We start from the raw sequence: 144,179 nt of genomic DNA, 5'->3' as shown, positions 1-144,179 counted from the left end.
AAATAAAAGCTGTCCCTGTGAATAATTTACAGACGATGAAGAGGAAATTGATGTTGTCACAGTGGAGAGCAAGCACAACCAGGCCCGACTGGCGAGTGTCCGCAAGCCAGTGACCCTCAGGGTGCGTGCGGACCCCTGCCCCAAACGCTTCCACGCCTCGGTTCACCGGCAGCAGCACAACTACGCTGCCCGCTGCCCCGACTCGGAGCCTGATGAGGACGACGATGAAGATGAGGAGGAGGGCGACGAGGAGGAGCTCGACAGCAAACGCACGTGCCCGGAAACCAGCCGCCCGACCTCGCCCTCGGGAAGCTCCTTGAACTCTGATGCAGAGGACACAGACCGCAGAAAGAACCACAATTACTTGGAGAGGAAAAGGAGGAACGACTTGAGGTCCAGGTTCTTGGCCCTCCGAGATCAGATCCCAGGTCTGGAATCCGCCAAAACCCCGAAGGTTGCCATCCTGATCCACGCCGCAGAATACCTCAAGGAGCTGCACGCCAAGGAAAAGCGACAGCTGCAGGAGCGCAAACGCCTCAAAGCCCGGCAGCAGCATCTCCTGCGCCGATTAGCTGCACTGAAGCGTTCATGAACCGCCAAATAAGAACTTTTGTCACTTTTGGAAAGCCACAATTTTTATATGAAATTCCTCGTGTTAATAGCCTTCCGTTCTGTTTGGAATATGTTCATTTTGTAGAGGAATTGTTGCCCTGAGCCTGTTATTGACCGTTGGCTTGTCATATCTCAGTGTGTGGGGTTTCTTTCCTGTTTTGCACAGTTATGCAGTGAGGATAATGCAAAAGATGTCTGTCGTTTGACAGACAATATTTTCTTGTATTCTGTGTGTGATGGCAGCTGGGGGACTCTAGTGTGTGTTAACTGGCGTGACACATCCTTCAGAGGCATGTGTGGAATCGAGCTGAGATGACTTCATTCCATGGTTGCACATTCGTAATGGAGTGGAGTGCCGTGTATGGTGCGAGTGTGTGAGCTGGTTTGTTTGGTTTGTTCATATTTCTCTGTAAATAATGGCATATTGCTCCCCGTTGGAGGAGTATAACAAAATCATCAGGTGTTGCTGAGCTTTACTTTTCTGTTTGATTGCCCACCAGGCATTGAGGAGCCTCTATTTTGTTTAAGAAAATGTGGAGTAAAAAAAAACAAACAAAAAAAGTTGGATAAGTAGCACTGCTGTACTTTATACTCACACGTCACTTTGTGAACGCAACGCATCTGATGATTTTGGTTGATTCTAAAGCATGCTCATTCAAACAGCAACATTAAATTTTGATACCTTATTTGCATCCAAATGTGAAAGTGTTTCTTTTTTCACACGGGTAGACCCATTTTTGGTTGTTTGTTTGTTCTCAAAAGCAAAGTTACATTTGAACCGAAGAAACAGCAACCTCTTCTGTCGGCTGTTGGACAGGTCCAAGAGTAATGGAGCCAACTGTTTGATAACCTGCCATCTGAGTTACTACAGTGTATTGCCTTAAAGCACAGTGTTTATCGGCAAGCTGCTGGCCAACACTCGGTTACACAGCTTGTCCTTCAGACTTGCCCTTGACAAGCATATGCACAATACTGCTGAGCATCTTCTTCTCTGCAGTGGCTACTGCTTGGGTGTGCTCTGATCAAGGTTACACTCGCACACACATAAATTCACTTTTGGCATCTATAGAATAGTCCCAGGGGAGTGTCAATATGGACCTCTACTCCCATCCAACAAGATGCTATTTAAAGGCATAAAGTTGTTGAATGGCACTACAGGTCCATGCTTCCTTTTTTTTTTTTTTTTAAAGATCTGTAAGTACAACCTACAGCTTGTACATGAGTACATGAGTACAATGAAAAAAAAAATCGGCCCAATTTGAATGTAAAAAAAACACCAAACCTGAGGAAATACAGCCAATCAGAGACATAAGGTGCGACCAACAAGATGTCAATCGTTACTTGTGCTCACGTGGGCACCACCAGAAAATTAAAAAATAAAACTGCCCTTGTTTTCAGACAGACACTTCAGACAGAAGCAGAGTGAAGAAACAGTGAAAGAAGAAATTGGACAGATCCTGAGAAAAACATAAGAGTTGCATTTCAGAGTGCAGTGAACTCAAGTAGCTAAGAGGATTCAGAAGTAATATGGAATTAGCAACATTCCTGCTCAACAGGTAAATTTATCACCTCTTTCTGATTTTTATTTGATTGTAGGTTCCAAATAAGTAAAATTTAAGTTTAAACCAATAACAATTAGTGTTATAGTAACACTCTACAAAAATAAGTCATGCTACAAACATAGCAGCCATGGTTAACGTTAGCTTGTTTGCATTACACATTACGTACACGTAGAGCTAATCCCCCTCCATTGCTGTGGTTACAATCCAGACCATCCCCACAATAAGTGAAATCCGCGAAATAGAAATACCCTATTTAAATGCTCTTTGGGCATGTTTTTATAGCATTTACATCACTTGTTTTTTTAAAGGTCTTGAAACACACTTTCACAACCATACATACACATTTATTTAAACTCAGAGAGCAAGAGCAATGGTTGACACAAAAATATTGTAGCACCGATGTAACAGTGTACCGATCCATCTGTGTCTACAGTAAACAAATAATTTTTTTCCCTCTTTATCTTATCATCTCACAATATACATCAATAATCATGCCCAAAGATTTAATCAACCTATAGCCCTCACTGTTTGTAGACCTAGAAAGCAGGATTACAGAGGATGACATTCAATAATTTTCAACAAAAACAACATTAAAAACAAAGTTATTAACTTTCCAAAAAAATAAACATCCGTAAAATAGCATGACTGCGAACCTGAAACCCATGATGGAGGGAGCTTTACTGTACTTCAGCTTTACTGGACTGCATATCTCAAACACATACGTGAGGGACATTTCTTTGGTCAGAGACTTGCAGGGAGAGATCATTAAAGTGAGGCTAAATTCAAATCTTGCTAGCCACTTTAACAGTGCAAATTCTAAGCGGAAGTCAAGTCAAAAAATGTCTTTGGTTTGAATGTATTAAAACGGGTGTTTTTTGCTACTTAATTCATAGTCCACAAACACAATATTGATCAGAATACTGTGTTTAGACTAGAGGAGCCACATATTGTAAAGAACATTTTTGACATGACTCCCACTTTAACGTTTTTCAGGCATACATTTCAAAATAGTGGTTTTTTTTCCAACTATAAGGTAAGTACAATTCAGAAAACACAAAACATTTCACTGGACAAGCGGTCCTCAGTTTTGGAGTCCCGCCCCTAGTTCCCAGCAACGTAGCCCAAAATTGTGCGTAAATCAGAACACTTGATGCTCTCTCACTAATCTACACTAAGACAGAAATAAAGTCCTAATCACAGTAAATACCTGCATGAAAACCACTTGTTAAACACACAAAACAGGTACGACGCTAACTTAGCCTGACTTCTTGCGCCACGTGACGTACCTATTGTTACATCACTGTGCAAGCTAGTTAATTGCATGCAATTTAGAATAACCTCAAAACATCACAAGTCGGTTACCGTCGTCAACCAAGGACGCCCTGTACTGTGCTCTGTGACCCATGAAATTTGTGGGGTTGCGTGCTCGTATGCCCCTGTGTAAAATGATGTTTATTTGAAGGATTATCTGCTGTGTTTGAGTGGAGATACTTTCATGAAATTTCACACTTTCATAGATATTCATGTCTTGCATCTTACTCAATTTTCAGGGTGAAATCCTATCTGTCCGTCTGCCCCCATGGTTTCTTCGCCCCACTTCTCACAAATCATGAGAAAGCATCTATCCATCCATTTGCCACAGCGCTTGTCGTCATTAGGGTCGCGGGCAAGCTGGAGCCTATCCCAGCTCGCTTTGGGCAACAAGCGCAATACATCAAATGATGCCTTAAAGTGATGCAGCATTCCAGGAGTTTGGTTGTAATTCTTTTAAATGCTATTCCGTTTTCTACATTGTCGTGGTTCTGCTCCTAACACAGGAAGACTGTACTGTACATTTACTACAGTTAGTTCCTGTATGATTCCTTGTATGCTCGATAATCGTGTTGATGACCCCGTAGACGGGTTCCAGCAAGCCTGGTTAACTCTCGCTGTGGAATTCTCAGTCAGTTGCGCATTAAGCACAGTTTTGTTCAGGTACAGCCTGACGGACGAGCCCGGCACACCCTGCACTCCAACCGTCTCACACTTGTCTTTTGTCAAGGCCTTTTTGGTGGATGGTGTTTCACTTGCTTCCTGCGCACTTCCACCCCTCGGGACACATTTTCAGCAGGAACAAACTGAGTACAAAAATTCAACAACACACACCGAAATGATACATTTTGACTGTATTCTCACATTTGAAAAATCCCCACTATTTTCTTTCATAGTTTGAAAGAAATTTTAACATATTCTCGTGATTAATTCATTAGGGTTTTGTAGTAGACTGAAAAAATACAGCAACCCCTTTCCAGCGATGCCGTTACGTTCCCCATAATACCTGCAATAAGTGAAATTTAAATACTCAGTAGACATGTCTTTTTCTTTTTTTTACAGCATTTACGGCGCTTGTATTTTTCTTAAAGGTCTTTAAAAACAAAATAATACAAAAACATGTAAAAACATACATACACATATAAATGATATGCTAAATTGAGCGCAGGGCTGCAAGTAATGATTATTTAAATAAGTCTTTAATCTGCCTATTTTGCCAACTAATCGATCAATCGGATAAAAAAAAACATGTTTTAATTTCCAATCGGCTATTCAAAAACAGGACTATTTCACATTGACAGTGCAGAAAATGCACCAACATAAATGAATTATGATTCAGTTAATGGTTTGGTCCATAACATATCAGAAAATATGAAAAATGTGCATCAATGTTTTCTAAAATAAAAACAGATGTTTCCAAATGTTTTATTTTAATTGAACACAAAGATAATAAATCTGCTTTCATGGACGACTACAAAAATCAGAGAATATATATTATTGTTGGCTGAAGTTCCAAGGATTTGGACAATTCTAAGTTAAACAAGGTCTCCAAACGATTAATTGATTCTCATAGATAATCTTTGATTAATTTAATAATCCATTAGTAGTTAATTCATTGATTAATCATTGTACTTCTGACAGCAAGAGATGAATAAAACAAAAAAAGCAGTGTAACATGTACCAATCCCTCTATATTTAAAGTAAATAAATCCTGTTTTTTTTTTTTCCTAAACTAACCATTTTATCATTTCACAATATAGGCTACTGTACATGAATAATCATGCCCAAAGATGTACATTCCAACCTACAGCCGTTGCTTTCTTTGGGTTGTAAAAGCAGGATTACAGTGGATGACATTCAGTAAGCATCAACAAAAACTAGGCACTGTTGGTAACTTCCTGCTCGCTATAAAATTTACACCATCTCACAATAATACATTTTGTTTGCTGCCATCTAGTGTTCAAGAGTGGAATTACACCACAAACAGACGAGCATTAGACCAAAATAGTTAACTGTACAAAAAAATCTGTGAAATAGTGGGACTACAAAACTGGATCCTGGGATGGAAGGGGAATTACTGTACGTGATTTTCTTTAACTTCTAAAATACTACAATTTGGCATTGCAGTAAAATATCACACAGAGCCATCGTTTTTGTGTGACGCTTACTGTGTATTGAAAGTGACCAGCCACAATAAGAGAAGAAGAATACTGTACATTATACACACCAGTGAACAAAATTGTTGTGTGGCTGCATTTTTAGTATTTTCTTTTTTGGGGGGCACGGGGTCAATTTTTGTTTTCATTTGCAAACTACATTTTAAAGAAGAATATTTTATCTATCTAATCTAGTTCATTGAGCACCATTAGTAACTTCAAAACATCATATCGTACAAAAAATAAGTTTCTCCTGTGCAAGGCATTACCTGAACAAAATCCTTCAAATTTTAAAGTGGTTCTTGACAAAATGCAGACATCTGACATATGCGTCTGTCATATTAAAAATGTGAGCCATCACTTAATTTTGTCACCAGTGGCTGGATGGTTTAAAACTTGACTACACTAAGTGAAAGGAAAATATAGACTGATGAAGAGTCATGGTGGCTCCCTAGCAAACTTAGCAAACAAACTGCAAAATATTGTCAGTCTAGTCAGCACTTATAGACATAAATTGCCCTGCGTGTTCACTAACGACCAACACACACTTGACACACTCTTGTGTGTCATAATCAAACTTTCCAGAACGAGTACCAGTGATTCTTTTTGCCCTGAAAGACGCTCTGCTCTGCCGGTTCAACTCTACAAACTTGCCAGACCAGAAATTCGGCTCCCGAGTTTGAGTGTCGCCCACACAGAACTTCAGAAGTGCTCATGTGAGCACTTTCACACACACACGCGCACGCACTCACACACATGCACACATGCTCATGCGCACATGCACACACAGGCACGCACACGTCTAGAATGTATGCGCCTCTTTTATTTTAGTCTTCCCCATCTGGGAGCCACAAGGAATGATTTAATGAATGCAAAGCTTTTGACTTTGAAATGTCTATATTCTCGCTTCCCTTCGATGTGACATATTTGTCTGAATACACAACTACAAGTGTGTGTGTTCAGGGTGGGAACTGTGGAGAATGGATGATTTGGCTGTGTGGAGAGGGGCCCTTTTTTTTTTGCTTTGTACTTCCTCTTTCCACGCACTCTCAATCTTGTCTTTTTGACAATGTGCTTTTTTTGAGGGTGACACTTAGATGTGGCGCAATCACATACAAAGTGGTAGCCCGGTAGAAGAGTGACAATATGGGCTAATTTGACCTTTGACCCCAGCTATTTTAGACACTCGTGGCTTTATGCATTCAAAATCATTAGGGTTGTATCTCTGATATAGTGTTTGGCTCCCTGGATGTTTGTGATTCGACAGAAAGTCCTTAAAGCGGGAGTCAACCCAAACATATTTTTTTCAAGAATATGTTTCCAGCAGGCCCACTAGTTGAAACACGGCATTCTGATTAATTTTGCGTTTGTGGAATATAAGTTAAGCAGCAAAACGGCTGGCCTGTTTTCCGAATCTGAGCTGTGATCGGTCGTTGTGAGCAGTTGTGATGTCATTTTCAGTTGACAGAAAACAAAATGTCTGCCCCCAGAGATGGCTAAAAACGAGTGGATTAACACTTATTCCAAAAAGACAATATTTATCAGAATGCCCTGTTTCAACTAGTGGGCTTGCATAGAACATATTCTGGGGGAAAAAAATGATTGCGTTGACTTTTTCTTTAAAGTGTCATCTGGACTTGACAGAGTACTCATCACTTCCTGAGACTACAATGAGGGTATTTGGACTCAATCCCAACTAAATGCAAAAGTATGTGCACATTTGTGTGTTTTAATTGTATAGATTTAATCCTTACCAGGCATCGCGTCGGGTACCTGTTGGTTTTAATTTCTTGGTAGGATCGGGCGTGGGCGGAACAAAGCCATGCAGATTGCTGGCAGATCATGACCGGCAATAAAAATGAAGAATTACCAACACTCTTGTAACAGGCTGCGTTGATGTTTGCTTCGGAAACCGAGGGTCACGGTTAGATCACTGCTGCCAACGAAAATAGCATCTAGATGTTTGAGATGTACTCGTCTGCTTTCTGACTAAGGTTGAGGTGTCCTTGAGCAAGGCACTGACTGCCACCCAACCTTGACTCACTCATACGCTCCCACGCCGCTTGTTCCTATTAGAATCACGGGTAGGACGGAGTCTATCCCAGCTGACTTTGTGCAACAAGTGGGGCATTCCTTGAACTGTGACACAGGCCTCTATTTTTTCAGACAGCACATGTGCGCTCAGGAGCAAAAAGTGGCGCATCTTGATTTGCATGCAGGTGCAAGCCCCCTTCAGCATTTTTGGGAGTTTGGTTAATCTCTGCACCATGCTGGGCGTTCCGGCATACCGAGGGCGTTTCCTCTAACATGTGCCCGGCACACCAGACAATTTGGTGACAGAAGTTATAAACTAGACTTTAGACCAGCTAAAAGCAGGTCTAAGTTGTGGCGCAGCTGGTGTAATGCTATTTGGGTGGATTTGATCAAAGTGCCGGCAGACAGATTCTGAGCACCGCACATGTGTGTGCTGGATGTCGTTGTACAGTTTCCAAATCACCCCCACTTATGGGTGGTGGGCGGTGTCATTGTCACCAGTGATTTAAGTGGCAAAAATCAGTCTCAGTTCTCCACCTATTTGACTGCTGCCAGGTAAATTATGTGGTGAGTAACAGCAGATCTATTATAGATAATCAGTGCATACAAAATATAAATCAATACATAATTTTCTGTTTGAGTTTGACATGACCGACTGCATTTGAATGCACCTCATGTCCCGCGCGCATCGCGAGACGGCAATGTTTACAATCCCGTTAGCGGTTAGCCGCAGACTTGTGCCATATTATGAAATAAATGACGGCATCATTTATTTACAGTTTCTTAGCATCCTAAATCAGCGATTGAATATGATTTGGGGATGGCGTTGTATTGATGTTGGAAGTGTTGGAATGTTTTGCAGGTCTCGAGGGCATAAGGCCAATTAGCAATTTACAAAACAACTACTTATTCAGTCCGTGTTCATTTTATCTTTCAAGAAGGTATCCAATGTAAATAAAGACTCACACGATTGAATTGTATCGTCTGTTTGTCTTTTCCATGTCTTAAGTTCAGGAATCATACAATGATCAGATCTGGGCGGCTTTTCCATCCTCGCGGATGCTCTCGCCCGAGACGGGCGAGGGCAGAAAGGGGGCGCGGTCAAACATGCAGCCCTCACATTTATACTGTCTTCAAAATCTAAACATAATGTGGGCTGGTCTCCTCCCTGGCTGGCCCTGTCTGGCTGCAAGGCTGTAAGGCTGATCCTCTCCAGCTGGTCTCATGGTCAGATCAGGGCTCTAAACACTTTTAACTGATCATGCGATTTCCATAAATGTGTAATTGCCATATTGTTTTTTGGTTAACCTCTTGGCTAATACGAAGCCAATCATATAGATTTAGATCCTTCAGTAGCAACTATGTAAGGGCACTAAAACTGTGATAAGTTAAGCCAAAATGTTGAGAAGGTTAGTCATGCTAGCTTTCAGACCACCACGTGGGCAAAATTAAAAATAAAAGCTTCCTAAGGCTATGATTTTGGCGTTCATGATTATTTTGTAAGTTTTTATTTTGACGTTAGCTTTTTTGTTGGTGGCATGTTATGTCATGAGTATGTTTTCAGCTTCCTTGACATATCTTAATGATGTTTCCCCTTTTCAGGCGTTCTGTGGGCATGAAGCTTGTGCATGTGTGCTGATAACATCAACTTCACCTTTTCAGGCTTTTGAATTGAGCAATGACATAAATTGCATCTTTGTTCTTGGAACGAGGGAGGATGAAGTTTTGCAACATCCGTTGGCTTGTGCTGAATCTCTTGCCTCTGTAGTTTAAAAACACGCAGACACACACAAACACACACAAACCTTTTGGGCAATTTCTGCCATTGTTTACAGTTGTCTTCTACCTGGCCCAGCTTGCATTGTGTGTATAGGCGGTGTGAATAACGACCATAAAAATCACACCGCAGTTGTTTGGTTTGGGATTCTTCCTTATCACTGACCTGCATTTTGCAAATGTAGGACACACAATGAAGGCGGAAGATGAATAGGTTTATCTCGCGGTAACATCAAACTCACTGTGTGTAAATGGCAGGATTGTATTAACCGCTCATTGAGACGCTACGCAAAGAGATTTGTGGCTATGGCATGCTTGGCTGGAGGAAGAAGCCTTCTTGTCCTGAAACTTGCTCAACACTTAAACTCACACGCCCTTCCTTAAGTCTATTTTCAAGGGGCTGACGGTCAAGGAAGCTGCGGCAAACACAAGCGGGAAAAGATGCTCACGGCCATGTGGGGCAAAGGCGCACACACACGCGCACCCCCCCCCCCCCCACACACACACACACAGGTTAAAGGAAACTTTCTCCTGCCATACTGTACTCTCTCTCTGACTACTGACCCACATTCCAGCAGGATTGTGTCACTGGAACTGAGCCGGCAGCCACTACTCACGGGCATGCGAGTCATAATCTTTATCCCCCGTCTTTACTGTCCCTCCCTGTCAGGCTCTGCCACACTCCCCTTGGTTTCATCGACTTTATCAACATGCTATCTGACAGTCACAGTTTGTTGTTCGCCGGGTATGTGTGTACTGTATGTGTTTGCTGATCTGGGTCATGCTTCTTTGCTCAGTTCCTCCATGCGTGCGTGTCCCTTGCCCTCCCCGTCCGAAGGTCAGCGTTACATAACAGTGATGATTCAGTTGTAACAGCCTGCATGTGTTCCTCTTTCACGGGGCTGGAGTTTGGCTTGCGATGGTATTCACTTCAGCAAAGTCACGCTGCTGCCCTCAAGACCAAATAAACACACACACTCAGCCTCACAAGTTCCTGCTTTAGCACCTGTCGGGCTTTGTTTGACTTCCCGGTGTTTCCCACTCTCCACGAGGATATTATCTCACTCAGTGCCTTACATGACTTGAAAGATAATCAAATAAAACAGTGGGGTTAGTCTTGACTATATGGGCGAAACATTTGATTCAACCCTAAGAATTTTTTTGATAGTTTGAAATTGATTGTTGATTCCCGTATTTTCCGGACTATAAATCGCATTTTTTCATAGTTGTGCCGGGGGGTGCGACTTATACTCTAGAGCGACTTATGTGTGAAATTATTAACACATTATTGTCTGTATATCATTATTATTGCAGGTCCATCATCCCATGGGTGGGTTTTTGCGTCGTGCCCGCTGAAAATTCGCTATATACTAGGGCTGGGCGTTATGACTGAAAAGTATATCACGATATAAGAGTTTCATATTGGTCGATATCGATATGTATTGAAATTTTTTTTCTTTTTTTTTCAACTATTGAAAATAATGACCCCAAAAAAAATACATTTTGGTTATTTTATTTTAACATAATACTTAACCTTTAATAAAAGGTCAATGTAACTATGAAAGAGTGAAATAAACTGGTCGATATAAAGATTAAATAAACTCCATTTTAAAGATAATGTGCTTAGAAGGGCTGAGAAATGTTTGAAAAACTGTCACAATCTAAGTATTTCATATCAGTCAATATTGATAATTATTGATTTTGTTTTAAACATTTTCTTTAAATAACAGTTAACTGTTTTTTGTACATCACTATGTAGTGTAATGTGCAGTTTGTCCTCCATCAGTGCATTGTAAATGATTATTTGCATTAGGTCTAGGTCTACCCCCAAAAAGTTGTTGCCACATATATTAGCCTTCATTCAATGTTCATCCAATGTAAGTGAATGAATACTCTCTTGCAGTGCATACATCATCGTTGACCAACCGTCTTAGGACTACTTTATCTTTTTAGCGGACTCATTATTGCCGTAGTCCATTCATATTTTACTTGCTTGATTTTACCTTGAGTGCGATGTCGGTGTCGGATAAGGTTAACTACTGTTAGCATGTCAAAGACAAGAACTCATCTATTTGTACACTATGGCTCCATCCACGGGTTTTTAATAGGGTTATCATGCATAATATCATTTAATTGCTTCTTCTTCTTGTTTGGAGGCGGAAGCGCGCTGCCTACATCACGCACCATGCTGCGATCGGGTTTGTTTTTCTTTTTTTCTATTGAACGTTTTATCGAAGGTATTTTCTATTGGTATCGTTCACGTGTCAATCGCGATACATATCGATATTGAATTATCGGCCTAGCCCTACTTTATACAGAACACTTCAAAGCATTCCTGGGCATGTTGTATATGGTTAGAAAACTGAGTTTGAGTAGATTCGAATGATACCAAACATTATAATATACAATCATATCTGCAGGCTCGGCGAGCATTTAAGTCAAACAATCGCTAACACACAAAAAATAAGGAACTCACCATTTCAGCCTCATAAATGTCCGACACAATTTCATAATCCATCATCAATGATCATCTTACATCGACAACGATCCAGTAAAAGTATTCCAGTAATACAGTTAGTCCACAACAAACCTGAGATGCACGTCCTTCGATGGCTTTAGCAAAACGAGATTTTAAAACATAGGCAGGACCTTATGTTTGATTGATTGCTTACTTGATCCAATAAACAAATGCTTCCCGTGTCAGGAGGACATGCATAAATAGTACCACCCCTGCATATGACGATTATTCAATTGTGTTTGCAGACACAACCATGCTTGCTAAGATGGTGATTGACGCATTCAACGGCAAATAAAATTCTTAAAAAACAAAACAAAACATGGAAACTCTTTTGAAAAAAAGCTAATGGGTCCTTTCTTTACATTAATTTATGTCGGGCATATTGTTGGACAGCTAAAGAGGGAGAGACGTTTCGAGAGACGTTTCGAGTCTGTTAGCAGTTAGCAGCAGATGCACGCCTCTTCGTCGTCATGTACGTGCCGGGATTGAGCTAGTTGTTGAGCTCTCTGGATTGGAGTGCTTTTAAAGCCACGTTGTTCCTTATCACCGTGTCCAGTCACGCTCTTTGATTTGAGTGACTGTGTGGATGAGGCGCTCCGGTGAATCCCCCCAAATTCACATACAGTCCTAACTCCGCAACATTACCATAACTTTCTTGTAATTCTACATGTATGTGCAATTGTATTATTTTGATTTATATGGACACATTTATTAGCGTTACGCGACAGAGACAACTTGGCTTCCGGGGAGTGGAGGGCGGGGGCGTTGTGTAATATAACGTAAGCATACCGTTCAGCCTGTTGTTGTCTCTACTGTATTTTTATTTTAAATTGTTCATCATTTCAATTTTAAATGACGTCTGTTCTTGTTGGATTTTATCAAATAAATTTCCTCCAAAAATGCAACTTATACTCCAGTGCGACTTATATATGTTTTTTTCTACTTTATTATGCATTTTATGGCCGGTGCGACTTGCACTCCAGAGTGACTTATAGTCCAGAAAATACGGTACTCAGATTCTTCGAGCAACTGAGGCAATATGAACAGTATTACTATTATTATTAAATCTATGGCAAGCCATTTGTGCATTTATGCCACATAGTTGATATTCATTTTAAGATCAATGTTTTAGCACACTCTTTGGGTTCTGTTTTCCTGACCGGCATAAATCCTGCGCGACGCGTCGCATGTAGTGTAACTCTGCGCAAAGGCAAGTTAGACCCAATGTTGGTAATTTCAACGAGGAACTCGCTGCCCCTGGGCTGGCGGTCCACCGAGCCGTGCTGGCCAACTGCTGGGCTTCCTGCCGGGCTTCCTGCCGGGATGGCTGTCGAGGGAGTCTAAAAAAGTGTTAGTGTCTCTAAATGTTGGAAAACACTGACCAAACCGCAACAAAATTCATATGCACATCCCTTTATGTCCAATCATCCTGTGAAAACAAATAAACAATTGGCCCAAAAGTGGTTCAGATAATGGATGGATGGATGGATGGAGATAATATGCGTTTCCCTCATAGGAGCTCACAATGAATGTGTTTATGCTGTTTTGAAGCCTTACAACACAAACATTTGACAAACAAGAGCGTTATTGTTTAAGTGCTTAAAGAGTTGACAATGGCAGACATGCACTTGCGTGTTAAGAGCGGCCAGATTTGAGCATCTTCCACAATTCTGATCAAAGTCAGAAAAAGCTAGATGAATGGATGTTTCTTGACCTTGTGGTATTTGTATCCAGCAAATGAAGTGCTTTTTACTCCCCCAAGGTTCTCAAAATGATGAAAATTTTGATTATGCAGGTTTTTATTCAATCTCATTTTAACTTTTATTTTATCTACTGTCTTGAATGTGTACTACAATTTTTGGGGGGGCGGGTGAATCTTTCAGGTCTACTTGATATAAAAATGTACCCATATTTTTTCTAGTGAAATCATTCCAAATCAAATTTAACATACAGTAAACACATTTGGTGGTGGACTAACAAGGAGACTAACGGTAATAAAAATATGTTATCCTGGAGACATTTTACAATGCGATGTTACTTTTGGGTGGATTTTCATACCTGGGTTAAATAAAGGTTTGAGTGTTAATTGGGGCCATATAGCCATGCAATGTCAGTGCATCAGACCTATCAATTTGCCTGTCTAATCTTGAGATAATCCTAATCCTGTTAGTGTAAACACTGCTGCCATCTGTGCGTGTAAACACCATGGTGGTCATTACAATGAACCCATCAAAAGGTCTTCAAGATGTCACACTGCGTGAGTGTTCAGTGGCTCGCATTAAACTTTAAAATTTATACTTCCTCCTACTCCTTTTTTGAACATGTGTAAACAGGTAAAATATTACCTATGTTGTACTGATTGTTTGTAATTCTGTTTTTCTTTTTATTTATTTCTTGGGTGGTTTTAATTTTTGCTGCTTTTTCACAAGTTATATCATACTGTACTTTTATTTTTGTAAATAGATTTTATTTTCTATTTTGTAAATAGATTGTAAAAAAAGAAAAACGTCTCTTTACTTTGCTTATGACACAAAGAAGGTGGACAGGTTATGCAAGTGAGCCAGTTACAATAAGGACAAACATTTATAACACAATGACATAGTCATAAATAATTACAGTAGTACTTTGATTTACAAGTTTGATTCGTTCCATGACCGAGCTTGTTACTCAATTTACTCGTTTATCAAATCAAGTTTCCCTGTTGAAATGAATTGAAATGAAATTGAAATTGAAATAATCTGTTGCAGCCCCCGAAAACCACCACACTAAAGGTCCTGATACATGGTAAAATATGTTCATTTTATTGTTTGTGCCATTTAATAACCAACTGTAAGTGCACCAGTGACATACTTTACTTTTTTTTTCACTTGGTTAGTGTGCCGGCATATTTGAAGCTTGCTCAAATTTTGGCTCGCGACAAAAGCAAAAAAAACGGCCAGGCGGCCACATGTCAAAAAAGGACTGCATTGTATTTTTTGTTTCATTCCTGTTTCTGTCAGCCCGACAGATCAAGGCAGATGGGCCGCTCAACACCTAGGGCTCTGTTTTCGTAGACAGAGCATCTGCAGCGTGGCACAAATGCCAGCAGATCCTGATTTTTGTATCAGCGCAAGGCTCACTGATCATTTGCCAATTTGGCAGATCAGTCTTTACCAAACTGGGTGGGCCGGTGTTGCAGAAGGAGTGTCTTGGAGGTGTATGTCATTCATACATATGTGAACGTTGTGCATCAAACATACCTCTCATATTATAGTATTACATTTTTTAGGGAATGAAAGGAGCCATTTTGATCGGACGTGACTGAAGTCAATTGTGACCATTCCCACAGCAGCACCACCTTCCCTCTCCAAGATCGCTGTCCGTCGCTCGTCTGGGAAATTACCAACATTGGGTTTAACCCGCCTCTTGATACCAGTCATGAAATTAGAGCCCCTACTCTTGGTTCCATTCAATGCTTTTTCCTGTTGGAGGGGAGTTCTTCCCCACCGTATCTGTCACAAAACGCTTACACATGTAGGGATCTGTCGGATGTCTTTAATGTATAAGGATTGTGGCCCTCGAAGTAACTTCTGTTCTCAAATGCTGTTGCATAACAATGTTATATAACATATACCGGTATTTGAATTCATACTGCTGGCAGAATGTACAAAATGCACTTATGTTCTCAACTTTATCCTACGATCATCTTAGCTGTTTGCCATCGCATTGCCTTTGAATGTGTCTGCGGCTGGAATAATTTGCAGCTCATTAACTAATTAAATTACAATGTGATTTCACACATGCCGTGTAAAGAGGCTCGTGATCGTGATTCGGAGGAGATGACGACAAACGTCTCAGACGTGATTATAAAGACTGCCAAAGAATTTGAAATAACTGCAGCAACACTTCCTCGGGCGCAATCCGGGCCGGACTTTAATTACCAAATTACATTAACTGACAGTAACTGCAGGAACAACCATCCAACAACCATTTATTTGGCTTGTAAATGTTGATGGACTGAAAGTTGTTGAGCAGAAAGTTGGATGTCATGCTCGACACAAAACGTGAGGTCAAGGTATAGGCAGGTGAGGCAGTGCTGCCCCCTGCTTTCCCATCCCTTGCATGTGAAGAGTAAATAAAAGAACAATAACTTATGATTACATTAAATTATGTTCCCTGCGATTGGCTGGCAACCAGTTCAGGGTGTACCCCGCCTATTGCCCGCCGGAGACGGCTGGGATAAGCTCCAGCACGCCCACGACCCTTGTGAGGACAAGCGGGTTGGAAATTGGATGGATGAATAAATTAGGTTCCATTTCTATTCAATGGTCCATACATTCCATTGATTTTCTTTTTCAATCCGACAATAAAAATTCCATGCCTCCAGTGACCACACACACATTGCGGCTCAGGCAGTTAACACGAGCACTCGCTGCCCTTCTATTGCCAATAAATGGGTTTTATCGCACATGGACTGCACATGCTATATATACATACACTGTGTATGTGAATGTGTGTGACATATTTAGTCACACTTGCGGCCAGAAAAGCGACTCAGTCCACGCTGGAGTCAAGAACGTATATTGCAGCTGCCAGTATGTGACAGTGCTTCGTTCATTGGCGCGATGCGTAGAAGAAGCCCAGAGACATACCGTACGTAACCCCCAGAGCAAGGCTCGGCTAGTTGAGGACGTGTAGACTTAGCCGCCATGTTGAACTGGGAGTCCACTGCGATCTCTTCTATTTACTTGTGCTGAGGTAACTGTGTTTGGCTCCAGTGAACTCATCATAACTCATCCAATTCTGTTACCAATTTTGACACGGATTGATTTGTTAGACACATCAGACATGCAGTCATGACACCAGACAGATAGTTAATTTTATAATCGGGGCTTTCATAATACAAAGGGAAGACCAGATGCTTTTTATCCATTCATCCATCATCTATACCGCTTATCTTCACAAGGGTCGCGGGCGTGCTGGAGCCTATCCCAGGTGTCTTCGGGCAGTAGGCGGGGGACACCCTGAATTGGTTGCCAGCCAATCGCAGGGCACACAGAGACAAACATCCGCACTCACAATCACACCTAGGGGCAATTTAGAGTGTCCATTCAACTTACCACGCATGTTTTTGGAATGTGGGAGGAAACCGGAGTACCCGGAGAAATCCCACACAGGCACGGGGAGAACGTGGGGCCGGGATCGAACCCACGACCTCTGAACTGTGAGGTGGACGTGCTAACCACTCGATCACCGTGACGCCCTGCTTTTTATTTATTTATTAAAAAAAAAGAGGGACCAGCAAAACAAAAACAAACAAAAAAACATATGGACAATAAACAACCCAACATTTTGGGTTCATATTTTTATATCCAACTCCAGAGTGTCTCAACAGTCATACAACACACCGCATGTCACTGTGTGAAACAAAAGAGAGAAATTAGATTCTATAGAAACAATAGAATCAGATTGTTGTTGTATTTTAAAAATGTTCATTTATTCGACCTAATATGGCAGCATGGTGAACTAGTGGTTAGCACGTCTGCCTCACAGTTCTGAGGTTCACGATTCAAATCTTGCCCATGGGCTTCTTATGTGTGGGTGTAACATGGTTTCCCCGCTGCTTGTGTTGCTTTTTCTTGGTATTGTGGCCTTGTCAGACATTCTAGCCTCCATAGGTCTGAATGTGAGTGAGAATAGTCATTTATTTGGGCCCTGCGATTGGTTGTTGATAAGTCCTCGGTGTACAGCGCTTTTTCTCCAGCTCACCCGTGACCCCAATAAGGACACACCGTACAGAAAATAGGTGAATACATTTTTGATTCTATATATTGTATATATAATATGAATTCTAACATCTGAGTGAGGGGGCACGCAAAAGGCATTGCATCTCTTTAGTTAGGGGGTGGCATTGCCTTGCTCAGGGGCACTTCACCAATAGTCAGGGAGCAGATGATTTGACTTTTTTTTTTTTCCCTTGCAAATGGGTAGCTGCCACCACAATATTATGAATCATCGCAATCTGATACAATATATGAGTCAACTTACTATTTCTGATTTCAAAAAGTATTTTAGGGGAGGGGTGTCAAACGGAGATCAGTCATTTATCTGGCAAACTTTTCAACATGAGGGACAGAAAGTTGTTGACTGCGAGGGGGTGTTTAGTTGGATTCTTGGTTGTGCTTCGCAGGGGGTCGGCTCCAACTGGCTGTCACGTAATTCGAAACCTGATATCATTAGTGGACCATCCAGGACAAACAATCTTGTATTAGAACTAGCATCAGAGTTAGCATTTCGTTATTGAGTTGTATTATTGAGGCTGTCCATCATGTATCTAACGTGTACGGTATTTTATACATGTACTTGATATGTACTGTACATACTATAGGGGAAAGGTCCACAAAGCGGATTCTTGGGGAATGACAATATAACTGTATAGTACTCTTGGTCTTTGTAGTACAGGAAGTGCTTGTATGCGCGGCGTTTGGTCCACAACCCACCAGAAATACGCAGTGATAAACAAAAGATGGCGAAAGCTAGACTAAGTACGACACCACACTTTTGGAGCGAGAAGGAAACCGTCTGCTTCATTCCCATACGGTGAGTGCTATGAATGTAATGTGTTTTATTGACGGTAGCAACCTATTTGCATCACGACCTCCGTGCATCACCGCTTAAATCGGGTTATTTAAATGTGGGGGTAACAGTCTGCTCACGCACATGTAAACAGGTTATTCCAAATGTTTCAGAAATCTTAATTTTGACCTTAACCCAAATATTGACTGCTTGACCGTCACTGGTGGACGCCCCTTTTGTGACATTTTTAGGGGGGACTAACAGACGGAGTTAAATGACGGACTGACTGAAAATTACATTTCAGTTTGACGGACTGACGAATGACGGATGGGTACCATGGCCGCTGACGGATGACGAATGATGGATCAACAAAATTTAGTAAAATGCCCATCTCTGCAGTGGTGCATCGTTCTTGGAGTGATCGACCTACCAAAATTACTCCGAGGACCCTATTTTCATACCCAGCACTGGGCATTGATGGAGTTTTCTTTCTTTTGGTATCTTTGTTGACGGGCGTAGTTAAAAATGGGTATTTGCGCCATTTGTGGGAGTGAACAGAGCCGACTTGCGGCCAGTCGATGTGACTCCCCTCAGTCCCTTCAAATTCAGCGCGGGAGAGGGGTGTGGTCTATGACGTAAGCATAAGGGACTCCCTGGAATCTTTACAGGAGATCGGTGTGCGCAAAGCACGCCTATAAGGAACTGCGAGAAGATCTCCACTTGCGAATGATGCACTTGGAGACCGCCTTCAACCCTCCATCATGCGTCAGTGTATGAGACCTCCCCACCCCCCAGATCATCTGAAACGTTTAAATGTGATAAATATGCAAAAAGAAAAAAAGAAACCAAGAAGGGGCAAATACTTATTGACAGCACTGTGTACAAACCATATCTAGTTTTAACAATTTGCATTGACAGGAAATAACACACATTTCACACCTTCGGGGGAATCCCTGGTGTACCAAATGCTACTCACAATTGTTTGATTGCTAATAAAGTGTAGTATTGCATCTTGGTGTGCTGGAAAATGAGAGGTATGAACAAACATGGAAATGCGTTGTAACTTGCTACTGAGGACTGAGAAGCAGTTAAACTCTCAGCCAGTCTGCTTTGTCAGCCAGCAGATGTTCCATTGTTATGCTCGGCGGTGTAAAGTTGCCTCCGCTGAAGTTGGGACTTGGGCGGCATCTTTTGAATGTATGCCCATTGAGTGCTGTCGTCGCCAACCCCCAGCGCCTTCTGCACCCCCAAGCTACTGAGGCACGGGGATTTGCCCTCCCCCCACTGCAACCCCCTGCAGACCTCATCTTTGTTGCCCCACAACCATTAAAGCCATTAAAGCCTCCACCCCCACAAACACACTAGGTATTACTTTAGTGCTTGTGTTCTTTGTACCCCGACCCCCCCCAACCCCACGGGTAAGACCTAATCAAATGAGCCACCCACCCCCACCACCAAACACATCAAAAGCCAATTTATTGACCAATTACTGCATTGTGAGAGTCATTGTGTTTGCATTAATATGCATGTGAATGATTCTAATGCAGATACAATCTTAAACTCCAACAGTGTTTTTCATCAGACGGGGACTGTCTATGGTACAGTTGTAGTCCATAATCGTCATGCCACAGTGCAATAAGAATGTCTCCCGTTACCTGTGTATTAGGCGCCCATACCCTCAGTTTATTAGAAGGCCCAGGAAACACAGTCAGCACACACTTCCTGTTTTTGAGTTGAGCCAAATGGAGGCAGGAAGTGAGATGAGCTGCTGTTCTATGACTTTGACCCGCAGACACCGGTGATGTACGTAGAAGGGGTTTGGCTGGACAATTGCATTTTAGAAAAGCAATGGAAAAAAAATTGAATTAAATCACTTGAGTGCTCGGCAGATGCTTTTAGTGGTCTATGCACGACGTGTGACCTTCATACGTTTCCTCTCCCCTCACACGGCTCAAGAATATGTGCACAAATGTGTAAATATTGTACACTACTTGTACTTAAGTAGATTTTTTTCAAATATCTGTACTTAACTTGAATATTTATTTTTCTAATGAATTTTGACTTTTAGATTTGAAAACAAATATCGACACTTTCTACTCCTTACTTCGTCAAAATGGGTTGGTTACTTTTTCCAACTTCTGTGGACGACCCCACAACATAAAAAAAAAAGTTGTAAGTAGAGAGAGCTCAACCGCAGTTGAAATTTTGACTGTTTGGAAACTTAGGTTCCCATACGGTGAGAATAAACATGCAGAAATGTGACCCAAGAAGCATTAACAATAAAAACAGGCAATCAAGATATTATGCATCCAAGACTTTATTTAAGAAAAAGTTTTGATGTTGTCGGCCACAAAAATAATTTGTGGTGAGTGTGACGTCAGCCTAAAAACCACAAGCTTCTGCTTTACAAAAATCTGTCTAATCCTAAAAACAAAACAAAAAACGCGCCACACATTCAAATAAGGTATAAGTGGTTTCGATAATGGATGGATGGATTCAGTTGTTTTCATTACCCCATTTAGATTTCTTTTGGGTGAACTTGTACTGTTTCGGTTAAGTGGGGACTGTTGTCATTCAATCAGAATTTAGCTGTGACTTCTTTCCTTCTCAGTGCAAGCACTATGCAAGTTAATAAAAGAGGACAACACTTAGTCTAAATTGTCCAAAAGTGTGGTTGTGAGTGTGAATGGTTGTTTGTCTATGTGTGTCTTGGGATTGGCTGGTGACCAGACAGTTGCGATAGACTCCAGCACGCCCGCGACCCTCGTGAAGAGAAGCAGTTCAGATGATGAATGAATGAACTATTTTGTGTTCAGAGAAGTATTTTTCCTTTTTCTTCTGTTATGGAAACAGATATTATTCAGTATATAATTGCGGGTTAAAACGTTTATTTTCTTTAGTGCTTTATGTTGAAACAGTACTTCTATATTCTTACCAGTATTTTCTGGCACAAGTATCTGTATTTCTGTACTCAAGCACAGATTGTGATTCATTTTGCAACCAACCTAATAACAAACTGAAGGTATGTTCAAAGTTTTAACACATATTCGTCTTGGCTTCAGCTTCCAGGGTATGTTTTGGGGGTGGAGCTTTGATCAACGATAACTGTACCTTCTTTGTTCTGGTCTACTCCACTTTCATTTGCTTTTGTCCCCACCCACTGAGACAGTAAAGGTTGGCGTTGCTACTATGGCATCTCCTAAAAGGTACATTCTATTCTATTGGGCATGTTTCCAGGGCAACCACTGCTGGTAGTGTAGAGTAAGTGAGCCACTAGAGCGCTTCTCTGTTTTTGTTGTTGTTGTTGTTGTTGTTGTTATTTTGGTGTGTGTATTTTAGTCTAGCATTTCCCGCCACTCAGGCTGCAGAGGGAGGGGCGTGGTCTCAGTCGGTATGAAGAAAGGCTGGCTGCACACAGCCTCGCGCCAAAACGCCGGCGTTATTTAAATCAGCTCTGTGGGTGCGCCCCAACTGTCTCCATTTCCTGTTAACTCCCTCTGAGCTCCACCCTAGCAAGCGCAACACAAAGGCACAATCTTTATTTAGGTACAGGTCTCATAAAAAATCAAAACAAAAAACACCAAAAAACAATGAAAAATTTTAACAAACTTTAAAAGATAACAATACCATTTTTAGACGCAGTGTATTATTTTAACAATCTTAAAAACGAATTAAAAGTACAACATTTAGAATAATGGAAAAAAAAAGAGTTTGCTTTGAATGTTTGTCTTTACTGGTATTTATCAGGGCGTAAACGCACGGTCTTCCATCCTGTTCCTCGGGGTCTGCTGTCCTACCCGTTTTCCATCTCCCTCTCCTGCAACGCAGGAACAGGATTGAGGACCCCTGACCTAAACCATTCAGCGATTTATAGACCAAATTGCAGGATTAGAATAAAATCGATTCTACAGGAAACTGGGAGCAAGTGTGAACGCACACGACCACATAGATGCATGATCAGGGGTGGCGGTCTCCAAGTGCCCATGCAGCGGCCAACTTGACATCATCCGCAGGTAGACATCTTCTTGCATTTCCTTTTAAAGATACATTGTGCACCAATCTCCTACATTTACAGGAGATGTAGACTGTGCGGCTCTCTCGGCGCTGAATTTAAAGGGAATGAGTGGAGCGCGACTTCCATTGGATGGCAAACTAGTCGATTGCGTTCCCTCTGTTGTGGGAGGGAACGCAGTTTGACTTTGGTTTTAACTGTGGGCAATTAAAATTCAAGATGATCACCAAATCCATTTAACTATTGCATCCCGTCTGCATATTTACATTGCACAGTTCAATCAGATTATTACAGATAAAATTCCTCTCTTGCTGGAGCTGAACGCAACAATAGACAGACTCCCCAGTCCTCTACTGCTCTCTAGTGGCTGCAAGAGACTTCTCAGAGCAAGTCGCTTTTCGTCTGAATTGTATTGTTTCATGTTTCAATGCAATCTTTTTCCCTTCCAATAGCCTACTTGTTGCTGTGTTATGTCTCCGTGGCACCCCTGCGCTGTTGTTTGTCCCACAAACTTTGTGCAATGGCGCGACATGGCAACATCCTTGATGGACTATGCAAAAAGTTAACTTTCAATTGACTGAACCCTGAATAGTGAGTTTTCCTACATATATTTCTATCGTATAAATGCAATATTTATACTTTGTAATTTTTTAGTGTTTGAATATTCAATGATTTGTAACAGACGTAAAAGCTGTTACATGGAGTCGGAGACTGAGAACACACATCTTGTTATTAAATTAATTGCATCTGACTGGGCGAACCCAGAGGATAGGGATTCAGAATTGAATCATCTGCATGGCGTGTCCACCTATCGTTACTATATGATAGTTATTATGTAAATTAATTACACTTTTTCTTTTTCTTTTATTTTGTATTGTATTTTTTAGCATTTACTGCACTTAGCATTTACTTTCACTTTAAAAAAGTCTTTAAACGCCCTTTTAAAATAAATTAAAAAAAAATAAAACAACCACATTTAACCACATAATAGAGAGGCTATGCAAGAGCAATGGATCACAAAAATATTGTACAGTTCCAAACTAATGAACTTAACTTCTCACAATACACATAAATTATGGCAGAAGATGTGCATTATAAAATGAACCTGCATCGCTTTCTGTAGGCTTAAAAAGCATGATTAAAGGGGATAACATTCAATAATTTTCTGATTGCACTGATTACAGTACTTTCTATTTCATTATATTTTCAAATTTACACAATCGCCTAAATACCTAAATAAGCGTTGTCATCTAGTGGTTGAAATTGGAATTACACTGCACCCAATATACAAGAGAGTTAGACTAAATTATATTTATTAAATATGAAAAAAAAAAAAAAATAGCGAAAATCAGAGTGGAAGACAAACGGATATGATTGGAGGCATCAGAAGAAAGACCTAAGACAAAGTCGTGGGGGTGAGGGTTTGGTGTTGCACAGAAGAGGCAATACAATATAATAACATTTGCTCAGTCTTTTTATTCAGCTCTGTGACAAAGCACAAAATTACACATGGTGAGCAATTCACCCACAGTTATGTGATCTTACTGACGGCAATATTACAGCTTGTGGAGAATCATATAGAGGACCCTAAATAATTGGAGCATGCTCGAAGGAACGTGGTCTTCCTCAATGGTCCACAGTTATAGTCAATATAAAATCATCAGTATCAGTCAGTGTATATATCTATATATAGAAAACTGGGTTCCTATAGCTCAAAAACGTGATGTGATACCGAAAAACTGAGATGAGCAGAATTGTGTACTTTGCAGCAACAGATTGGCAGAAATGCTTATCTGTCCCAGTACGACTGTGTCCCAGTGTAGAAAGAAGGCCCAAATAGGATTTATTGGATAAATCTGCTGCGGATGACCGACACCTTTGTGATTTATTTATTGTTCAGAACAGAGAGTGTGATTGTGGCACACTTACAACATCTGTGATGGCACAAATGTTCAACTTATACATTGCAAACCAAATCCCACTCAAACACATCGGGGAATGGCTTGTTTAAGGCAGGATTTGAGTACAGCAGGGAATGGACGCCCAATCAGTAAGATAATAAAATAAATTACTCACACACAATGGTTGTGTATTTAACAACTGACGTCTATGCAGCTGGCCTGCGATCAAGTCTTCGTTCACATGTCCATGTCCGCGTCTCTGAACACGATAACGCTAATGACGATGGGTGGATGCTCAAGTAGCATCCATCATCTACTTCATTGAGTCCCTACAAACATGTCTGCCCATCATCATCTACGCACAAGTCCTCCCGCAGTGCTCTAAATTGGTGTTTAGTTAAGTTATCCTGTAATACATTTAATGTTTTCAAAGCACAATTTACACTTTCATCTTTGTTTCATGTGTGTCTGTTTCTCCGACCGATGCTACATGTAACGCTGTACAGTACAGGTACACCAACACAAGCGCTGCATCAAGATGGAGACATAAATATATTGACTAATATGTCGCTACCTCTCATTTACACAAATATAAAAGGTCAGCAACTCCTCAGTTATGCAAACTGCAGCCACAATCAAAGTCGACTCTTTCCATTACCCTGTGCAGATGTACCTAATGAAATGGCCATTGAAACGACACTGAATACCGTTCCCAGGCCCAATCAGATCGTGGAAGTGGGTATCCTTTTCCATGCTCCCTCCCAGGCAGTCGATGCCTGTTGCCTGGCAACACTGAGTGCTGCTTTGGTGGCAAGATCCTGCAGGGGCTCAGATAAAAAGAGGTGAGACAAAAAGAGCCGGGGGGAATTGGGGGGCTGTGAGGGGAGTAAATCACCCATAGAGGACTCAATTTCCCACACAGCTGAGCAGCAGTATGAAGTGGTGGTGGATGATGGAGAAATCACATTGCGTAAAATCAATATGCTAGCATTAAAAAAAAGGGGGGGGGAAAGAATCTAAATACACACAAACATCATCATTTGAATATATCAATTAAATATATTTTAAAAAAAAGTGAAATATGAAGCCAATGCAAATTTGCTCTACTTTGTGACATGCAGTCATGCAACAAGCGCATGTCACACTCACTCAGATGCTCTGCTGCTCCACGGAATGCACAACACTTGAAAGGGTTAAATAAGGGGGAGGATGCCAAATGACTGCATGTCAGTGTGGATGAGAGAGGAAAGCAAAGCATAGATCTCAAGTAGAACGATCGCGCGCGCGATGCTGCGGGTTAGGGTTAGAAGAACTGTCACCATGAATGTGGATTTTCCTTAAATGAGCGCACACCTCCTGTTATTCCCCTTTGCCGCTGCATTCTGACTGATCTCGTATTCCGAGTGCACAGGAGACTCGGCTGGATTTGCCCATGTGCATGCGTGAGACAGCATTTTGGTGGCAACTCCGAGCAGAGCGAGTGGGGGACTACGCACGACGTGAAAGAGTGAGGAAACAGTTTTTTCCAGAATGAATTTAAGCAACGGTGAAACTGTCAGTGGACAGAACCGAAGTGGTGCAAATAGCAGCTGGGAAGACTCTCAGAGACCTGTGAAGCCCTTTACTCCGACTAGGAAGCCTCAACCAGTGAGTATATGTTCAGTGGTCATTCCTCGACCCCATTTTGCAACCTGTGGATGCATCTACATCAAAAAGTACAATCTACATCGCTTGCAGGATGAATCACATCCTGTCAGTTGCACATTTGGCATATCCATCACGTATGGAAAATATTTTCTTATCAACACAAACTTGAAACAACTCAACAGAAAAGGCAAAGGGCTCTTTTATTCGGCCAAACTAAAAATCAATAAATCAGATAAATGTTAACAGTGCTAACGTTTAGGCATTGTAGTATATGCCCTGCAGAGGGGATGAAGTGTTTTGTATCACTGTCACCTTGTCGCTGTCAGCTCCGTAACAACAAGTGACTCTTGGCCATAGCGGAAAGCGCTACACTGTAAAACTTGATGATTTAGTTCACTCTGATGGCTCGAGGATACCGATTGCAATGATTCATTTAAGTTTAATCGTGTAACTCAAACAACTTAAAGCGGAAGTCAACCCCCCAACATTCTTTGGAATACTATGTTCTATGCGCCCCCACTAGTCTAGACATGGCATTCTGATTAATAGTGTGTTTATGGAATATGAGTTTACCTCAGGCAACAACCAATCACTGCTCACCTGTTTTCTGAAGGTGAGCCACGATTGGTCATTAGCAGAGCCCTGAGCAACTGTGATATCATTTTCAGTCAACAGAAAGTGACAAAATGGCCACCCCCTGAGAAGGCTAAAACAGTTGGGTTTTGCTGTTTAGTTCATCTTTAAGAAATAAAGGAGTGTTTGATTTGACGGCAAATAACTCTATTTAAAAAGCAACAGTAGCAAATTAAGTTGTACTTAATTGGACAAGCAGTTCAAATAATGAAAAGGTGATTCGAATTGTTTTACAGGTTTAACTTATGTTAAGATGTTCTGTTAAGATTTACACTGTAGAAATAAAGTAGTAGGCCTCCCTATTTTGTCACAATGTTTAATGCACTACTGCTAGGACTTGAATCTTGTACTTAATAAGGCGAGTACTTCATATAGTTACAGTTGACTTGGAGTGGGAAGTAACTTAGTACAACTACTTCGTTACTGTACTTTAGCTATTTCATCCATCTACAAAAGATGTACTTTAAATAGGCAGAGGCAGGGGCGATTTTAGGTTCAGAGCTTTGGGGGTGCTGAGCACCCAGAATGTCTGGCTGGTTCAATTTTTTTATTTTTTTTTTCTTCATTTCACTTAAAGTGATTTAGGATGATTCATTAGATATTTTCAAATTTTCACGTTAATGCTGAAACCACATTCACGTAAAAATAATAAAAAATTTTAAAAAATGGACAGTGTTTTTCACAGGATAGCGACTCACCTCATATGAACTACAATTTGGCTCTTTTCATCAAAAAACGGGTGTAAGAAATCTGAAATGTAAAAGGGGAGTGTGACTCACCAAATGTATTTTTTCCATGGATATTTCTGGCTGCTTTTGACTGACTCAAGCAGTCATCTGTTATTTTGCGCAGCCAGAGAGAAGTCCTTACATGACAGGTGGAGTGATTGGCGCTTGTTCTGAGATTGACGCTTCATCTGATCAAGGATCTGTCATGTGTAGTACCGAGAGTCTCCATTAGGAGCGCTGTAATGTGCTATCACTTTTTAAGAACCAGCAACGTATGTTTGAGCAAGTATACAAGTAAAAGACATTGAGCTGCCAACCTAGGGCTGTTCGATTTTGCCCAACAAGAAAATCACGATTATTTTCTCTCAAACCCGATTTTACGATTACGATTTCTTTGTAAAATAAAAAATAATGAAAAATGAAATATTTTGAATGTCTTTTATTTAAACTTAATTTTTCTTTCGTTGAACTCAAAATGCAAGTTAATTTCACATAATACACACAGAACAATCCATAGGGATTAACAGCATTTTACTTACACAACAGATTTTACATCTGTTCTTAATCAAACCAATAATGAAAGAAGAAAGTGCATATACCATCTGAAACGAAATCATCAACATGAGAGAAGGTAGACAGTAAATTCTGTAAACCAAACAGTCTGTCAGCAAGTCATTTTGCCAACCAGCTAGTGACTAGCCTTTCACCTTTCTCCTTGGTCTTACTTAAACATAAATCAATGATTAGTTTAAAACTGTCACTCAATACAATGCACTGTCAATCTTAAGTACAGATGCATATAGTCATGACCCGAGGTCCGTTGTAGAGGAGAAAAGAAGTGACGCCTTTCAGACGTTGAGTTACTTGCTCACGGGTTGTATTGTACATGCGGGGCACACACTACAATACAGATTTATATTTGCCCGATTTATTAACTAAACGCTCACTTGCGTGATTGCCGGTAGCGCCGGTGTTGTTGTAGTTTTTACGGACTGCACGCTCGTGGGAGGAAGCGGAAATGCAGAGGAAACTACGGTGGCTTAGATACACCAAATATTAAAAAAATCGAAAGTGCCGATTTGAACACTTTTGACATCGTTTTATCCAGAAAATTCGGTTTCGGTTTAAAATCGCTTAATAGAGCAACCCTATGCCAACCCGTCTGTGTCCGTCGTTAAGGACATTCGATCGCCATCCAAAGCTTTACTAAAAGCATCTTATATTACAGGGTCGCTGAATTGCAGTTTTCTGTATTTGCAAGAGTTTATGGTCAATATACGAGACATTTAAGGTCCCGTATGGGCCAAACCAAATCAGCCCAAAATACGTGACGTCCCGGCTAACATGGGACAGTTGCCAACCCGAAACCACACACATAGCTTACACACACGCAACAATTAAGATAGGCTGATAATTGTTGCAATGCAGCTGAAATGAGGACTAATATCTGTTGATGATAACATACTCATGGTATCGGGTGGTAAAATAGCTGTTCAACATAACCACTGTATAACATACTCTCACCATAATACACCGGAGCCTCGACAGACTCCGCCGCTATGCCGCATCACTTTGCCGACCGAAGGAGGAGCGGGGAGGGAGGCAAGAGTGGTGCTGGGAATCAACCGTTTCAAGGCAGGGGGGTATTTCCGATGCTGCGTTGTTCACATTTTTGTTTTGTTTTATTTTTCATCCAGCGTTTTTCATCATATTGAAGCATATCCTATCCTTTATTAAGGAAAAGAGAGTTTTAAAAATGCTATAATTTTTGGGGGTGCTTGGGTTGAATTTGAGACGGGCTGGTTACGCCTATGGGCAGAAGTAAAGTCATCCATGACTGATTTCTTGATTTGTTGACATGTTGGTGTCTTATAAGGTGGAAAAACAGGACCCAGAGATTCAAAAAAGCAAGGTGTTCCCCACCTATCGTCTTATTTTGGAGAATTATTTGACATTGGTTGCTACAAGAATGATTCGTGGTCAATGCCTTGTGTCTTGTGACGGCATCAAAAACCAAAAGCTCTGACATTCCAAACTTCTCCATCTACCGTAATCTGAACAAATCTGTTTTATATTTAGCAGTGATAATATATTTTGTAGATACTTAACAAAATTATGTTTTTACTTTGGTACACATTTCAGATTCTGTGCTTTTTATCTTGTACTTAAGTACAGGTGTTCAATCTGTGAGTCTCCTTTTACCAGTCTTTTTTTTTTTTTTTTTCCCAAGTATCTCTAGTTCTACTTGAGAGTGTGAGTACCTTTGCCACCCGTGCAGCTGTCAACTCAGAAACGAGCTCATGTACTCTGTCATTTCTCAGCCCAAACCCGAGAATGCCATCACCATCGCCGTGTCGTCGCGGGTGCTCTTCAACATGGAACGTGAGCAGCAGATCTACGAGCGGCAAGGCATGGAGGAGTATCTCAAGTACCAGCTGGAGCATGAAAGTGAGCCTTTCAAACCTGGCCCTGCTTTCTCCTTCGTCAAGGTCAGAGAGAGCCCAGTACCGTGTGGCAAATATGACTCTTGTGAATCTATCAGACTGACACAGACTGATGTGTTTCAATTAAATCAACAAATGATACTACTCTCGCAGATATCTGTACCAGCTTGAAATACATTGTTACAATTGCAATTGTTTTTAAGCAAAAATATGTACAGTTAAGCCCAAACCCTGTTCTTATTGAGGATGAATTTTGAGTTAAGTTGTTGTTGTTTTTAATCTTTTGAATTGATATTTTCAGATTGGAAACGTCACAAGGAAGCAGCCTTTGTGATCTCTTTGGACAATCTTTTGCATCCCTCCAACAATCATGATAACTTCTCGCTTAATCATACTGTCTATATTTGTCCTATGATTGGCTGGTGACCAGTCCAGGATCAACCTTGCCTCTTGGCAAAAGTCAGCTGGGACAGACTCCAGTTCAACGTGACTTTAATAACAACAAGTACAGTAGAAAACGGATGTATAGATGATCTCAAGGTACCCTTTTTCCTGCACTGTTTAGCCATGAATGTCAGTCCAAAATTCAACGTCAAACCTTCACCTTGTCCACAAATGCTTGTTCACCAAAGCTGGATGAAATTTGCACCGACTAGCCCAAAAAACAAAATAAAATGGCTCAAGGACCGTACCATGTGTGACGCTGGGTAGAGTGTACCTGGAGAAAATAAAATCCCCCTCGCCACATTAACTAACTAACTTAAGACACTTAGATGGATATGGGGCTCCACCATTTGCATTTTGTGGCAGTGGGTTCAGTTTGAATGAGAGGCAAACTGGAAAATAGAAAACAGATCTCAATTAGCACCGAAATGTGCATGTAATCCTGCTACTGTAACAAAACAACAAACTGCGATTGAAACAGTACCATTTCCTCCACCTGAATGATCTTTTATTTCTTATTCAGTTTATTACATCTAAATGCAAGCAATGGGAAGAATCTTCTCTGTTAAAGTGAGGGGGGGGGGGGGGGGAGAGAGATGTCACCTGTTTGGATAAGAATAAGAACATTCGCCACTTGCGTGATAGTTCAGCCATCACAAACATCTCAAACTCAGCCTTTAACCCGCCTCCACAAAGTGTTTTAAAACGCTGCTTCGTGCGCCCGGGGGTGGTGAAGCAAAAGAAGGATCAAAGAACAAACAGACACGTGCAGCCCACCCGGTGTTTCTGGAGGTTTGTATATTTTCATCTTAAATGCGCGCTTGGTCGTGTTCCCAGGCTCTGGAGGCTGTCAACAGCCGACTGCGGGAGCTTTACCCGCAGAGCGAGGAGCTGTTTGACGTGGTGCTCGTGACCAACAACCACGCATACGTGGGCCTCCGGCTCATCAATACCATCAATCACCATCGTGAGTTCCAAGATACGGTACACACACATTAGGGCACGATTCCACTTTTCATTTGACTTTACCTCCCTGCAGTGTTTCTGCATGCGGCACACTGAAATATTCTGAAGCTAGGTGTATTTTTATACTTGCTGCCCTGCTCAGCCTCCTCCCACTCTGATGCCCTGACCCTGTGTTCGCAAGTGTGTGTGTGCGCAGGAAGTCGCACCCAACATTGTCTGTTTAAGGAAGGAAGAGGGAAACATGGATGTGGATTCTTATGTGGTGCTAAACTTTTTGTTTGAGTCCCTCATTGACCCAGGTTGCTGTTTGTTTAAAATGGGATCGTTCTCACGGTCCACACACCAAATAATGCTCCCCAAGAGAGTTGGGGACCCTCACAGCCATTACTCACTGGTGCAATTAGAAAAAGAAAAATTCACAGCGCTCAAAATATCTGGCTCTGTGCTTTCTGTTACACTTGAGGGCTTATGTGGTTGTTAAAAGTGGAAGAAATCTTAATATTGAGTGAAAAAAAATTGCAATTATTTTTCAGAATCGTTCATACAGGCTTCTTATTAACACTGGCCCATCCATCCATCCATTATCAATACCTGCAAAATCCACACATGGAGGCCGGGGACAGGATCGAACCCACAACCTCTGAACTGTGAGGCGGACGTGCTAACCAGTCGACCACCGTGCCGCCAACACTGATCCGCTTTTATTATCATTATTATTATTTATCTTTTGTTTCTTGATTTCTGTCCAAAATTAGACCAACTTGTTGATCAGCATCACAAGAGTCATACACGCTATGAGAGGCCGTCAGGGACATATATCAGGATTACCTCTCACACTCACTACTGAAACACTCGCTCATGCCTCTGAAATGTTCTCACATATTTTTCCTATTCTATTACACTGAAAAAACGACCTATTTGAGACTTTTTTTTTTCTACTCACTTGCACTACTGAAATGCTCTCAGGCGCACAACTGAAACATACGTACTCTTTCACATACAACTGAACTTTTTTTCTGCTCACATGCAGTACTGAAACACTCTCATACATACTCTTGAAACACACGCACACACTACCGAAATGCTTCCCCCCCCCCCACACACACACACACTCCAATTTATTTATTTTTTCGGTCAAAAACTACTCTAAACAATCGATATAGGCATCCATCCATCCATTATCTGTACCGCTTCTCCTCACAAGGGTCGCGGGGCGTGCTGGAGCCTATCCCAGCTGTCTTCGGGCAGTAGGCGGGGGACACCCTGAATTGGTTGCCAGCCAATCGCAGGGCACACAGAGACAAACATCCGCACTCACAATCACACCTAGGGGCAATTTAGAGAGTCCAATCAACTTACCATGCATGTTTTTGGAATGTGGGAGGAAACCGGAGTACCCGGAGGAAACCCACGCAGGCACGGGGAGAACATGCAAACTCCACACAGGGAGGCCGGAGCCGGGATCGAACCCACGACCTCTGAACTGTGAGGCGGACGTGCTAACCAGTCGACCACCGTGCCGCCAATCGATATAGGCATATAACTTTAATCTTCTCCGTATTTTTTCTTGAAATGTGCTTACACTGCAGAAACACTCCCATGGATGTTAAAACTTTTTGTTCGCAGATACACACCGCTGAAATAATCTCAGACATCATACTGAAATACACGTTTCAGTGGTATTTATGAAAGCATTTCAAGAGTGTGTGTGAAAAGGTTTCAGTAAGTAACATCCTTACTGTTTGATTCTCTTTCAGACTTACTCATCGAGCGCTTCTGCATGACCGGAGGAAATAGCCCAATAGGTTACTTGAAAGCCTACCACACAAACTTGTACCTTTCTGCTGACTCTGCCAAGGTGCGAGAAGCTCTGGAAGAAGGTTAGCGCAAAGCTATAAAAGTTGCATCTTACTTGGGTCACATATTACGATGGATCGAATAGGCAGCAAGAATATAAATGTGTGTGTGTGTGTGTGTCAGGTATTGCAGCAGCCACCATGTTCACCCCAGAGAAGATGAAGGAAGTGTCGGACACTCAGCTTCGCGTGGCCTTTGACGGCGACGCTGTCCTTTTCTCAGACGAGTCGGAACGCATTTTCAAGGCCCACGGACTGGACAAGTTCTTTGAGCACGAGAAGGCTCACGAGAACAAGCCTCTGGACCATGTAAGGTAGACACACAGTGAACGCTAAGTACAAATGGAATGCTTTTTTTTGGCCATTTACCAAAATGATTATACTGTCCTCTTTCATCATGCCGCAGGGCCCACTGAAAGGCTTCTTGGAGGCTTTGGGAAAACTACAGAGGAAGTTTTTTGACAAAGGCCTGCGCATGGACTGCCCCATTCGCACCTACCTGGTGACGGCTCGAAGTGCCGCTAGTTCCGGTACTAGAGCCTTAAAAACTCTGCGGTCGTGGGGCCTGGAGATTGATGAGGCGCTCTTTCTAGCAGGAGCGCCCAAGGGCCCCATGCTGGAGAAGATCAGGCCGCACATTTTCTTTGATGACCAGATGTTTCACGTGGAAGGGGCAGCTGAGCTGGGCACGGTGGCCTGTCACGTTCCCTACGGCATTGCACAGAGACTTGCAAAGAAATGACTTTGTTGCCACCTTTGATGGAGAGACAGATGAAACGAGACATCCAAAATCTAAAAAGTTGTCTTCAAAAAAAAAAAGAAAAATCTATGTTAACGTGGATTGAAATCATTACACGTAAAAAGAATATTTTGGGGGTCAGAATTGTCAGAATCTATAACATGTTTGTTTGCTTATGTTGTGCTTAATGCAAATTTGTTAAATGTCATTGTGTTTTTACAGATTTTTATTTTGATCTTGCACATCAGTGACATGTACATGTTGTACATGTTGATTATACTTTTCATAATTTGACCATTACAAATTTAGTATGTTGAGAAATTCATAAATATCTGTCTCTTTAAAATGGGACAGAGTTGATATATTATTGACATTTCATTTCTGCCATTTCTCTTCTCTCGTTTCATCGAGCATATTATGCTAAAATATACAAGACTGTTATGACAGCTATAATGAAATGCATCATTTACATTTCAGATTTTCAGTAATAACTACTAACCGGGAAAAGACAACGTTTGCTCGAGGAAAAAAAGGGGCTTTACAGTTGTAAAACAGGTGTACGAGTTAGGCTAAGTAAACTGGATTCTTCAACCATCTTGATAATCACTATAAAATGTTGGTAAATAAAATAAATACAAAACATGCACTTTTTCAATACAGTAATAAGTTTTGCGTCTTCAAAAAGTAAGAAAAACTACAAAACTTACATTTGTTTCACTCAAATAACACCAGAAGTTCTTTATTCTTGACAGTAGAGGGCGGCAGAGACCATCCATCCATCCATCCATCCATCCATTATCTGTACCGCTTCTCCTCACAAGGGTCGCGGGGCGTGCTGGAGCCTATCCCAGCTGTCTCGGGGCAGTGGGCGGGGGTCTGGGTTAGCCGTTTCCTTTTCTTTATTCTCTGCTAGTTCGTCAGCTGTTAATGGGGTTTTAGCTCGTGCTCTCACTATGTCACATCTCACATGGAAAACACGGAATCACAGTCAGGTAAATGCGACATAATGGAGAAATTCAATTAAACCATAAAGAAAAAGAGGAGAAGCCTCGAGTGTCTGTCACAGTTGTCTTTGCAGTTAGGTGAGTCAACCTCTTTGTAAACAGTAAACACAAGTACATATTGAGCATGATGCATGTGCATCTTGATCCTTTAGCGAAGTCATATTTTCCCAGAGGTGAATGGCTGGTGTGGATTAGGATTCATTTTTATTCTATTATGTACTCTGTGTGTAAATGGTTGTCAACCTGTGATTGACAGACTATCAAACCAGGGCCCATCCTGCCAAAACCAATTGGGATAAAACTCGACCAAATTAAGACACCGACAATGAACTGCAGCCAAAAGGGATGTTTATTATTTATTATTCTGATGCATATTCTTATCACATCATTGATGTAATTGTGAAATTCCATCATTTGCAAAAAGGTTTGGCCTCAGATGAGTGCGGCGATGAATCCTGCCACAGTTCCTCCTGTAGCGGCCACAGTTGCAGAGGCAGCACTCGACAAACCAGCCATTCCTACAGTACAGCGAGAAACACTGCATTTATCTACCTTCTTTCTTGTGTTTCTCCTTAATTAGAAAATGTAGAAATTTACAGGCAATGCACATGGAAACAAGACTCTACTTGTTACAAGACTCTGGGCTCAGCTGCAAAATCTCTACGGGTCTTTAACGACTAACAATACTTTGTTTTGATGTTATTAATTAAACAGTGTAATTATTGCCCTTTTGTAGGTTGCAGTGGAAATAAAGCGGGGATGCGTACACACCACCAACAACAACTTGGCTGTAATTTTAGAATTTTTCTTGACACGATAATCAGATGAACAAAAGTGGGTTTTTGTCCGTCCCTCTATTCGTCCCTAACATGGTGAAGCACTGACTTGCATGTTGTGTTGGGTTCTTTTAAAAAGCAAGACCACTGTTCTCTTCTGCGATGCCACGGAGCCGCCTTTATTAAATGACTGCACAACACTTCATGTGTGCTCCCTGCAGTAACATATTGCACAGGCATTGTCTTCCCTCTAGTGGTTCAACACATAATACCATGGATTATGCCACAGGTCATTTCACTGACTGACAGAAACACGCCCAGCCTGTTTTGTGTATGTAATCCGGGATAAACTATGTATTGGGTGTAGGAAAAAGCTGGACAGAAATTTAGTTTTGTGAACTAATCTTATCCCTTTGTATGCAAAGTATGTCTTTGTGTGGGACATCTTTAGACCGAAAAAATCTCTGCCAGCGCTAACGACCGGGAAGTGGAAGTCTTCTGTTTCCTCCTAAGATAACCTTGCATTATTTTTTAAATAATTATTTTATTGCCAAGTAATGTAACAAAAACGGAAAACTTATTGTGTTATAATGCAAAGCGTTGGCAATAAAATGTAAGGACAGAAGTGCTTTAAAAGGATGAGGACGGACAGCGTTGGAGGACGATTATTACGGCGGAGGGATGAGAATGGAAAGGTACCCGGGTCGCAGAAGGAGGACGGACCAGAGTTCTGCCAAAACGTCCTACCTGTGCAAAACTTTCTACCGGAGGCTGATTTGACAGCCTGTTCTGCCAAAACGTCCTACCCATGCAAAACTTCCTACCGGAGGTTAATTTGACAGTCGAAATACTATCGTGCGCTTTCACCTTGTTTTGTTTAGATGCATACAGGTTGAACTTTAAAAATCCCTTAAGAAAATAGAGGCGGAAGCAGGTAGGACGTCCTGACAATTGAGACAATTGAGTGTGGTATTCATACATTGCGTGATCAATGTGTTTACTCATGATACTGTATAAACAGTACAGTAACTATTTATTACCTCGTTAAAGTGGGCTGTTGATTGTCCGTTTTTCAAAAATACTAGTGCCTAAATTGTCCACTAGTTCTGAATTGACCTACGTTTTCAAATATGTTGTGAACTTGTACTTGAAAATGGGAATACAATTTACCGGCAGACTGCAAGACAGCCACCAGGCTACCTGCCGCCACTCCCCCTCCGTTGGCGACGGCTGCGGCTGACATCATGCTCGCAGCGCACGAACCTGCTGCTAGCCCAACTGAAGTGAAGCCGAGAGCCCCCAGGGCCACCGGAGCCAGAATCACCGAACCAGCTGGACCGAAAGTGAAGTCAACCACATTAGTGAAAACAGCCAACAACAATCAAAGTGGCACTGCTTGTACGCGTCTACAAAAACTGCGGTCAAGCCAGCCTCCACTCGAAAAGATCAAGTCAAGCCATAGCTAAAGGATATTTTTTAATGAAGTTTTGAGAGCAGGCCTGATGACAGTGAAATGTGCATATTTCAGGGGACTTTTCTTCTGAAATGTCACATCAGATTTGGATGGGACTTGTTTTGGTGACAGCCGGGGTGGTCTAGTGTCCTCCAGAACTGGTCAGGTATCACAATAGCTAAAGGATATTTTTTAACGATTTTTTAAAAATCAAGTCTGATGACAGTGAAATATGCATATTCCAAGGGGCTTTTATTTTGAAATGACACCTCAGATTTCGATGGAACTTGTTTTGGTGGTCCAGTGTCATTCACGACTTTTCAATGTCAATTTGATTAGTTGGAATAAAAAATAAAAACAAATTGTACTTGCAGACATATATCCATATTTCAAATACTCTTCATTTTTCATTGCATCTCAAGATTCAAATGAACCATTCTACATTCTCTCAGAAGTGGACTAGCTGCGTTATAACAGAGAGCTTATTTAATATATTGTAGCGTCTTCCAAGATCATGCCCTCAGACGTAGTATAATTAACGCATTTTATTAGTCCAACCGGCTACTGTGGGCCGCAGTCGACGCCAATACAGTACAACAACTGTTAAGTTCAAAAAGTGTCACGGCTCCCTCTCCTTCATCCTCCGCTGCTCCTCTCTTGCCCGCACCTCTTCCCATATAGCGAACCGCGCGATGCATTCATTTAGCCTCGGAAACAACAAAAATAACACGGCAAAACACACATTCGACCACAACACAGATAACATAGATAATATTTATTTCTAACCCGAAGGATTGACGTCCAGTTCAGCGCAATAGAGTTTTTTCGCCACTCGTCAGCGACCTATTACCGTAATAATTAGGGGCGGCTGGCTTGACTTGATTTTTTCGAGTAGAGGCTGGCTTGACCGCAGTCTAGAAAAGGCTGTTTGTCATGTCATCTTTGTTTATCAACCCTAAATGTGCGTTGATTATGTGAAACATCTTACTTGCGCCGACAGCACCAGCCACTACAGCCGTCACTGCAAAGCAAAAGCGTTAGGTTCATTACAACCTCATCCCCATTCCTATATACTCGTTTCCGTGATGATGGAGTGTAAAGAGAGTAGAGAGAGAGATACTTACACAATCCCATGTTATCCTGCCCTTGGTATATGTGATTCTGATGTACCTTCAGCCTAGTATTCCTCCTTTCTCGTGAATTAAAGGAATAACGCAAGCGGGCGTGCTTCCCCACCCTTTAAGTATGGAGGGAAGTTTCGTTTCTCCGGAATGACCCAAAGCACAACACGGGCGGTCGGTGAAATGCCTACGTCATCTGCAGATTTTGTGCTTTTATTTTATTGCACAAGTTGACAGACAAGACCTGTGTGACGTACCGATGAAGGACTGTTGCTCTGAAAAACAAGAACTTGTTTTTAACCTCTTCATAAATAATTGTGTGATTATGCTTCTTTCTTTTTTTTTTTCCTTTTTAAAGGGGACGTCACTGGCTGGACTGGTCGCCAGCTAGTTGCAGGTCAGACATAGACATTCATTCATTAATTCATTCATTATCCATACCTCTTATCCTCACAAGGGTCGCGGGCGTGCTGGAGCCTATCCCAGCTGTCTTCGGGCAGTAGGGGGACCCCCCGAATTGGTTGCCAGCCAATCGCAGGGCACACAGAGACAAACAAACAACATGCGCTCCTAATCACACCTAGGGGCAATTTAGAGAGTCCAATCAACTTACCATACATGTTTTTGGAACGTGGGAGGAAACCGGAGTACCCGGAGGAAACCCACGCAGGCACGGGGAGAACATGCAAACTTCACACAGGGAGGCCAGAGCCGGGATCGAACCCATGACCTCTGAACTGTGAGGCGGACTAGCTAACCAGTCGACCACCGTGCCGGCCCAGACATAGACATTCACAACCAAATTCTGGATTTGAACCCATGACCTCTGAACTTAGAGGCGGATGTTCTAACCACACTGAGGCAAGCATTTCATTAAAAAAGGTTGAAGCATAAAATAAACAGATTTCTATAGTGTTGTAACGCATGGCCTTAATAACACATGCCCAATAAAATGTTTTATTGGAGATTAATAAAGTTAAAAAAAAAAAAAAAAAAAAAAATCCAACCTTTCTCATGATCCTGATCCTTTGGTAAAGTAGCACTGCCTTCTTCCAGCATGAATGCACATTTGGGCAAATGAAATTGACCAAACAGACTTGCCATAAATAACATGTAGCCACAGTAAAACCGAAAGCATAAAAATGGCTTGCATGAAAACAACCACAATACCTGCCAACTGACATGCAAATGTACACTCGAATTTATTGCCGCAGTAACATTGAAAGAAAGATGATCACTATCTCAAACTAAATTTAGAAGTGGACAGCAAACACATACAGGAGCAGGGGGCCACTTATGTGTCCGGGGAACAGTTTGGGTATTGGTGTCTTGGTCAAAGACCCCACAGATGTGCGTCTGTTGGTGGTGGATGGTCTTGAACCAAGGTCGCCATGATAACTGGAGACCATCTTAACCGCTTGACCACGACTGAAATGCTAACTATATGGCTTTGCAAACAGCTGAAGCTTCCCTGGGTTGTCAGGCATCACTATTTCTATGGAAAAATTTATTTTTAAATAGAAACTCTATAGTCAACTAACATCACAAATTGTGTTCGACTTGGGTGGTTCCACTGTATGGCAAATTGAAATGGAGTATTAAAGCACATAGGACGTATTAAGTATGACTTGGTGCCAAAAACAGCTATACGATAAGCTGGTTTATCATTGAAAATAAAAATATACAGTACATTGCTGCTGCTGCAAAGAAGACAAGCCTGTTGACCTGTTGTGTTATGGTTTGATTAATGGAAGCATTCTTGATTCCCTTGACAGATGCTATCTAAATTATTACTACTATTATTTGATGTCATGTGTTTGCCATCGATTGGTCATAGCTTTATGGGATGCAATATATTGCCAAAAAGGTGTTCTGTATATCGTTGCAGTATGTAGCACAGCAGCCTTAAAATGCTGTAAGACATGACTGAAGCCTATAGTGTTGAAGACATAGCCTGCCTAACCAGTACAAATCATAATCGCGTCAAAGATTCTTGCACACAAAGAGGAGTCTTATTCTTTATCCTTGTGGACTTTCACATAGAAATACCACAGAACATTTTTTTTCCAATAACATAATTCATAATAAACAATTGAGTTTAGCTTGCAATGCACTCTATGAAATGAGAAACGGCCATTTGAAATGGTGGATGAACATTTTTTATGAGATTCCATTGTAAGGACTCAGAACAGGGACATGACATGGCCAGCGGTGGGTGCGGCAGCAGCGCTGGAACCTAAAATGAGATGTGACATATTAGACCATACAGTTAACACTTCTAACAATAACAGGTGAAGGATTTCTGCAGGGATCACTACTAACTATTGCTAATGCAAGTCCAAAGTACATTATATATAGTACACCCTGCTATACTGTGGTTCAGAATTTGCAGCCCCAGCTACTTGTGGATTTCTAATTGGGACACAACTAGTTTGACAGTAGTTGCACACTCCCTTACCACCTATTGTACACATTAAATTGTACACTTCTAAGAACTGTAAAAGCTCTGTTGCTGTACTGGGGTGAAATGTAGCATGGTGAACGTGTTGGTGACAGTAGGAGGGGACAGAACTGACTTTAACGTCACTTACAGAATGTACATTTTTTTCATCCATTTACTTATGGAATGTGTTTAAAGAGTCTAGGGGTGTACTTACAAGCTTAAACTCTTAAAAACAATTAAATACATTCTGGAACAGGAGGGTCAGTTTTTGGACCACATTTGGGGTCTTGAATGCAAAAAAAAAATATATACAGTACTTCAGATCCTGCCATTTATAATGATCAAAAAGTAAATATGGTTTTTGATGTAATATGTTACTCATTCTAAATACAAGGTTTTGCCATGTTTTCAGAACGTTTATCTGTTATATTTGTTCGTTTGAATTTCTATTAGTAACATTTTGACGATACCTTTAATGGTGATCATTTTGGTCATGGTAATGTTGATACACAAATTTCATATGGTTTCATCAAGTCACCCAATGCTTACTTGCTGCGGCAGTAGCTGCAGCTGCCCCTGCTCCAGATGGTGCAGACTGGAAAGGAGTGATCATGGTGACCTCTGGGTTCACACCACCATAACCAATCGTGGTCCCAGCAGGGGACGGATAAAGCACGGTGCCTACAGGGCCCAAATGTGCAAGTTAGTGCTCCATGAAATGTATGATCTTAATTAGGTTATGACATTAAAAATTAATAGATCTTACTGGCTGGAACAGATGAACTGGCTGATGAAACAAAAGAAGATGTGGTCATTCAGTTGATTTCAGATATATTGTTTTTAAGTAGCATATTCATTTCAATTTATTTAGTTTGCGTTTTAAGTTCATTAACTTAAACTTAAGTTAGCTTGCAATTTTTACTGCACAGTACTATATTACTGCGAGCCACAAAATGTCTGTCGAATAGGTGCACTGTTGGAAATTAATGATGTTGATTCAGCCGCACCCCTTTTTAATTTAAACCTTCAAGTTCGAGCGACACCGCATGGCATGACGCAGTTTGAAATTCAAGCGGAAATGTAAAAGAGCCCACTTGCGTTCAGTTCAGCAAGGATTAGTTTAAGCGTATTTATATGATACAAAAGAATCGCTCATTTGTCAAACGTGTTGTTACTCACCTCCCATGTCTTATTTCTCTTGTTTTCTCCTTTCGCCTATAAGCAGTTAGCCTGCTGTTTTTTTTAGCTGTGGGCGATAGTGGTAGCGGGTGGTCGATGGGCGGGTTCCACTGCTCTGATTGGGTCTCAGTATGGGAAGTCGGGGGGGATTTGGTAACCTCCTGAAAGTGAAAGTGATCTCGAACGTGCGTTCACGTTCCTGTCTCATTATTTCCTCATATAATCTAACCTGACACCAGTCTGATCTATATGAGATATGTTATATGAACTACTGCTCTGTCATCAGTTTAAAGTCGAGCCTTTTTTAAAAGAGGTGTAAAGCTATAAAAGTTGCATCTTACTTGGGTCACATATTACGATGGATCGAATAGGCAGCAAGAATATAAATGTGTGTGTGTGTGTGTCAGGTATTGCAGCAGCCACCATGTTCACCCCAGAGAAGATGAAGGAAGTGTCGGACACTCAGCTTCGCGTGGCCTTTGACGGCGACGCTGTCCTTTTCTCAGACGAGTCGGAACGCATTTTCAAGGCCCACGGACTGGACAAGTTCTTTGAGCACGAGAAGGCTCACGAGAACAAGCCTCTGGACCATGTAAGGTAGACACACAGTGAACGCTAAGTACAAATGGAATGCTTTTTTTTGGCCATTTACCAAAATGATTATACTGTCCTCTTTCATCATGCCGCAGGGCCCACTGAAAGGCTTCTTGGAGGCTTTGGGAAAACTACAGAGGAAGTTTTTTGACAAAGGCCTGCGCATGGACTGCCCCATTCGCACCTACCTGGTGACGGCTCGAAGTGCCGCTAGTTCCGGTACTAGAGCCTTAAAAACTCTGCGGTCGTGGGGCCTGGAGATTGATGAGGCGCTCTTTCTAGCAGGAGCGCCCAAGGGCCCCATGCTGGAGAAGATCAGGCCGCACATTTTCTTTGATGACCAGATGTTTCACGTGGAAGGGGCAGCTGAGCTGGGCACGGTGGCCTGTCACGTTCCCTACGGCATTGCACAGAGACTTGCAAAGAAATGACTTTGTTGCCACCTTTGATGGAGAGACAGATGAAACGAGACATCCAAAATCTAAAAAGTTGTCTTCAAAAAAAAAAAGAAAAATCTATGTTAACGTGGATTGAAATCATTACACGTAAAAAGAATATTTTGGGGGTCAGAATTGTCAGAATCTATAACATGTTTGTTTGCTTATGTTGTGCTTAATGCAAATTTGTTAAATGTCATTGTGTTTTTACAGATTTTTATTTTGATCTTGCACATCAGTGACATGTACATGTTGTACATGTTGATTATACTTTTCATAATTTGACCATTACAAATTTAGTATGTTGAGAAATTCATAAATATCTGTCTCTTTAAAATGGGACAGAGTTGATATATTATTGACATTTCATTTCTGCCATTTCTCTTCTCTCGTTTCATCGAGCATATTATGCTAAAATATACAAGACTGTTATGACAGCTATAATGAAATGCATCATTTACATTTCAGATTTTCAGTAATAACTACTAACCGGGAAAAGACAACGTTTGCTCGAGGAAAAAAAGGGGCTTTACAGTTGTAAAACAGGTGTACGAGTTAGGCTAAGTAAACTGGATTCTTCAACCATCTTGATAATCACTATAAAATGTTGGTAAATAAAATAAATACAAAACATGCACTTTTTCAATACAGTAATAAGTTTTGCGTCTTCAAAAAGTAAGAAAAACTACAAAACTTACATTTGTTTCACTCAAATAACACCAGAAGTTCTTTATTCTTGACAGTAGAGGGCGGCAGAGATCATCCATCCATCCATCCATCCATTATCTGTACCGCTTCTCCTCACAAGGGTCGCGGGGCGTGCTGGAGCCTATCCCAGCTGTCTCGGGGCAGTGGGCGGGGGTCTGGGTTAGCCGTTTCCTTTTCTTTATTCTCTGCTAGTTCGTCAGCTGTTAATGGGGTTTTAGCTCGTGCTCTCACTATGTCACATCTCACATGGAAAACACGGAATCACAGTCAGGTAAATGCGACATAATGGAGAAATTCAATTAAACCACAAAGAAAAAGAGGAGAAGCCTCGAGTGTCTGTCACAGTTGTCTTTGCAGTTAGGTGAGTCAACCTCTTTGTAAACAGTAAACACAAGTACATATTGAGCATGATGCATGTGCATCTTGATCCTTTAGCGAAGTCATATTTTCCCAGAGGTGAATGGCTGGTGTGGATTAGGATTCATTTTTATTCTATTATGTACTCTGTGTGTAAATGGTTGTCAACCTGTGATTGACAGACTATCAAACCAGGGCCCATCCTGCCAAAACCAATTGGGATAAAACTCGACCAAATTAAGACACCGACAATGAACTGCAGCCAAAAGGGATGTTTATTATTTATTATTCTGATGCATATTCTTATCACATCATTGATGTAATTGTGAAATTCCATCATTTGCAAAAAGGTTTGGCCTCAGATGAGTGCGGCGATGAATCCTGCCACAGTTCCTCCTGTAGCGGCCACAGTTGCAGAGGCAGCACTCGACAAACCAGCCATTCCTACAGTACAGCGAGAAACACTGCATTTATCTACCTTCTTTCTTGTGTTTCTCCTTAATTAGAAAATGTAGAAATTTACAGGCAATGCACATGGAAACAAGACTCTACTTGTTACAAGACTCTGGGCTCAGCTGCAAAATCTCTACGGGTCTTTAACGACTAACAATACTTTGTTTTGATGTTATTAATTAAACAGTGTAATTATTGCCCTTTTGTAGGTTGCAGTGGAAATAAAGCGGGGATGCGTACACACCACCAACAACAACTTGGCTGTAATTTTAGAATTTTTCTTGACACGATAATCAGATGAACAAAAGTGGGTTTTTGTCCGTCCCTCTATTCGTCCCTAACATGGTGAAGCACTGACTTGCATGTTGTGTTGGGTTCTTTTAAAAAGCAAGACCACTGTTCTCTTCTGCGATGCCACGGAGCCGCCTTTATTAAATGACTGCACAACACTTCATGTGTGCTCCCTGCAGTAACATATTGCACAGGCATTGTCTTCCCTCTAGTGGTTCAACACATAATACCATGGATTATGCCACAGGTCATTTCACTGACTGACAGAAACACGCCCAGCCTGTTTTGTGTATGTAATCCGGGATAAACTATGTATTGGGTGTAGGAAAAAGCTGGACAGAAATTTAGTTTTGTGAACTAATCTTATCCCTTTGTATGCAAAGTATGTCTTTGTGTGGGACATCTTTAGACCGAAAAAATCTCTGCCAGCGCTAACGACCGGGAAGTGGAAGTCTTCTGTTTCCTCCTAAGATAACCTTGCATTATTTTTTAAATAATTATTTTATTGCCAAGTAATGTAACAAAAACGGAAAACTTATTGTGTTATAATGCAAAGCGTTGGCAATAAAATGTAAGGACAGAAGTGCTTTAAAAGGATGAGGACGGACAGCGTTGGAGGACGATTATTACGGCGGAGGGATGAGAATGGAAAGGTACCCGGGTCGCAGAAGGAGGACGGACCAGAGTTCTGCCAAAACGTCCTACCTGTGCAAAACTTTCTACCGGAGGCTGATTTGACAGCCTGTTCTGCCAAAACGTCCTACCCATGCAAAACTTCCTACCGGAGGTTAATTTGACAGTCGAAATACTATCGTGCGCTTTCACCTTGTTTTGTTTAGATGCATACAGGTTGAACTTTAAAAATCCCTTAAGAAAATAGAGGCGGAAGCAGGTAGGACGTCCTGACAATTGAGACAATTGAGTGTGGTATTCATACATTGCGTGATCAATGTGTTTACTCATGATACTGTATAAACAGTACAGTAACTATTTATTACCTCGTTAAAGTGGGCTGTTGATTGTCCGTTTTTCAAAAATACTAGTGCCTAAATTGTCCACTAGTTCTGAATTGACCTACGTTTTCAAATATGTTGTGAACTTGTACTTGAAAATGGGAATACAATTTACCGGCAGACTGCAAGACAGCCACCAGGCTACCTGCCGCCACTCCCCCTCCGTTGGCGACGGCTGCGGCTGACATCATGCTCGCAGCGTACGAACCTGCTGCTAGCCCAACTGAAGTGAAGCCGAGAGCCCCCAGGGCCACCGGAGCCAGAATCACCGAACCAGCTGGACCGAAAGTGAAGTCAACCACATTAGTGAAAACAGCCAACAACAATCAAAGTGGCACTGCTTGTACGCGTCTACAAAAACTGCGGTCAAGCCAGCCTCCACTCGAAAAGATCAAGTCAAGCCATAGCTAAAGGATATTTTTTAATGAAGTTTTGAGAGCAGGCCTGATGACAGTGAAATGTGCATATTTCAGGGGACTTTTATTCTGAAATGTCACATCAGATTTGGATGGGACTTGTTTTGGTGACAGCCGGGGTGGTCTAGTGTCCTCCAGAACTGGTCAGGTATCACAATAGCTAAAGGATATTTTTTAACGATTTTTTAAAAATCAAGTCTGATGACAGTGAAATATGCATATTCCAAGGGGCTTTTATTTTGAAATGACACCTCAGATTTCGATGGAACTTGTTTTGGTGGTCCAGTGTCATTCACGACTTTTCAATGTCAATTTGATTAGTTGGAATAAAAAATAAAAACAAATTGTACTTGCAGACATATATCCATATTTCAAATACTCTTCATTTTTCTTTGCATCTCAAGATTCAAATGAACCATTCTACATTCTCTCAGAAGTGGACTAGCTGCGTTATAACAGAGAGCTTATTTAATATATTGTAGCGTCTTCCAAGATCATGCCCTCAGACGTAGTATAATTAACGCATTTTATTAGTCCAACCGGCTACTGTGGGCCGCAGTCGACGCCAATACAGTACAACAACTGTTAAGTTCAAAAAGTGTCACGGCTCCCTCTCCTTCATCCTCCGCTGCTCCTCTCTTGCCCGCACCTCTTCCCATATAGCGAACCGCGCGATGCATTCATTTAGCCTCGGAAACAACAAAAATAACACGGCAAAACACACATTCGACCACAACACAGATAACATAGATAATATTTATTTCTAACCCGAAGGATTGACGTCCAGTTCAGCGCAATAGAGTTTTTTCGCCACTCGTCAGCGACCTATTACCGTAATAATTAGGGGCGGCTGGCTTGACTTGATTTTTTCGAGTAGAGGCTGGCTTGACCGCAGTCTAGAAAAGGCTGTTTGTCATGTCATCTTTGTTTATCAACCCTAAATGTGCGTTGATTATGTGAAACATCTTACTTGCGCCGACAGCACCAGCCACTACAGCCGTCACTGCAAAGCAAAAGCGTTAGGTTCATTACAACCTCATCCCCATTCCTATATACTCGTTTCCGTGATGATGGAGTGTAAAGAGAGTAGAGAGAGAGATACTTACACAATCCCATGTTATCCTGCCCTTGGTATATGTGATTCTGATGTACCTTCAGCCTAGTATTCCTCCTTTCTCGTGAATTAAAGGAATAACGCAAGCGGGCGTGCTTCCCCACCCTTTAAGTATGGAGGGAAGTTTCGTTTCTCCGGAATGACCCAAAGCACAACACGGGCGGTCGGTGAAATGCCTACGTCATCTGCAGATTTTGTGCTTTTATTTTATTGCACAAGTTGACAGACAAGACCTGTGTGACGTACCGATGAAGGACTGTTGCTCTGAAAAACAAGAACTTGTTTTTAACCTCTTCATAAATAATTGTGTGATTATGCTTCTTTCTTTTTTTTTTTCCTTTTTAAAGGGGACGTCACTGGCTGGACTGGTCGCCAGCTAGTTGCAGGTCAGACATAGACATTCATTCATTAATTCATTCATTATCCATACCTCTTATCCTCACAAGGGTCGCGGGCGTGCTGGAGCCTATCCCAGCTGTCTTCGGGCAGTAGGGGGACCCCCCGAATTGGTTGCCAGCCAATCGCAGGGCACACAGAGACAAACAAACAACATGCGCTCCTAATCACACCTAGGGGCAATTTAGAGAGTCCAATCAACTTACCATACATGTTTTTGGAACGTGGGAGGAAACCGGAGTACCCGGAGGAAACCCACGCAGGCACGGGGAGAACATGCAAACTTCACACAGGGAGGCCAGAGCCGGGATCGAACCCATGACCTCTGAACTGTGAGGCGGACTAGCTAACCAGTCGACCACCGTGCCGCCCCAGACATAGACATTCACAACCAAATTCTGGATTTGAACCCATGACCTCTGAACTTAGAGGCGGATGTTCTAACCACACTGAGGCAAGCATTTCATTAAAAAAGGTTGAAGCATAAAATAAACAGATTTCTATAGTGTTGTAACGCATGGCCTTAATAACACATGCCCAATAAAATGTTTTATTGGAGATTAATAAAGTTAAAAAAAAAAAAAAAAAAAAAATCCAACCTTTCTCATGATCCTGATCCTTTGGTAAAGTAGCACTGCCTTCTTCCAGCATGAATGCACATTTGGGCAAATGAAATTGACCAAACAGACTTGCCATAAATAACATGTAGCCACAGTAAAACCGAAAGCATAAAAATGGCTTGCATGAAAACAACCACAATACCTGCCAACTGACATGCAAATGTACACTCGAATTTATTGCCGCAGTAACATTGAAAGAAAGATGATCACTATCTCAAACTAAATTTAGAAGTGGACAGCAAACACATACAGGAGCAGGGGGCCACTTATGTGTCCGGGGAACAGTTTGGGTATTGGTGTCTTGGTCAAAGACCCCACAGATGTGCGTCTGTTGGTGGTGGATGGTCTTGAACCAAGGTCGCCATGATAACTGGAGACCATCTTAACCGCTTGACCACGACTGAAACGCTAACTATATGGCTTTGCAAACAGCTGAAGCTTCCCTGGGTTGTCAGGCATCACTATTTCTATGGAAAAATTTATTTTTAAATAGAAACTCTATAGTCAACTAACATCACAAATTGTGTTCGACTTGGGTGGTTCCACTGTATGGCAAATTGAAATGGAGTATTAAAGCACATAGGACGTATTAAGTATGACTTGGTGCCAAAAACAGCTATACGATAAGCTGGTTTATCATTGAAAATAAAAATATACAGTACATTGCTGCTGCTGCAAAGAAGACAAGCCTGTTGACCTGTTGTGTTATGGTTTGATTAATGGAAGCATTCTTGATTCCCTTGACAGATGCTATCTAAATTATTACTACTATTATTTGATGTCATGTGTTTGCCATCGATTGGTCATAGCTTTATGGGATGCAATATATTGCCAAAAAGGTGTTCTGTATATCGTTGCAGTATGTAGCACAGCAGCCTTAAAATGCTGTAAGACATGACTGAAGCCTATAGTGTTGAAGACATAGCCTGCCTAACCAGTACAAATCATAATCGCGTCAAAGATTCTTGCACACAAAGAGGAGTCTTATTCTTTATCCTTGTGGACTTTCACATAGAAATACCACAGAACATTTTTTTTCCAATAACATAATTCATAATAAACAATTGAGTTTAGCTTGCAATGCACTCTATGAAATGAGAAACGGCCATTTGAAATGGTGGATGAACATTTTTTATGAGATTCCATTGTAAGGACTCAGAACAGGGACATGACATGGCCAGCGGTGGGTGCGGCAGCAGCGCTGGAACCTAAAATGAGATGTGACATATTAGACCATACAGTTAACACTTCTAACAATAACAGGTGAAGGATTTCTGCAGGGATCACTACTAACTATTGCTAATGCAAGTCCAAAGTACATTATATATAGTACACCCTGGTATACTGTGGTTCAGAATTTGCAGCCCCAGCTACTTGTGGATTTCTAATTGGGACACAACTAGTTTGACAGTAGTTGCACACTCCCTTACCACCTATTGTACACATTAAATTGTACACTTCTAAGAACTGTAAAAGCTCTGTTGCTGTACTGGGGTGAAATGTAGCATGGTGAACGTGTTGGTGACAGTAGGAGGGGACAGAACTGACTTTAACGTCACTTGCAGAATGTACATTTTTTTCATCCATTTACTTATGGAATGTGTTTAAAGAGTCTAGGGGTGTACTTACAAGCTTAAACTCTTAAAAACAATTAAATACATTCTGGAACAGGAGGGTCAGTTTTTGGACCACATTTGGGGTCTTGAATGCAAAAAAATATATATACAGTACTTCAGATCCTGCCATTTATAATGATCAAAAAGTAAATATGGTTTTTGATGTAATATGTTACTCATTCTAAATACAAGGTTTTGCCATGTTTTCAGAACGTTTATCTGTTATATTTGTTCGTTTGAATTTCTATTAGTAACATTTTGACGATACCTTTAATGGTGATCATTTTGGTCATGGTAATGTTGATACACAAATTTCATATGGTTTCATCAAGTCACCCAATGCTTACTTGCTGCGGCAGTAGCTGCAGCTGCCCCTGCTCCAGATGGTGCAGACTGGAAAGGAGTGATCATGGTGACCTCTGGGTTCACACCACCATAACCAATCGTGGTCCCAGCAGGGGACGGATAAAGCACGGTGCCTACAGGGCCCAAATGTGCAAGTTAGTGCTCCATGAAATGTATGATCTTAATTAGGTTATGACATTAAAAATTAATAGATCTTACTGGCTGGAACAGATGAACTGGCTGATGAAACAAAAGAAGATGTGGTCATTCAGTTGATTTCAGATATATTGTTTTTAAGTAGCATATTCATTTCAATTTATTTAGTTTGCGTTTTAAGTTCATTAACTTAAACTTAAGTTAGCTTGCAATTTTTACTGCACAGTACTATATTACTGCGAGCCACAAAATGTCTGTCGAATAGGTGCACTGTTGGAAATTAATGATGTTGATTCAGCCGCACCCCTTTTTAATTTAAACCTTCAAGTTCGAGCGACACCGCATGGCATGACGCAGTTTGAAATTCAAGCGGAAATGTAAAAGAGCCCACTTGCGTTCAGTTCAGCAACGATTAGTTTAAGCGTATTTATATGATACAAAAGAATCGCTCATTTGTCAAACGTGTTGTTACTCACCTCCCATGTCTTATTTCTCTTGTTTTCTCCTTTCGCCTATAAGCAGTTAGCCTGCTGTTTTTTTTAGCTGTGGGCGATAGTGGTAGCCGGTGGTCGATGGGCGGGTTCCACTGCTCTGATTGGGTCTCAGTATGGGAAGTCGGGGGGGATTTGGTAACCTCCTGAAAGTGAAAGTGATCTCGAACGTGCGTTCACGTTCCTGTCTCATTATTTCCTCATATAATCTAACCTGACACCAGTCTGATCTATATGAGATATGTTATATGAACTACTGCTCTGTCATCAGTTTAAAGTCGAGCCTTTTTTAAAAGAGGTGTAAAAAGTGACCAGCCGGCACTAAATGTCCACTTTCAGATTTATTATATCCAGGTTAGAGAAAATAGTACTGAGCACACAGGCATTGTTCAGACATCAAGTAACTGCTTTTTCTAAGGTACTCTGTACATAAAAAACATCAGGCCACTGGATGTAAACACACCTTTCCTCTCTGTTAATTCCCCTATTCTCCTTTCTCTCCTTATATGGTCTTGTTTTGCAGAGAACGGCTTCTGGGGTCAGCCCAGATAAAGCCTTCATTTGCATTCAACCAAACACACTGACTTTGTATATGCAGTACACTCATTTCTGCAGTAGCTTACTCTTTGTTCTTTTAAAGCTTCACGATACGACCCCTGTGTCTGTATAAATTGAAGCAGGATCAAAAATGTATATTTTCACTTGCATACACACATACAGTCCAATCAGGACATCACATTTCATTTTGTTTGTGGAACAGGGATTAAAGAATGGAGATGTGTGCATTTATTGACAGGAAAAAAAGGAAAAAGAAAGCACGGACCACTTGGACATACAACACCTTTATTTAATAAATGGTAAACATGGTACAGCCCATCAATCAGTGCTATTGATTGTTGTAAATGGGGCTCACCTGAGATGGAGCCTATGCAGCTGAAAAAAGAAAGTTCAAGAAGTCCACTGAAGTCAATGTCAACACTTCCATGTTTGTTGGAAAATTCCACTGTCCTCTTTTTAAATTTTTTTTTATGGACTTGTTTCCCTCGCTTATTTCCCTTTGGCTTCAGTCCACATCATGATAACTCCCAAAGGCCTTGCCTTCAAAGAAAAATGTACTTGTTTTGCTTTGGCTTTAACAAATGGACCGCTGCGTCTATATAATCAATTCTTGACTCCAATGAAGCAAGAATGTATATTTTCACTTGCATATGCGGTGAAATCGGACCAACACATTTTTCTGTTGTTTGCAGAACAAGGGATTCAAGCGTGGAGATTATGGCGTCTCAATTTACTCATAAATGTAACTTCAACGTCTCACGGTATTTGATTGAAAACAAAGCGTGTGTACTTGCAGTAAACCATGACTTTGACTGTTGTATGGAAAGCAACAGGTGGATACAAAGGTTTATGGTACCTATGGAAAAGCATTTCATTGTTCTGCCTATCAGTAAAGGTTGCTGGCACAGACAGATTAGCATGCAGACACACCCACACACACATAACAGAAAATAATTTTCAGACAAACTGAGAGAACTGGATAATTTCCTGCAGCACCCCTGATGATCTCCCACGGCACCCTGGTTAGGAAACACTGCCTTAAAGTGGAAGTCAATGCAAACATATTTTTGTTCAAGATTATGTTCTATCCAAAACCCACTATTGTAACAAGGCATTCAGATAAATATTGCGTTTGTGGAATAAGTGTTAATCCACTCGTTTTTAGCCATCTCTGGGGGAGGCCATTTTGTCTTCAATCACGGCTCGGATTCAGAAAATAGGTCGGCCGTGATTGGTCGTTGTGTGCAGTTGTGATGTCATTTTCAGTCGACAAAAGACCCCAGAGATTTCTAAAAACGAGTGCATTTTGCTGCTTAATTTATATTCCACAAACGCAAAAACAATTTATCAGAATGCCGTGTTTTAACTAGTGGGCCTGCTGGGAACATACCTGTATTCTTGAAAAAAAAATATGTTTGGGTTGACCTCCGCTTTTTAATGACGATCATCAATTAGGATTAGGATTTACAACTCCATGTGTGAAAACCATTAGTGTCATTGAGTGATTGTAATGTAAAATGTGAAGAAATAAAAACCCACAAACAAATGTGACATATAAACAAACAAAGCCATTTTATTGCCCTTAGAGCCACAAATCAGAAAATAAAATTGAAAAATTCAATATAATACTGTACATATTTCTTCAACGTAATTCTATTATTGAAATGCATTCATAGACTCTAATTAATCAGTGCTGTAGTAACACAAGGTATAAAAAGGCAGTTTAGTATACAAGTTCATTAGTCCACAGATGAGTCACAGTTGAATCACCATTTTGTATTACATGTAAAATACACGTTAGAAAGTAAGAAAACCAGTGAGGTTGCCACAGTTTCAAGGGAAGCCTCCTGGGCCCATCGGGCCTGGAGCAGGACTGAATGCAGGTAAACCTACAAAGTGATATCACATTTTAGTATTCCAAACAGATTAAACATTTGATATTGATAAGGAGCACATTTGCAATAGTGTTCAAGGTGATTGTAAATTAGTGGTGCTCTTGAGCAGGGTACGTATTCCCAAATTGTTGCCTGCATAGGTGCTAAAAATCTGACACTGGTCTACAACATGACCACAAGCCTATTTTAACTCCAAAGTGTACCTTCAAATAATACCATTCCAGTGTTGGTGGGAGGTATTGCCACTCCATTATTGGCCAACATGTTTATATCGGGTATCGGATAACCGATCGTCGTGCCGACGGGAGGCGCAAACAGAATAGGATTTATTGCTGTAAAAAGAAGTCATAAAAGTTATTTTGCACAGTTTGTGATTCCAAAATAATAACTTTGACAGTAAACCTTACCTGGTGCAGGTGCAGCAGAGGGTCCTGATGAAACAGAATATGGATAAATATGTTAATTTAAAATTGACTTTGAAAAACAAATTGCACAGTTGCAGAATATGTGCAAACATGAAGCTATAGCATTTAGATGGTCTGCAAGGAGAAGTTAACTGAAGTCAATTGAAGATACATTCGCACTAGTAGCCTTTAGTCAAACTTCTGGCATAGGGCACATGGGATTGGGATCACTTCTGTGAGTGCATCAAGTTCCAAAACTAGCTCCTAAATACTTGATGCAGCGTACGGTAGTTGATACGTGCATTAGATGGAACTCTTCTTTCTTTTACAATCTTCTAATAGGGACATGACAAAACATTTTGGACGGTGAAACACAACTGAATGGCCACAAATGAAAGCTGTTCGGCAAATATTCCTCTACCGGATCAGAATGCTCGGGCAATAATCGGAGTTCTCAAGTTCAAAAAACAGCAAAAGAGAGTTACTCACCATTTCCCATGTTTTCTTTTTTATTTATTCAATTGGTTGTTTAAACGGAGAAGTTTGAGTGTTCGTCTGATAAACAAAAACAATTGTCACGCTTTTATAGCTAAAGAGCTGACTGGACATGGGCACTCTGATTGGGTGCAGAACAATTTTCATCTTTCCAGGTCAGCCGAGGGTTGTAAATCCTATCATTCTTTAATGATTAATAGATTTAGGTGGTTTACAGGAAGTGTGGTCTGGCCAGATGCTCAAATATTGACCCAGTTCAAGATGTTTTTTCCCCTTTACAATCAATCACCTTATTTTACTGCTTAAAATATGGCAAATGTACAGAAGGGATAAAACAAACAACCTTACTGAAATTTGTGCTGTTTTTTGTGAGTGAATGTGTTTTGAGTAGCAAAAAATAGCTGTCGCGACCACTTCCTCTTGCCAACACACCGATGTAATTAAGAGCCCTCTTTCCCCTTAAAATGCATCAGTTTCAAAAGCACTTGTCACCAATAAAGTGGCAGAATATCATTACAACACAATACTATTTAATCGAGTCCCGCACTGTCCATAATGTGACAATACGTCGGCAGAAAAAAATGACATTATGTGCATTTCCTGCTGTGTCAACAAGGTAACTCCCATGATTTACTACTTCCCCTGCAACAGCTATAGTAAGCTGAACTGGAAGTTCAATGGGTTCACTGTAAAACACAATGTTAACATTTAAAAACAAAACTCTTTTGTTTATTGGACGATGAAGTGTCGAGTGGTGTCCAGATTTATTGGTAACAACAGACAAATAAGATGTTTTTTCACACTAGTTGCATGCATTCTTTTGCGTGTTCTTATACGTGGGACGGCAGGATTTGAAAGGCGCACAGCTGCAGGCATTTCATATATTGCGACGTGAACAGCGAATATATTGTGGTTTCCACGCAATCGTTGAATGTAACAACCACACGTGATGGTCATTGTTTCACCATTCAGAGTTAATTTCCTATAATCGGTAATTTGTACACAGGTAGTGAAAATGTTTAAGTATAAAAATATACTTTATAATTACAGCCCAGTTAAGATTTTTGGAACCGTCTGCATTGAACAGACAAACGTAAAAATCTTTGATTCTTAGTTGTGCTATTCAATGTGTTTTAATGTGTACACTATGAAATTTTATGCGAACAACTGAAATCCTACAATAAAACAGTCAAACTGGCAAGATCTTCCTATTTCTCAAACCTCATTACGGTCAATAAAAACAACCCCAGAGTTCTCTTCTCCACCTTTGAACTTTTAACTAGTTCTGATTTTAATAAGTCCCCACAGAGACCAACAGACGCGCTCTGTGAGGACTTTGCAGACCACTTCAGAAGTAAAATCGATGACATAAGATCCAGTCTTTTAGCCCGTCAAAACACAAGTTTTAATAAACCCGGACAATCATATTTACATGAGGAAACACTGGAAAGTTTTGCCCTGGTTGATGCAAGGACACTTGTTCGAGTTTTCTCCCAGGTAAACCCAACAACCTGCCTTTTGGATCCAATTCCCACATTTCTTTTTAAGACATTTTATGGATTTTTTGAGGAACAAATTTTAAATATAGTCAATTGCATTCTTCAGACGGGCGTCTTCCCCACTGCCTTTAAAACGGCGGGGGTGAAGCCCCTTCTGAAGAAGAGCAGTTCTGACCCGAGCGTTTTTAATAATTACAGACCCGTATCCAACTTACCGTTTTTAAGTAAGATTTTAGAAAAACTGGTTTTCATCCAGTTGAATCATTTTTTAAATACAAATAATATTTTGGAGAAATATCAATCTGGTTTTAGGATGAACCACAGTACGGAGACTGCTCTTTTAAGGATTTTAAATGATATTAGGTGCACTGCAGACGTGAGAAAACTCACAGTCTTGGTGCTACTGGATCTAAGCGCTGCTTTTGATACAGTAGATCACCAAACTTTATTAAATAGACTTAAAAATCTAGTGGGCATCTCTGGTACTGTTTTTGACTGGTTTTATTCCTATCTCACAGACCGATATTTCTTTGTAAGTATGGATACTTGTTCCTCCAAAACCCATGAAATTAAATGTGGGGTTCCTCAAGGTTCGATTTTAGGCCCCCTACTTTTTAATCTTTATATGCTTCCCCTCGGGGATGTCATCAGGGGACATGGCATCAGCTTTCACAGCTACGCTGATGACACGCAGCTGTATATTGCTGTGTCTCCTGATGACACAGGACCCATTGATACCCTTTTAAATTGCATTTTAGATATCAAGTCATGGATGGCAGATAATTTCCTACAGCTCAATCAGGACAAAACTGAGGTTTTAGTTATCGGTCCCGAAGGTCAGAGAGAGAAGCTTTTACCAAAACTACACATTTTTAATCCCTCACATTGTGTGAAGAACCTTGGCGTCATTTTTGACTCTGAGCTCAGTTTTATTCCTCATATTAAAAATGTAACCAAGATTGTTTTTTATCACCTTAAGAATATCGCCAGAGTCCGCCCGTTTCTCTCTTAGGCTAACACGGAAGTGCTGATGCATGCTTTTATTTCCTGTCGTTTAGATTACTGTAATGCCCTGCTCTCTGGCCTCCCGAAAAAGAGTATTTCACCACTGCAACTACTGCAGAATTCAGCCGCTCGGGTGCTGACGAGAACCAGAGGGCGGGAGCACATTACGCCAGTTTTGAAATTGCTGCATTGGCTCCCTGTGTGTTTCAGGATCGATTTTAAAGTACTTTTATTAGTTTATAAATGTGTTAATGGTCTTGGGCCGTCTTATTTATCTGATTTGCTTTCATCATACCAACCCTCGCGGATCCTGAGGTCCTCTGGCGCCGGCCTTTTATTTATTCCAAGGGTGAGGACCAAAATGCATGGCGAGGCTGCATTCAGCCGTTTTGGTCCTCACCTTTGGAATAGCCTGCCAGAGGACGTCAGGTCTGCAGAGACTGTCGATATTTTTAAGAGGAAGCTCAAGACACACCTTTTTAGTTTGGCTTTCAATAACTTTTAAATAATTTATCTTTTCTTTTGATTGAAGATAATTCTTTTTTTTTTTTTTTTTTTTTTCTATCTTATCTTACTGATTCTAGTTCTTGGACTATACTACTGTTCTGTCTTTTAGTTTTGTTGCTCCCTTGGGTCTGGGTGGCCGGCGGCCTCTACACTTTGTGTGGGGTCCGCCTGTCTAATCCGGGCCTCTATGGTGGTGGCGCCCCTGTGGCCGTGGGCTGTCATTCCCCTCGGCGCGGAGAGCTCCCCTTGGGTACCCTTTCCTCATATGGTTTCTCTGTGCCTTGTCATGTCTTTTTAACACATTTTATCAGGTTGTGCACTTTGTGTGGGTGTGTGTGAATGATTGCTGATGTACTAATGGATATCTGTCTTGGGTTTGTTGGGAGGGAGGGCATGAACGGATTTTTGTTATTTTTTTTAATTTATTTATTTTTTCTAATTATCTATGTTTTGCTTTGAATGTTTTAAAGCACTTTGAGTTGCAATTTTTATGTATGAAAAGTGCTATATAAATAAAATGTGATTGATTGATTGTTTAATGAAGTGCAAAATGCAAATTTTCACTCGCAAACTGCAATGCAAAACCGCTTATTTCGAGCCTTTGACAGCCACATAAAAACGCATATGATCGGTCCAGAATTAGCTTTCATTTCATCGGAAAGGAAACCGTCTGAGTGTTGGGTGTGTCTTAGACCAAGGTAAGTAATCTCACGTCCTTCTTATCTTATTTCTTAGTGTTCTTTTGACCCCATACCTGCTCAACCAGTCATGAGTCATGAAATTGAAATGAAGTGAATATTTAAGCCACGTTATAAAAGGTCTTCAAGGAAATTGTAACAGCTTGTTCTCTGGGAAAGTTAACAAAATTCTTCTTTATTTGGTTTATATATATTTAATTTGCTGGAGGCGTGCCCGATTCAAACAATTTAATAATAAATATACAATACAATAAATGTACTATATTACCCAAAGTGAGTCTGTGAAAAATCTCTGTGTTGTATTTTACTCAACTCCATTCCATCCATCCATCATCTATACCACTGGTTCTCACAAGGGTCGCGGGGAGTGCTGGAGCCTATCCCAGTTGTCTTTGGGCAGTTGGCGGGGGACACCCTGAATTGGTTGCCAGCCAATCGCAGGGCACACAGAGACAAACAAACATCCACACTCACAATCCCACCCAGGGGCAATTTAGAGTGTCCAATCAACTTACCATGCATGTTTTTGGAATGTGGGGGGAAACCGAAGTCCCCGGAGAAAACCCACGCAGGCACGGGGGGAACATGCAAACTCCACACAGGGAGGCCGGAGCCGGGATCGGACCCACAACCTCTGAACTGTGAGGCGGACGTGCTAACCAGTCGACCACCGTGCCGCACTTGACTCAACTCCCTCTTTTCCAATGCACATTAAGAATATTACAAAAAGTGTTTGATGAAAGTGAAAGTGAATGATTTCAAAACAAATAGCCAGCATGAAATATGACTCATTCAGGCCCACCGTTGGCATTAGAAAGTGTGTGCATACTGCGATGTTGTGGAGTAAAGGGTTAAGCAAATTTCTCTCTCCCTCTCTTTCTGTTTTTTTTTTTTAATAGCAAGGCAGCAAAACCCTGATTGGTCAGAAAAACCAGAGGGTTGTTACTGGTTGAGCCGTGCTGTCAATCAATCGTTAGGTTTCGTTTCTCAAGAAACGAAACCTTTTCCCCAAAAATGGGAGGGAGGGGGTTGAATATGTAAGCACTCCGGAAAAGAGCTGAAAATACGCTTAAGAAGTAAAGCTCTCAACTAAGCTCTCTTGACAAGCGAGGTATGCTGCAATGAAGGTTTCAGGTTTCCTCCTACATTTCAAAAATATACACGATGGCTTAATAATAGACTCTATATTGTCCCCCGATGTGATTGTGAGTGTAAATGGTTGTTCGTCAGTTCAGCCCGCCTACTGCCTGATGACAGCTGGGACAGGCTCCAGCACGCCTGTGACCCTCATGAGGATAAGTGGCTCAGATGATGGATGGACTTCATGTTTCTTGCTCAAATACCAAAATTGCTATTTGTTTTCGCTTTTGAAAACATTGATACATTTTATATACAAGCTTGTTACCAATTCCCCTCTAAAAACAAATGTCATATTTGAACTGAAGTTTTAGAGGCATCTGATTTATAAACTAGTTATTCATCAGTTTAATGAGTAGCTCAAATCTCATTAAACTGATGAATAACTGATGGTGTATTTGTGTGGCGATCATACATTCAAATCTGAAGTTTTTCAAGCTACAAGCCATCGCTTGGTTATTATTTTTTTTGCTTTGTGTTGTTAGACAAGATATGTGTTTGCATCTTCTGCTTTTTTGCAAAGACCTTTGGCAGTACATCATCAAAAGCCAAACCAATGACTTCTTTTTTCAATTACAAAGTTGTGAAGAGTAATTGTAAATTTAGAATTTGACGTTTATTTGGAACAGAGCATCAAGTGGACATCGGTGGTAATAGTTATCCTGCCTGACAGTTGGTCATTAGTAGAAATGAAGAGATGGAGACACATGTACATTCAGCTCAGTGCTCAAAAATATTTGGACCTCCTCCAATCGATCTCATTGTGTCCTCAATGAAAATTCTGGTGGGAGGCGCTTACGTGTCAACTGAGGAGTGAAGTTACAAGTAGAGGAATGACAACATCCCCTACCTACAGGACTACATTTTTGGTATGTTGGGGAGGGGGACAATCAAACCACCTGTACATCGAAATAGACGACTAAGTATTTGGGGTCACTGGTGTTCTTTACTTGAAATGTATTTTTAAAGTACAGTATTCAGAGACAAACGTTAAATACTTTGAATGTTGTCAATGAAACCTTTCAGCCCCATTTCAAAACAGATGTGTGAATGTTGTCAGAGCCTTGTGTCATTGTACTGTAACTAACCCTAAACAAAGTTCTGCTCACAAAGTAGGGGAGCCATTTATTCACTCCAACTGAAATACAAGAAAAACAATCAGCAACATTTCCTTGCCATTACTTGCACACAAGTCAATCATAAATTTCAAAGCAGACCAGCACCATATTGTCACTGAGTTTGTAACAAATCCTTTTAAGTAGTGGACAAGTTTCAGGTGTTGATGACTCAGAGGACAACCATCACCAAGCCTGCGACTGGTGCAGCAGCAACGGTCGCACCAGCTGAACCTAAAATGAGAGGTCACACTTTAGAATTTAGAGCAAGTCAAACACAATCCTATCACAGCCATGATTTATATTGGCCCTTCTGCTAGTCTGGATTGAATGTTGATTTGAAAAGTGCATCCAGCTTCTGGAGCACTTGTCTTCACTGGGTCAGAGGTGAGCTGGATCTTATCTCACATGACTTTGAAAGGAGAGGTGCACCCAGGATTGGTTGCCAAGTCAGACACAGAAAAGAAAACAGTCAAGCTTACTAGAGTTGCGGGCAGCTATCGAATATTTTCATTTTTGATATCCTACTGAAAATTCTCACAAATAATCAAGTATTCAGATAGAATTAACAAATATATATATATTTTTTACTTCAAGAACAATTATGAACACAGAGCGAAAACAACATTTCACTTCATGAATGACCTCTAGTTTTGTATGCGTGCATAGCAGCAAACTGCTTTTTTTTCCTCTAGAAAAATGTAGTGAGATTTTGAGCTATCAAATGAAGTGACGTTAGAACCACAGTAGCGATTTTGCCAGCTAAAACAGCACATTTGAGTAATCCTGATTCGTTAAAAAAAATATCAGTAGGACTAAACAGAAACTAAATCATTAAAAAAGAAGTCAGATTACTTGATTATTGAAATAATTGTTAGCGAGCAGCTCTAAAAAGGAAAAATGTGCAGCTAATCAATGCTATTGGAATTGGCAAACCCTGATCGGAACTGCAACTGTGTCAGGCTGAGATTTGAACCCGGGATGTGCAAATCACTCGATCACTGTGCTCGCTGGAAGATGTGTTTGAAAATAACTTTTTACAACTTTATCAAGGCAGTTCTCTAGAACTTCAATAACTAGATCAACAGCGTGATATATCAAAGACTACTGGTTTGGCCACACAGCTGCAGGACACAGTGGCACCTTGGTTAGTCACTGTATGTATGTATGTATGTATGTATGTTTGACTGCATGTATGTATACCTGCTGCAGCAGTGACCGATACCACAGCTGTGTAGCCAATTGTGGCAATCGCAACAGGTGCAAAAATCAAAACTCCTCCTGGACAAAAGCAAGAAAACACCAATAAGGACAGTCAAACACTTACGCACACTAATAAAGCAAGGCACATATAAATCTCCCACCACCTACCAAAAATGTCACAAAATTATAAAAAGACACTTGAATTTATATATTATAATTTTAAAGTTAAATACACAGTTAGGGGTAAGTTTATTTTAATAACTGATTAATTTGTTGATTAGTTTGTTGAATAATTGATGAATTGGATAAAAACAAACATGTTTTGATTTCCATCCCTTTAATCAAAAACGGGACATCATTTCAAATTTCTATTACTCTATTAGAGCTGTTAGAATTCAAACATGTTTTAGTATTTAGCACTGTACACTATTAAGCAGAGGTGGGGATGTTAGATTAGGCTGCCTAAGAATTAGATCGGTGATTTAAGATAGACCGTTGTGTCGCTGTGACCTTTCCTTTTGTAAGAGCCATTGCTTGCTGGTGTGATATGATGATGCGATTTACATGATCCGATTAGTTGACTAATTGCAACTACTATCAGTGGCTAGTTGACTCGCAAAATAATTGGGAATTGTTATGGCATAGCCTACACAGACTGGATTACTGCTCAACATTTAGCTATTTCATTCATGTGACATGCATAAAATTTGCCGGGGAAAGCAGAAAAAATAAATGATTTGATATGTGATGGGTGCTTGTGGGGATATAATCTCTGCCCTCCCAACTGAAGCCCCTGCCACCCTAGGTAAAACTGTCTAGAACCGCCCCTTATACGCTGGTTAATTCTACTATCATCTAACGGAAAAAGCATTTTAATACTTCTGCATGCCATTGCTGTACGTTTCAGCGTTCTTACCTGCTGCGCCCACTGCGCCTGCAGCAACAGCCACTGCTGTAACTGAAACACAAAAGAGGGCAAATTTCATTTGGGTAGAAGATGCACTTAGCCAAATATTCATTTGCCCTGCCTGGTGATTTTAATTGGTTCGACGCTTGTAATTAGGGCAAACGTTGAACTACATGCAGTCAACTTATCCGAACAAAATGCAATCGAGAAACAGAGTACTCATGGAGGAAACACTTAACAGTTTGAGAACAAGATAGAACAATTGATACAATACGATCTTGCTCTATTTATTTCAATATCACACACTTGTACATCAAAAAATCCGTCGCTCGTGGAAAAGCTAACTTGTTACAAACTACGTTACGATACATAACCACCACTGCGGCTTATAAATAGACCATTTCAGGCACATGTCTTGTAATCACATACAATTATTTAATGTAAAACTACCAGTTCGTTAATGTAAAGTGAAAATACAATGGCTATTTTGTCCACAAAATATTAACTATCACTCACGAATTCCCATTTCGTCGGTTTCCTTTTCGCTGCTTCCAAAACCTCGTCAGATAACGGACTGTGTGACTGACTGTGACGTTGCAGGTATGTGAGGACAGATATGAGATCGAAAACATCTACAGGAGAAGTGATGTGATTGGTCAGAAACCCAGGATGCATCTCATTGGCTTGGAGGACTGTCAATCAATGGTTACAAAAAAACAAAACAGAGAAACCTATGTGGCGAGGGGCGAGCCGGGCCGGGCCGTCCCAGTTTTACTTCCTTTCAAATACGTGCATCATTTCAACAATTTGAGTTAAATGTGACTTTCAAATCATGTGCTGCGGGTGGCATATTGGCCAGTGGTGGTTTACTGAAGGTTGGTCGGTGATCGCTGTTAAAGACGGCCTCCGTTGTCTTTAACAGGAGCTTGTGGTCACGTGATAGATGTGCGCATGCGTGCCTTCGGAGGCTCGCATGGCGTCAATATGCACTAATCCCAATTTTATACTGGTTGAGGTAAAGGGTGATATTTAATCACACAACTCCCTCCCTCCATTATTTTGTCTCGAACAAATTGATTGTGGGCCGACACAGGAAGCTCGATGTCGGTGGCAAACGCTAAGCTTAGTGTCCTGAAGCCGGTGAGATGCGTTTTTCCATTATTATTATTACCGTATTATGTCTCAGTCGCGACCGTCAGATATTACGTGTTTAATGTCTGCTTAGACTCGCTGTACTAGACGTTGTCGCTAATCTGAATGTGAATCTCGTTATTTCCCAATACTTCCAAGTGGTCTAACCTCTCCACGTACCTCAGGTGATCCCATATACAGGATCTATACCTGGCGGTCTGCACCCTGGAGAGATCATCATTATCCAGGGCACTGTACCTTCAAATTCTGACAGGTGAGCTGTGATAAACACAACAGCAGCATTTAGATGCACATGCACAAATTTTGCATTGTTTCCCGACCTTTAACTTGCTGATGTGCCCATTGCAAGTTAAAGGTTCCACTGAAAAAAAACCCAGGTGATCACACATGTGGAAGTAAATGTACTTCCGTACACAAACATTTCAAGGCACACCACGAAACAAAAATATGACAAAAGGTGGACACACAGATTATTTATGTACCTTGCGCCCTCTAGTGGGAGAGCATTTACCAATAAAGTTACACTGGGTGTTTTGATGTTTGTGGTGGTAGTTTCAATTACAAAAAGCTTTAGCTGCATGGGAGGCGCAAACTATTCAACTGACAATTGATGCGTCTCTGTAAACGACAACCCCGTTTATAAAATAAAATAAAATTCAAAATATGAGGACAGATAATGGATGAATGGATAATAAAAACAATATAAAAACAGTCAAATTAAATGAATTCCCAACACGTATGTCCTCACAGTTTGCGGAAACAACTCAACTGAAAGCATCTTAGGGCATTTCTCAAAGATCACAAAAATAGTGTGTATAAAAGGTGAACATACAAAGTGCTGTATACACAGTGTGAAGTAAAAATCGGACATAAAAACATAGACAGTTAAAACAATACACTTTGTGAAGTTATCATTGTGAACGCTTAAAAGACTGCAAGTAAAAGTGTTTAAGCAGATAAAATGTCTTTCATATTAATTTGTGGTTCATTTGCATTTATTTCAACATAAGCCCCACCTATAAAACATAAACATTTACTGTATGTATAATAAAGCTCATTGTTTGCTGTAATACAAATTAATTTGATGCTTACATGTTAAAGAATACATGGGAAGAGAACTTTGACAAAATAATTTCAAATTAAATCACAATGACGATACTGAGAAAAAAAAAGCAACATTAGATTTTTCAAAATCATTTAGCCCTAGTTCAGAATTAACCAATAACATTCATTTGAATGTTAAATGGGAGTCAGCAAACAACTGCCACCATTTCAACTTCCTTTAATTCACCCCAAATGAAGTTCAGATGTGCTAGTAGGCTTGCTGACATTTTTTCCCATTTTCTAGCAGAAGCTTGAAGGTTTTGTGCCTACACTGACTCGTATCTCTACCGGTACAAAACTCCCTCCACAGTGACTCAGGCCCAGAAAAACAACCCCAAATGATGCCGCTGCTACCACCATGCCTCACAGTAGGTATGGTGTTCTTTTGGTGATGAGCAGTTTTGTGTTTGCGCCAAACATATTTTTCAAATTCTGGGCAAAAGGTTCAGGCTTCATAACACCACAACATATTTTCCTACACGCGTGAGGGAAATTTCACGTTTTTTTTCCCCCAAGTAAAATAAGGGTCAAAAACACGGGCTTATGAAGGAGATGGGAGATTGTTGTCACATTTGCAACAAGAGCCAGTACTTGCCAGAACTTCTGGCAGCTGGGGATATGTTCCACAGAAAAAAAAACAAAAACCATCAATAGGTGGATTTGTGAATATTGAAGAGCAAATATGCGGTGGATTCCTCTTTGTATTTCCTGGTGAAGTGTTTTTTGCGCATGTGTAATGCCTTGGCGTGCATGATCTCTTGAGGTTTCAGATTGACCTGTCCTGCGGAGGAAGTACCAGGCCGCCATCTGACGTGGCCTTGCACTTCAGCCCTCGCTTCAAGGGCTCGCCCTGCGTGCGATGCAACTCCCTGCTGCAGGAGAACTGGGGCCAAGAGGAGACACTGCAGCAGCTGCCCTATAAACGCGGGGCCCCATTCGAGACCATCATCCTGGTGCACGAGGATGCTTTCAAGGTCAGAGATGCCAGAAATAAGGGCAGCTTGAACATTTAGGCACATGGGCTCATCGGACGTTCCTCAGTGCAGCACTATTTCTATTCTTTGACAGCATTTTTTAAACCCACAGATAGCAGTAAATGGAGCTCACCTACTGGAATACAAACATAGAATTCCACTAGACAGGATCAACACGTTTTCTATGTCTGGGAAGGTCCAAGTGCAGGCTATAGGCTACATCCCAAACTCTGTGAGTTGTTTCTTGTCCTTGCATAACTTCAGTTTTTCCTTCATTGTGACTTAAGTTGCTCTTTGTCACTTTTAGGCAATACACTCAGAGTCTGGTGACTTGGTGAGTTTCTTCCTTTGCACCACTCACCTATAAACATTTTGCCTGATTGTTCACATTTTCTAATGACAGTTGAAGCTCAGAATTGCAAAAAGACTGTACAGTTTACATGGTTGCACTGTTCCAAAACACAAGAAACATACTCATCCAACTGTATTTTTCAGACTACAAGTCACACTTTTTGTTTACATAGCAGGGCTGGTTCCTGCCACGTATGCTCAGGAGCAACTTGTATATATTAAAATTAGAGCTTGGACTAGCAACTAAAATCCACGTTCTTTAATTGTGGAGACTTTCTGTGTTACTACCACCTTCTTTACAATGAAAGAATAGAATTTAAAAAAAGGAAGAAGTAGTCATTCATTGCCACTGGTGGCCACCTTCTTTATATCGTGCTCAAGAAGGTGGCGGTAATGCACCAAAAGTGGATGCCCACCGTCAAAAGAAAGTAGAACAATATGACAACAAACGATTGTGACATAAGCCAGTTTAGCAAGCAGTTTCCTTACGCCGCAATAAGGATTTAGAGCACCAAAAGGCGCAAATAACTTTTTTTTTTTTACAATTTTACTAGAAATCGAGCGGCCGTTTATTCGTCATATCGGTCTGCAGCGTGGGTGCCCTTCGTCGTTCCTCATTCGCCTTTTTTTCCGGGGTGAAAAAAATAGTACCCGTCTATAGGCCGGTCGGTCTGCTTCTAATTTTAAACGGCCGTCCGTCAGTGACTCCGACTAAACTTTCACTGCGAGTCCCTGCTCTACTGTTCTTGGTCTCTGTTTTTTTTCAAACCAATTTCTCCCAAAAATATACTTGACTATATACTCCGGAGCGACATATACCGGTAGTCCGAAAAATACGGCACTAGAGTTTTCTGATTGACTATCTGTTTTAACGCATGCTTCTGTCAAGCAAGCATCCAGTCAGTTTGGAGTTGAAAATCATCTGTGAAATACACTTTATGGACAAAAAGCACAGGGATATATTGTGAGTAATCTCTATGGAGGCTTCATTTGTTGGCAATAATGTCCTTTAATGTTGTCCAATGTTCTTCTGATAATAGAACAATAAGAAAGTGTTCCCGGAAGAGTTTTTCTTCCCCTATCCATTGTCACTTCCTTAGTTGTAATGGCCATGTTTGCCCGATACTTTTTGTGCATGTGTTGCAAGATGACCAAGACTCTTGTTCTTGTGGGTTAATGTGTTGTCCTACTGCCTTTAGAGCCTCCCTTACAAAGGCAGTATACTAAAAGGCCTGAGCCCTGGGCAGCACATAACCATCAAGGGACAGATCAGCATGTATCCTCACAGGTAACCGCTGTTTGGTGTCCACCTTTGTCAGAGAACGCAAAAGCTTACCGCTCAAGTCTTCTACTGGCCACTTGATTGACTTGTGCTTCAAACGTCTTGCAGTGTTACAGTGAACCTCTGCAACAGCAGAACAGAGAGCATTGCCCTTCACCTCAATCCTCGCATGAAATCCAGCACGTTCATCAGAAACTCGTACCTGAATGAATCTTGGGGTCAGGAGGAGCGGGAGTTGGTCTTTTTCCCTTTTTCTCCTGGAGAGTATTTCGAGGTAAACGTCATCTTTTTATTTCTTTAATAGCAAAGAGCTTGTAGCTGAGGAGCGTGTCCTTTGTGGCCAGATTCTCCTCCTCTGCCAGGCACATCAGTTCAAGCTGGCAGTGAACGGCTTGCACTTGTTTGCGTTCAAACATCGAGTTCAGGACCTGAGCGCCATCGACCTGCTGGAGATAATGGGAGACCTGGAGCTCATGGACGTCAAACTGTGGTGATCCAGGCAGCTGCTTTCCTTGGGTTTTGTCTTATACTTGTTTCTCTTCTCATTTACAATTTGTGCTGATGTTATTTCAGTCTTTTACTGTGTCACTAGTGACATTGGTTAGCTTCTATTTACCCTTATGACACAAGAATGTTAAAAAAATGAGATGCGTAAGGCACATCATCTTAATTTGTATTATGCCATCCTTTCTCATTTAAGTACTGTATATAAAAAGTGTCTTGTTTTTACTTGCCGTGACAGTCAACATTCTTAAAATGGTACTTAAATCTTTGCCTTTACAGTTAAAATGTTATGATGGAGACTCAGAAGTCAAGAAGAGGAAAATCATGTATGATTTATTTTTCATGGCTGATGGAATTTGTGACGCTAAATCTGTGCGCACTGACTTGACAAAAAAAATACAATTAAAAAATATAATCATATTAACTGACAGGTGAATATCATGTTTTTCTTGCTCATTTTCTTCAGCGGGTACTGCAGCATCATTGGTCGACCAATGTCAGTGCGAGGTAATGAAAGCCCTTTGTTAACCACCATATCATTATTAAGGCAAGAAACACATTTTTCTGGGGTACTTTTCAATCCTTTAGATAATGCTGAGTGTGATTGACAATGTCCAAGGGGTGCTCATTTAACAGTATGTTCACTTTGTAATTTGCAGTGGTGAACTACAATCATACCGAGGGGGGTTTAATACTTGTCTGAATAAAGGGAACAATGTTGTTCACACTACACTTAAAATAGCTATCGCTTTTTTGCAAAGTAATGACCAAAAATGTATTATTTTTCACTTTTGCAAAGGGGATCTCCTGTAATTCATTGTTAATATGGATTCAATCATGAAATGATCTGCGTAGACACATGAATGTGTGTTTTCTGACCTAAAATCAAACGTTTTATGGACTTGGGAATATGTTGATTTTTGCAATGGTAAAATATGTATGGAACTTAATTCGAGTAAACACTGGGGGGGGGGGGGGGGTCATCAATTATGGGCAAATGGTTTGTAAAACTGCACCTCGCTCAGTCAGCCACAAGGTGTCACACGAGTACTACAAAGTAACTAAAGACAGCTGGTTCAGCTGACCACAAGGTCTTACGTTGCAATTCGGGTGTTCTCATTGCACAAGTTAGGAATTTCAGTAAACATTTTGGTATCTGATAAAAAGTAGGTGATTTATTTATACCCGCAGGAAATATATATATATATTTTTTTTAATAACCATAACCATTGGTACATTACAACTGTCATCCCCCAACATAAAGTAGAATGATATGCAATAGGGTGACATCAACCATTGCAACTGCTGAGAGGGTACATAGGGAAAAAAGGCAGAAAAAAAATAGTGTCCAATCAACAACAGGCAAATAGGCGTAACGCTTGGTTTGTACTTGACGCACATACGATCCGCGCGGAAATGAGGCCGACAACTTTTGCAGCATTTATAGTCTGCATGGCTTGCTCATGCTGTGAGCCGATATTCTCCCAGACTATAAGGGGCAGTGACAAGCGTCTATGGCAGGGGTCACCATCTCCGGTCCTCAAGTATTGCGTCAAGCATAAACCAAGCTTAAAGGGAAGTCAACCCCCAAAAATTCTTTGCAAGAATATGTTCTATGTAGACCCACTAGTCGAAACAAACTAGTCTGTGGACTGAAACTGACATCACAGTTGCTCAGGGCTCAGATAACGGCCAATCACAGCTCACATGTTTTCTGATGCTGAGCCATGATTGGTTGTTATCTGAGCCCAGAGCAACTGTGATGTCAGTTTCAGTCCACAGCAAGTGGCAAAATGGTGGCACCCTAGGATGGACAAAAATGGGTGAATTTTGCTGCTTAACTCATTTTCCACAAACGCTCTATTAATCAGAATGCCATGTTTCGACTAGTGGGCCTGAATAGAAGATATTCTTGTAAAGAAACATTTTGGGTTGATTTCCCCTTTAAGACTGGCTGGGGAAAAACAAAACAGTTATGACAGAAATTTAGATTTTTGACCAAAAATGAACCATCAAAATAACCATTAAAATGTAGACTGATACATTTTTTTGCTTGAAATATCTGAGATTAACAGACACACCATCTTGGAAAACAAACCCTTGGGCACATTAGAGGAGGAGAGATTTCCCTTGAAGTTCAAAGGGAGCGAGAAAAGTGTGTCAACACACACAGCAGAGAGGTTTGGCAAGATGTTGGCTGAAGTGGCTTGCGCTCACTTGGGTTGTGTTCAGGTCCCTTGTCAGTCTCTAACTTCCAACCATGGCATTTGTGGGAACCGGAAACCCGAGGTGAGTGCTCCCTAGTCAGAAAGTGGCACGTTTTCGGGGCTGGGTGCACGTGTCCAGTTTCAGTTTCAGTTTCGTTATCAGACGGAGCTGAGCTTGACCAGTCCTCTGACAGAGTCCTCGTGCAGCGAGTCCTGGCTGGCCGGATTGTAAAAGCCGGCCTGCACTGTGTGACTGTGACCCAGGGGGCTGTTGCATGGAAGCATACCTGGAGGTGAGGGCAGGTCCTCTGGTGTGAGAAAGTGGTGGTGTGCGACCTGGTCCTGGAGGGGGCGACTGTGGTTGTGCGAGTGGCCATGTGCGTGAATGGGCAGCATGTCGGTGGCCTCCGGGCAGCCAAGGCTGGCCGCGGAGGTGGGAGGGGTGGGCTGCCCGAGGGGAAGTGAAGTGCAAGGGCCACCCAGCCCGAGCGAAGTGCGGCTTGGGAGGGCTCCTCCGTTTTCCGGGGAGGCTGTCATGATGACTGGCTCGCTGCTCTGCTGCTGGAGGAGGGGCGTGGCAGCGGCCTGCAAAACGAATTTAGTGCTCTGAATGCACTGGTCTTGGTCACACTGAAAGCAGACGACAGAAGTTCGAGGAGGAGCGGGTGAAGGAGAAAACGGGAACGTGGAGGTGATGGCAGATAAGGGAGATGCAAGTGGGAATAGATGATTGGAGAGGGGAGGGGAAAAGAAGTAAAGAACGAGATTTTAGTACCCTCATTGAAATGCTGGGCCCAAAAAGAACCGGTACACCAGGAAAAAGCTCAAGTGGGTTAAGTTGAAAAGTCACTTGCTGCCTATTGATCTCTGCTTACGCCCCTAAAAGTGGAGCATGGCAACAGGTTTAAGGCACGACCATTCTGACATTCATGCGGTAACCCAAGTTGCAAAGATGTGGAAAAATTCCTGTATATCGGAGGGAATTTTCTGGTCATTTCCATGGGAAGTTAAGATGGGGAATTTTGGAAATATTCGAAATATCTGAATTTATGGGACTTAATTGGAAACTGAGGGTAATCATAAAGTTAAAGGTATCATATTCAAGCATTAATACAACCAATTTGTTTTGTCAGAAGCAGTCATCCGTGTATAATTGAGCGCTCCCCATGCCTACACGTGAGGGCATTATCGTACCTTAATAGTGCCCTTTTTTTCACGCCGCATAGCTGAAGCTGGTTTTAACTCAAATTTTGGCCTGAAAAAAAAAACACACCAAATGACTCATAACTAAAAATTTACCAATTACCAATTCAACCTGCATTAAACAGATCTGTTTTAGTTACTAAAAACTATTTCCCCCAACTATACTTCAGTTCCCTATTAAGAGCCAGCCTTCATTTTTTCAATTCCTGTACTGTAAATTTCCATGGAAAGTTTGCCATTTAAAAATCCCCAGGATTCTGCAACCCTCGCGGTGACCCCAATGATCAATGATGTCGCTAAGCAGCTACGAAATCCAGCTCCAGATGTTAAGAGGTTTCAGACAAAGATAAATAACTGAGAAAGCATGTTAGCCTATCTCACCTGTTTGTCTCAGTCTCATTGACCTAAAAGATAAGATTGCAGATGTTCAACTCCAAAGGCATTGTCGTAGATACTCCACCTAGCTGTCGCTTGTTGTCCACTTTTCTTACGCTAGACAGTCTCAACACTGCAAGCTTAAAAATACGCCTCACTCAAATTTATAAAGGTCTATTACATGGGTCACTCTGAAAGCAGTCACTGAAGAATAACTAATGACTCAATTAAAACTTGAGGTAAAATGCCATTCACTAGTTGCAGCATGTTTTATCATTTTTTAAAAATGTTTTTTAATTATTTTTGTGAATTCATGTTTGGATGTTTTATTTGGCTAAAACATGTTTGTCCAGTTTAATTCTGTATGTAAAGGGGTATCCTTTTCTAGACATTCAACCTATACACCACCACCACCACAAAAAAAACTCCTCAACTTATATTCAACTGAATACACTACAAAAGACAAGATATTTGATTTTCAAACTGATGAATATTGCAGTTTTTTCACAAACATTCTGACATTTTTAATTTGATGCCTGCGCCACGTTCCACAAAAAGTAGGACAGAGTCAGCAAAAGACTGGGAAAATTGAGGAATGCTTAAAAAAATAAATAAATAACATTCCACAGATGACAAAACGTAACATTCCACATATGACAGGTACACTGAAAACAGTTCAGGACCACGATGTGATATAAAAGGACTACCGGTAACCCAAAAAGATGGAGTGAGGTTTGCCACTTTGTGATAAAATGCATGAGCAAATAGTACAACAGTTTAAGAACAACGTTTCTCAAAGTCAAGTTGCAAGGAATTTAGAGATTTCATCATCTCAGGTCCGAAATACCAAAAGTTTCAGAGAATCAAGAGGAATCACTGCATGTCAGCAGCAAGGCAAAAACAAACGTTAAATGCCCGTGACCTTTGATCTCTCTGGCGACACTGCATTAAAAACTGGCAAGTTTGCGTTAGGGGGAACGCCACATGGAACGCAGCTGGTTTCTCTGGGCTCAAGCTCATCAAGACGGTCTGACGCAAGACAGAAAAGTCCTCTGTGGTCTGATGACTCAACATTCCAAATTGATTTTGGAAATCAGGTACACTGTGTCCTGCGGGCCAAAGAGGAAAAGGACCATATGCATTTTTCTCAATGCGCAGTTCAGAAGCCATCATCTGACATGATGTGCCTGCGTATGGGGATAACCCGCACAACTGTGAAGGCAGCATTGATGCCTAAAGGTACATGCAGGATTTGGAGAATCATGTGCTGCCATCCTAACCACGTCTTTTTCAGGGACATATTTGAGCAAGACAATGCCAAGCCACATTCCGCAGATGCTACAACAGTGTCGCGTCGTAATAAAACAGTGTGAGTACTAGATCGACCTGCCAGCAGTCCAGACCTGTCCCCCACTGAAAACGCGTGGACACCGAAGACCCCGGACTGTTGAGTAACTGAAGTTGAATGTCAAGTAAGGATGGGAAAGAATGCTACCAACGAAGCTCCAACAATTACTCTCCTCAGTTCCCAAACAACTTGTTGAGTGCTGTTAAAAGCAAAGATGAGGTCATGACAGAACATGTTCTGTCGCAGCTTTTTTGGAATGTGTTGCAGCCATCAAATTGAAAATGATATTTGCGAAAAACCAAACCAAAAAAAAAAACAAAAAACAATACGATCAGTTCGAACATGAAATATCTTGTCTTTGTATCGTATTCAGTTGAATATAGGTTGAAAAGTATTTGCTTTGTATTCTGTTTTGATTTACATTTTACACAATATCCCAACTTCACTCGAATTGGAGTTTGTAACGTATCGGTATGATGGAGCTAATTAGGTAGGGACCTAATTAATATATAGTATATTAATTATTTTTAGTATTAGAAATGTTATTTGTTTGTTTGCACAATAGGCTGTGTTTTGATTTTTGCGTTCGAGATTAGCATCTTATTCTATATCTTATTTTACTGTTTTTCAATGTATCAATACAGCTTTGCTAAATGACCCTACAACCTGATTTTTGTGACTAAAAAATGACATCACAACTGCTCACAACGACCAATCACGGCTCAGATTCAGAAAACAGGTCAGCCGTGATTGGTCGTTCTGAGCAGTTGTGATGTCATTTTCAGTCGACAGTAGACAAAATGGCCGCCCCAGAGATTGCTAAAAACAAGTGCATTTTTGCTGCTTAATTTATATTCCACAAACGCAAAATTAATCAGAATGCCGTGTTAGTGGGCCTGCTGGGAACATATTCTTGAAAAAAAATACGTTTGGGTTGACTTCCGCTTTAAGTAAGTAAATAAAACTATCTTACATTATTGTATATATAACAATACAGAGCCAAGACCGCGGGTTGAATAAATCAAAACTGCAATAGAAATAGTTAATCTGTCAAAATTTTGGCTAAACCATTCAAAGAAAGAAAACACAATAAAAAATGTAATGGAAATATGTTGTTCAGTCTCTCTGGTTTGTTGCTTTGGCCGAGATGCAGATGATCCTGACAAAATATCCAGAACGTTCCTGAGAGGTGATGATAGGGGTTGGCATTTGAGACAGTCACACAGTTGCCACCATCAACAAGCACCCAGACAACATGGTTGAACTTGGCTCTTTATTGTTCCTGACAACATGCAACTTGGTGCTGGGTCAGAGGACACCACGAAAGATCTGTGCCTTGACACAATCCTGTCTTTGAGGTCTACAAACAAATCCTGACTTCATGCTTAGTTGGTGCTCCGACATGCACTGCCAACTGTGGGACCTTATATACAGACGACATATGTACCTTTCAAAACCATTTCCAATCAACGAAATTTCATCACAGGTAGATTCTAATTAGGCTGCAGAAACAGGATGAATAAAAAAAAAGAAGAGCTGAGTAGTCACGTATATATAATTTCTTTTTTTTTTTTTTTTTAGTTTGTGTAGAATTTTGAGATCAAGATGAACTTGACCAGTTTGGCAAAAAGGCCATAAAATAATAAAATGTGGAAAAGGTGAATATTTGGCAGATACACTGCATGCCATTGAGGTGTCATGCTACATAGCACATGGTGTTACTTTGACAACTCAGAATCAGAAATCTATGTGGTCGCAATGCAAAAAAAAAAAAAGGAAAAAAAACCCACATCTGCCAATTTCACACTTTGATACTGTTGACTGCTGCCCATCACATCATCTGAGAACTGTCTCGAAGAATAAATGTGGGAAAAAGAAACACTACTGCTTAACGATCACTCCAACTGACGCCTAAACTGACATGCATCAAAAAAGCAGTTTTTGCAGATTCTTTTCCCGTATTTACATAACAGATTACTCTCTATATCTCAGGATTTTGTAGTGATTATTATTCCTAACAGATTATTACTGCAGGCCCGTGTAGCAATACGTGCGAGCCGGGAGGAAAGAATCAAAAATAGAGAATGTCCAAAGTTTGGGGTGATTTCATGTTTTAAAAAATAAGATAAAGTGCAACATATATATAGCAAAGTACAGCTGTCTTAAGTTACACAACTGGTAAACATCCTGAGCTAATTTAACATAGCCTACCACTGCTAGTTAGAACAAAATGTAATCCCTCCACAGGTGGTTGGTATTGAGGGAATTTACTGTATACACTTTAATGAACACACGGTACTACACAAACACATTCTCCTGCAAATGGCCTCAATTGATGCCGTCACTGAATAGTACACCCCAGTGGCTAACTTTTAGACAGTTAACAGCCAACCAATTCTACATCATCATCATACGCTAAAACTTTCACGTCACTCAACAGGTCAGGCCCACTTGTCGAAGGCACGCACACATTCAGCGTCACCGGTTCTACAGTATACTGTAGTACAGTATGTGAGGATGGCGAACCCAAGTGGACAAAAGTAACACCTGTACCTCACATGCATAAAGTGTTGGTATTCTGCCTAAAGCTGGAAAATATATGATCGCTACTTGACAGATTTCGTCTGTTGCAGAGGTGGTCTGGAACGAAACCACCCGTGATAAACGTACATGCACCCGTTTATACATGTACACGTGCACACACATGCATGTACACAATTACAAATATCTTCCCTTAAGGCCTAGATAGACCAAACCGACGTCGGAGGTCCTGAAGCGTCGTGGCGTCTGAATGCGCCGCCTGATTAGTGTAGTGACCACCGTCGTAGTGTCGTAACCCGTCAGCAAGCGTCTGTGGGGCGTTTGCACGTTGAATCGGCATCGCGGGTCGTGACAATTGGTCACTCTGATTGGTTGTTAGCTAGGAAATCAGCGCTCGGAGCACCAACGGGAAGTGACAAATGCGGATGAACAGTGAGCACGCCTCCGCTGCCTTAATCTTCTTACAAGTACAAGAGCGAGGGTTGACAATTTAAGTATTTCACAATACAGTGTCAAGAACGTGAGGGTTTACTTCGCCTGGGAGTTCATCGTGAGCGAAGAATATAGCTGAATGGCTGTTTTTATAATCGGGATGAATTTTTCGAACAATGAGAAATAGTGACTATCGCCACCGGTGGTATGGAAGGGTATTACATCTCACGCATGCGCAGAAGGTACTATAATGGTCAGCATCTCTGTCTGTCGTTGCAGTGTATTTTTCCAGCGTGACGTGCCGACAGCCACAGGGCGTCTGTCACTGTTGGCCAACGTCGGATTGGTCTATCTGGCCCTTTAGATGATCAGATAACTGTATGAAATTATTCCTTGAAAATCTACAACAACATTGCTAAAGGGAATGCAATTAAATCACACAGGGATAACTCCACTTAACAATCAGTCTACAGTACATGTAAAAGTTGGGTAGATCTTCCCTCTTTTTGCAAGAACTCAGTTGTCAGTCACCCAAAATTCAGTTTATGTGCAAAGCAAAAGACAATGCAGTGAACATGCTTTTAATAATACGTGTTGGGTGTGTTGGTATGGACCTCAATATGCATTTTTGATGTTCCTCTCCTACACTTGTGACAAAAGCAGCAGGTGAACATCTTACCATGTGGCTCTGTTGAGACTGTGTGGAGCCGTACACAGTGATGCCGTTGGTTGGCGGTGCCAGCTGTGGCGTGTCGAGCTGGATGAAGCCACGTCGGTCAATGAGACTATAGGGAGAGAGGAGCAAAATATTCTTGGTGGCCATTCATTCTTTGATATTACAAACCTCAATTCCAATGAAGTTGGGACGTTGTGTAACATGTAACTAAAACGGAATACAATGTACAATGCTTTGCAAATCCTTTTCAATCTATATTCAACTGAATACAATACAAAGACTAGATATCAAATATTCAAACAGACAAATGTCTTTTTTTTGGTAGCCATGTTTTGTAGTAGAAGCAGTGCATGTCTGCTAGCAACGATGGATAAATGTTGAATTTTAATTCAGTTGAATTTGAAGTTGCTTTCCATTGAATGGGTCTGAAAATTTAGGTTGGAACATTCGAAATTCCAGTGGCATTTACGGGTACAAAAGGTAGTTATGCTTAATTGGTTTCAGGATTATAAGAAAATTACAATTTTTTTTCCCCCAGACACACGGAACTAAAAGGTTTTAAAGATAAGGAGCATATCAAGTGAGTGAGAGTGAGTTAAGGCATCGGCAAAGAAACAAATGCAGCAGGTTCTCTCTCACGGGCGTGTGTTTGGAGTTGTGAAAGGAAGCATTGCTTGCATAGTCTGAGGCTGAGTTCAAACATTCCTTCTTCGCGGGTGGCCCCAACAGTGTAATAACTGTGGCTAGCCTTGAGCATGCGACCACAAGGCAGCCACCTGCAGCACAAAGGATCTCCTTTGCCAGCCACCACTAATTGTTGATGAGTCATGCCTTGTGAGGGCAAATTAGACTTTGCTAGTAACTTTTTGGGGAAAAATAGTTGCTGTAGGCTTTGGAAAAGTCACTAAATATAGTGAAAATGTTGCTAAATTGGAAACACTGCAGACTCAAGTCATAGATCTTGCTTGCTACCTTGCTTGTACAAGGGTACCATGTGTACACATAAAATAAAAGCATTGTATGTTTTACTTTGACTTCATGGACATTGTGAGGGCTGGTGAGAGACTATGGGTAAGCTGAATGTGGCCCCCGGGCCATACTTACGTACAGCTCAGGCTTGGTCTAGTGTCTGTCTTTTTAAAATTTATCACGTACGTAAACAGCATAAGCGTGAGATTGAATCACTCTTATGGCCTGCTCAGACTACACAACTTTTTTGTCCTTCACAATGGTCGCGCTGTCAGACTATAATATCGTTCTGTGTCTTGGACCGGGTGAGACGTTACACTACAAGTCTGTCACTGACTCCACGCCGCCCAATCGTTGCGTGCTTCTGTCAAGATTACGTCCATCGGCGCGGGTCAGTCGGGGAGGCGGGACAAGCAGCTGTGTTGTCATGTCGACGGAGGCATTATGTGCATGTGCGTTTGTTCTCTGTTCTGAAAAGGCAAAAAAAAAAGTGACTATGGACCTGTTCCTGGATGGTGGGGAGAGGGCAGTACGGACTGTCTATTCTCCAAAATGAATTTAAGGTAGCATATTTGTTTAATGACCCACCACGTTTGCTAATCAGCTACTGGCTTTGTAGCTAGCAAACATAGCATGAGTTGAAATGCTACATATATTTTCCAGTAATTCTCCTCTACTGTTCATTCCTTTTTTCTGCATTTTGACTGTTTGTATGTGCGCGCTACGTCCAGTCTCTCGTCACGAATTGAAAGGCACTGTCTTCCTATTGGTCAATCCTCGAGAACCAATCGAAGGACGACGTAGGAAATGTCACACTATGCGGCAAGATGAACAAAAATTCTGGCATGCCAGATTTTTGTCGTGGTGGTCGTGAAGCGTCCCAGACGCCAAACGACCAATTGTTCAGTATGTCACACTACACGGGCTAGGATGTGTCAAGACAACTCAAAACTGGCTACGAGACACTACGTTTGTATGCGACACGTCTGTCGGCCCAAATTTGTGTCGTCTGACATTGGCTTCATAGACTTTGATCTGAGATTTGTTGAGGATGTGTTTGAAATCCATTCAGCTCTTGCAGTCTTAGTGGCTAGGCAGAGTAAAAAGGCTGGAGCCAGCTCTAGCCAAAGCAGCTCCTCACATCACTTCTATTTTGCCAATTCCAGAGAACTGAACACCTGCTTTCCTGAGTGTCAAATGTTTTGTACTGCCACGATGTGTTGATAAACATGGAACAGTTATGATGAATGTTCAGTGATAGATGTCCTACCTCGGTGGCAGAGGTCCACACAGCGCAGCGCAGCAATTGGTGACTATGTTGCCATGGCTATATGGATTATAGTTGTCCTTCCCTCTTTTAGAAGACCATGAACCTTTTATCTGGAGGAGACATCAGTCACAGCTTTAGCTGGCTCACAGATCATGTGCATGGAGTGTCTAGACTTGCAGTTTGTGTGCAGCCTGGCTTAAGCTTTGACCGGCAGATAAATAGACCTTAATGATAATAATAATAATTATTATTATTGGGCACTACTTTATCAGAGTAACAAATAATAATAATTATTATTATTGGGCACTACTTTATCAGAGTAACAAATTAAGAGTAGGGTGACCCAGATTTCCAAAATGGGGACACCACACATTCTCTGAAAATCAAACATACAATTAAACAAATTTAATTGCTCGTCAATCTGGTACCGGGGGTTGTTTAGCTAATGCTAAATGCTATATTGGTTGACAGTTCAACAGCGCTAGACAGTGTTGTGGCAATGTAATTACACCTGAAAATATGTGTATCCCCTACCTCGGCAACTTGAGTTGACATGCAGCTGTTCTGATTTCGGAACTTCAAATAAATTATAAAATGTTTCCATGTACCCCCTGCAATGTACTAGTCATTGCGATTCAGTGCCCAGAATGAGTATTTTTATGGATTTTGAGGTGTTCTACTTTTTTGCAAAACCTTGTTTATAAAATTCAAAATCAACAATCACAAAAGTAGGTTCTTCATGTCTTTAAATGACGAGCAACATCGCACCGCTTTCACTCTGTGCGTGCTTGCTCCCGCAGGAAGGAATACCATTTTTTTCCAGGGGTAACTACTGTACATTGGCACAACAAAACTCACGGTCCCATATTGTAACATTGGAAACACTCTGCCAGAAACGCTCAGCTCATCTTTGATCTGACTACATTCCCCTTGATTCTTAGATACGGAAACAAGAAGTAGTTCTAGTTCCGACATCATGCTAACGTGAATGTGAAAGTAAATAGGAAGGAATTTAACAGTTAATTTAATTTTTAATTGGTTTATCGTATGAATTGCTATGACAACTGTGTGATTGACACAAACGTCCCAAACAATTGGCTTGCTGACTGGACTGAAAAACTAAAAAAAAATAAAAGTCTGGTCACCTTTATTAAGAGGGCAAGTTGTCATCAAATATATGAATGTATCTGTTTCTAAAAAATGCAAGAGGCACGTAATACGCGATACGCAAATATTTGTTGAAAAGCAAGACGGTCATTACAGCTGACAAAACCTCACACTACAAAGTACCGTATTTTCCGGACTATAACTTGCATTTTTTTTTTTTTTTCCCATAGTTTGGCCGGGGGTGCGACTTATACTCAGGACCGACTTATGTGTGAAATTATTAACACATAACACCTATATATCATTTCAAATGTTATTTTAACCCACATAAAGAAACATAAATATAAATCCTAAAAGCTATTAAAATGCATGAATAATTTAAACTGTTAAAATTGAATATTTTGTTCATGAAGAAATTAAAATAGTATGATAAAAACACAATTTGACTGTCTATCAATCCATCTATGCAAAATAGTGTACTGTTGCTTTAAGGCGCCGTGTCTGGCATCATCAGCCAGGAACACACACGCACGGAGAAGAGAGCGGAGATGAACAGAAAGATAATTACGAACGAATAAAAAATACTTTTGGAGACTTGGAAACATTCTACATGGTCGGCGATAAATAAAAGACCTATTTAATCGTTTTGGTAAGTTCAAAGTTATCTTACCGTAACTTTCTTGTAATGCTACATGTGTGGATGTTAGCTAAATGTTACCATCGTAGCTCAGAGGAAATGATGTGTCCTAAGAGCACAATTTCATTAATTTGACTTATATGGACACATTTATTTGCGTTACGCGACCTCCGAGAGGAGGTGGTGGGGGCGTTGTATAATGTACGTAAGCATACCGTTCAGCCTGTTGTTGCCTTTATTCTATTTTTATCTTAAATTGTTCATCATTTAAATTTTAAATGACATGTCTGTTCTCGGTGTTGGATTTCATCAAATACGTTCCCTCCCAAATGCGACTTATACTCCAGTGCGACTTATATATATGTTTTTTTCTTCATTATTATGCATTTTATGGCGGGTGCAACTGGTACTCCGGCGCGACGTATAGTCTGGAAAATACGGTACACCAATTAGAACATCGCCAAGATGTACACTGAACTAAGCAAATAAATACATAATGTGAAATTGACTGCATATGCAGTCATATAGGTGCGCTGATGTATATTACATTCTGTACTTACGTCTTCGTTTGTGGTCTGGTTGGAGCTGATAAGGTACGTATGGAAACCTGAAAGGCCAACGATAGACCACACAGAGAAGAAACACACCACCACCTCCAACACGGTACACGGTGCAGTCAAGGAAGAAATCTTTCTGCACTAAGTTAATGAACACTCTATGCACACAAAGAACCACAGAATGGACAGTGCAGCATGGACACACATGGGCACTAGCGCCAATAGCTAATCAAGCTAACATATTGACCTATAGCCTGGGGAAGGCTGTCTTCCTGCCAATAATAGATCTTTGTTATCACTTCACTTTACTTTACTAGGAATGAAAAACATTGTACACTTTCTCTGCTCCACAATGATCTTATGAACACAGTGAATACCTTCTTGCATTGCAACTGACCTACAATATCCCTTGATAAATCTTAGCATAGTGCATTCTGTAATCCCTCAAATGAGATCAACGAAGAGGCTAACAAAAACACGTAGTACAGAAAAATCCCTGCAGGCCTCTTGAGGCGTACTGTTGTGTGATCTATAGATAAATGTCACACATCAGTCTGCAAAGACTCTGGATGAAACTAGTTGACTGTCTCTTTCACCTCTTTCACATAGAGCCCGCATCAAACCATTGTGCTCTTCTAAAGGACATACCATCACTCATCTTGTGGCAAGGACTGTCACAATTGCAGTATATTGGCTCCAGCACACATTTTATTCAAGTGCTGCTGGACAAGCCCATCTCAGCTCAATTTGTCACTCATTTCTCTGCCAGACAAACTGTTATGGCACCCAGCCATTGAGAGGATGGCAGGAAAAGAGAGCTCTGGGGCCTCCACTAGATTTGATCGTGGTTCGTGTTCTTGGCTTTGGATTGGATATGAATCTGTTGATGAAGTACTATTTCAAGTGGATGGGAATGCTGTTCTTTCATTTCATAGAGATTTAAAAAAAAAAAAAAATCAAGTGAGCCAAGCATCACTACAGGTGGGAAACTTCATGACAGATGATAAACAATTATAGTCTTGACTCATGACAAACTCCAAAACATGATGAAGAATATCAACAACAAACGGATTCTGCAAACAGAAGTTAAGAAATTAGGAGCTCATGAACCTCAGGGAGGAACTAGCTAGCTAAAATGACCAGGCATAAATAGCTCATATGGAGCTAGTGCAAACTGTAGGCTGTCCCAAGGCTGGATAAATGCTGGATAAATCTAGCGCAAAACTTTGCCAAACAATTATGTGTGATCATGCTAACAATTTCATTTCGGCCTGGATTAACAAGCAAAACAACAGCAACAGCAACAACAAACAATAACAATGAAAACCAACAACAACATTTAACATTTGACAGTACAGGCAGTCCTCGTATTACGACGTACGCGACCTACAACGTTTCAACTTTACGACGCCCGTACCTCCTCCTCCATTTTTCCCCAACACCATAGTAACTACGTTTACATGCAGACAATATTCGCGTTAAAGTCAAAATTCAGATCTCTGAAACATTCTGATTATCCTGTTTACATGATTGAGCGGACAGAGCTGCTCTGGCATTTGAATAACCTAATGTGTAAGGCGACACATGGCGTCATGATTCAAATAGACGTAATTTCCGCTTGTTACTTTGAACCGTCAATAAAAAAACTTGATATTCATGTCACTCACCACATGAATGAAGCAGCCGGTTTCCTCCTCGCTCCAAAAGTGTGCTTTTGTGCTGCGTCTCTGAGCTTGTTTACATCTGCTTGGGTATTTGCGGTGGTTGCGCGCCAATCATCGCATACGCATATGCCTCGATCGTGTCTGTGCGCGCCGGCAGTATCTTTGAATTTTTCGCCCTCCTCCATCCACTTCCCAGCAGTAATGTTAAGTATAGCATCTTATGTTTTTATTGTAATGTATTTTCGTTTTCTTATACAAAATTATTTCGACGTAAATTTCGACTTTAACGGTGAAATCCGACATACGCCGATATTCAGGTTACATCGCCAGTGTAGAAACGGAACTCGTTCGTAAAATGAGGACTCCCTGTATAAGACAAACCTCAAGTTGCAGTGAAAGGATATCTGGCTGGGCTATCTTTAAGAGCATTGAGGAACCCACCTCGATGAGAGCCTGCAGAAACAGAGCGGAACAGATTCCATAAAAGAGAGCTTAATTGTGTTCAACATAGTACATGAAATGATTACGCAGCAATGACAGTAGGGCTGGGCAATTAAAAATGTAATCGTGATTTTGATTTTTGGTTCTCTCGATCTTAAAAACATAATCGAAGAAAAACGATTAATATATGAAACGGCGATGGGTGGGTGTCCAAGTTCCCAATGTTGTGAAGGTACCCAGAATGCAGTATGCTGCTTGTACATCAAGAGTGTGACATAGTGATTCTGCCCTCCTTGAACGTGCCTAACTCTTTGAACGCCGTCAATGTCATTTGCCGTCAACTACATTAAAAAAAAAAAAAAAATAGAAATAGGTGGAGAAAAGTCTCCGGTTTGATCATTAAACTGGGAAAGTCAACAAAACACTATGGCCATCAGATGGGAGCATTGGGTCTCTTTTGAATGAGTTCATCATGTAGCAAAACAATGTGGATGCTTTTGAATATGGCGGATCTCAGGAAATTCGACCGTTACAAGCAGCGTGTGAGTTAATTCAGAACTTAATTCTACAACAAAGACCGTCACATAACAGAGAAGAGATGACTGAGATTATCTAAATTTTGAAGTAGAAGCAACGACATAATGTACATACATACACACTCACACACATACATGGCATGATGTACACACACATGCATACACACTACTAAATACTACTACTACTAAGTAGCCTGCAAATTGTTTGTAAAGTTTGTCGAATGTAAAATTATTACACTTGTGATACTTGTGTGTGTTACTTTTCCTTCACAAACATAATTTCATTGTTGCTGTTGGTATTTTATAGAAGATAGAAGAAAAGGACTGTTCCGAGGACCCGTCACGAAAGCAAGAAATATTAGCATAAAAGTCACTGTAGTGTATGAAATGTATCTTTTCACAAAAATATTGTTTTCTGTGTTTTTTTAAAAATACAAAATAGGTGATTTAGGTGAACCCATATTCTGCTACTGATTACTACAAAATGGAATAAGGTAGAAATGTGTGATGAAATAAGAGAGTCTAACCTTTTATTTGGTACTTTCTATGTTTATGTACTCCTAAAACACAAAATTCTGTGAGTCTTGAAAAATCAGTCAGAATGCTCTAAATAGGCTGACACTCAATAGGTTATCTCTTACAAAAATAAAAGGCTGGTTATTGAAAGAGTTAAAAATGTTTAATGACTCCCTAGTTGGAGTATTTTTATTGCTATTATTTTAGTATATTATTATTTTACTTTATTACTAGTTCATTTTCTGGATGTTCATTCAAGTTAATTTTAAAGTTGAGATTTTAAGGATTCAAGGAATTTTATTGTTGTGCAAACACACATTTCCACATCATATGACATTAAATGATACCCGAGGTCCCAGGTTAGCACATTAAAGTACCAATACTTGTGGAAATGAAATTAGAATGATAAAATAAGATAAGAATAAATACAATGTAGAGATACGCGAGATGCGTTTTCATGGTTTGAACGTGTGCAACGATACAATGCAACAAAAAGGCGTGGATGCAGCAACGATGTGGCTACAACAGAATGAAAATACAAGAGGCTTGAATTTCACATGATAATTTACAAGGTCAAGTTGTACCGGTACTTGACAAAAAAAATTGAGTGTTCAAGACTCAAGGGTTCAATGTGCAGGGATAAATGGGCATGAGGCTATGATGGTAGCAGTTTTGAGGGTTTTGGTAGTTGAATAAATCCAAAGTTTTGAAATAAATGAATAATCATTTTAATTAATTGTGATTTCAATATCAATAAAAAATAATCTTCATTATTATTTTCCATAATCGTCCAGCCCTATCTGACAGTGTCAATGTCAAATGTTGGGTTGTACAGACACAGACAAGTACACGAGAGTTATTGTCTGCGGAAAATGCTCGGCAAAACGCCTACTTAAAATCACATTCAAATTTTACATCCATAGGTAATGTAAGGGATGATGATTACCAAGAACAGACAAATGTCTGCGTGCATACACATACATATCCATTATTTACTGTATTTTGCCTATGAATGCATTTGTGTGTTTTACTCACTACGTAAAATGATGTGTGTGATGACAAAGGCAAAGATGAATATGGTGAGGAAGGACAGCGAAAGGATGAACATATAGAAGAAGCGGTAGTTCCTCCTTCCCACGCAGTTCCCCACCCAGGGACAGTGGTGGTCAAAACGCTCTGTGTGGATAGGGAAAGAGTAAAATCATTAATACAGGCCATTTTGGTCCACCCACACACAAACGATTTTTGGTCACCAGATTCCATAATTTTAGTGTTTTTGTGTCATGGAAAAAACATTGTTTGACCTTGTCTCCTGAATGAAATTGTAGTATGTAACATATTCTCCAGTGGCAAAGAGGTATACAATATGTTAAAATAAAAAGAACATCATTTTGAAAAATTACAAAAATCAAAAATATACAAAACAAAAACACTTTTACCAACTCAGAAGAAAATATACCTTCTGGAAAAACACAAAGAATTAGGGATGTCTGCCGAACAGCAAATATATATGCATGTGTACTTCATATACTGTGCAGTATACACATAACTATGCACATACACAAAAAAAGCACTGCACATGAGGCACTTATTCATGGCTTCATGTAAGGAAACCAGATTGCTTGTTTGAATGTAATACCCCAGTTATTTCAGGGCATGTAACTACACAGTGGGAATCCACATCTGTGCAAAATATGGGGCAAAGTGAAGTGTCCCACAGGGTCTCGGCAAAATAGACACACAATGTGAAAAGTGGAGTAGTTATGTACACTAGTTCATGGAAAAATTGGCAGTGGTGCAAAATGGGTGAAGCGATTGAAAGTCTTTTGCATGGCGCTTACCGATAAAAACGGAGCAAACAGCGTCTAACTCACAAAGCACATGCAGATGGTGAAATGCATCACTAACTGTGATGCCAAGCAGAATGCGTCTCGGTGTACCGGTGGCATTTGCGTACATTTAAATGGGATAATGTGCATATATTTGGCGGAGAAATTTCCCCCTTCTATGCAGATGAGCCTCATTGATAAGCAACATCTAATTCACTAACACCAGCGCTAATAGCCACACACAGTTTGAGTGAAGCCGATAACGCCTATTGCTTGTGAAAATATCGGTGCAGTGTGAGGGAAGGGAACGCTCCGACAAGACATATCTTCCTAAATCAGGAACTACGGCTGTTATGGGGGTCCCGAAATGAAAGCTTGCTGTGGGGTCACAATTTTGTCAAGTGCAGCTCTGATGCCAGGCGTGCTTGTGAGTGAATTCACTTCCAGAATAATTTGTCTGAATTTCCTTATTTTCAAAATTTACCGTGGAATGGTTATCTCAATGTGTATTTCCTATCTGTATATATAAATACATACATATATTTGGTCTTTTTTTTATTTTTATTTTTTATACAATTTTCACAGTAATGGGATGTCTGTAATGCGGAAAACCCATGAACATAAAAATGTAAAAAAATAAATAAAAAAAAGGACGTAGGTGTTTTTCACAGTACCTCACAAAATCAAGGCATTGCAGTTTCACTAATGAATACTGATACGTCTATACACTTTAACGAGCTGGTGTATTCCGACAAGTGTTGACAGTAATGACACAGGTGCCATAAAGTGTCATGGCGATTGTTATTCTATGATGAATTATGTTTGCACGCAGTTGTTGTCTGAGCGTTACTGAACATAATTATCTGGCGATAAAGCTCCACATTGTGTAGCTGCCCTTGCGCCACGCATCTTGCATGCTTTCCACTTCATCAATTTTGGTGGTACTTGTTCAAATGATTCTACAGGTTAGTTGCATTGTCTTGTTTTTGACGACATACCTTGCACAAGAGCTTTCTTTACGCCACTCTGGAGATACAGCCACACAAGCGATGGGAAAGAACTTCTGTCAAAATAGCTTCATCCTCTTAAGTTTATGCGAAGTCATGGCTGCAGGTTTAGCTGCATGTTTGGTCATTGTTACTATTACTTTCTGTTTAGAGCTTCTTTTTTCCATTTATTGGCAGATTCCATTTACTTCAACTTGCAAACCAAAGTTAGAGGGAAAATCTGGACTCTTAATTGTCTGTAGTCGCGCACATATCCGCCGCGTCTGGTGAAGTAAATATGCTCACAGCTCGCAACTGCTCATGTGATATCACACTTCTCAAGCATATAATCACCCAGCCCTACTTATATTGGTCTTGGGAACGTATTCGGCAGGGTGGGAGGTTGTGGGGGCTTGACGCTGACCAAATGGACGGACCGGTGTCTGGGGACCACTGCTCGTTTTACTAGTTCCCACTCTCAATTCTCATGTCGTCTGCAACCAGTGTCTGCAACCCTTACTCGCCACAAATGCAGCAAGCCTGCGACCACTGACTTCACCAGACTGTTGCATTCTTCAATTAAAATGCTTTTACAGGCCTTTACTGCAGCCTCTTTCAGTACTTTTTTGTTTCTGGGGGGTTTTCCCTTCAGTCTCCTCATACGGAGATGAAATGCATGCTTGGCCAGTCTAAGGTCTTCCACTTTTTCTGCCTGATAAAGTCCTTTGTTGTGTTGACAGTGTGTTTTGGGTTATTGTCTTGTTGTATGATGAGATGACATGTCTTCCCATTAGTTTCGATGTATTTTTCTGTAAATGGCCAGACAAAATGGTTTTGTAGACTTCAGAATTCATTCTGCTGCTTTCATCATGAATTATATCATCAATAAAGACTAGTGAGCCCGTTCCAGAAGCAGGCCAGGCTATGACGTTACCTCCACCGTGCTTCACAGATGAGCTTGTGTGTTTTGGATCATAAGCAGATACTTTCTTTCTGATTACTTTGACCTTCCCATTACTTTGGTAGAGGTTAATCTTGGTCTCATCAGTCCATAAAACTTTGCTTGAAAATGTTTGTGGCTCATCTCTGTACTTCTTTGTAAAATGCGATCTGGCCTTCAGATTCTTTTTGTTGATGTCATGTCCGCTCTGATTGGTTCATTCCGCTGTCTGTTTTCTCAGGTTTGCCGTGCCTCAGAAATGCGCTTGATGAGACTGTGACCCGACTCAATCGCTGGCACATCATTGAGTCTGGTTTTCCCGGCTAACTAGAAACACCCATCAGTCACATGCAGTCAACTATTTTTGCCGACTTGAAAAGTGGGTATGTTTAAACAAAAGTTGCTTTGTACTGACATTTTTAAACACAGCTAGATGTTAATACCATGAAATAAAAGATGGAATGCTGAACTTTTGTCTCATATTCATCTTTCCATTTGAAACCCAAATGTCTTTGGTACACGACAAAAACAAAGGATATTGACCTGGCCGTTCCAATTCCTTTACAGTACAAAATTATCATAGCAAGAGACCGATACGCTGGTGCTCTCCCTCTCTCAACATGTTACAGCTTGATCTTTTGTTAGCCAAGCAAGTATGTGTGCTTATCTAAGTATGTCATTCCTGATATTTTTCATTTTGTTAAAAAGTAATGCCAGTATTATTGTGGAATTTTGGATTTGGCCTGTTCCTATCCACAGTCTGCTCATTCCTGTGAATTATACCTGTATGTTGGTACAACTAAAGGTATCACAGCAATCCCCAGATACCATGCAAATTAGCCCCGGAGTGGCTGTGAGAAGGATAAGGGATAGGATAAAATGACCCTGAGTGCTTTGATCTTCTATGGCCTAGGGATTATCCCTGCCAATACCATAGCACCCCTGATGGCATGTTATTGTTTTGCAGCATTATTTCTTTTATGTCCATTATCTTTCAATTCCCACTCAGGAACAGTGGGAATGTGAGTGTTAGTGGTTGTCTGTCTGAATGTGCCCTGTGATTTACTGGTGACCAGTGTAGTTGTGTGGAGTGCCTTTGGCCTGAAGTCAGCTGGGATGCGCTCCAGCTGCCCACGACTCTGACCGGAAGTGGCAGTATAGAAAATGGGTGGGTGGTTGGATGGATATCCGTAATCTGTCAATCTGATCTTCAATATACTTTAGCTGGAGCAGTTCCAAAAGGTGCATGTCATCAGTTATGCAGTTCAAACCATAGGTGCTGGCTATAATAAAGAAGACACTAAAACCCATAATGCTAACAGACAGTGTGAAGCGCTGCACTCACCCACACAATTATCACAGAGGCTGCAGTGAGAGGCACGTGGGGGTCTGAAGATTTTGCAAGTGAAACAGTACTTCAGTTTGACAGTTTGTCCATTGATGACCACCTCCTTGGTCCTGGGTGGTGGCCTGTAGCCTGTACTGCCATTCGCCACATCTTAACAGAGGAAAAAGAAAACACACTGTAAGTTAGGGGTGGGCGATCTGGCAAAAATAATCTTATCAGTATTTTTTAAGACTAATTTGCACATTTCTGACCATTTTCCTCATGTTAAACATAAAAACAAAGCTTGTAACGCAGGTCTAGTACTTTGAAGAGTCTTTTAAAGCTAGTGTTGTTCCGATACCGATATTGGTATCGGGTGGTATCCCGATACCGCATTAAAGCGCTGGTATCGGATCGGCCGGTACTAACAAATAAAACGCTGATGCCAGTTATCGATACTGGTATCATTATTTGAACGCAGCGTGCATATTTGAGAGCCGCATGCAGAAGGAAAATACGAGGAGAAGCCTTATCCATTATTAGCGTTATTGGTCATCGGTCTACTTATGTCTAGTTTGGTGAAAAAGGTCGCTATAAGGACATGCATCGCCACATTGAAGGCAGTTGTTGGGGGGTCTCTGATGCTATCAAGAGCCTGCAATTACTTTGGGGGCATGTCGGCTGGATCTTTGTCTCGTAGCAAAGTATGTTGCATTTGTTTGACACAGTACATCGATCACTAGTTTAATGGTGTAAAACGTCTTTCATGACGTGGTTTGTGTCCAGATAAACCCGACTTTATGGCCCGTCGAGGCTTTTCGAGCTCGCCCTAGCTTGCTAACTGCTAACAAAGAGACAAGTTTGTTTACAACACATCACTCAGCATTTTGCCTTTACCTGAGTATTCTATAATGCATAAGAGTTCTGATATTGTTTGTTGTAATAAAGATTAATTGTTGAAAAATACATTAGAAAATACCTTGAAAAACAAAAACTCAACTCAGCCCGCAATTGCAATTATTTGGGGAAAAAAAAAATCGCAATTAGATTACCGTATTTTCCATAATCATTCAGCCCTAGTTATAACAATACAAAGTTTCATCACTACTTCCCAATTCTTGCACGGGACAAAAACCTGAGGCGTATGGACACTGATGACGCTATAATGTTGCATTCCAGGACTGATATTCATTTCATTGCAAAAAACAAAAAAACAAAAGTGAACATTCAAGTAAATTAATGATCCACCCTTTTCACACCACGGCTTGCTTTCATGTAATACAATAACCAAAAGTGCAGTGTGAGAACAGGCTTGTCATCTTTGGTCACACCTTCAGGTCATTAACTTGTCCATCAAGATTAACAACACTTGCTTACAGGCATGCACACTAATCATGGGTAGTAGGGGAGATTTAAAAAAAAAAGAAAAAAAAAACCAAAAATCTTTTTCCCCCCTTTTTTTTAATAAAAAGGTGTAAGTGCATCGAATCGAACTGAGTTGTTCCACTTTAAAATACATCAAGATATGTATAGAATCGTCTTTTATTGGAGGGAGACATCCTAGAAAGAAATGGCACATTTACAGCAGTGACAGGTTAAAGGGACGGTGGGGCCGGGATGGCCATGTTTTCACTAACAAGTTCATTTTATATATTTTTTGATCAGGAAAATGTAATGGGTTATCATCTTAAATTTTAGCAATAAATTTGGGAGAAATTAGGAAATAAGTGACTCCATGAATAACGCCTCTTGTTAATGAGGAGAATGAGACTGAAGTGGAAATGAGTGGACGTGTAGTTTTTCTACCGACAACACACCGTGGAACGTAACAGCCGAAACGGTACGTACCAATGCGGCCACACTCGGCTGTGCAGTCAGCCTCCTCGCTGGAACTTTTTGATTGCTAAACATTGACGCTTGCTGGCGGCTACAAGCGGTGTCGGACAAAGCACGCGACTGCTTGGGAGGCAACCCAGCGACATGAAGACACGGGCTTATGATCACCTCCTCACGCTGCGCGGACAGTAAGGAGCTAATGTTGTTGTGCTAACGCCTTTTGTTTTAACGGCCTGAAGCTAGTTGAGCTATTAGCCGTCCCGTTATCCTACCTTTAACCGGGGAGGGAAGGAGGGTGGGGGTATAAAGCTCCAATCTGCCTGCCCTACTGCTCACTGCAAGCCGGTGTCTCCCTCCTGGGAGTTGACACGAGTTTAGCGTCGCTAAATGTCCGAAATATAAACCAGTCGGGGTTCGTGTGCGCATTCCTGCTCTTGTCCGCTTCAGCCTGTGTAAGTGGAGAAGCGATTGCCACAGCATTTTTGATTTTGTGTGGTGGTGATCATGATGAGATCACGTTCTATGTCAATAAATCCAAACTATTGTGTAGAACACTTTTATACTTTCACACTTTGAAGTGGACAAGAGTAGTAATGTGCATCTGCATTTTGGTGGCGATCGGTCGCCGTTTGAGACAACAGAACTGACAAAGCGAGCAATATTACCACGCTTGGCTTCCTCCCGTGACGTGGACAGCCGAGATCGAAAACATAACATAAGCCACGCCCCGAAAAGGGGAGGGGAAAATTGTCGTAAACCTAATCACAAAAAAAGCCCTTAAATCACTACAGAGTCTTTTGAGGTGGGCATTTTAGTACTGGCGTCATTTTTACATGCAAACCTATTATATAACAGCCAATGTTAAGCTCATCCAAGTGTCCCTTTAATTCGAATACATGTAAAATGGCAACAAAAAAAAATATTGCATCACACCCTCTCGACTAAGCCGTATCATATCAAATCGAATCCCACTGAGTCTAACTGAATTGAATTGTTCCACTTTCAAATCAGACCATTTTAATCATTTCGCACCCCACATATCGAAAACAGTACCAAATTGTCTTTTGTGGAGAGATGGACACTCCTAATGGGCAGAGTTAGCAATAAAGTAGTTGTTTTCTACACACTTTAGCATTTCCACACTGCTGGCTGCCAAAGTAAAACCCTATGAGTAAGTGGTCCAAATGAGTGGATAGAGGCCAAGTAGACTGGGAAGTGATGAAACAACACAGATGAGGTTTCAATGTCAGCCAAACTATACTTACCGTTTCCTGCTGGAATACAATGTGAAACTAATTGCTACCCCGCTGTGCATGTAAAGGTGAAAAGTATTTGCATAAAGGTTGGCTAAACCCCAATTCATTATGCTTACCAAGACATTTTTAGGCAACACTCATTTCAGGTAATCCGTACCATGTTCAAGTATGCATAATACCAAGGGTCCGCATTTTCCAAGTATGACCACTTTGTGCTATGTGATAGGATATATCTTATTTATTACCTAATGATAATGGACTCCTTGCACAATCATATGAAGTTCAAGTACTATTAGGGCCACACAGACTTAAGAATAGGTCATTAGTTAGGGACAGCAGCTGATGGTGCTCAGGAGGACAAAGGACACATTTTCATCTCTATAGGCGTGCGTTCCAGTAATATTTAATTACATAATTTCTGTATTTTACTACTTTTGTTGTTTCTTTATTTATATTTTATGCGTATATTTGATTGTATTATTGTACTTTACTATGTGAAGTACTGTATGTGAGCCCCCTCTGTGAGAAGTGTTCTATAAATAAATCTTACTTATTTACTTCTGACCTCTCTGTTCTGGTCATAACCCGAGATGCAGCATTTTGAATGAGTTGCTGCTATGTGATGCTCTTTCGAGGGAGTCCAGTCAGAAGATTATAGTCAAGTCTACTGGAGATAAAAGCATGGATATTCTTCTCTTGGTCGGCTTGGAGCATGCAATCCTTCAGTCTGGATATGTTTTACAGCTGGTAAAAGGCTGTTGTAGTTATTGATTTGATATGACTGCTAAAAGTCTGATCCATATGTAGTAGCGCACCAAGTTTTCGGATTTGGTCTTTGTTTTTTAAAGACAGTGACTTCAAGTGTTTACCAGCAGCAATCCATTATTGACAAAAACAATGATCTCAGTATTGTTTTGGTTCAGTTGAAATATTTTTTTCTTCATCCAGTTATTTATTTGTTTTAGACAGTGACTCAACACCTAAAGACCCTATCCCGCTGAGGGGACAACATTTCCAACTGTTGGTGAAGGTAGAAAATTCATTCACTCAAGTCAGTGTTCTTTCAAAGTCGTAAAAGTTTTCCAAATGGTCGTAAGACGTTCACCTGTAGTTTTCTTGTCGCAGAGGAATTTTGAACAACAAAAATCACAAAAACTGTTGGTGAACATTTGTGACATTGAACGAACCCTGACGAACTCTGGCGTGAACGCAATATTCGCTGGCTTTGAAAACACTCGTAAATGTTCGCTGCTCAGTGGGTTAGGGACTTTAATTGAACTGTAGCTTTTGGGGACACTGCTAGTTAAATTTGTGTGTCATTTGCATAGCCATGATAATCATCATTTGAGTTCAGAAGAATCTGACCTAAGTGTAGCGTACTGTATGTAGGCTGAACAAATTGGGACCAAGGACTGACCCTTGAGGGACCCCACGTCGTGGCCATTCGATAAAATTAAAAACGTTCAATCATCACAAAATAGCTCCTTTCATGGGCATGGGTAAGCGCCGTCCTGTGGAGGACATGGTAGGAAGGTGTAACAATGCATCTGCATATAATATTTAAAGGGGGAGTTTCTAGTTTTTGCGTCCCCCACCCCTTTTTTAAAATTTTTTTTTTTTTAGTTCAAATCAATAATGGTAATGGTAATGGTCTGGGGAGATTGATATATATTTTTTGTAAAGAATCCACGCACCCAAGTAGGAACAATTCATCAGAGACAGAAGGCGTGATCAAGGTGTTGTAAATCATTTGTTGTGCACTTGCAGTCTAAAGCATCCCCATGCAGCCTGATACTGACTTGTTTCCTTGGACTTGGGGAGTTTTGCTAAAATTAAAGTGGATTATTACCACTGGTTAGCAAGCAGAATTAAATAATGAAAAAGAATGAATTGGACAGATCCTGAGACAAAATAAGGGTTAACCTGTGCAACGGGAGTGCCCTGTGTGTGTGCTGGTTTTCGAACACTCACTGCCACTGTTGTAATTTGTTGAGTGCACTAACTGCTAAATTTAAAACCAGAGCTGCCAACTCTCTTTAAGCATCAGGGGAGAGAGGTTCAGGTTTCAGTTTAAAAATGTGCCTTTTAGATTACCACTATATCATTTTTTAGATACCAAAAGTCTGTGTCAAGAGCAAAGTGAAGGAGCTTTGGCTGAAAGGATATCAAATCCATCCATTCATTGATTTTCTATCCATCTTATCCTCACTAGGGTCACGGGTTAGCTGGTTAACATATCCCAGCTGACACCATAAACTGGTTGCCGTTTTTCATTTGTTCCATATGAAGGACAGAAAGCTTGTGTTAAAAAAATCATCGACTGAGCATGGCCATTATATTGGGTAAATCAGACTACTTTGATTGTCCTACTTCAGTTTTTGCTTTCCTCAGTGAAAGTCCTTTGCCGGTACATTTCAACTCCTGTTGCTGAGCTGGTGACTTTCTTCAATCTACCTTTGTTTCTGTCTTTTTCATGGCATTCCATTAGCAACACTTGAAGTCATATAAGACTATAGGGAGTGGGGAAAGAAGAGACTGTCATTGTCACGTTGAAAGAATAGGTCATTTCTTTTTGAAGCACACAAGAAGTAAGTGAATCACAGACACTGTAAAAGGTCTATATATATACACACACACAAGGTTGTGGACAAAGCCGTGACTATGGGCCTATTCAGACATGCATCTTTCTAAGAAGCAACAAGATAATTCAGAAACAAATGTTGATACTTTTGTGTCGTTTGCAAATCCAACCAGTTGAACTGAGGCCGATCACAGCTTGATCATAACTTGGACACAATAGTTCTGTCATCTGGGTGGCCAGGGGAGGTGCGCTGCTGCTCAAACCCAAACTTCCTTGCTCTATTGTCTGTTACAGAAATTATATGTTCAATAGTGCAAAGGCCATACCAAAATATGGGGCAGAGATATTTAGGCATATGCATTCAAGACTCAACAACTGGCAGAAGAAAAGCAACACAAACTGGTAGGTATGGCAGTTGAATTACTTAACAGCGAAGTATGTCCTTGTGTGGGACATCTTTAGACTGTAAAAATCTCTGCCAGCACCACCGTACGACCCGGAATTGGAAGTCTTTCGCTTCCTGCGCAAATATCCTCGCGTTATTTTGCAATAACTATTTTTATTGCAAAACAACTCAATAAAAACTGAAAACGTATTGTGTTATAACACGAAGTTTTTGCAATAAAACACAATAGTATTGTGTTACAAAGCAATCCTAAATATTTTCGTGATGTCACCTGGCGGGCTCGGGTGTCCTGACCGTCGTGACTTCCTACCAATCGTGTGCTTGCACATTCATACTCACAACGCCAATAGTGAGGTGCGTTAGATTGAGTTCAGGGTTAGGTTGAGGGGTAGGCTGTCTAATCAGGAAGTTTCGCAGGTTTAGGTGTTTGTTATTTAGCTAAATGCTACTTTGGTAAAACAGGTGTATGCACAAGGACGGACGGGATCAGAGGACGATTATTTTATGAATAAGGACGGAGGGACGATGACGAAAGGATACCGAGGTCGCAGACAGAGGACAGGTCAGAAAAGGGCAACATGCCCAATCTCTGCTAATCTGATTCGTTTAACTAGTGCTCTGGTACTGTGTGGTGTGTTCATGTGGACTATGACTGACTTTCTGTTAAAAAAAATTGCAAACACTACCCAACTGAACATTTTAATGAAAACGTAAAGATGGTGTAAGATTTTAGAGAAATGCCATAACTCCAATTTGTGGAACTCTAATCAACCTCTTCCCTAAAAAAAATTTAAAAAAATAAAATAAAATTAGAAAAAAAAAAAAAAAAAAATCAAGGTTTCTATGCAGTAACGTAGGGGTGCAACGGTACGTTAAATCACGTTTCGATTCGTTTCGTTTTTTGGAAACTTCGGTTCGGTATATTTTCGGTACAAAAAAGGTTTTTTTTGTTTTTTTTAGATATGTTTATTTTGAAAAGATGACAAGTAAACTGTACTTTTTTCCGAAAAAAATAAATAAAAGCAAACCATTTGGGTGAAATTAGACCAGAATAAAAAATACACTAACAATAAAGATCTCTTAATTTTGTAAATTATTAAGTCACTGAAATCTTTACACAGTCAGCAGCAACAGCCTATGACACATCTAAGTATTCAAGTTAAAGCCAAGTTGTCATTACAGTACATATATACACTTTTTGTGTTGAAAAAAATACATACAATAACAGTTACAATTATTGCTAACTATATTAAAACTATTTTTGTAATGAAAAAAATACAGTAACTTTAAAAAGTCATTATGAAATTGTATACACTTTTCAGGCATTCAAATCTTTGAATGTTCAACAGCATATTGTAACGAATTGGGTTATTTGTGTTGTGGTCGGATTTGTGTGTTGCAGAGTTGTGATGTTTCCGAGGTCCTTGAATGCATCGTACGGCAAGCGAGTGGAGCAGCGGAGAAAGAAGAGCGCGGGCAGTTGTACTTGGATTAATAAAAACGTGATAATTAAACTACGTCTGATGGCGTGTTCCTGGAAGCTACAATGTGATAAATCTTGCTATTTAAGTTTGACGTTTTTGCTCCCTCGTCTAAGAAACATTCACAGTCGGATGATGCCGTGCATGTTAAACATGCTACCTGCAGCCCGTCTCATGTAGCAATGTCGGCACACAACTTTCGGACTTAACCACGTACCTTTCCCCATCGGCGATTTTAACAGGACAGTCGGAATGTTACCAAACAAGAGACCGCAGTGTACGGGGGGACCTTCGAGCTCTGGCTCTTTTCTAGCTCTCATTGTGGTGCCGCCACTCTCCTCTCCCGCATGCAACAGTCAATAGCGCCCGTGCGTAAGCTCGCGCTAATTAGTGGACCGAACCGAACATGCCATACCGAAACGTATTAATACACCCACATGTACCGTTACACCCCTACAGTAAAGTCTCCACTTCAAGCAGCATTGTTGACTGAAATGTAAATATCACAGCATCTTTGACTGACGTTGCCATCCTTTTTCCAGTCATCTGAGCCTTAAGCCATCAAAAATCCATTTCCTCTGCTGGCAACATCACTGCTCTAACGTTCAGCAGCTAGCTTGGCCCGTATTAGGTGGAGGAAAGAAGCTCTGGCCGTCTCTCAGTCTGATTAATACTTCAGAGAGCCTTTTGGATTTGGCAAGTTGTAGCGGAGAGAACATGCCAGCCAGCAGGCGAGCATTGATATTAGATTGAGCACAATGAAGAAAGAAATAATTGCATCCAATTTAAGGGGAGCAAGCTGTGAGTCATTTTAACATTTCTTCCATCAACTGTGTGCTCTTCATTATTGTTGTGCTATATTTTCATTCCAAAATTGGACATAAGTGTTTTTCACAGGACAGTGATAATATGATGAATCACCAATGTGTCAAACTGCCACAGTGTAGCGCCAACTACTAGCAATGAATTCTTACTTGATTTTTTTTTTTTTTGCATAAGTACCGGTGGCTGATATCGGCAGCCTTCATGAGTACATATACCTTTAACACTGGTCAACAGCAAATTTCAATCTCAAATGGCTTTATGTGTAATATATACATCTAAAAGTAAATTACTTACAATAATTGGGCTAATATCCATCATGTACCGTATGTAAAGTGTGCCTCTCATTTATTAAAGGATACGCTGGTCACCAGTAAGCCAAGTATATGAGTACTAGCCATTGACCTCAATTATACAGTATACTGTATGTTGTCAAGTCACTCCTGTAGGACTCAAGTTCAACACTATTGATTTGTTTGCAAAACAACAGTAGACCTAATGTCTGGACAAGAAGTGACATGGTATTGCTATTCTCCCTGTACAGAGCGTTTTGTGATAGCCATTCCTGATAGAGGTTGTCTGTGCTATCTGCCGAATGTTGCTGTCACTGTGTAAACGTGTCTTGCTAATTCATTCATTTTGACACTTTCATCTGCTTTGGCTCTCTTGAGATTTTAGTAGCTAAAAGCTCGGTCACCCAAACAAACTGCAGGTTATCAAAAGAAGCCTGGCACATTGATTTTATAATAACATGAATCCTGCCATGTGGTCATGATCAGTTCTCAGAATGACTAGCCAACATTAGTTGATCATTTTTTGCTCTTTGGGATGAGGAGCACACCTGTTAGTCTGATAGGCTAGCTCATAGATCCATTTGTATTGTATTTAATACTAGGGATCAATGAGTACCATTACTAGGTATCGGTATCGGGCAAATACCAGCGGCATTGTTTAATTACCAACTGGAGTATGTGACGAGCAAGTAGATTTGGTTAAATAACTCTAAAACGCAATCCAATCACTCTTTTAACCCATTAAGGATGGGAGTGCATAACCGTTTTTCTACCCTTAAAGCCTGGAGCGCTGTTGTGTCTTTCTACCCTTAAAGCCTGGAGAGTATATATGTCATTTTCTTTTTTTTCCATCCAGTTTTTGTTCTCTTAACCAATGAAATGCATCAGAATATACATGTGGCGGTGTCGTGAGCCCACAGAGGATGTTCTGGAATTGTTTCGAGTCATAATGGCGGACGCCATCGATCGCGGGAGCTTTGAAATGAGTAACGGCAGTGATATAGACGATGCGCTTGTGGACTTTGAACCAGTAGAACCAGTCGAACGTGATATATGGTTAAGATATATGTTTGTAGGCAATGACAATATTGACGTCTTTGTAACAAAATAGAGGATGGTAATTACCACTTGATTTTTTAAAATAAAAAATAGTGCTTCCTTCTCTTACACTGACATTTTATTTTTACATCTTCGATTGAAACAGTAAAGATGAATAAACTCGGGTCTGTGTGCAAGGTCTAAAAATCTTTTGGAATTATGTTTCTGTCTGCTACAGGGGCTGAGATATTAATTATTTTGTAGGTGTTGAATTTCTGGGAAAACCTCAGGTTTTCAAGGGTAATTCCAAAGACGACCTTAGGTTTTGGGGAGCTGTTGAGCCAGGCGCTTTAGGCCTTAATGGGTTAACATAGGAAGGCACCCTGTAGTGCAATTAAAAATGAGAAGGAACCAGGGACATGAAGTATTTTCCTTGCAAATCACAGCTAGGCTGATTGCTATTGGGCTTGGAATGAGGCTGGATGATCGGGATAAGAGCAAACAGATGTGCCTGGGATGTCTAGCATGTAAATCTGCCATGCCAAGACTTGAGCCAGCTGCATCATGCATTGGACAACAAAGCTGGAGAAAAAAGGGACGATAATTGGAATGGAATGTTTCAGGAGACATTTTGTACATCTCTGGTAAGATGCAATAACAAACCAACCCAGCATTGGACAGTCAAACCTTGAACACTGCACATAATGACGCATGATAACAAGATGGCTGGTCATTGTGCAGTGTTTATAGAAAGGCGAACAAACAATAGCAGAAAGGCCTGGAAATGAGGATGACGTGTTAAGTATGCTGTAGAATGCTTCAGTGGCACCAACAGTTAAACAGTGTGTGAGCCTATTTGGTAAAAAAAAAACAGCCATGCGTCATGACAAAGTAAAACAAAAAGAGAGTGTTACAGTGCTACACAGCTAGGCAGTGCCAACTTCACTTGTTTCCATCATTAGATGTACATTTTAGATATTAGGGATGATCGATACCACATTCTTTCAGACCAATACCAGTATAAGTAATTAACTGTTGAGTATTCACCAATACCAAGTAACGTATAACACTACTACTTTTGATACATTAAATTTCTACTATACCAATGTCACATAATTTTAAAGAAATACAGTTTATTTCTGACAAAAGCCAGAACAGTCACTCTGCAATACAGAATTAAATTTCAAAGTAAAACAAAAAACTCACTCTGATTTAGGATTCAATTGTAATAAATTAACAAAAGTGCAAAATAAAACTTGTTCAAAACAAATTCAAGCGCAAAATAATACAGGTTCAAATGTTAATTGTTTATCATGACACTATGAAGTTGGAAAACAAGACTCTGCGATACAGCTGAACAATTTATCACAATGTAAGTATTTCATATCAGTCGATGACAAATATTTTTTTTTACCTATAAAAAATAAAAAATAATGAATGGATGAAAGATGAAATACAATAAAATACAATCATCCAGAGGGGGAAATATGTAAAGTGAGTATATGCAAGAAATACTGTAATGGACGAAGTAGAGAAAAAAAAAAAAACTTCATGTGAGAAGACGGATATGGATGGAATTAAAAAGAGAGAATTGGTCAGCCATGCAGAAATTGAGTTAGAAAATATAAAAATTTTGGTAGCAACACGCTAATAATGCACTATGAGCATTAATATACAATTTAAAACTAAATAAAAAAATGTAGTCAGCAATGCATTCTGTTTACTTCCTGTACAACGGCTACAAGACGGTGCCAGTGACTGGTATCGATGTCTGGTATCGGTAGTCTTTGTGAGAACTCTGAAGCACAATACCGATACCTGGTACCTGGTTTGCCCATCCCTATTAGATACATTCGCAAAGTTTAGAGTCTGACGTGATTTTATTGCCTGTCATTAGATCTCTGCCTCTGTTTGTGGGTAAACAATGACAAGGATGCCAAGATAAACTTCCCGTTTACTTTGGAAAAGCCTTATTATCATCAACTTCTCTAAAAAATACACATGTATTCCCGTGCCATCAAACGTTTGTGGTTGGAAGTTACTTGTGCACAAAGCCACTTGTGGCAGTGTGGAATTTGTGTCAACATTCTTGACATTTTCAACTTTTAACTTTTGTTTATCCTCATAAATTGTCACTTTGGTCTTTTTCAGAGTGCTACATCAGCACTCTGCTCGGCACTCTGTGCTCCACCACCATAGCAAAGGCTAATTAGGAGCTTAGTCTCCTAATTAGATTAATTAAACCATTCCGGAGTTTGTTGAATGATACCTCGGTGACCTGAAGGACTAGCAATTAAAAAAAAGACACTTCACACTGCAAAAAGAGTGGACTGTTCTATATGTAACTCATAATTGACACAATTGTAAGACTCATACTCCTACATGGTAAGTTGTTTATAATTTCATTTTCTTAATGCACCAAAGTCTTAGACATTTGCATTGTGAATTGTATTTAAAATGCATCAGAAATCATTTTAATGGCTAGAGTGGAATATGGGGCAGCATGGCCCGGGTAGCGTTGTCGTCTACCAATCTAAAGGCTGTGGTTTTGACCCAGACCATATTGAGGTGTACTTGAGCAAAATACTGAATCTCCAGTTGTTCCTGTTGCTAATAAAGACAAAGTGTTTGAGTAACTTTAATGGAGAAAAGTGTGATATACGCGTAAAAGCCCAAAATAGCAGAGGTGGGCATTCTGTCCTCTGTCCAGGACCGCCCATTTTGTGGACGGAGGATGAGAACTCTTTTAAAATGGACGGAAAAAGCAAGGACGGACGTAGGTTTTCGTCCGTCCCTGTAATTGTCCCTAACCGGGTCAAGTCCAGAGTGACGTGTTGGGTTCTTTAAAAAGCAAGACTGCCTTGCTAAGAACGCACAACATTTGGAGCACTCTCTTCCATGTGCGTTCTCTCCCTGCAGTATTGTTCTCACAGGCACAATCTACCCTCTAGTGGGCGGAATGCAAGGACGGAAGCATTTTCAAAGGATGAAGACAGACGGGGGTTGAAGGACGATAATTTTCATGAATAAGGACGGAGGGGCGAGGACGGAAGGGTACCCAGGTCGCGGACGGAGGACGGTTTGGCAAAAAAAAAAATAGTAAAGTGTCCTAAAGTGATTTTGACAAAAAACAACTACACTGCCTCATGTATTGTATGTACAGTGGGACCCCCAAATGGTTTGTCAAAACAACTCCGAAATCAATCTAAATGAAGCGTTCTCATGGATTTTGTCTTTTCCTGAGACCTGAATGAGCAAGGATTAACTCACAAATATAGCTGGGGCCAGGGAGATTTTTTTTAATTTAAAGACAAATTTGGCAAAATGGGAAACAAAAAAGTGGGGCATGCAATCGATGTTTGTCTGAGACTTCCTCTGAAGATTGCCAACCTTGCTCTGGAACTCATCCATCTCTTATCAACTCTCTTCATAGAAATGACTCGCATTACCCTCAATGTAATTAGTGGGTTTTCTTACCTATTTGTCTCTCCAGGTCGGCTGCTTCGTCTGGAGTGGCCCTGGGCAGCACCCCTGGGTCACTGAAGCTGGTTCTCAGCAGTGTTCCCAATACAAAGACAAAAAGCACTCCTCCTATCACTGGGATAACCGGCGTCAAATGCTCAGCCAGGAAGGGGCAACTGAAAGACAAGCAATAATATTGAGAGAAGAACAAATGGCAAAGTATAATACAGGTACGTCTGTGCCTGCACTAACAAAAACCCCTATCAATGTACAGTACAATCCTAAAAGCATGCTTTAATACAGTGTAATGCATACAGATTAAGCACTTTGCTGCTTAATGACCAGTAACTGGATAGAATTCCCACACACGTCAGTCTCCCAAATTGTAATCTGCTCAAATAAAACAATCCCATGTAATCCCTTTAACCCTCGATCGCATTTAGCTGTACAGAGGTGGAGGCACATATTGATATCTGCCATTATATTTCAATGTGTCTTATTGAGTTGGCTGTAGAGACGCTTGTGTCATTTGAGACGGGGGGGCAGCAAATTGAACATGTAGCAACTAGGTGTGAAATGGTTCACAAAAGCCACGGTTTGGTTCGTATTTTGTTTTTTTTACCCTCATGGCAAACTCAAACATCAATACGTTTTTTACTGCAGTCATTTGAGGTACCGTAATGTATTTGCAGTGTTATACCAGAAAGTAAAGAGGTGTGGGTATCGTTTAGCACATTCACAGAAGGAGCACAAAAGGAGCACAGCAACATAATCTTCGTGCAGCAAAAGGAAGTTAACACAATAGTTACATAGGCAGTTTACAGGTGGTGCCAAAATCTATTAGTCGACGGACCGGTCCATCTCTCCCCCTATGACGGAGGCCCATTTTGCAGGCGATAAATGGGATTTTTTTTTTTAAAAGACTAAGCATTAGTGGAAGTGGATTTTCATCCGTCTATGTAGTCGTCTATAACCTGACATTGATGATTATAGGATGTATTCCTTATTCGTTTCCCGGAGCCAAAAACTCTGAGGGATAAATGTGAATGATAGGTCAACTTGTGCGGACGTCCAAAAGACCAGTTTAATGACAGCAAGGTGAAGCAATTTACCTTCATATACTGTACAGTTAACATTTCGTCGGGGGCCATATGGAGTTACAGATGACAATCTGGCTGATCCCTTGCTGGCCTACTGCTTGCATCAAAGAGGTAAGCCATTTCGATCATTTTCTTTCTTTTTTGCTTGGCGTTTGGCCCTACTCCTTCTGCCTGACGTCAATGAATGACGAGGAAAAATGTAAAGCCAGACTGTTTTGTACTAATGAGGTGCTCCAGTGAACTCCCCCAAATTTCTGTACAGCGCTAGATCTACGCAACAGTGCACAATCTGTTCAATTATGACGTTTATTTTTTTTGTGGTGTTGGTCAACGGAAGCACTGATGAAAGCGCGTATAAAATAATAGACGACCAACCGATAGGCAATTACTAATTGGTCCGGCCGGACAAAATGGCGGATAAACGGATGGCGGAAGGAGATAAACGGACCGTGAATTTTTTGTAAAATGCCTAGATTATTACCAGTAAATCAATTAGTTCCCAATATCATGCTAGTAAATACAATCACATTTCCCTCTCATATGGCAACCCCTCCAGTGGGGTGGGTTGGAGTATAGGGTGATACAGTTACATCCGCTTATGTATGCCAACCTCAGTTATTCACACAAACTGAGCCAAACTATTTTTAGGCTCGCCGAGTTGGGTTCCACAAAAACAGATAACAAGGAATAGAAACGTGGACCCAGGACATTTACATAGACTGCTGGTTCATGTTAATTCAAGTCAAGCATCATTAGCAGTCTCCCTTTTTTTCCCCCCCGCAAACGACTGGGGATGAGTACCCTCACTCCTAAAAGGAAGGTCAGCCAACACAAGAAAACCAAGGAGTAAAACCATAGCAAATGCAAAAGATCCATCCATCCATTATCCAAGCAGTTTATCCTCACAAGGGTCGCGGGGGTGCTGGAGCCTATCCCAGCTGTCCACGGGCAGTAGGCAGGGTACATCCTGAACTGGTTGCCAGCCAATCGCAGGGCACACATAGACAAACAACCAGTCACACTCACAATGACACCTAGGCACAATTTACAGCGTTCCATTAACCTACCATGCAAGGTTTTGGAATGTGGGAGGAAATTGGAGCACCCGGAGAAAATCCACGCATGCACAGGGAAAATATGCAAACTCCTCACAGGAAGGCTGGAGCCCAGAATCGAACCCTACACCTCTGTACTGTGAGGCGGACGTGCTAACCAGTCGACCACCATGATGCCCAAATGCAAAAGATTTACCCGTAAAATTAAGAAGTAAGGAATGGTTACATCGGCTACATCTGCTCTGTGTCAACAGTAATTTTAAAAGTTTAATGACAGTATTCTACTTCTCAATTGAGCAGTTGTGGAGACAAAAGCGTAAAGCCTGTCCTCAGACACAGTGAGTCATTCATCAACAAAATATTGAATAGGCTTGTCATGCCACCAAAAGTGATGGTGAGAATTCAATGCAAAGTACTCTAGCAGGATGGATGCAATTTTGACGAAAACCTCTCCCCAATAGAAAGAAATCATTAAACATTTAGCAAAGACAGTAGATCTTGGCATCCGAGGACAATCTGACCAGTACAAACGATGAGCCGCCTTCAAACTTTGATGGAATCGAAAGAGGGATATTGAGGGAATGGACACTTCTGGTAGAAAATTCTATATTTATTTAAGATTTTAGGGTTTTGTTGCTATGGACACAATCTACCCAATGGTAGACAGGTTCGAAAGGGAATGTTGTTACCCTGGAAACAGCAACATGAGTGAGCTCTCGGCAGAACAACAAAACCACACTAAAGGGCATAAATGAATACCATATAACTAGATCAATAGTTAATTTGGCTGTTAAGGATTGAATTACTGATGTATATGATCCAGAAAAAGACCACAAAATAGGACCGACATTCCTTCCTGCTGACCCAAAAAGCGATTTGTCCCTATATACCCCACGGAGGCAGAGTGACTACGTCAAGATTCCGCAAGCGACGTCAGGATTCCCTGCTAGTCCAATCAGAGAACAGAAAGCTAAATTCATATGAAGTGTAGTGTTTAACCTGAAGATGGCTCCACACAGATGTTTTGCCGCAAATTCAAAATTTCAACAAACATGTACGAAAATGTCAAAATAATGACCAGGACACGTAGACAGCATTAGTAGACACCCATTTTTACAGTTTCTGGGCAAAGAAAGTTCATTTGGGGGTGAGCACCCCAATAAGAGCATGTACTTTGCACATGTGCACATATTTTTTCCATATCTAAAATCGCATTTTTGTCACACATCTGGTTAGGAAGTGTGTGTGGTCCGATGTAGACCCAGAGTAGCACTTGAGAAAAATTCCAGCATTTAAAGAGGAAGTCAACCCAAACATATTTTTTTCCAGAATACGACCCTTGTGAGGAACAAGCGGTATCGATAATGGATGGATGGATGTTCTACGCAGGCCCACTAGTCTAAACACGGCATTCTGATTAACGTTGGGTTTGTGGAATATGAGAAGTCCACCCATTTTTAGCTAGCTCAGGGGGCTGCCATTTTGTCACTTCTGCCGACTAAAGCTGACATTGAATTTTCTCAGGGCTCAGATAACGACCAATCATGGCTCAGCTTCAGAAAAGAGAAATGCCGTGATTCTTCGACTTTCTCTTAAGTTCCCCAATCCTGCTCTAAATTGTCCTAGGCTGCGAATATGAGTATGAGTGCTTATACGTGCCCTATTGGTGGCAGCGTGTACCCAGCTTCTTACAACAAGTCAGCGGGGATAGATTACAGCACACACGCAACCCATGTGAAGATAAGCGGTATAGAAGGTGGATAGATGGATAATGCGCCAGTGTGTGAAATAGGTCCCAAACAAAAAATTAAGAAAAGTGCGCCATTTCACACCCTTGCGCACTGAAGTCTAATGTGGAAAAGACGTAGTCAGGTTTGCCTGCATTTTCATAATTACTGATGGCTTGCTAGGTTAGAACATGGCCCTTATCAATGGCTCAGTCAGTGACAGGTCATTGCGGCTTTAAAAGAGTAGTGATATCTATTTACACAATAACTATGCACAATAAATGTCTTATGCTACCTTCACACCGAAGATGAAACAATGCTTCGCCTCGTGCTCCTCAGAGGAGGTTGATTACGGGATACTACGAATGCAGGTGCTTCATTTGTGCAATGCCACAGAGAGGGGCTCTTTCTTTGCCTCAGACAGAAAAAAAATGTATGAACATCGCTACTCAATCAGCTTGAGAGGGGTGCAACTATCATATTTTCAATATTTTGATGCTGTGTTAGCATGTGTGTGAAAAACAAGTCTAAATGTTTATAGTGGATAATAAAGTAATTTGATCGAGACTTCTTGTGTCAAGGCTGTGCATGACTAACTCAGAATTGCACGTAACGGCAAAAATATGCTGATGCTCCATATTCTGGACGTATGGTCCATGTAATCAACTTGAGAAAAAAAAAAACCCAACTATATGACAGAAAATTTGTCCAAGTAAACTAGGCTGTGAGACTAGGCAACATGTTCAAAGACGGCACACGTGCATCTGTGGGAGCCTGAAACAGAATAATAAACAGACCAAAGCCAGCTGTTTTTTTTTTGTCCATGGCCAAGCACCCCTCTGATGAAAAAAATAAATGGGAAAGGAAAAAAAAAAAAGCTAAATTAACACGTTGGGGGATCTCTGGAAACCAAAATGTGATCAATGTGACATCACACCACGGGCTAATACTAATATTAAAAAATGACGTCATGAAAGTAAATAGAAATATGAAAAACAAAACAACAAAAAGAAAAACCTAGAATGTACTAACTTGAGTTACAGCGCATTCCGTCAAAACATGAAATTGAATGACGCAGACGTCGCAATCGTGCAGCTCTGCGGACTAATCTTTTCAGCTGATTGGTGTATGGCAGGGGTGCCCAAGTCCGGTCCTCTAGAGGCCCTATCGAGCCTGTTTTAGATGTCTCCCTTCTCCAACACACCTGATTCAAATGATTCGGATCGTTATCAGGTTTTTTCAAAAAGCTTGCTGATGAGCTGATCATATAATTTCTGAAAAATGTCCCTTGCAGTCACAAAAAACAGATGACAGCAAAATGAGACCACAAGTGCAAAGAATATCAATATCGTAGTAGGAGCATCAAATACTCCACTAATGTCTGTTCTATGGCAACAAAAACAGGGTAGCGGTGTGGGGAGGTGAGGTGGGGGTGGTGAAGCCTTAGCATGACACACGTGCTCTCTTGATAGGCTGTCCTTTGACCATGGATGTGTTGGTCTGCTAAGGTGACAATGTATTCAAAGATTAAGTGGTCCAGAGGGCAATACTGATAGATGTGTTAACGTGCAGAACTGTACACAAGATTTCACACATCAATCATGGCAAAACACTGCAAAAAAAAAAAAAAAAAAAACTATCAAGAGCCTTGAGTCAGTTGATCTGGATTGTTTCTATTCAGTTAAGCGAGGGATTTGGAAGCTGACAGTTTTACATTTTTTTCTGACCAAATAACAAAACCAGCAAGAATGCACTCAGTTCAATACATTATTTTGCCTCTCTTAACCTAAACTTGATCATCAATGTATTTGGCATATTCATCGATATTCAATTCATGCTGATGGCCCTCATTAAGATTTATGAAATATGTACTTAAATTACATTCACGCCCCGTGCAAAACATTTTCTTTTTTTTATCTTTTTTTTTTACGTTGAACAGTACAATTTCGTAGTTTGAATGACTATGTTGCATTTTATCTAACAAGTATTGCTTGATAAAAATTAAACAAAAAAAATTTAACTTACTAACAATGTATGAATAACCATCAACAAATACAACATAACCATCCACTTAAACTTAAGTGCAATAAGTCCAAGAAAAGTGCAGTGCATTAATGCTGCTTCTGAAGTGAAAATGCAGATGAAACACACAACATACTGTAAATGCTGCTAAACTAAGTGGTTATAAAGTCTACGCACCCCTGTTGCAACGCTAGCTTTTTGTGACATAAAATGATACCAACATAAATCATTTCAGAAGTTATTCCACCAATAATGTGACCTATAACCCATACAACTCAATTGAAAAATGGGAAAACTTTTTGAGGGGGGAGTAAAAATAAAAAGATTAATGAGTTTGCACAAGTGTCCACACAATCTTATAATTAGGTATATAGCCACTCCATAACAGCAATGGTGTCTCATTAAATATAGTCCTTTTGGCATCATTGCCATACTTCTTCATCTCGGTTAACGCTAGCTTGTCCAGGTATTCTCTGTCCACATTCTTGTGAGTATTTCTAAGATGCACTCATCGATTCGAGAGGATTTTCTCCTCGAGCAATATGCCGCACATGAGACGAGTCTCTGTGACAATGAATTTGCTTTTGTCCAAGACGCAATCATGACCAAAATAATCCCAAATGGGGTTCTGCCGTTTTCTCCCAACTTTTACCATTATGTTATTGTTTTGTTTTTGTTTTATACCCATCAGACCTCTTTGTCAACTCGTTACATCACTTCGGAAGTTGAGGTGCCGTATGGCTGTACAACTGCTGTAAAACTAGCAGCGCCGTGTTTTACAATTTAAAGTATGACAAAAAGCTTACAAAGATGAAAGCGAAGGATATTTTCACAATTAGCGTTCATTTTAGTTAGCAACCTTTGCCGTTTTAGTTCGTTATCGTTTTTCAAAAACACATTTTTATTTTATTTCTTTAATGAAAATGTTGCTTTGAATTTTAGTTTTGTTATTTCGTTTACGATAACCTTGGTGGCGACAGACATTTTAACAGAAATGGTGGAACAAGATATGCATGCAGATAGTACAACAATAATCACGGGCATATACTTCTCGAAAAGAAATACTAATATTACACAATCTTACTGAGTAGTAGTACAAGTCTATTCTTCTTTGCTCGTGTCTGCATGACTATTATAAAGCACTGCCACCCGGTGGCAGCTATACCAGAAGGAGCAGCACACTGAATAGTAATGCAACATTAAATCATGGTGCACAAACTATTTAATGCTTTACATACTATTTAATGACTTCATTTTTATAAAGAACAATATCATAGAGTGCTCTTTTTCCCTATTAAAAACGTAAACAAAAGTTCATTTTTGGGGTGGGGTGGTGGTGGCTGGAACAGATGAATGTCATTTCCATTCATTTCAACGGGGAAATTGTTTTGATCCATCTATCCATTGCAGTATCAACCTCTTCTGTGCATGTAGATCACACAGGGCCGTAGTATATTCAACATTGGTGTCCAATAGCAATTACATTTAAAAATTAAGGAGAAGAACAGCGTGCACGCAAAATAAATCAGATATTAACAATAATCTGAACGCAGCCTGAAACTGTTTTTCTGAAGTTGCACAAAAGTTTAAGATTTGTTTTATTGTATACCGGTACTTAGGAATTTAGTAATAATCAGGACATAAAGTCATTCGTAATTCTGAATAATTTTCACTCAAGCACAGACGCGACTGTCCTGTCCTTTTCTCAACATTTGATTTTAAGGTCCTATGACATAATGGAACAAAGAGCAAATTTACCATGAGATAGTGAACAGAAGCCATTCTCCGCTGCACACACAGCAGTTTGCCAATTTGACTCTATGTGGTTCGAAAGCACTTTACCCTGACAGACGGCCCGATTGAGCAACAAGCCTCATGATGGAGCAGGATTGTTATCAAGTGCTGATCGGGTTTCTGTGATGATAGAGATTAGTCAGAGGGTGAGAGAAACAATGCACTATGATAAACCCATGTGTTGGCCGTACTCAGGTCAGTGTCTATCAACATGCTCTTTCACAGGGTTCACCAACATGGTACCAGGTAGCCCCTCCAAGAAGGACCACATGATTAGCCTGCAGGCATGTTCTAAAAATAGCTCACCAGTGATGGGACATTGTGGTTTTCTAGGAAAGTTGTAGAAGTGATCATTTGAAAACGCCGGCAGTGATTTAGGGAAACAAAGTGTTGTACACGCAGTCCTCGTATTACGACGTATGCCACCTACAACATTTCGACGTTACGATGCCCGTGCCTTCTCATCCATTTTGTCCCCAGCACCATAGTGACTACGTTTACATGCAGTCAATATTTGGGTTAAAGTCAAAATTCAGATCTCAGAAACATTCTGAATATCCCGTTTACATGATTGAGCGGACAGAGTTGCTCCGGCATTTGAATAACCCACTGTGTACGGCGACACATGGCGTCATGATTCAAATAGACGTCAATTCCGCTTAATACTTTGAACTGTCAATAAAACACTTGATATTCATGTCACTCATCACATGAATGAAGCAGCCGGTTTCCTCCTCGCTCCAAAAGTGTGCTTTTGTGCTGCGTCTTTGAGCTTTTTTACGTCTGCTTGGTATAGGTGGGCGATATATATCGTTATCGATATCATCAGCAACCTTGCCTCCCCGATGTATAATTTTAGATTATCGAGTATTAATACTGCCTCGAAGCGAGTCAGCCGACGGCCGCAAAGTATGAGGAAATGCTGAAAAATCAGTACGCATTGACGGTGGAGGAGGAGGAAGTTATAATCATTCACCAAATCAGCGGGCAGGACCCGGTCACGTGACTCTGTCCGCACTACAGTGGTTTCCTCCACATTTCCTGGAGGAGTGTCGAGCGGATATTCATAGCGAGGCGCGAGTCCATGTCGTCCGTAGTCTGTAAATGGTTTGGGGTTGACAAGACTGACGTCGGTGGGAATAACATTGTTAGATGTGCCAAAACGGTCACAGTGAAGCGCACTTCTGTTGCACCACGAGCCATATGGATTACAAGGAAAACTTGACGACCACGCAAGCACGCTAAACAAAAGCTTAATTACGCACACTCAGAAAACAGTCGCCGAGTTGATCCAACAAATATAAACGCACTCACGCACACACTCAGTACTTTAGTGAGCAAGTCAAACGTGACATCCTGGATGATCGGTTAACATTCAGTTTACACGCTTTTTGTCCGCATCATTCATAACTAGCCTGTATTTCCGAGACATGTTGCACAAACTACGACGGTTTATTAGTGTGACGCCAGCATACACCCAAACATGAATAAAGGCACAAGTCTACAAGTCACCGCGATGAATTAGTGGGAAAATGCACTTTTCTGTAAATGTTTGTCTTGTAATTCAACTTTATTCTGAATACGTTGGCCAATATATGAGAATGGGTGTTGTCTTGACGACGGCGTTTTTTTTCTCTCGCTGGGTGACACTTCGTCACACATCAAATACATTTTTTTCTCATTCTGATTGCTGTAGTTAACACCTTTTTCTCATTCTGATTGAAACATTACTGTGTAACTAGCAGCGTTCAGCATTGTTCGAGGAAAAAAAAGCATCTACTCGTGTTTAAGATAAAAGTTGTTATAACGTGGGACTGCGCCGGCCTGCAAACAGTGAAATTCCACATATAAGTGACGTCCATTGAAAACCCAAAACATTCTTCAAAAAACACTGATAAACAATGTGTGTTTTCCAAGAAAGATGGGAGGGGAAAGGAGGATGAGGAAAAAACAACAAAAGAAAAAAAATGTATAGAATATTGACTGTACTGACATAGTCAATATTAATATAACTAATATACTGAATATGAAAATATTGCCAAAGCACCGAGCAGTCCACTGTATTGAAACACAGTGTATATGTTCAAACTGTGCATAACATTACATAGGCTGACAATAATATCAAATATACTTTTTAAGAATCAAACCACATTTTTGATGAACACATTGGCCTACTACGCTGCTCTACTTTAATGATGATCATGATGGTGGAACTTTGGAAGTTTTTTTGTTTGTTTTGGTAGTACTTGGTATAAAAAGTTTGATAACCACTGGTTTACACCATAAAAATTAAGTTTATTATTACACAATTTTTCTTACGGAAATTTAAGTTATGACAATGTCCAGCTATTAACAGGATAGTAGACAGTCTTCAACTCAATACAGCTGGACTACAAAACAATTTAACTGGTATTTTTTTCAGTTAAAGTTGAAGAATGTGTTATCATAGTGAGTCTAGTGACTGTGTTTATTTGGTAATACTGTACCGTGTAAAATGCATCATTAGAACATAACTGCATCACTGAAAGACATTTCAATACAAGAATATTTATGATGCATGTTAAACTTGGGACTGCATCTTTACATTTGAGATGAAAATTCTATATACTGCAATAAAAATGATTAATATTTGTCAACTATGATATGTTGAGCCTGTTTTGTTTATTGCTGCATGCATCATGCAGAGGCATGTATAACTGAGTAACTAAAAACCTGCAGCTGCAACCATGAGATAGGTCTTTGGCTACATGCCCTGGCAAAAAAAAAAAAAAAAAAAAAGAAAAACTCAACTAAAACTCTGTTTACAAGGAAAAAGAGCGAAGCTTCGGGTTAATACCCAGTCAGTTTAGGCTCACATCCCACTGAGTCCAGAGGGATCATTGTAAATGCACGCAACTCCAACTGACCTGCTGCTATTATTTAAACATTGCTGAACCCATGAAATCGCTAATCCTCCAGGTCAAAGTGCACAAGTTAATAGCACATTGGATCGCAAAGTTTCTCAAAACAATACTCACTCAAAGGTGAAGAACAGTCCACAAGTGACAAGAATAAGGACAAGAGTGAGGTAGAAAACCCCTGTCTGCTTGGCCATCATTATCCTCCCATCGCAGTAAAATTTATTCCGACCAGGGAAGGATTCCCACTTCCTCTTTTTGGGGGTCTTCTTCTTGAAAGGGGTCTCCATTGGAGTGGAGCTGCGAGTGCTTATTTGGCTGTACTCGCACTCTCGCATTGACTCGGACACTCCAAGATGCATCAATTGCTCTTTTAAATGCCCTTATCGAGTGAATCCCAGGCTCGTTGTGCCACTGTGAAGACAACACGCAAGTGGAAGTTAGTTCAGCGAACACAAACACCTGGGATTAAAAAAGAGTGAAGATTATGTAGATCAACATAAACTAGTCTGATTTTTATGTGAAAGAATGAGGCATGTGTAAAAAAAAAAAAGTAATAATAATGACACGTCAGCTACCTCGTCAAATCTCCCTTTTGCCAACACTGTAGTAGATATTTGTTAGCAAGCAACCTGGCTAGCCTCACGTAGCATCTGAAGTGAAGCTAAAGCTAACACGACTAGCAATTTAACAAATGAATTTAGGTTCGCATTTTGATTAACTAGTACAATTGAGGCTATTTTACGGATAGATCTAAATCTGATTGCGCGTCTTGGGCTTTGAATTCAACTGTGGGACTCATTTACGCACAGGCAAAACTGAAGATGTTCGTGTGTAGGCTGTCAACAATGTGCTATAGGTACTGTGTAGTGTCTCGCCGTCCAGGATGTGTTTGTACTCTCTGCTTAGCGAGGCTACACTGGCTCAGTTTGCTTCCTTACCGAGGGAAAGTAACGCTGGTCGTCGTGTCGGGGTGTTGTCACGTCGTCGCTGCTCCTCCCTTTCTTATCCAGGTTTGAAACGAGCAGACGACACGGCGAAACACACCATTTCAGAAGTTGAAATGGTTGAATGTGGAGTTGGTCGTCGAAGAGCCTCGAAGGCAAATCCGAAGAAAACGACGACATACACGGCCAGGGTGCTCTTAAGCGAGATCCAGCATCCCGACTAGCCGTCGCCGGCGGGTCCACAAAACGCCAGCGTTTCCCCAAAACGACCCCCGATGATTCACCACATATCTTCACCATTCCATGGCGTACTGAGAAAAAAAAGTTGGACGTTGACCAAATGAGAGTTGAGGCGATCCGGTTGACCTGGCGTTCCGTTCACATTGTGCGTGTCCCAGTACACGGGCTGTAGTGCCACCCTAGCTAGCACCATCACCATGGGAGCGGAGCGGAGCCTCCCAACCTGCTCCTCCCCCTTGGAAGAAATCCTCGCTTCTGAGGGGGCGCCCCACTTCCACCATCACTAGCAAAGGTTCCCAAAGTTACCCATCTGGCCTACATTCATATCCTTTTTGTACATTAAATAAATCTATCATTCACGTTTGTACAACAATTCGAAACAACTAATTATGCCCTTTTGTCAAAGGTCCCATGCCATCAAAATACATGTTCCCACCGTTTTATCACTTTAATGCATACCATAGGTCAAAATGGGTCGCAGTCTGTGACATCTATGTGGTTCGTCGACTGTTTTAAATATTTACTGCCATAGTTTGCGACATGTAAAGTAATTGTTCAAACTGATTGATCACCTGATACTAGCTCTCATGCTAATATTTATAACAACTTTGTGCATGCATATCCTTAAACACACACGCACCCCCCCCCCCCCACACAAACACGGGTTTACTTTAACCTATAGTGTCAAAATATTACACGGACTTACCACAGAATCAGTTCTTTGATTTCCCACCGACTAGTAAAACTATGTCAACTTTGGTCTCGGCAAACAGCCGAGATGAAAATTGGCTCTATCCAGTGGTCAGGAGGAATTTGTGGATGGGGGTGTTTTACCCCACTCCTTCCAACAAACCAGCTAGTAAGGGGGCTCTCCAATGCCCAACGTGTCATTGCAATGACTTTTCAGAGCTGTCACTAATATAGAACAATATCAGCTATATGTCAGAGGTGGAGGGAGGGTCGCGACCGTTATGAGTAAGTCGCAAATAGAACGTAGGGAAATGGATATGCTTTGAAAACGTGTAATTTATTTTTCACCACTGCGTCCCACCGGTTAAATCATATATTTATTTGTACGTTTTAAGGGATAAAAAAACCTTCATTTATATATTTAATATTTGCTTAATTCATTGGCCAATTAATCGGCCATAGGAATTTTATTCTGCCAAATGTCCAGCAAAAATCCATAACGGTCGGGTCCTAGTGGAAACGCTAAATAAATTGTGATGTCATGAATGAAATTGTACTGTTTGTATGGAACGTCGTGATAGTAAAGATAATTGATGCTACAAACATTTTTTTTTCAGGAGAAAAATTAGGTATCATTTTGGGGTAACATATGATATACATATGGATGGTATGTTCTCGAATCATTGCTATACTTTGAGCACAAGATAATGCAAATACAGTTTGTGACATATCAGTACAGGTGATATAGGGAATGCTAACACCTGAAAAGTGTCGCTTTCTTTTTTATGCTTAAAATCCATGCATTTTCTCCTGTCGTCTTAACAGTGTTGAAATCGTTAAGTAGCATTTTTCTGGAGGATGAACAAACATTTTGTTACGCAAATGGGGGCTCCTACGTGATAATCTTATTTTGAATGAAATCTGAATGCTGTGAAATGAGTCAGGCAGTTACCACATAGATGCCAAATGCTGCAGTGGTTGTGTTGTTGCAATTTCCTGTTCCGCCCCCTTTTGTGTGATTGATTGTATCACCAGCCTCATCTGTCTGTCACTTCACACCCTTACACTCTCCCCCCCCCCCCCCCCCCCCGACACACACACACGCTCACGCACAGCCACAAACACACGTACAGATCCCAGTCCTCTCTGGAAGTTTTCAAGTAAACTGAACATTGCTATCTTGTATAGGCCTATGTGGATTTCTGTGTTGGATTGCATCGGGGCAGCACGGTGGGGTTAGTGGCTTGTCTGTCCTTCCTGTCTACCATGCTCCTCGTGTTATCCAATCAGCTCCTTCAGATCAGGTCTTTTTGGTACCTTGTCATTTGGTATGCTGTTTTTGTTACTGCCTGTGATGTTTTGGTTTCCCTTTTTGTTTCTGTTTTTGAAGTACTATTGTAAACTTTGGTTAGAGAGTTGCTACCTGAACCTCGTTTTATCATCTGGATTTGGGTCCACCATGTCTCGACACAACTGCTACCATAACATTGTGAAGTTCATGTTTCACTTTTAACTTAAAGATGTGTATCTAGTAGATGTCATTGAGCTGTAAGCCTTCATTGTAAAAGGTTTGCATTGTTTGTGTTACAAGAAATGGAGTGGGTATTCCAAAACAACCTGAGGCTCAATGGCACCTGGGCATTATTGCTTAGCATTGGGCACAATGAAAGAACAGATTACGTTTCTCAGCGGGTGCAACCTGACATGAATCTCACCTCATCATCCTCACCCAATTACTCACACATCGACCTACAGTGGTGGTGAGAGGCAGCAAGACAGTTTACCTGCAGGTTACCCAAGCACGGCATCCACTCAGCCATCACATTCACACTGTCAGTATGATGACTCAGCTTCTCAGAGGCAAAGAAGTGTAGGAGGTTTTCTCCTGCATGCCCGTCTGCCTACGTGAAACACAAATGACAGGGGAACACTAAAATGAGTGGGTCTGTGTTTTCAATGTCCTGAGCCATACAGAAGATGTGTAAAGTGAACATTCCCTGTTAAAATAACAAGCTTTTCTGACGTAGAAGCAACTCCACAACAAAAAAGAATGTGAAGTATAACCGGTTGAATTTATGAAAACAAAATCTGAAGTGTAACGTTTCCAGTCAATAGATCAAAAAACATTGCTGTGGTCTTCCATCCATCCCAGTGACTGACAACAAACGATGACAGCAGAGAGAGTAGAGAGACACAAGTCACCATATTTTAAGTGTAACACCAATTGAAAGAAAATACAGCTATTGCAAACGAAAAACAAGTTACGTTTAACCATTAAACTAATATATCGTCGCTGTCATGTGAAAAACACTTATCTCCATTAATGGTGTTTCCGCGTTACAGACATCGCATTAATGTCAAAATTTAAAACGTTGTCAAAATTGGAGCTATGTGTTTTTCACAGGACAGCGACGATATCTAATTTCCATTTTTTTTCAGGATTAAAAAAAATGTCTGTTTCCTCAGTTGTTGCAAATGTACAATGTTTCAGCAGATTGAGGCAGAATATAACAAATACTTAATAAAAATGTGATTTTCATGGGTATTTTAAAAATGATGCAATGAGACATGTTTTATTTGCCAAGTTGGAATAAACTTGACTATAAAGTTAAGACATGGAGGTGGGTGTACATTTTGACCCCAGAGGACAGCAGATGTGTTGCCAATTTTCCATTATTGATTTGAAAATGATATACTCTGAATACAAGTCAAATAGTCAACATTACCTCTAGTAAAAATAACCTGCTTTACTATTACTATGTAACTCCTTGATGTAAACAATGTCTAATGACCCCATTTTGCATACTGTGATTAATGGCTAATTCATTCAAATCACATCTAAAAAGCACAATGACACAAAAATCTCTTCATTGTTCACAATTCAAAATGTAGCTTTTTTTTAAAGTTTGTTTCTGCTTGTATTTTGAGTGTTTTGAAGAAGATTGGTATATGTGTGACTTTTATTTCATGAAACCATGACTGTAGATGCTATGATAAACAATGACTTCCCAACCATTTTATTCCTTTGCTATGGTGTGAAAGTAATGTGTTTGATTGATGTTGACTGTAATAAACAAATGTTTTTATTTTTTTTATTGTAGGATGATTCTGCGACTGGCTGGCAACCAATTCAGGGTGTCCCAAGGCCAGCTGGGATAGGCACCAGCACTCCTTGCGACCCTTGTGAGGACAAGCGGTATAGATAATGGATGGATGGATGAAGGAAGATTATTTTGCACTTTGCATTCAGATCAATTGTAAGTTTATTCTTTAAATTGCCATAAATGACTTGTGGCAGAGTATCAAGAGGTCTAAAAACACTGTCTCCGTGTGAAAATGGCAGAAAAATCACAGGTATCAAAATACTCCCTCAGATGTAGGGGTGGCCAGAGAGTGACAAGGGGTGGCCATGGCCATCCCTGGCCACTATGTAGCCCCACCTCTGCAGCCAAAGAAACCGAGGCTGCTGGGTATCTCTGCAAGGCTGCAGTGTTTGCCCACATGTGCACGGCAAATGATTGACAACACACCACGGTCACACCTCTTACGCTACAGTCTCTGATAGGCAATTCTTGCTAGGCTGGAGAAAGGTATGATTTTTCCAGCATCAGATCATTTTAGTAATATTCTACTGTCAGGTCATACAGGTAATTTTAACATAAGCTATATGACAAAAAGTGTTGTTGTTGTTTTTTTTTAAACTGCAAACTCTCCCTTAACTAGCAACAATTCTGTACAGCTTTGTTTTTCTTGAAAGTTGGACGCTCTTCTTCCAGCTCATCATTTGGCCTCACTGTTCCACTTTTTGAAGGAGCACTCCAAACACGTCTTACTTTTTTGCCGTATAGCCAAGATATTCATTTTGACATACAACAGAGATACATGCGGATAAACCTGATTTTCAAAAACTCATAAAACTTCTTTCAGACTGATGATCAATATTTATTTTGGGCACACGGGTCATTTTTTGGGACTTCTGCATTAAATAATAGACAAACTGGTCATCAGAGCGTAAAAGGTATACAGTATAGATATTTGGAGTTTGGAGATTTTGTCCAAATTTTGTCATACTTTGCCCCATTGTGATTTAAAAAAAATAGCTATATTCTGCATAGTACTAAGTTGACCTCGGGAGAGAAGCATGCTACATGGTTGCCTGTCAATTGCATCGCCCATATATAGAAAACATCCACACCTATGGAAAATATACAGCCTTAAATTAGCCATAGGCATGTTTTCGGAATGAGGGAAGAAGCCACACAGATGTTCTAACGTAGAGTCAAACCCAGGTTTCTTGAGCGAGAGCCAGACATGCTAACCACTATGGCACCAGGCCACCAGTTTTGAATTGTCATTTAAATTATATGCTATAGGTCTCGGCTCTTGATTATGAAGTAATTCTTATGTCCTCATTTATGTACACGTGTTCACCTTTTATATCTGCTGGAAATGCAGCGAATGCACACCCAGGAATGCTGTAATTAGTTTTATGCACTCAGCTTGCTTTTAATGATTATGCTTACATGATAATACCTGTTCTGTAGCTCAGCCTTCCTTCTTTAAAGCCCAGACTGTGACGCCTTCAATGGGTGTTGTCATCCTGAGGAATGCTATTATTAAAACCATCCTGGAATAGACAAAGGACAGAGCAGATGAATTCCATCAAAAAGGGAAAACACAGACACACAGAACTGAAGGCAGAGATGGGAAAAGTACTGACATTCTGTACTTGAGTAAAAGTACAATTACTTGAATAAAAATGATTTCGGTCAAAGTAAAAGTAGTCATTCAAATAACTTACTGAAGTAAAAGTAAAAAAGTACAGGCTCTGAAATGTACTTGGTGAGTAAAAGTAAAAAATATTTTTACCGGATGTTTTCTCATGTCAGATAATTGCAAAGCTATTATATTTGAAAGGTCGTCACTTAACACAACCCTTTCAACTGACTGAATTTGTTTTAACTGTGATGCAATGAATCATGTGGGTGGACCCACCTATTGAATATAGAATTGCTAGACTATACCAATGGCTCTCAAACAAAACAAAAAAATCAAGGTCTTCCCAAGAGCAAACAAATGCCAAATGGTCTACCACGCTAATGCAACATCTTATGCTAAAACTAACAGGGCCATGCTAACGAAAGGGTAATAATTTAGCGTTACCCTAACCCTAGCCCTGAGATTGGACGAGGGATTCTTGTAGGCGGCAAGCTCGTGGATTTTAGGCACTGGACATAATGTATTTGCCAAGAATCGTTCTTTGAGCCGACCAATGCGAACATATCCCGCAGGTAAGTCCATGGGTGTGCGTCATCCAGCTGCTGATTCTATGGCACTGGCTCGTTCGGAGTCGAGCCCATGCGGCTCACCTGTTTTGGTCAATTGTTATGGTCCCACTGTGGACACTATGAGACATTGTTTCAGTTGTTTATTTTTACTTCCTCTCTCAAAAAGATTAAAAATGATTTTTCAATTGAGTTCTGAAATGTTTGAAACGTTTTGAAATTACTTACTCTTTATTATCACAAAAAATTGGCATTTTAACAAGGGTGTGTACACTTTAAAGAAAAAAAAATCCACTTCATGCTGCTGAGCCTCGAATCGCTTACAAAACATTGAATTGATGGGGTCAGTAGATTTTGGGAGTTTTGCAGCTTCAGAATAGCTAAACTGTAGGGACATTCCAGAATTGGAGGATATTTGGGCCTCAAAATTCTTGAAAAATAAACTTTCAGTGTTCTCATTTTCTGCTACATATTCATCAATGATAATACTAATACTAAAAATAAATAAACAAACTACAAAAACAATAGGAACCGCTCAGCCCTAAAAATAAAAAAATACAGATAATAGTAAGGTCTGAGTAAACTGGAGGAGCTACAACCCTGTAAATGTAGTGCAACTTGGTCACTCTAATCACAGCAACAGGGCTGAAGGTAACAGAGTTGCAAATCCGGATGAATGTTAGCTTTCTCTCAGGGGTAGAAGCAGCTGTTTAGATAGCTGTTACTGCTCATTCAAATCCAAAGCAAATAAGTAAAGAATTAAAAAAAAGTCTCTGATTAACAGGGTTGGATGAGGTAGAGTGAGACATTCAATCAAGGCTAACTGTTATCGAAATATGAAAAATAGAAGAGAGTACATACCTTTGCTCTACCCATTCTTTTGGAAAACTGTTTCATGATGTCAAGTCCAGCGAATCATGTGATTGACTGCTTTCTTCTTATTCCGTGCTAAAAAGGTTATGGTAACAGGGTTGCGTGCATGTTGTGAGACACGTTCCATGAATAATTATTTTTATTTGAATACTGTATTATGTTTATTAAAACAAATGTTCCTGAAGCTACACGAGACAGCAATCAATCAATAACCCCCAAAAATGAAACTTAAATTTCATTTTAACTGTTTGAGATTCAATTTGGTCATGAGGGGGTGGGACAAGAGAAAAAAGGCATTTTAGGGGGTACCCCAGATTTATTTGGTATTTAAAAACTATTTTCAAGCATTCTTTTCTCTTAGTTTTTATTTTTTTATTTCTATTTCAGGACAAGTAAATATACTCATAAACTGCATGTTTTAGCATTTTGTATGCAGATTATTTAAAATTTGATGGGTGGGACGTGAAATGTCCTCCAATTCTGGAAAGACCCTTTAATGTATTTGGGGTGGTAAAGACAACTAATCTTGTGCGATCCTGCATCATCTCATTAGTCAGTAGAGTCTAAGTAATTTTAAGAGTCTTCAAAGTCAGTCTGAGTAGGCAGCCAGAGGTGTTCAAAATATTTACATTCATTACTCGAATATAGATAGGGGTTAAGACTTCCGTAGAAGTTAAGTAGCAACTCAAGCGTTTAACTTAAGTAAAAGTGTAAAAGCAATGGTTTCAAAACTACTAAAAATATTAAAGTAAAGCAGGGCGTGTGTGGGGGCGTGGCGGGGTAAGGTGGAAATCTATTAAGGACAAAAGCTGAAGCCGCACCACAGAGGCCTATTGTGCACGACCACACCTCCCCCGGAATAATGACTGCTATGTTGAAGGTTCTCTGTTTCAGCTGCATATGCCCATTGAAAATGATCACAATTCGAACAATTCTTCCAGGTACAGCCAAACCTATTGGGTGTTGGAATGGTACGTGTTAACATAATGCAGTATCTGTGATGCTTGGTGATGTTCATGGTACATTTATTTGTGACATGTGCAGCACAGAGTATAAATGTATATACCAGATAAAAGAGACATACTGTAGTCATACGAAAAAGGCAAATTTTACAATGAGGATTTTGAACATCTTGTAGGTTTTCCAACATTTTTTTATAGGACATTCCAAAATATGCCCGCTTATGTGAATGGAGGACATTACCAAAAAGAAATGTGTTCAGTTTTATGTAACCTCACCTATACATCCTCTCACCCTGGCACTTTCATGTTTGATTACCAAAGCGATTGTTTTCTCAGCTATAATACAATGCATACAGGCTTTTATTATTATCATTATTATTATTATTATTATTATTATATATATATTTTTTTTACATTGAAACATTGGTTACCGTGTTCAAATATCAGACCCCATTAACAAAATACTCGTAATAACAATAACAAATGTTTAACAACAATAAAAGCATTGGTTAATTGTCCCAGTTCTTGCTATGCTTGATTGAGATGGACAGAACCATGTGCCTCCATTGTACAGTTTGTATGCAGTGATGAAATAATACAGACAAGATGAAACAATAAGCATAGATGAGACAAAAGTTCCAATTAAGTCGTTGAGGCAATGATTAATAAATTAGACATTTACTTTTTGACAGATGCACTTCTCTCAAGTTGATTGGCGGGTGCAAGCTGCCTCCTTGTGGCCTAAAATACACACTGCAGGTGTGTTTTCATCATCTGGTTCATAGAAGGGACCACTTGTTCTAGTCCTATTGCACAAGTTCTCTTCCAGCGACCGAGACATAAAGATTTCAATCAGTCAGTGTGTTATTTTTCCACAAGTGCGGACAAAAAGATCAAACTCCTGTACAGTGTCACATTTTTAAATAAATACTCTCCATTAACAAAAAGTAGATGAGCATATTTTAGCTTTTATAAAACCGAAAAGAAACTCCTCGACGTAAGTCAGCACCAAAATCTGGTGGTAGCTTTGGGAGAAAAAAGTAAACAAATGTCAAACATAATCATCAACGACCAACACCAGCAGGTATTAAATATTTGTATTAAAATGAAACCCCAAACCCACATTCAACAGGGCTGAGAGGTCACACATAGATATTCTGTTTAAGTGGAATAAAAAAACATGTTTAATCAGTTTGATGAACAACAATAGCAAAACAAGTGAAACCGTTTGTCCACCTTAATGTCTTCCAACCAAGTCCTGCCTCTCTTCCTGTCATAACTTCCCCAAGTGAAAGAGAACCTGGCAAATAATCGCCACTACTCCAGCGTTCAGTACGGAAGAAATGGAAATGTCTAACAATCTGCTTTCGTAGAGGACAAACTCGGTTTTGTTCTCCTCCACTTTGGCCATGGCCAACAGACCTTTCGCTGCTCGACACAACATGCTCACGCTAGGTGGATCCATGTGTGGGTGCCCCATGTGCAATAAACTGTGAGGATTATGCTGGTACTGTGCCATGCTCACGCCATCCTCTAAAAAGGAGACCAAATTACCCACGCTGCCTTTCTGCATGGCTATGACACGTGCTGCTGTTGGGTCTCCCTGTGCCAGGTGGGAGGTGATGGCCACTGCCATCTCCCTGTACACTTGGGCCTTTCTCTGGCCTACGTAGCGGACCAGCACCGTGAAGAGTTTCTCTTGTCGACTGAAAGGAGGCGTGGCGAGGAGGAGATCCACATTACCTTCCTGGATGCTCAGCTTGCAAAGGCACTCCAGAACCAGCCTCTGAGGAGTGAGCTGGGAGTAGGCCACGGCCGAAGGGAAGGGGTCCTGGGCTTCGGCCGAAGGGCACACCATCCAGTGGAGGAGGCCGTCCAAGATGGGAAGGCAGATGGTGTCGGCGTAAGTGGAGAGATCCAGCTGGCCGGCGATATTAGCCAGAGTTACCATTGCATTCTCTCTGAGCTGACTCAGACACTCCCACCACCACTCGTATTTACTGCTGGGCGGCCCCTTGTCCTGCTGTTCATCTCTTTGATAGCTGGGGGGCGACCTGGTCCTCTCGGGGTGCTGATGGTGCAGCAGGAGGAGCCTGCCCAGAAGAAGAACCAGAGCGGGGTGTCTCGACATATCCGAGTCGTTCCCCGGGATGAAGGACAAGCCGCGGACGATGTTGGAGATGCAGAGGCAGCGTTTGGCCAGTGAGTCCTGCCAGGCTGAGCTCGTGGACAGCGGAGTTTCATCCAGGCAGCGCGGTTCATCCTCCAGCAAGGTGATGTGGTCCTGCTCTCCATCTGGATGCACCCTGAAAGGGTAAGACGGCAGTGAGCGAGCAGGGTGGGCGTTGGAGAGGGAGTCAACCCGAGCGCACAGAACGTCATCGATGGTAGCCGTGATGCGCTTCCTCGGTTGCTCCTTCCCATCATCCGCCTTGTTTTCCTTCAGCATCTTGTCCTCTGCCTTTGTAGGAGGATCGCAGCGGGGTTCAAAGTATGTCTGAATGTGAGCCGTGGTGTCGCCTCCACCAGCTTGCCAGTGGAGCAGTCCACTGGTGAACTCATCAACCAGGACATCTGTCCCGTCTTCGTAAAGGTCGTCTTTGTCAACAATGGCGACGGGGAACTTATCATATTTGCTAGCTTGTTTGGGTTTTGGGTCCAGATCCATAACAGGCAGCTCAACATCACGCTCACTTTTACTCTCTGCTTTCTTTTCTTTGTCTTCGTCCTTTTTTAAGCACTGATTAGGTTGATAAATCCCATCAGCTGAGGGGGGCTCTCCAGTAACGACAAGATATTCCTTCATAGTGTTTCCTGGTAGGTCCTCTGGCACCACCAGAGCTGGGACGGACTCAGATGTAGCTTGTACCCCACTTTCTGTTTCATTGTCCAAGATCGTTTCTTCCTTCTGGTTGGAGTTGAGGACCAACAAGCTTTCCTTTGCCACCGTCCCTACTTCAAACTCTAGCAGGATGCCAAAGATCTCGATCAGGCACCGGCGGAAGTACTCGACAATGAGCTCCAGGAAGCCTGGCAACTACACAGAGATAAAATGTAAACGTCAACTGTGAGCAGAAATCGGTCAATAGAAACAAAAACATTTGAAAACTTTTTTTGCCTGTGGCTTCCCTGATACATCACAAATTCGATTTAAGGAGGAGGACATCAGTGAGGTGTTGTCAAGACACTGCTTTTACCTGGGAGAGGTTAAATGAAGCAACAGTGCTGTCATCGTAAAGCAGAATGTTGATGGTATCGAGCGCCCATGTGCTCTCTGCTAGGAGGCCAGACTTCAGAGACATCATCACACGCCAGGCCTCAGGCATTCCTGAGATGAGTACCAAGGGAGAAAAGTTGTTATTGAACAGTACTGTAGTTGGATTGCAAACGCAGGATTACACTGTGATACACATTCAATCAATTAATTGAATGTTTAGAACTCTGTAGAATTGATTCTCGATTTTGTCTTGAAGCAATTGAGGCCATATGGAGTGCACCGCTACACTGCAATCAGGAGAGGATGTGGCATCATTTCTTGGACACTCAGATATATGCATGCCGATGTAGCAACTCTGGGATAAGCGTTATCAAAACAAGAGTTCAGGCCATCCGATTAAAAATATTTTTCAAAGCACAATTAATTGAAAAGCGTCAATTGATTGCTAATATCACCCAGTGCATTTTACCTGCTTGTTTTATGCAAGTTTATTCTACAATGTGCAATTCAGCAAATTGCCAGGCAATACAACAGAGACTAAAGCTGTGTCTCACCCGTGTCCTTGGAGGTGAGTCTGCGTCGAGGCCTGAGAATTGGCATGGTGCCCTCCACGGATCCCAGTGGGTAGTTGAGGTCCCTTCTCAGGTTGTGAGGGAACTGACTCATAGGTCCACACCCCTGAGAGCCCATCATGGACATCCCGGGCTTTGACATCTTCATGGCTGACAGGAAAGCTGCTTTGCTGGGTGAGACGCGAGAGTCCAAGGAGCGCTGAAAAGCTCCTGGACTGGGAGCTCTGGGCAGGTGGTTTGCCATGGATTGGGAATTGGAATAAGAGGACGGTGGGTGACGCGATGAAAAGGGAGGCATACCGCCTGATGATGACATATAAGGAGACTGCCGGTGCCATTGATCCTGCCCCGGTCGCCCATCCATGTCTTCTCTGCCAATTGAGCCGTAAGGGGGCATTTGGGATGGGTGTCCTTGTCGATTGGGATAAGGATAACCGAGGTCTGTCCTGGATGGCCACATGTTGGGACCATCAGCGGTGTGGTTAGGAGGAGGCCCCCCACCCATCATTCCATGCTGGCTTGGGATTGAAGAACCCATACGATCGCGGGAATAGGGGTAAGGGAACTGCCCTTGGATGGATCTGTGATCTGGGCCTGAATAGCCCCCACCATAGTGGTTATACATGTCTGCCTGCTGGTTGGAGTAGTGCATTCCATACATCTCACTCTCATGCCTCTTGGGCGGAGGACCATACATGCCATCCATGGATCGCTTGTAGCCCTGCTGAAGCAAAGGTGGATGTGAGTTAGCAATACAGTTTCAACACACAGTTAGTTCTAATCATTTGTATAATTTCACTGTGACTAACTTCATAACGAGCATTGTAAAGTCATATACACATACACATGTATATGTATGATACATACAGTATATTGGGGCTCATGATATGGTTCCTAGTTACTTAAAGGTAAGTTAAAGGTAACAATTCCATGAAATAATTTCAATGCTGAAGGCAATATTTTGTCATTACACTTTTCAATTATACATTAAAGATAATGAAGCTATATAATACTTAACAGAAAATAAGGCATCTCACCTGTTGCTGTTGGTACATCCCAGAAGGATGCATCCCATACGGCATGCCAGGATACTGTGGGCTGTAGCCATCATGTCTTCAACATAAAACAAGTGGGAATGTAACACGCACTACTTTCCAAATTGTTACATAAATGAACTCATGACAAAACTATGACATCACACACAGGTTCTGACCTCTGCTGTGAAGGGTATCTGCTGGAAGAATACATGCTACCCTCGCTGTGAGGTGCCATGCTGTTCTGATTTCCAGGGGGACCCAAGCCCCCCTCTATCCCCATCAGGTGGTCCGGTCTGTAAAGTAAACAACAGTTTAGCTTCAATGCCCCTGCCAACAAAAAAATGGAACCTCTAAAGTCAAAGGAACCTGAAATCACACAACCTCGGAACATGAAAATAATTTTCAGGGATAAAATGCCTTAAAGCAGAAGTCAACGCAGACATATTTTTTTCAAGAATATGTTTTATACAAGTCCACTAGTTGAAACAGGGCATTCTGATAAATATTGCGTTTGTGTAATAAGTGTTAATCCACTCGTTTTAGCCATCTCTGGGGGCGGCCATTTTGTCTTCTGTCGACTGAAAATGACATCACAACTGCTCACAACGATCAATCACGGCTCAGATTCAGAGAGCAGGTCAGCTGTGATTGGTCGTTGTAAGCAGTTGTGATGTCATTTTCAGTCGACAGAAGAGAAACTGGCCACCCCCAGAGATGGCTAAAAACAAGTGCATTTTGCTACTTAATTTATATTCCACAAACGCAGAATGCTGTGTTTCAACTAGTGGGCCTGCTGGGAACATATTCTTGAAAAAAATATGCTTGGGTTGACTTCCGCTTTAAAGTTACACAAAACTCAAGAGGTCGTGCAAGTGTCAGGCATGACGACTTAATCATATTTTTTTTTTCTGACTTCAGGTGAGTTATTATAAAGGATTAACTACACAATTGAGTTTTTTTTTCTTGTACGACAGAAAGCCAGTGACAGCTGAGAGGAAAAATGCGGCGATGACCACAGAACAAGAAAATATTACGACATACTACATGTCTCTATCCTGACTCTTGGCTTCATTGTCACAAATAATAAAATAAGAAGAGTGACATGTGTATTGTGAAGAGAATCCCTTCCTGAGTAAAAGTAGTAAAAACGTCTCTATTGCCACAATGGCCATTGCAATGCATCAACGTATACATTTACATCAACATCTAATGTTTTGAACCTCTGTTTTGTTTCGTTAAAGAGAGGAATTCAAGCTCCGTTATTCCCTATGAGAGAGACTGAGTGAACTACTGTTAAAATTTAGAGATTCCACTGTTCATCCGTACAAAGAATTTACATGACGGAGAGACATTAGCGGTTCATGAATGTCTTGGTCCGTCTCTAATGCTCACCTCCTATCATAGCCTGGTCCGTATGGGTACTGCGAGCGTTGACTTATGCTAAGGGCTGCTGGGGGCCTTCCGTACACGTCCTGCACACCTCCAGGCGGCATTTGACCAGGCATATATGGATCTGCTCCTGCCACTGAGGGAGAACAAAACTCAAGATGTCAATATATGTATACGTATGGGTATGTCACATACACATATTCCTACATATATGTAGGAATATAGATAGTTTGAGCAAAACATACTTTATTTTAACAAGTGTTTCAATTAAAAAAGGGAAATAATTTAGCCTAAAGTATGTTTTACAATTGAGTCATATCTTCTGCACGCCAGCAGGTGGCGGCATCCCCTAATAAATATTCACCAGGTTCTCAACTTGTTCATTGGTTGGGACTGTTTTTGGACTCCTACGCCCAGAGATTAACTTTTGTCCCTCAGGCTGTTCTTCCCTTGAACTCTCAGAACTCTGATCTCTAGTCCCTCACAGGGACTATAACATACGAGCTTTTATTCCATAATACTGAGTGAAATAATGTAAACATACCCTGTATATTTTGCCCCTATGTTGTCAACATTGTGTAAACAACTTTTACGGATCCATGTTCTATAGTGCTTGTCCTCATTAGGGTCGCGGTTGAGCTGGAGCCTGGTTCAGGTGGCTTTCGGTGAGAGGTTGTATACACCTTGGCCTGGATTGATCACCCGCAAGTAGCAGCGCTCATATACACAAATCATTAACACTCACACCGTTGAACAATTTAGAGTCTTCAATTAACCGAATATGAACGTCTTGGAATGAGGGAGGAGAAAACCTCCACAAGCATGGTGAGCACATGTAAATGCCACACAAAAAAGCCAGAAACGAGATGTGATTCCAGAAGCTCAGATCTGTGAGACTGATAAACACTATTACACCATGTATGCAACTGAGGTCCATCAAAGTGTTATCGTTCATTCAAACGCCAGTCCTCCTTAGGTTTCGTATGGTACAATGCATACAAATTGGTCCAGAGGTTTTCCTCAGCAGGGTGGAAAGGATGAAAGGGTGGAAGGGAGATGGTGAAAAGGATGAACAAGTTAAGAAAAGAAATACTCAGCTGCAAGAACATCAAAGCAGCTGATGTAATTTACAAAGCTTACTGTTTTTTGAGTATCAGTTGTACAATGTCATTTTTGAGGCAATCCCATTCACAGATTCTTATGAACTATAAGATCCTTTATAAAAAGATAATGACTGTCACATTTCATTTCATCATGATGACTAGTTATTCACACGCTTGTGCTTTGCGTTGGCCTCACTCACTCTTTCTCATGCCAGCGAAGGGGTCCTTGGCATCGTATTGCATCCTCATCATCATGTCAGGCATGCCGAGGCCTTGCTGGTATGAAGCAGAGGGTGGCAGAGAGGCAGCACGCTTCTGGAAGGCCGGATCACTGACTTCTGAGAAGGGATCCTGCACACTCACGCTGCTCCTGCGAAGGAGAGGGGATTAGAAATGGAGGGACAAGGACAGTCAAAGTGGGAACAGGAACTGTGTAAGAAATGTGTACTATTTAGTGAAATATCAATACTATTTATTATATGTATTCCAGCCTGTCAACATTGTATTATGTTATTTACTCACCCCAAAATTATACTTGGTCGTCTTAATATTTTTGTGTTGAACTAACAAAATGCACAATGGGTGGCGGGCTAGACCGGTGTTGGTAATTTCATAGATGAGCCTGGGCCGGAGGATCAGACAGTCGACTGTGGGACTGTTTACAGTCGGCTTCACCTACCGCCAGTCTAAGCAGCTCCTCTCATTCCCTTTAACTGTGGTGTGCTCACAAGTCTCACATGGCAACATGGCACTGACTATTCTCTGCGTGTATATGAGGACGAAGCATAATCTCAGTGATCCGTTTTTAACGCTCTGGCCATGATGTGGCAGCAGGCAAGGTGAGGGTTCAACCTTAATATATAGGGAATGAGCTGGTATTAACCACTGGTGACTTTAATATGTCTGCGGAGCTTGGTATCTGTCTGCCTGCGCCTCCATCACATTTACCAAAATGGCATTAGTCCAGAGATCCATCCTGTGGCAAAATTTAGATGCGTGTGAGCTGGTGTAAATTTAACATTCTGCCACCAAATTGTCACACTGCCAAGCACATGTCCAAGGACGCTTCCTCTGCTGTGACACAAAGCCTAGCTTGGCGCAGACCGGTCTGCCAAGTTGGACAAATACGCCCGGTGCCTTGCGCTTGCATAAAAATCAGGATCGGCGCAGACCGGTCTGCCAAGTTGGACAAATACGTCCGGTGCCTTGCGCTTGCATAAAAATCAGGATCCACCAACATTTGAGCTCTGCCACAGAAGCGCAGTCTAAGAAAATAAAGCCTAATCTGTAGAAAATAAAAATACTAGGTCAACATTTTTCTTTTTGAGAGCATTATGAATATCATACAATTTAGTACAGATTACATTTGTAATCACAATCATAATTGTGTCGTTAATTGTATTATTTGCATCAAGCATGTAAAAACCACCTGCTGCCTGTACTACAAAACGTTCATTTATTTTTTTGTTGGCATGAACGACTACGTCCGCCTGCTCAAAAAACTCGAGGCACACATGAGAACTTTCCAAGACTAATATCCTCAAATGCAGTCAAGTGGAATATGAGCTTTACTTCATCTTCAAATCATAACTGATCAAGTGCACTACAGGCTTCCTCACATCAGTCTCGTGTGACCTTTAGGTCTGTAAATCAACTCCCCTTTCCTTCCATGAAGTTTGCATCAATTTGAAAGTGTCAAAAGATATTTTACAGGGAAAGACACATTAGATTAAATGTGAAATGTAGCCAGTGATGACTGCTGCTGTATGCAGTGAAAAAGCCAATGCATCTAGATTCAAAATAACATTGTCGTTAAATGTGTAACTATTGTAAAGTATGACTTAAGGTACCTGTTTGGAGGCATGGGTGTGCCCTGTCCAAGAGGGGTGGTAGCACGGATGGGGGGTAAGAGGTCCCCTGCACCTTCTGCAGTGGAGCTGCTGCCAGAAGATTGCGGTGTCTGTGGACCTTGGAGGGAGCCGCCCGAGTTAGCTGCAAGATTGAGATGATGGGGTGTTATGACTCTAGCTATAGTTATGTCATAAACTTAAAAGGCAATGATAATAATGGTAAGTCAGCTTGCTTGTCCACAGAACTCCTAACGTGGACTTTGGCTCGACAGAGATTCTGTATTAGAGAGAATACTTTGGAATTGAGGCCAAGGCGCTGGCAGTAATGACCTACATGAGAAGTGAGCTGAAGCAAACAGCCCACATATTGGCATCAGTATATGGGAACAAGATGGCTGCTAATGAGGGGCCAATGGAGGAAGAGAAGGGCAGATAAAAACAGCAGAGATTAATTTCTCTGAAGGAACGGCATCGGGCCACGTGAAGGGAAATAAAGTCACAGAAAGTCAATCACACCACACGCTGTTCGACTGATTACAATTTGTTGTAATTTCAAAACGATATTTTCCATTAATTCAAGTGTAGGAGTAGCAAAGATTGAGGTGCTGAAGTCAACTGGCTTCATGCATAGCTCTCATCATATAAATGATAAAGGAATATACTTTACATAAGTTAACTGATGCAAAGCAAAAACTGAACAAATTACATACCTGCCATTAATAGCGGAGTTAAAATCGTCAGCGCTCAATAAGCCCTCCTTTTAGCTAGTAAGATCCTACATAAGCAAAACAAATGACAACCTCATCTGATGTGTTGAGGCAGATATAAGCATTTGAATGTACTAAATGGAAATGTTTCTATTAAAATTTAAGGTGCTGCCAAATGCTTGGTCAGGTTCAGACTGATGTCACGGCTTCTGACCATGCATCCACACATTTCCATGAAAAACCGATACAATTTGAGGAAGTTATGTTGCTAATGGGCAGCATGGCGGAGCGACGGTGAGCACATCTGCCTCATAGTTCTGATGTTCGTGGTTCGGCTCGGGCTTCCTCTGAGTACTCTGGCATCCTCCCACAGTTTAAAGGCATGCATCTTTGTTTAATTGAAGACCCTAAATTGTCTGTGAGCGTGAATGCTTGTTTGTTCAGCTCACACACACACATCTAATGAGGACAATATAAAAAAAATGGATGGACAGATATTTCTAATGTTTTATATTTTACAAGAAACTTTGACATCTGCCTGTGCTGTTGGCTGATTGCTAGTCAATCACAGGGTGATTATGAAGAACGAGCGGAAAGTGATCCCATGATGGGTACGTCTTAATATGTGAATCACTACTCTGCTGTAAACCTACATATCAAAATGTGTAATACCCTATTGATAGAAATTACGGCCCTATTGATAAAAATGACGCACCACCTCCTAGGTAATGAGTTATAATAGACAATAGAAGAAAGGTAAAACTGAGTTATCCTATTTAGTAGTTATAATGCCACACAATTCTGTGAATTCTAGGAGTAAAGAGACACAAGAGGCTGGCAACACAAGCTCATAAAACCAAGGGATACAAATTCCCTGAAGCAAGTTTAATGGAAAATGAGGACCGCTCTGCTAAAAAGATGACAAAGACAAAGAGAGGATATGAAAACGGCCTAATGAGTATTTAGCGTAAGAAGCCTTCCACTGGAACTGCCTTGGTGGCCTATTACTGCACCGCACGTTTCCAATAGGAAAAAAACACAGACGAAAGCTTTAAAAATTCATACTAATTCTAAATTATTCAATGACGTTCCCTGCCTCTACATGGTAGGAGACAGAGAGAAGGAAAAAGATGCTGAAATGGAGGGCGAGATGCTTATGCCATAATGAGGTGAGAGGTGAAAGCTCTCCCATCCGCTAGAAGAGGAGCACACTGAGCACGTACCACATGTAAACAATGCCGGCCGGCTTTAACCAAGGTTCAGAAGAAGTTTACCATTCTTCAAGAGCAGACTGGCTGATGCAGAATATTCAGCGTTGCAGTGAAGAAGGGGGAGGGGAAGATGGACACGAGTGTGAACTCAAGTGCCCTTTTGCTCCACATTTAGAGGGAGGAGAATGACAGCGAAGAAAACAAATGTGAGCGTTTGAGTCACGTGGTTGACATTTGATGTGCGTGTGGGTTGCGTGCGTCTGTCAGACATAATCCACTGGGATGGTGGCAAAGAGGAGGGGTTATGGGTGGGAGTCAGTCAGCCGAGTCACTTTTGTGAATGAAAGGTGACGGGGAGGTCAGGTTTGTTTACATTATACATTCCAGCCCTCATTAATCACTCCTCCACATACACATACACGCACTCTCTCCCAACTACGAGCCCGCTGGACACACTCCATCAGTGACATCACTGCATTGTCAAGTCTATAAATAGACTGGCAGGGTCTCTGAAGGGCAGATGGCTCATGATGTAAAAGGCGAAAAAATATGTAGTGCACAAGTGACATTGAATCAAATGCTTTATTGGGCAATAAGTATCAGAAACATTTTTCCTTTTATTAAAGTTGATGTACAAAAACAATTTTTGTTTTGTTTGTTTTTTTGCTCCCGAGCTTCCACCATGAATAACAACCCCTTTATAGGCAATTGTTACCAAACTTTTTTTTTTTTTTGTGGGGCCTCCCTGTTTGGATATTAAACGTTTTTAGCCCCCTTTCATCACAAACAAAACTCATCTTTGTTGTCATCATGTTGCCGGACCATTTTAGAGCAATACAATGTACTGCACACTGCAGACACTTGCCGTCCTGGCTGGTCCACCGATATTAAAGAGTGACAGTGTACCAATATTATCTTTAACACTCTTTCTACTATTGCTGACACATGTCATTATTAGCTGCTTGGTAAGTGTTGAAAAGCGGTATGTTTTCACATTTAAAAAACTGTATTTTTCATTTCTAATTTCATTCTATTCATGCATGTCATTTCTAATAGTTATACTAGAAACAAGTACTTTCTGACAACAAAGAAAAGACTGATGTTCCCACTAGACTGGTTTGTGAACATAATTTGAGAGAAATGGTGAAATTGGCTATGTGGAAAATGTTTTAGACCTTTGAGTTCATCTCATAAAAAAATGGGAGCAAAAACAAAAGTGTTTTATATTCTTGCCGAGTGTATATTATACTTTAGGCCAAGAAAGAAGAGATGAGACTGGATTATGATGCATTATAAAAATGAGGGAACTTTCATTTAGCCATATGTGTTTATGTGTGTGGTCTGCGTGTACAGTACAGTATGTGTCAATGCTCTTTTCCACAAGCAGGAAAAGCAATCTGCAGTATCTCATGCAGGTGAAGTACCCCAAAGTTCTTTTAAAAAGCCGAGGTCACCTTTCTCAACTCAGTTGCAAATTAGAAGCGTGCCCTTAATGCACCAACTCTCTTCTTTGCCCATACACTCCTGGGCCTCATGTCATAATTGTTCACAATACCAAACATATACAGTCACCCAAACACAACCTCCCTTAACCTCAATCATACAATAATCCGAAAAAACGCAAGTCTCTGGCCTTAGGTCCAAATGAGGAGGGTATCATAGCTGACCTTCATTAACTGGTAAAGTGTCTCATTAAAATTGTTACAGTATTTCATAGGCTTAGGGGTGCTCTCCTGAGAGCATGCAGGACTTGTACATATTCTGAAACTAAACACTGCCCTGCGATTGGCTGGCAACCAATTCAGAGTGTCCCCCGCCTACTGCCCAAAGACAGCTGGGATAGGCTCCAGCACGCCCGCGACCCTTGTGACGATAAGCGGTATCGATAATGGATGAATGAATGAAACTAAACACTTTGGGGTATGTAGTTCATGTTTCATCCTCTACCTTTGAGATTCAATGTATCCTTGTGGGCGAAGTCGACCAAATTGACCAAGTTCAAGGGTTTGTTCAAGGTCCGATTACGCAATTATTCATTGGAAGACTCATTAGGATAATCGATTCTAAAATGATCTGCAGTGACAGCCCTATATGTATCCTTGTATGTATGTATGTATGTATGTATCATATCGTCATTGTCTGGCAGAAACCTCATATGTCCAAATATGATTAAATTCAAGTTTTTTCACAAATCAATTCTAATGGTCTGTCCCGATTTCGTCTGTAATATTCATACATTTCTAGTCGATTTAAAGCGGTGAAAATAACAAATGCACAAATAAAAACAGTTACACAGCCGCTCTTGAATGCAACCTTATGTATGAATGTTGCAGAGGTGTGGCAATCTTACTTACATTTCCTCCATTGGCGGAAGCCGTGTGGCGTCATGGTCACCTCTATTTACCGTATGGGTGTTTTTTTTTTGGGTGGGGGGGATAATTCCGAGTGATAATAGTAAGGTCCGCTGGATTAAGTTGTCTTGTTTGTTTAATATGAATTATGTGATGCTTTGTTGCAGAAGGACCTCGATTGTGTGTCACGGAGGTGAGTCGCCGTTTCATTTTAATATCCACTTTATAGCTACGGTTAGTTGGCTCATTGTTTTATTTATTGCATCACTCAAAGCTTTATACCTTTAAGAAGGCGTTTGGTGAAAGTGTTGTAGCCTAAATGAAGATGTATTGTTTTGTATTGTCTAGGGCAGACGTTAGCTCTTGTGGCATTTTCAAAGGCATTTTGCACGATGGAGGCTTGACATGCGCGCTGACTTTGACGTACTCGTGCCGCCTGCTTGGTTTTTGTACTCTTAAATGCAAGTGTGAAATTAGCGATTGCATTTTAGGTAGTATTATGCGGACGTGAGTGTGCAATAGGCAATAAGGCATAATACAACGTGGACGAAGCGGTACCTAGGAAATCAAACAAGCTGGAGTTTTTTTTGTACCTCCTGTAAAGTTGTCATTTTAACACTATGAGGATTCCGCCTGACAGTGACGATAGGTAGTATGTATGTATGCAAACACGTGGTTCAACAAATCAACTAGATTCCAGTAATAATGTCAGCTTTAATAAAAAGCTGACTTGCCTTTGGACTTCGTCAAAGTGAAGAACATGACTTTTGGACCCAGTTGTGGTCCCTACTGTTAAAAATGTACTTTTTGGGTTTTTTTCAACCTGATCCAAATAACTGTGACTCAAGTTCGGTGCACGACAAAAATTGCAGCAGACAGACTCCTATGAATCCCACGTATCCCCTGGTGGGAAACAATTACCGGTAGATTTCTTACTCAACAGCTTCACAATTGATGTGTGGTTTCAGCTACCTGCTTTTATCATGTCAATACAGTATATTGAATGTGCAGTCTGTAATATTATCAAATATCAGATACGACTTAATTTTTCATCCAAGCACATACAGTATACTGTTAAACCCCCCACATAGCTCAACATACATTTCAAGGATTATGATTGCTGTTTCTTTTCCAAGCTTTGCTTAACATCATCTGAATCATTGTGATTTCTGATAAATGAATAAATTATATACAGTTACATAGTTACATGCCATTTTTTTTGCACAACAGGCATAATCAGGCACAATTGAAGAAAAGAAACATTTGAATGACTTAATGTTTGCTACTAAATCTAAGTTACATACAAGCAAGACAATTAGTATTATGGGTGGTGAAAAGGGTACTAATTAGCTAATACAGTGTTGCTTCAGTATTAATGCAATGACAGGCCTTAGTATGCTGCAAAAGTAGAACGATTGACTAAGCCTGATCGTGCTGCGTACCGATGGGAAAGAGTCTGAAACCGGTGAGAATTGAACAAGCCTTACCAGGTGAGGGAGGCTGGATCTTGACTTGCTTCCTGCTGTCCCCTGCAGCCACGCTTCCGCTGCTGCTGCTGCTGCTGTCGGCTGGAGGCTCTTCACCTCGCTCCATCTTACACTCATAGGCAAACAGGAACTGGATATAGTGCTTCTTGAGCGAGCTGGCTGAGCTGCTCGATGTTCCCACGCTCAGCGTGTTGGACAACTCCCGCCATTTCTTGTTCTTGTTTACCTTTGGAGGGTGACAAAATTTTAAAATGTAAAAAGTTTTTTTTTTTTTATGTTATCGAATATGTATGCGATTTATTATTGTAGTTTATGGTTGTTAAGTGTAACAAAGAGTTGTTTCCAACCCATGTTTCCCAACTTTTATTTTATTATTTTATTTATAATAATAAAGAGATTTTTGTGTCATTGTTCTTTTTGAATACTGTATGATTTGAATGAAAGCGTCATCAATGACAGTCCACAAAATGGTGTAGGCCGTCGATGATAATTAATCACTGTGATTGGCTGTTAACTAACAAATCTGTGTATAAGATAGAAGCGACTATTAGGTAAAGAGGTTGTTAGTGAGTACCGATAAGTAGGTTGATTAAGTAGTATTAATCCAAAAAAAAAAAAATCAATCCCTTGCTTAGGTGCAATACATTTTCAGGACCTAAACAACATATAATGTTTTTCATTTAAGTATACTATTTTTTCATGTTGACATTTTCCTTGAGGATTGCGACATACTTTTCAACCCATTGAATACATTTTTGCATAGAGTCTATTATGGTTATGGTTATGTGATGTTACCATGGCAAGGCCTCCAATGTCCCGAACAGCGATGTAGAGTTTCCAGAGATCCAGAGGCTTCTTTCCCACAATTGGCAGCTGGGAAACGGCTGTCCCTCTCTCCTCCATGAAGGACAGATAGCGCTCCACCCACACCCGCCTCTCTGGCTCCACACCCAGCTCGTATAGTCGCGACACTCGCTCGCCACTGGACGTTGAAGAGTTTGGGTTGGCTTTCTGTCAAAAAAATACGGAGGGCAAAAAAGTGGGATTGAAAAATGAAAGACTTTTAAACGGGTAGTTAATGTATATAGCTCTCTGATTGCTACAATAATAAGAATGGTCATACCTCTCACTTCCTTAATGACCTATATTTATATGAATTGTATACAGGCGATTACACAGTCTATTTGTTGTACCTCGTACTTTTAACAATTCTCTCTCCCCGTGGGAGTCATTAAGTTTCATCGCATATTTACACTTAGGGAACTAGGCTCTCGGTTATACGGGCATACTAAAACACACAATTTAGTTCATACATCCACAGCACATTCACATGGCCTTATGTGACATGGCCTAACCCACCACTTGATCCATAATTTTGAAGACCTCCATTTCTCCATTTCGAATAAATATGTCATGATACAATAAAGTGAAAAAGCAATACAGACTTTAACTGTCCTCCTTTTATGGCTATATGTGACCAACCATCCATCCATTCATATTGAATATGAGGTACTTACTGGGCTTGGGGGGGCCTTGACAGGCCAAGGAGGGCTGCTTATGCTGTCACTATCATCTCCATGGTAGGAGGACAAGCTGGCGGGGCTGGGTGACAGTGGGGAGGGGACGGGCAGGGCACTGCCTGGTGTGGTCGGCTGCGACGCACACTGCTGGGGGCCGGAGGTGCTGTTAGTGTGGCCGTCTTGTAGCTGGTGTGGACAGAGGGGGGGAGGGGGGGGGGGGGGGGGGGGGGAAATCACCTTTAGTGGATTAAAGTATGATTTAATAACTGAACATCCAAAAACATGTCTGATCCTGAGGCAGCAAAATCACTTGACTAAAAGAGGGACAGAGATCTAAAAAAACGCAGACAGAGGTGTTTCCAGAGCTCGGCAGCGACCCTCCGTCCCCGGTTTCCGTCCTGCATATTCAATCGACCCACGTGGTCCCAGTCGGCCGGAGTCAGCCAACCGGCGTCGACAACGGACTTCACCGATACCGCGTCACATGCAGGTAAAAAAGGGTGTGGTGACCTTGCGGTCACACAGACGCAATGACATGCGTCAAATATTCTTTTTATTTCACCGATGACAATGCTGTGCGAGTGTGTGTGTCAGTTGTTTTTGTTTGATATTTTTTCTTTGTTTGGCGGCGTGTCTGCTCGTGCGCCGCCTGCGTGTCGCGTAAAGATTACGTAATTGATGCCGATTGGCTGTCGCCGGATAAGGACAGGCCGGGACCACGTGGGTCGAATGAATATGCAGGACGGAAATCGGGGAGGGTCGCTGCCCCTGGGTGTTGCTAATAAATAGCCCGTCTCATATAGCCAAATAAAGAAACCACGATATTAGAAACACCTCTCTGAACACCAGTTTATTTACATTATCATAAATGATATACACAAAAAAAACCCAATTGTCACATTAATTACTAATACAATAATGCCAATAAGTCTTTGACAGTGTCAATGAAAATCTTTTCTAACTTCCTGTGAGTTTCCATATTCATCCAATCTGCGCATGTTTGTGTTTTCTCCAGGTAATCCAACTTCCTCCCACAGTCTGAAATCATGATTATTGAGGACTCTAAATAGTCCATAGGAGTGTGAGTGTGAATGGCTGTTTGTGTCGCTTTATGTACTCTGTGATTGACTGGCGCCCAGTCCAGGGTGCACCCCGAAAGGCATCTGGGAACGCCCATAACGTTCTTGACAGTGGAGCCGATATTTGAACAGAAAAAGTGACTCACAGTGACTCTAGGCACCATGCAAGCCTGTTCACAGTCTGGTCCCTCACTCAAATCTGTCCCCCAAGCAGCAACAACTCACTATTGTTCCTCACCGCGCTCGCCGCGGCCAATGAAGCCTTGCCGCGAAAAATAGACTTAAAACAGAGTACAGACGAAAGACGGATTCAATAAATGGCCTTCCGGCTATGCTTACTCCGCCTATTTTAACATTTTTCCTGTCATTCGTCAACCGTCAGCAAAACGGGCGTCCGTCATAGGCGGATATACGGGCCGGTCCGTTACATAGGCGATATGCCCAGCTCTGATAAGAATATGTTTATTATTGTGGCTTTAGCCTGGAGTAAAACTGCACAACAACACACAGAGGGCCAGTTCGTGTATTTGAAGTAGAATACACAAGGTATGGTGAAAATATAACACATATTTGGGTTCTTTGCATGTCTACGTGTATCTAAATTCAACAATAGGTATGAGTTAGTCTAGATTGAATTTAGATCAGTGTGTTTCACCTACCTGGAAAACAGTGTGTGTGTGCGCGTGCACACACACCTATAAGAAACTTGCTTTAGACGGAACAACAGCTTGACAAGCGCTGCGGGTCTTTATGTGGAATGTTCAAGTCAGCAAAAGCTTATCTTCCCTGCTTTCTATTTCCCTGAGTCTGTCTTCTGTGGATCTCTCTGTCTTTTGTGTTTCTGCACTCATTCCTGGCAGACAGATCATCTCTTTTGGGAGCACGAGGGGTCTCTCTGGCTGCTCTGAATGCCTTTAAATAATTCAGAAAGCCCTTACTACCATAAGCAGCAAAAGAAAAGACAGGGATTTGGAGCGAAAAGACGTGTAGCGGATGTGATGGAGGTGCATGTGTGTGAGTGAAAACAATTGAGAGTGGGGAAGGAAAGAGCAAAGAGCAGTTTTGCTGTTGTTGAGCTGAGCCAAGTCAAGGTGCAACTCGAGGGCGAAATGAGAGGTCAGCGTTGTATTTGTGATGTGTTTGGTTGCGTGCAATAACAGCGATGTTGAACTAAAAGGATGGTGTGTGGCTTCTCGTGTGCCCATGCACGTTTGTGTCCAAGCGACCGTGTGTGCTGCAGATGCCAAGCTCTCGTGTTCAGCTCGGGCTGCCAAAACACCAGCTAGAGAGAGCTGGCGGCCAAAACAAAGCGGGGAAAACATTAGGAATGGTAAATGTTAAACAAATCATTAAATATGGTGAGAAAACAACAGAGAAACAACCCACTGTGCTACAGCAACATGTGTGGATCAGAACTCATTAGGTGCCCAAGAGCAAAGAAAAGAGGATTAAAGTGAGGGGAAAAAAGAAACATAAATATAATTTCTGTTACCTTTGGCTTGTGTGTGTCGTTGGCGGGGCCATTGTCATCTTTTGCATCTGCTTTCATTTTCACATCTGGGCTCATCACCCCGTCGCCAGACATTCCAATGGCTCCTTCACAAAGGATGAAGAAAACATTTCATGAGAACAATGAAAGCATTACAAAAAATGAAAAGTTTCATCAAACAACTTATGAACAAATAAATTATTTTTACCATGATCACGCAACGCTCTCTCAAGTGACTTGCTGCTGCTGCTGCTGCTGTTTTTGTGTGATTCATTCATTTCTGAAACAAATGGTAGTTCCTTTGTGAGGTGTGAAAGCTTCAGGATAATGACTTGTATGACGTCACAGATATTCGCCTTTCATCGTGTTGACATGTTGTCTCTCTCAAAGCGTTGCTCTCAAGTATATCTGCTATTTCTTCACAAGCGCAAGAAATAAATATTCCCCCATAAAAGATGGCTGCTCAAGACAAAGTCTGTGCGCACTCATTTGATTTTGTTGGGAGAAATCCAAATGCAAGTTCTGCTTCAAAGTGGTGCCACAATAGGCAATGGGGGCGGGGTTTGCATTCACATGATAGACAGTCCTTTCAAAGACATTGGCATAACTGCCTTTGGCTTCAAGTTGAAGAGGAGCTAAGATTGTCAAGACTACATTTATTTCATAGCGGGAGCTGTATAATTCTTAAAAACAAAAGAACGTATCCTTGGATACAAGGCTTTTTTATTCTATGCTGCAGCACTGTAAGACTTAACAGACTAATGGCTTTTCACTGTTCCTTGGGCAAACTAGACGACTGCTGTGAAACCTTGGTACTCATTTCAAGTTCCTCAAATATCAAACATTCTAATATTTGGCTTTGAATAAAAGGTAGCTATTCATTCAATGCCCTCAGAGGTGCCTTCAGCGACAATGCACCAAGGCGAAAAGGCTGAATGAAAGTTTGCTACATCAATATTCTCTTGAGTGAAAAGTGGGAGCGCTGAAAAAAATTACCACTGTTGCGAGCCTGGTGGAGAGGCATTGGCCCAAAACCTTGACCCTTTTACTCATTCTATGAGATGTGTTTTCTGCAAATTCAACATAAACACATCCAGCATCTTGAATGACCTGATGCGCAGCACCACTTTCCACTGCAGCAACTCGCACATAATGACTTTCATGGCATTCGGAATTAGGTCAGTGGAACAAATGGGGTCAGACTCAGAACACTTCAAAGTAAAGCTTGTCTCTAAATAGCACGTTGGAACTGATACAGGTATAATGATAACAATAATTTAAAATGGTGATGACAGGGGAAAGTGTACCAACAGATGAATGTACAGTACATAGTTAAGCCCTAAATCGGTCACGTTTTGAATAGAAACAAATATATATATTTTGTTGAATGGTTATCTGGACACAAAGTGGCAAAAATATCTAAGAAGTTGAGCAGCATGCAAAATTAGTCATCATTTAACAACTTTTTTACATTTAAAAAATTATTCATATTCACTGTGGGTGAGCGAACAAATTCATGGCAACAAAGTTCGATAACATTTTCAGTTGGGCAATCCAACAAAAATGTTTTTAAGTTTTGCTGTTGTGAAAATGGGCTTTCCTGCATTACACAACAAAGAAATACCATTTTACAGAACGGTTGTCCCTTTCATTCAATCCCAATTTAAAAGATATAGGTAAAACAACTCGCTTGCTTTGTTGTACTAGTTAACATTGTTGCCATAAATGTTGGTATTTTCAGAATGTCAGTGTCAGTCTGTAGTTTTTCTCCTACAAATAAATGTTTTTTTTCCACACAGTGTATGTCTTTGATGATCTTTTGAATTTTGAGGAAACACAATCTTAATGCGGAAGTCAACCCAAACATTTTTTTTTTTCAAGAATATGTTCCCAGCAAGCCCACAAGTTGAAAAACGGCATTCTGATTAATTTTGAGTTTGTGGGATATAAGTTAGGCAGCAAAATGCACTTGTTTTTAGCCATCTCTGGGGGCGACCATTTTGTCTTCTGTAGACTAAAAATGACATCACAACTGCTGACAGAAGACAAAATGGCCGCCCCTAGAGTATACTAAAAATGAGTGCATTTTTCTGCTGAATTTATATTCCACAAACGCAAAATTAATCAGAATGCCCTGCTTCAACTAGTGGTCCTGCTGGGAACATATTCTTAAAAAAAATATGTTGGGGTTGACTTCCGCTTTAAGTGATCTATTTATATACAGCACAATCTATTGTAAAGGAATTTGGTAATTTTGTAGCATTATCTAGAGCTTTCTAATCAATTACAAATCTTATCTTATCTTATAGAAAACTGGGTATGCCCGTACCGAGAAGGGATATGAATAATTAGAAACATATAATATTGAGTCAAAATGTAAAAACTAATGAAACTATAGACTCACTAACTAATTACCATGAAAAAAACAACAACAGCCGAGAGTGCTATAGTTTTCCTGGGATGTTGCCAAACAACACTGTTGGTCATGTAGTCAAACCTTTGGCAAGTATGAACATTTTCTAATGTCCATGGCTGACAACAAAGACAATACAATACGTCCTCTGCCAACTGGATTGAGCAATCATACCTGAAGGCATCACATTGTAGGCTTGACCTTGTGCATTGCCCATGGCTGAAACATTGTTGCCTGCTGGTCGGTTGTAGGGGACGGTGGCGCTTGAGTGGCTGATGCTAGGTCCTTGATAGCTGCCCTGCCTATACAAAACAGGACAAGATGATTATTTATTATGGTCGTGTTGTAAGACAGTAGCTTCAAATGCGGCTATTATGGCAGGCTGTGGAGGCCATAGGATCACTGGGAAAACTGCGCAAGAGCCGATGTCACATGATTGTATAGAAATGAGATTTAACAAGGTGTTGTTACAACTTTGCGACTTTTATCTATAAACAGTGTCGACAGCATATCACTGATCAAATACATTTCCTCCACAAGATTGCAGACGACTGATCTGCATTTCTTCTAAGCTCCCTTATCGTCTCCTCTGAAAATCCTCTTCCCCTCTCCCACAAGTCATAATTTAACTAATTAAGGTGTGCTTTTGGAGAGGCTCATATTATTTGTTTCCATGGCAATGGAAAAAATCAATTCCGCTCAATCGCCCCCCTTCAGTTTCCCTCGTCTCACGGCTCATCATGCAGTGTTGTAAGTGAC

General features: G+C 40.9%; 7 protein-coding genes and 2 long non-coding RNA genes across 16 annotated transcripts in view; 4 read left to right on the top strand and 5 right to left on the bottom strand.

Annotated features, from left to right (window-relative positions):
* LOC147137694 (protein L-Myc-1b-like) overlaps nucleotides 1-1,304 on the top strand; it is a 3,310-nt gene extending 2,006 nt beyond the window's left edge. The window contains exon 3 of the mRNA XM_086049491.1: nucleotides 33-1,304. Coding sequence (XP_085905617.1) covers nucleotides 33-592 — 560 coding nt within the window. The 3' untranslated portion in view covers nucleotides 593-1,304. The remainder of the gene's footprint in view (nucleotides 1-32) is intronic.
* Nucleotides 1,305-25,485: 24,181 nt separating this feature from the next.
* LOC147137693 (cytosolic 5'-nucleotidase 1A-like) lies at nucleotides 25,486-34,536 on the top strand. The gene is made up of 6 exons (XM_086048591.1): nucleotides 25,486-26,084; nucleotides 29,767-29,934; nucleotides 31,171-31,300; nucleotides 33,057-33,179; nucleotides 33,280-33,464; nucleotides 33,562-34,536. Exons 1-6 carry the CDS (start codon nucleotides 25,968-25,970, stop codon nucleotides 33,895-33,897), a joined length of 1,059 nt encoding a protein of 352 aa, XP_085904717.1. The 5' UTR covers nucleotides 25,486-25,967; the 3' UTR covers nucleotides 33,898-34,536.
* Nucleotides 34,537-35,229: 693 nt separating this feature from the next.
* Nucleotides 35,230-47,438, bottom strand: LOC147137691 (interferon alpha-inducible protein 27-like protein 1). The gene is made up of 10 exons (XM_086048594.1): nucleotides 47,246-47,438; nucleotides 47,110-47,142; nucleotides 45,839-46,000; nucleotides 41,871-44,410; nucleotides 41,458-41,478; nucleotides 41,241-41,372; nucleotides 38,252-40,484; nucleotides 38,116-38,148; nucleotides 36,845-37,006; nucleotides 35,230-35,416 (listed from the first exon to the last, which is right to left on the bottom strand). Exons 1-4 carry the CDS (start codon nucleotides 47,253-47,255, stop codon nucleotides 44,325-44,327), a joined length of 291 nt encoding a protein of 96 aa, XP_085904720.1. The 5' UTR covers nucleotides 47,256-47,438; the 3' UTR covers nucleotides 35,230-35,416; nucleotides 36,845-37,006; nucleotides 38,116-38,148; nucleotides 38,252-40,484; nucleotides 41,241-41,372; nucleotides 41,458-41,478; nucleotides 41,871-44,324.
* Nucleotides 38,494-43,534, top strand: LOC147137692 (cytosolic 5'-nucleotidase 1A-like). Of its 2 annotated transcripts, XM_086048593.1 has the most exons (3): nucleotides 38,494-38,645; nucleotides 42,278-42,462; nucleotides 42,560-43,534. In XM_086048593.1, exons 2-3 carry the CDS (start codon nucleotides 42,295-42,297, stop codon nucleotides 42,893-42,895), a joined length of 504 nt encoding a protein of 167 aa, XP_085904719.1. In that variant the 5' UTR covers nucleotides 38,494-38,645; nucleotides 42,278-42,294; the 3' UTR covers nucleotides 42,896-43,534. The 2 variants fall into 2 exon arrangements, with proteins under 2 accessions (XP_085904719.1, XP_085904718.1); XM_086048592.1 differs by lacking the exon at nucleotides 38,494-38,645 and having other exon boundaries at nucleotides 42,033-42,462.
* Nucleotides 47,439-53,031: 5,593 nt separating the features above from the next.
* LOC147137690 (uncharacterized) lies at nucleotides 53,032-54,334 on the bottom strand. Its single transcript, XR_015089424.1, has 4 exons — nucleotides 54,224-54,334; nucleotides 53,738-53,761; nucleotides 53,534-53,662; nucleotides 53,032-53,324 (listed from the first exon to the last, which is right to left on the bottom strand). It is a non-coding gene; the product is annotated as an uncharacterized LOC147137690 (long non-coding RNA).
* Nucleotides 54,335-60,187: 5,853 nt separating this feature from the next.
* On the bottom strand, nucleotides 60,188-62,969 carry LOC147137689 (uncharacterized). The gene is made up of 4 exons (XR_015089235.1): nucleotides 62,817-62,969; nucleotides 62,310-62,351; nucleotides 61,394-61,471; nucleotides 60,188-60,424 (listed from the first exon to the last, which is right to left on the bottom strand). It is a non-coding gene; the product is annotated as an uncharacterized LOC147137689 (long non-coding RNA).
* Nucleotides 62,970-63,048: 79 nt separating this feature from the next.
* On the top strand, nucleotides 63,049-68,103 carry lgals8a (galectin 8a). 3 transcript variants are annotated; one of them, XM_086048765.1, is made up of 9 exons: nucleotides 63,049-63,440; nucleotides 63,617-63,705; nucleotides 64,867-64,928; nucleotides 65,320-65,530; nucleotides 65,643-65,762; nucleotides 65,838-65,864; nucleotides 67,081-67,169; nucleotides 67,272-67,437; nucleotides 67,508-68,103. In XM_086048765.1, the coding sequence occupies exons 3-9, from the start codon at nucleotides 64,915-64,917 to the stop codon at nucleotides 67,655-67,657; spliced, it is 777 nt and encodes a 258-aa protein (XP_085904891.1). In that variant the 5' UTR covers nucleotides 63,049-63,440; nucleotides 63,617-63,705; nucleotides 64,867-64,914; the 3' UTR covers nucleotides 67,658-68,103. The 3 variants fall into 3 exon arrangements, with proteins under 3 accessions (XP_085904891.1, XP_085904890.1, XP_085904893.1); XM_086048764.1 differs by lacking the exon at nucleotides 64,867-64,928 and having other exon boundaries at nucleotides 63,051-63,440; XM_086048767.1 differs by lacking the exons at nucleotides 63,049-63,440; nucleotides 63,617-63,705 and having other exon boundaries at nucleotides 64,859-64,928.
* zdhhc14 (zDHHC palmitoyltransferase 14) lies at nucleotides 67,975-114,489 on the bottom strand. 2 transcript variants are annotated; one of them, XM_086048762.1, is made up of 10 exons: nucleotides 113,940-114,489; nucleotides 113,119-113,412; nucleotides 102,419-102,579; nucleotides 89,247-89,399; nucleotides 85,182-85,322; nucleotides 83,058-83,106; nucleotides 80,993-81,095; nucleotides 78,689-78,798; nucleotides 76,453-76,558; nucleotides 67,975-70,504 (listed from the first exon to the last, which is right to left on the bottom strand). In XM_086048762.1, exons 2-10 carry the CDS (start codon nucleotides 113,358-113,360, stop codon nucleotides 70,034-70,036), a joined length of 1,536 nt encoding a protein of 511 aa, XP_085904888.1. In that variant the 5' UTR covers nucleotides 113,361-113,412; nucleotides 113,940-114,489; the 3' UTR covers nucleotides 67,975-70,033. The 2 variants fall into 2 exon arrangements, with proteins under 2 accessions (XP_085904888.1, XP_085904889.1); XM_086048763.1 differs by having other exon boundaries at nucleotides 67,975-70,459.
* A 7,552-nt stretch (nucleotides 114,490-122,041) lies between these two features.
* Nucleotides 122,042-144,179, bottom strand: part of arid1b (AT-rich interactive domain 1B) — a 193,486-nt gene continuing 171,348 nt past the window's right edge. For 3 of the 4 annotated variants that reach the window (XM_086049680.1, XM_086049682.1, XM_086049683.1), the window contains exons 9-22: nucleotides 143,595-143,722; nucleotides 141,216-141,287; nucleotides 141,011-141,114; nucleotides 138,437-138,625; nucleotides 137,715-137,930; nucleotides 136,920-137,145; nucleotides 131,164-131,305; nucleotides 129,514-129,683; nucleotides 128,214-128,346; nucleotides 126,998-127,114; nucleotides 126,822-126,897; nucleotides 125,767-126,508; nucleotides 125,193-125,323; nucleotides 122,042-125,032 (exon numbers count right to left, since the gene is read on the bottom strand). In XM_086049680.1, coding sequence (XP_085905806.1) covers nucleotides 123,269-125,032; nucleotides 125,193-125,323; nucleotides 125,767-126,508; nucleotides 126,822-126,897; nucleotides 126,998-127,114; nucleotides 128,214-128,346; nucleotides 129,514-129,683; nucleotides 131,164-131,305; nucleotides 136,920-137,145; nucleotides 137,715-137,930; nucleotides 138,437-138,625; nucleotides 141,011-141,114; nucleotides 141,216-141,287; nucleotides 143,595-143,722 — 4,210 coding nt within the window. In that variant the 3' untranslated portion in view covers nucleotides 122,042-123,268. The remainder of the gene's footprint in view (nucleotides 125,033-125,192; nucleotides 125,324-125,766; nucleotides 126,509-126,821; nucleotides 126,898-126,997; nucleotides 127,115-128,213; nucleotides 128,347-129,513; nucleotides 129,684-131,163; nucleotides 131,306-136,919; nucleotides 137,146-137,714; nucleotides 137,931-138,436; nucleotides 138,626-141,010; nucleotides 141,115-141,215; nucleotides 141,288-143,594; nucleotides 143,723-144,179) is intronic. The other variant, XM_086049681.1, reaches the window with a different exon arrangement.

Source organism: Filicampus tigris, chromosome 13 (assembly GCF_054856515.1).
Source record: "Filicampus tigris isolate MCC_2025a chromosome 13, RoL_Ftig_1.0, whole genome shotgun sequence".
Lineage (NCBI taxonomy): Eukaryota > Metazoa > Chordata > Actinopteri > Syngnathiformes > Syngnathidae > Filicampus > Filicampus tigris.
This window is presented reverse-complemented; position numbering and strand designations above follow the sequence as displayed.

What these genes read in the sequence shown, in the direction of transcription:
- LOC147137693 (XM_086048591.1), top strand. Translation starts at nt 25,968, where the DNA reads ATGAATTTAAGCAACGGTGAAACTGTCAGTGGACAGAACCGAAGTGGT. An exon ending in GCGAGAAGCTCTGGAAGAAG is followed by an intron (nt 33,180 to 33,279) that starts GTTAGCGCAAAG and finishes TGTGTGTGTCAG; the next exon opens with GTATTGCAGCAGCCACCATG. An exon ending in AGAACAAGCCTCTGGACCAT is followed by an intron (nt 33,465 to 33,561) that starts GTAAGGTAGACA and finishes ATCATGCCGCAG; the next exon opens with GGCCCACTGAAAGGCTTCTT.
- LOC147137692 (XM_086048592.1), top strand. Translation starts at nt 42,229, where the DNA reads ATGGATCGAATAGGCAGCAAGAATATAAATGTGTGTGTGTGTGTGTCA. An exon ending in AGAACAAGCCTCTGGACCAT is followed by an intron (nt 42,463 to 42,559) that starts GTAAGGTAGACA and finishes ATCATGCCGCAG; the next exon opens with GGCCCACTGAAAGGCTTCTT.
- LOC147137691 (XM_086048594.1), bottom strand. An exon ending in GGCTGGTGCTGTCGGCGCAA is followed by an intron (nt 46,001 to 47,109) that starts GTAAGATGTTTC and finishes CTTTCGGTCCAG; the next exon opens with CTGGTTCGGTGATTCTGGCT. An exon ending in GGCTGTCTTGCAGTCTGCCG is followed by an intron (nt 44,411 to 45,838) that starts GTAAATTGTATT and finishes GCTGTACTGTAG; the next exon opens with GAATGGCTGGTTTGTCGAGT.
- lgals8a (XM_086048764.1), top strand. Translation starts at nt 63,402, where the DNA reads ATGTCGGTGGCAAACGCTAAGCTTAGTGTCCTGAAGCCG. An exon ending in TGCACGAGGATGCTTTCAAG is followed by an intron (nt 65,531 to 65,642) that starts GTCAGAGATGCC and finishes TTAAACCCACAG; the next exon opens with ATAGCAGTAAATGGAGCTCA. An exon ending in TAGGCTACATCCCAAACTCT is followed by an intron (nt 65,763 to 65,837) that starts GTGAGTTGTTTC and finishes TGTCACTTTTAG; the next exon opens with GCAATACACTCAGAGTCTGG.
- zdhhc14 (XM_086048762.1), bottom strand. Translation starts at nt 113,360, where the DNA reads ATGCATCTTGGAGTGTCCGAGTCAATGCGAGAGTGCGAGTACAGCCAA. An exon ending in CGACCTGGAGAGACAAATAG is followed by an intron (nt 89,400 to 102,418) that starts GTAAGAAAACCC and finishes TCCTCTGTTAAG; the next exon opens with ATGTGGCGAATGGCAGTACA. An exon ending in CTTAAAGATAGCCCAGCCAG is followed by an intron (nt 81,096 to 83,057) that starts ATATCCTTTCAC and finishes TGCACCGTGTAC; the next exon opens with CGTGTTGGAGGTGGTGGTGT.